Source organism: Podarcis liolepis (genome assembly GCF_965112155.1).
Source record: "Podarcis liolepis genome assembly, chromosome: 2".
Classification (NCBI taxonomy): Eukaryota; Metazoa; Chordata; class Lepidosauria; order Squamata; family Lacertidae; genus Podarcis; species Podarcis liolepis.
The window spans coordinates 60303382-60414337 of record NC_139555.1 but is presented as its reverse complement, the minus strand read 5'-3'; the positions used below and the strand labels follow the sequence as shown (position 1 = coordinate 60414337).

Genomic DNA, 110956 nt, shown 5'->3' with positions numbered 1-110956 from the left:
GAGGAAGAGGAGGAGATTCCCATCCACGGCGTGGCCTCCCGCGCTCCTGAACGGGAAATCTCTGCAGCCCAAGACTCTCCTCCCTTCCTGCCTTGAGCCGCCGCCAGCCGCGCCCCCCTCCCCAGTTATCTGCTGCCTGCCAAGCCCCGCCCCTCTTCATTGTCCTCCCCTTCTGTTTATTCCCCTTCCTCCATCCCTCGCTTTTTTTCCTCTCTTTCCTTTTTTAAAAAAAATATTTTCTCTTCCCCTTCTTTTTTTCCACCCTTTCTTATTTCTCTTTCTCCCCCCCCCCTCCCCGCCCTCCTGGGTTAAAGGATTTGAGCAATGGGTCTGGAGGTGGAGCTCGTCGGAGGATTAGCCCGACTCGCCCGCCTCCCTCCCACGGCACACTAGGCAACGTCCGGCGGCACACTAGTGTGCCGCGGAACACCGGTTGGGAAACACTGCTCTACACTAAGGAATTTAGCATCACTCCTAGTCATCTTTGATTAGAAAGACCGACGCAAAGGAATAAAGAAAAGTAGCTCCGAACTAGCGTAGAGAGATACCCTTTTCCTTCTGTCTTTAGCAACTGCAGTCCAGCCCCTTTTAGACATAGAATTAATATATTCCAAGACAGATGGCATGGCTTCCATCCAGGCCTCAGTCACAGCATCTCTCTTTTTAAAAAGTAAGCATTTCCCCCACCATATCCCTTGCCAGCATTCTGAGAACAGTGTGAAAGCTTCCCAGAGACTTTTCAAGCTTATAGCCACTCTCTCATCCTGCCAGGTTCCTGTGACACACATAATCTTTAACCCATATGTAGATACACTGTCCCCGTGCTCCCCCCCCCAAAAAAAAATGTTTAGGGGCACGTTCATTTTCCTACTCATAATTGAAATACTGTCCCTCAATGAGGCCAAACTTAGATTCACTAAATGTTTAGGGGTATGCGTACCCCTGCATCCCCGCCAGAAAAAAAGGTACTGCACTGTCCCTACCAAACTGTACCCACTCACTTCCACGACTGGTTGTTTTCCTGTCTTGCATTCAGTGGGCTACCCTAACCTACGACACCCCGTCACTCCACTCATCTGCCCTATTCAAACACCACCAGTTTATGACTTCCTAAATTACCACGGCGGGCTACATTACATGCTTCCCAGGCGGTGTCCAAATCATCAGTAACTTAACACCAACATTTGTCACTACTGGGTATGACCCGCATATGTCAAGTGTGAGCTGCAGCTGCTTGTTTGGGGGTGCCGTTGCCTCTTGAATAATTTCTTATGCCTGAAGAGCTTAGAAGAATGTGTGCTTCCCTTCGAAGACCCATCCTCTTTCCTGGGCAGTAATTGAAGTCAACAGGATTCACTCAGATCCTGTGGCAGGGTAGTCTGATACAAGGAATTTCAACTATTATTCACCTCTTGGCATCATAATTACACAGTGAACTTTTGACATGGGCTTGAATGCAAGGATGGCAAGGGGGCGGCGGGGGGGGGACGACAACTATTCAAACAATTTCAAACTTTTCACAGGGTAAGAAAAAGAAGCAAAGCAGCTGGCCTAGAGTCTGGATACTTGAGGTTCTCCCCCATCCCCTCCTCTTCTTGATTGCCTTGGCTTCACAAAAAGATTACCTATCAACAACATCTTTTGGAAATATAACCCATTTAAAGAATGTTAACCAACTGCAAGGGGTTGAGAAATATTAAATGTTAAAATATTAAAAATGTAAAATGTATAAAAATGTATATCTTCCTTCTGGAGGGTCTCTGTGTGTATTGCCACTGGGCAGGCGGATTGCATGGATACGTGTGTAAATACCTGCACAATGAACTCATCTACTGGCTTCAATTCAAATCGAAAGGTCATGGGTCTTCACTAAGAGTCTACTGCAGCTCTGCTCAGCTTCTCTATGGGCACAGCAATCCTCTACTCACATTCCTTTGGGTCTGGAGTTACGCTGTCACTACACTTGTGGGATGGTCACCGTATCCACTATGAGCTCAGCCCAGGTGGGAAAATGAAAAACAGAAAATACAGAAAATGTTATGTCCCCAGCATCCCTGGAGACACTGTTGCAGCCCACCAATCAGTGGTTGGACCAGCAATGAAGCCCACATGCCACATGGACATGGAAGTAGCCAATCCATGAAGACTGAGGTGGAGTCCCATGTGGCTCTAATATGCAAGAAATGCACAGAAGCAAGTAAAGGCAGTGGCCAATGCTAAAGCTCCATTCTAATAATGCACAAACACATCTGATCACGGAATCATTGGTTCAGATCCACACTGGGACATTTCCCCTCCTATTATCACCATATATTGTTTACTGAAATGGGTTGCCTACTGGTACGGTTGGAGAGACACAAATTAATACCTGCACGCTCTCGGATCACTGGCCCAAAGTCCCCCAATGAGAGGACTTCCAGTGCTGCCACCATGGTGAACAGCGGATCCCACGATAGCGGATGCCAGCCCTGCAGTTAATTAAGGATAATCTGGGAGTAATTATCCTTACAACTTTCACTCACGGATCGTCCGATAACTGCCTCTTGTTCCGATGGAAAGCGGAGGCAGGGATGCAGAGTGCATAGCACTGTACATGTTGGAAACTCCCCAATGCGGTCGCCATGAGCAGAGGTACTTCTGTTTCTTTTAAGAAGGATCTGAATTTGGACTTAAGAAACAGACATGTTCTGGATGAAGGAGAAAGATAACCTGCTAAATGAATCAGCCACTGAGTGCCAAGGTTTTGATCTGGAGAGTACTCTCATCATAATTGGAATGCTACGTAATGGAAGAGGAGCCTTTTCTCTTTTCACATTATATTTACATTATATTTGCTGTGCTATGAGTCGGCAAGTCTTCACTGAATGAATTACAATTATATATGGGATTCATATATGGGATATACAATTATATATGGGATTCAACAAGAACTTATAATTTTCTTTATGGAATGCTTGAAAGAATAAAAAGATAAGAAGAAGAAGAAGAAGAAGAAGAAGAAGAAGAAGAAGAAGAAGAAGAAGAAGAAGAAGAAGAGTTTGGATTTGATATCCCGCCTTTCACTCCCCTTCAGGAGTCTCAAAGCGGCTAACATTCTCCTTTCCCTTCCTCCCCCACAACAAACACTCTGTGAGGTGAGTGGGGCTGAGAGACTTCACAGAAGTGTGACTGGCCCAAGGTCACCCAGCAGCTGCATGTGGAGGAGCGGAGACACGAACCCGGTTTCCCAGATTACGTGACTACCGCTCTTAACCACTACACCACACTGGCTCCCCCTACACCACAAGGACCCCTGACAGTTAAGTCCAATCATGAACGACTCTGGGGTTGCGGCGCTCATCTCGCTTTACTGGCCAAGGGAGCTGATGTTTGTCTGCAGACAGTTTTTCCGGGTCATGTGGCCAGCATGACTAAGCCGCTTCTGGCAAAACAAGAGCAGGGCACGGAAGTGCCGTTCCCGCCAGAGCGGTACCTATTTATCTATTTGCACTTTGACGTGCTTTCGAACTGCTAGGTTGGCAGGGCTTGAAAGAATAGACTGTGTGAAATACTGTGATGACTTGTGGCATTGCCAACTAAAGAGAGCTCTAATTCTGATTTATTGTGGTTTCGGTGAGACACCAGCTCATTAGAAGGTTGGGTCAAAGGAGACAAATGCTGGAAGTAAGCCAGGAGTCACAGCCGGATGCTAGAGTACTTTCGGTTTTGGAGAGGCAAAATGGAGAAATTATGGCTTACTAATAAATGAGTTCTCAGGGGAGGGGCAAGGTTGAAGAGAATTGATTGATTACAACATGAAGGAAAATAAGAAGGTAAACAAATATTTCACACAGATAACTGCATCATATAAATTCCCTCTGCAAGTTAATGGATATGGATTTATTAAATACGAATGAAAGTCACCACACCAGTGGCTGCTAAAACAAAGAATTAAGATTGGAATTGTTGTATTTGGACTAATTAAGAGAAACTGGAGCAGGGCCAAGGGATAACATCAACTCCTGATAACTGGAACACGGGAAGTCATCCAACAACATTGAATTCAGAACTGATTAATTGGCTTTTTTTGATGTGGTATGATTTGGTATTGTATTAATGTGGCCTCTATTGGATTGTTATTAATGAAAAATTATATATATATATATATATATATGCAGGTTTTGGTGTCTTCGGGTGTCTTCCCGTGTAAGAGTTGGGGTGTCTAGGCGACGTTTCGACGAGGTCTCACTCGTCATCTTCAGGCTGGTGCTTTCGGCTTCTTGTTACTGGAACAGAGCAGGATCTCAGTGTTTGAGTTCCTATAAATACTGTTGAGGGGGTGTGGTGTATAGCCTCCAACGTTCTGGGCAGAGAGGAAGTTCCCAGGTTAGTGTGCCTTTTCTTCTTTTGTTCCTTAATTACTTGAGGGATATCTTGAGTGATTTCTTGAGTGATATTCTGAGTACCACTTAGGTGGGTCATTAGGTGTGGATTAGTTGCTAAAGCTTTCGTGTCTTGACCTCTTGAGCTTGTGAAGAGTTTTTCTGAGAAGATGGCTGTACTGCACTTAGTTGTGCTCTGGCTTGGCTTCGTGTATAGGGGCGAGCTGTGGTTTTGTGCCCTGTGCCAGCCAGATCTGTGTAGGGATTGTAGGGGGGTGCAGCATCCGGAGGTGCCACTATGGTTTGGCTACTGGATGGTGTCTGTAATTTATCTGTGGAGAGGGTCTGGGTTTGGGTCTGGTGTGGTTGATTGGTGATGGCGTTCTGTGTGCCTCTGGTTCTGGTGTCGGTTTTTGTGGGGAGGGCTAATTTCCAGATGTCTGGAAATACACCACACCCCCTCAACAGTATTTATAGGAACTCAAACACTGAGATCCTGCTCTGTTCCAGTAACAAGAAGCCGAAAGCACCAGCCTGAAGATGACGAGTGAGACCTCGTCGAAACGTCGCCTAGACACCCCAACTCTTACACGGGAAGACACCCGAAGACACCAAAACCTGCATTCCTGTACCCGTGAAAATCTACGAAAGCAAATATATATATATATATATATGAAGATGACGAGTGAGACCTCGTCGAAACGTCGCCTAGACACCCCAACTCTTACACGGGAAGACACCCGAAGACACCAAAACCTGCATATATATATATATATATATATATATATATATGTATATTCTCCCTCAAGGAGAAAATAGTTCCACACACCCCTGATGGAAAGATCAGGACAACTGAAGCCCTCACCTAGGGGAAATAGATGGAGGGTGGCCACGAAGCAGAAGCATCATCATCAACGAAGACACCCAGGAGAAAGCATTTGACATTCACCCCACAGTGTATGGAATTGATAAACTGGTGCTGGTATGCTATGACTGGTGGGGAGTTACACCATATCCCATGCTCTATTATATTAACACGAGCAGGACAGCCATCAATGCAGGGAGAGTAAAAAAAACAAAAACCCACAGCAGTGTATTATGAATGCCTACTCAGTTTCTATTATTTAACTCACGTCTAGAATTCCGCCACCATTCAATAGCCAGTCTTTTTACTGATAAACTCCCCTTCCACAAATTGATCCTTAACTTCTTTAGACTTCAGATTTTGTCTCTCCCATCCATTTGGTTAATTGCTTTCATGTGACTCTTTCCATGCCCTTAACTTGGCTCCTAATGTAGAGTCATACTCCGGAACCTTATTTCAAGGTCAATAAATATTCTTGTTAGAAACCTTACGCTTCTACAGGTCTAAACCCAGCGATGGGCCCAAAAGCAGAGGCTAGGATGGCCCCCACCAATCGTTTCTGTCGCAGGCTCTAAAAGCAAACAAGTACCATAGGAAACTAGCACAGGGTTAATAACCAAATAATCCTAACCCTGGCCAGGAAACAGTGAGGATGTGTAGAGCAATAGGTAATGTAGCTTAGTGGCAGAGCATCTGCTTTGCATGCAGAAAGCCCCAGGTTCAATTCCCAGCATCTCCAGGTAGGGCTAGCAGAGACGCCTATCTGAAATCCTGGAGAGACGTTGCCAGTCTGTGTAGACAGTACTAAGCCAAATGGGCCAACAGTCTGACTCAATATAAGGCAGCTTCCTGAGTTCATATGATGGGGTAAAGACAAAAATTGTGAGCCTAAGGTTAATATGAGATTGATTTCCAGAATATAGGAGCTTCATACAGTGGACTCCATATGTTGTTGGATTCCCAACTCTCATCAGCGTGGCTCATAGTCAGAGGTGATGGGAGCTATAATAATAATAATTTATTACTTATACCCCACCCATCTGGCCAGGTCTCCCCAGCCACTCTGGGCGGCTTCCAACAGAATATTAAAAACATAGTAAAACATCAAACATTAAAAACTTCCCTAAACAAGGCTGCCTTCAGATGTCTTCTAAAAGTTAGATTAGTTGTTTATATCTGATTGAAGGGCGTTCCACAGGGCGGGGGCCACTATCGAGAAGGCCCTCTGCCTGGTTCCCTGTAACCTCACTTCTTGCAGTGAGGGAACCGCAGAAGGCCCTCAGAACTGGACATCAGTGTCTGGGCTGAACAATGGGGGTGGAGACGCTCCTTCAGGTATACTGGGTGAAGGAAGTTGTACCTGGAAGATCACTGGTTCCTCACATCTGTTATACAATTTCCATGACCAAAAGCATTAATTGCCTGGTGGAAATTTCAGTCCATGCTCTGTCAAAGTTCTAACCCCCTGAGCCTGGTTGTTAGACTAACACCTTGGCTTCTTCAGGAAATCCTCCCAGCTCACTGAATGATCCAACAGGCATGCTTTCTAGCAGCCTCTCAAGTAATTTGCTGCTTTATATACATTCCCAGGTGATGCTAAAGTTCAAGGATTCTCATCTGTCTAATGTATTTCCTGTTGTCATTTAAACTAATGTCACCCTAAGATGTGTATGAGTGCCTACTGCTAATCTGAGGAGCCTTGGGACATGTTTGGATACTTGCCAGTCCACAGAAATGCTGCCTGGTTATTCAGCTATAATATCCATCAACATGGTGCATTTAAATGTTTTCCTTCAGTTCTCAGTCCCATGACCACCTTTGCAAAATACACTGGACAATAGCAACACTTTCTTTCCAATATTTACAACATGAGAAATATCCTTCCTCTGCTTGCTTGTATGCTCTCAATCCATTTCTAATTACACTATATGAGAGTTAGTTTTCGGGCAGATTTGCTTTGACAAATTTTACCTCTCATGCTTTGGTGTTTCCAGTTTGATGCATAATGTTTACTGGTCCTTGAGGCTGCATCTGGACATCCAAGGCTTGGCCCTGAGACTGTGAAACAAACCTGTCCCCTTACCTTCCAGGTTCCAGAAGAGGTAAGAGGGACAGAGTAAGCTGTGGACTAAGACTAACAGCTAGGGATGGGGGAACAATTTGATCCAAACAGCATTTAAAGGTAAAACCTACCTTTCCAAAGCACTAGGTGAACCAAAACACAGTCATCCTTTGAAACCTGAAATTCTATGAATTTTACAATGCAGTTCTCCGGCCAAATAATGCATACAAAATGCATGTACTGGGGTAGGATGTGCATAAAAATATATTTATTAGTGAAAATAGCATACACAATGCATAATAATAAAGGGGGAAATTGTTCTGTTAGGTTGAAGTGTAACATGTATCTCAGTAAACATGTACCACACCAAAATGCTGGTGAATTTTCATGAGGACTTAAAAAACATAAATCACAAACTGATTTGGAAATGTAGAGAACTGAACTTAAGACTGAAAGAAATTATGGCAACCCTATTGTTTATTGATCCAAGCCAGTAAGCCTAAAGCTGCTGAACAGGTTATATGACATTTCTGTCCTGTCCAGGCACCTTTTGATACCTGAACACATTGACCTTGGGCATGATCTTGCCAGATGTATGCCTGCTCATGTTGTATACATTTTTAAATTTATCCATTAGAACCAATGAGCCACATTGCTTTATCAGGAATGTCTCTGATTATTTATGTGAAGACCAAAAATTCCACTGGTGAAGTTTTAAAAAATAAAATCGTAGAACTGCCCCCACACTTGTGGTGTCTCCTGTCACTTTGTGTGAAAATCATTACCGGGGGGGGGGGGGGGGGATACCTTGTCATTATTTGCACCTGGTTTGGATTATTCCACAAGACTTCCCTTTAGATCTCCGGTTGTTGTATATTATAAGATGCTCCCATTTACTTAGTGCACTGAAATCCCTTGCATTTTTAATCCTTTGTGACATGATGAAAGCTGCTGGATGCATAAAGATGTTGGAAATCTCCCTGTACTCTTTCCAAACAAGTTCACTGATGGAATCCTTAAATTTTAGGAGCCTCAATCAAGATGGGTTCCAATCAAGATTTATACCCCTCACTGAAACCAATGGAAGTTTATTGAAATACAAACCTTGGGAATTAATGCAACTGAAGATAGCATTCACTGATATACCTCAGCATTGAGCCTGTTTCCCCCTCTATGATTCATATCTTAATTCAATTAAATACATGCCCCTATTAAATGCCCCATCAATGAGCATGAATTTCAGGGCTTAATTCGTAAAATGAAAAGTTACACCACCCAAAGTCAAAAGGACTAACTACCCTAGCTTGAAACGATGGACAAAATCCAGCACTCCAGAGTGTGTCTTTATTAATAACTGATATTTTCCCCAGCCATTGGCAGCTTTCTGCTTCTCATCCAGGGATGTCCTGATTTAGAGAAGCCATCCCAGTTTCTGATTTGATCCTGGAATGTCCCACTTTTCCTTAGGATGTCCCTATTTTCATTGGAGGAATGTTGGAGGGTATGGAGTTACCTGACCCCCGAGCCATCTGAAGGCAATTCTGTATAGGCAAGGGGTGTGTGTGTGTTAAATAAAATAAAAGGATGTCCATCTTCTTACCCACTCTCCACACACACTTGCTCCTTGGTAGGCCTAGTTTAAGTACATAGGAACAGCCTGTTGGATCAAGCCAATAGCCTTTCTGGTTCAGCATCCTGGTCTCTCAGTGGCCAACCAGATGCTTGTAAGAAACTGGCAAACAGGACCTTCTCAAGAGCCCTCTCCCTTCCCATGGTTTCCAGCAACGGGAAGCATTCTGCCTCCAACAGTGAAGGTAGGAGATAGCCATCATGGCCTGTAGCCCCTGATAGGGCTACCCTGCATGAATTTGTCTAATCCTCTGCTTTATTTCTACCTCTCTTTCTGTTAGCATCCCTCTGACCTTAAGTGTTGTTTCCTTATGGTTCTTCCTTCTCCTGCTGTGCAATTTGACTCCCCTCACGTACCTTTGCTCTGCGGAGGCCTTCAGGTAGCTGCCTCCACCTCTGCTGCCTCCATCCGCCCTCAGCAAGAGAGGTTTGCATCCCAGTCACATAAACATGACAGGAGTTTCCCATGCACTTTCACTGGGGCAGAAAAGTAAACAGGATAGTCCCAGTGTGCACTTTGTTGTTGTTTTTGTTTTGTATTGGCCTCATGAACATGGGGATTCCTCCCAGTCACCTGAGGTTCCTCAGCATGTACTTCAGCTCTATTTTATGCCTCTGTTAGCCCTGCATCAATTTTACCTCTATTTTTGAGGCAAAATTGAGAAACTGAGGAAGAAATGTAAAAGCTTGAAAGCATGAAAGTCTTCATCAGATTACATTTACTTCACAGGCTCCAAACTGCTTCTGACTCAATCGAGATCAAATAAATTTAGCTTCTTGACAGGCAGAGTTTCCGTTTTTAGGCCTTGCAAAACCGCTCCTGAATGTGTGGGATCCAATCCAACAGCTGCTCTCTCTCTCTCTCTCTCTCTCTCTCTCTCTCTCTCTCTCTCTCTGCTTATGTCTGTGAAAACACATTTGTGTTCCCTCAATCAAATGTTTCAAGGTTTCTTAGTAGAAATAATCAAGAGATAATTTATTCTCTCTCTCTGTTTCTAAACCCACCGTTTATGAATGCTCACTCCATTAATAAAATATGACTGCAGTCAAATGCAACAGCTATTTGAGAATAAATTCTGTGAAACTCATTGATGCTTCTGAGTAAGCATGTATAGGCTTGGGATGTACATCAATTTGCTATGGTGATTATGAAAAATATCTATTGTCATTATTACCTGGAGAGAAGCGTGAGAAAGGATAGAGCTTCTATACTTCTGCATCAGTTGTGGGGACTCTGGTGCCCTCCAAGGCTTTTTTTTTCCAAATGAAACTCAGTTCTGGCACCTCTCAGGTGGGCGCCATTGCCATTATAAGAGAACAAGGGAGGCGTTCATGGCGAGTTTTGGTACCTCTTTTTCTAGAATAGCACTGGTGCCCTCCCAGTGTGATTGGAGTCCAATATTCATCAGCCCCAGCTGGCAAGGCCCAATTGTCAAGGGTGATGAAAGTCATAGTCCAACAACCTTTGGAAGGCCACAGATTCTCTCGCTGTCTTCCAGATTAGTCTTGTATAATATTGTTGCATGCCCCTCCAATCTCCAAACTGTGTGAGATTCCAGGAGTTCCAGGCACTTACTCAGGGTTTGGTTTCCTTGGAATGAGGGACAGCGAAGATTGTAGTGTCTTTGTGATATATGGTTCACTTACACATATATACAACCTGAGCCTATGATGGAGGGGCTCACAGCATTAACACCCCAGAAAGTGCACCGATATTTTCACTGTAGTATATTATGAAACACATTAATTGGTGGATCTCTTATTACAAAAAAGTACTATACAAATCTGGACTTTTTTTCTTATGTTTAAGCAGCAGATGGCAGCAAACTTCCACCCATGAATTCAATCAACATGGTTCAACTCTACTTCAATCTACTTCAATCCGATTCTACTTCATCCCTATACCTTTATTACATGTTTATTATTCCCTGAACTTCCACACTGCCAGGGGGTGGGGGCCTTTAGAGACCTTGAAGTCTCCCTTGGCCAGCAGGCCTCAGAGTTTATGTTTCAACATACTGTATTGATTTATGCACCAAAAAATAATATCTATCCTTTGAAAATAGAAGAAAGGTAGTCAGCTACTGACAAAAGAGGTTCTGCAACTTCCAGTATGTATCAGAGAAAAGTATGATTTCTGTTAACTTTCATGGCAGTTCTATGCATGTCCATGCAGAAGGAAGCCTTGTTGAGTTCAGTGGGGCTTACTCCCATGTAAATGTGACTAGGATGGCAGCCTGAATGATATCATTTTTTTAAATAACAATTTATTAAATTTTCCAAAAGTAACAACAAGAACACCATCAACAAATTTTTAAACCATGATTTTGGTTGACTTCCTTCACTTCCCCTTCTTGGTTTCAATGCTTAATATTTGTTCATGCACGTACTGAAACCTTATACTCTTAATATTTCAATTTTAAATTTATTTCATCTTATTACAAGTGAGTTTTGAAAGTCATAATAATGTAGAAATCTATACACAAACCTTTAAAGCTATACATTCAACATTTATCCCTTTTTTAAAAATTCAAAGTCCTCTTTCTTTCTTTTTTGGGTTTCAAGTTAACTAGTTTGTCCTGTGTAATTCAATAGTTTATTTTGCCAGTCTTCTTTATCTTCTTTGGCAGAGGCTTCTTCCTTCTGTAGGGGCTGGCTGGGCTTGGCCTGGCGTCCACACTTGAGTACAGGAACAAAGTATTCCGTTCAATAAGTCCAACAAAACCTGTACATCTCAATATTATAACTTCAATTTTTTTTAACAACAGTAATTTTCCACAGTCCTTTCCAATCTTTGTATATCTTCTCCCAGGCCTTCTTAATGATTTTACATTGCCACCACCTTTTATTGCCCTCCCTTCCTGTTTCTTCTTTTTCACAATCAAGGCCTCCCAAATCAGCCTTAATGATATCATAACAGAATTGCCAACTTGTCACAGCTACTAAATCTCCGTCTACCAAGTTGGTAGGCTTGGTTTTCCTGCAGACATTATTCCTCCTTGTGTTGCTTTCTTCTTTTCAGTATTTAGATTTCCCTTTATTCCATTTTCTTGTTATTTTCCTGGTGATGCTGATTATAATATCATATCATATCATATCATATCATATCATATCATATCATATCATATCATATCATATCATATCATATCATCATATCATATCATATCATATCATATCATATCATATCATATCATATCGTGGTGCTCCGCAAGACGAATGCCTTGCAAGATGGAAAACTCGCTAGACGAAAGAGTTTTCCGTTTTGGAGGTGCTTCGCAAAACGAATCTCCTATGGGCTTGCTTCGCAAGACGAAAATGTCTTGCGAGTTCCTGCGGTCCCCCCCCCTTTTTCTAAGCTGCTAAGCCGCTTATCAGCTGATCCGATAAGCCACTAAAAGCCGCTAAAAGCCGCTAATAGCGCTAATAGTGCTAATCCGCTAATCCGTCAATGGGTTTGCTTCGCAAGACGAAAAAACCGCTAGACGAAGAGAATCACAGAACGATTCTTTCCGTCTTGCGAGGCACCACTGTATAATATCGTAGAATTGTGGAGTTGGAAGGGACTCCAAGTCATAATGTCCAACCCCCTGCAATATGATAATAAACAAATCTGTAGGGCCATCAAAGCTGTGCACAAGATAAAAAAAGAATAAAAAACAAAAGCTCAAGCTCTGAAAATAATAAAATAAATTCAGCAAACTCTAAAAACAATAAACTCTAAACAGTAAACTCTAAAAAAATCTTCGGACATAAAATTGATATTCCAGGAAAGCCTTGTTAAACAAAAATTTATTCAGTAGGTACCTAAACATCATGCTACGTGGCTATCTCATTTTGGCTGGTAATTGATTCCAGAGAGCTGCAGCTAAAGCACTAAAATCCCTAGTACAGGCTAAGTGCATCACAGGAGCATATGGTACTCTCAGCAGCTCCCCACCTGAGGGCTGCTGTTGCCCGGCAGGAATATACTGGTCCCTTAGATATCCTGGTCCCAAGCTGTGTGGGGCTTTAAATACTAAATATAAAACCTTGAGCTGCAGGCAGTGGGATACTGGCAGACAGTGCGGCTCCCTCAGCAGAGGTGTTATATGGTGTCATTGGGGTGACCCAGTCAACAATTTAGCTGCAGCTTCTAGGTTAAGCCCAAGGGAAACCCAGCATAGAGCGTGTTGCAGTAATAAATTCTTGAGGTTACCAGTGCCAAGATTACCATGGCCAAACTATTTTGGTCCAAGAATGACTGCAGTTGTTTTACCAGCTGATGCTAGTAAAAGTCACTCCTAGCCACTGAGGCCACCTGTGCATCAGATGACAAAGACAGACCCAGGAGCAGCCCCAGACTATATACCTGTTCCTTCAAAGAGAGTGCAAACCCATCTGGAGCAGGTAACTGACTTACCTCCCGGACATGGAGATTAAGCATTACTGTATGCATTCACTGGCCATATAACACATCTGCCATTATTTGCCAAAGGCCCATCCTGTGAATTCATCAAATCTGTTCTGGCTCCCATGCTGCAATATCTGTCCATGTGCAAAATTGCTTGCAGTAGTTGAATTATTTTACTTTGCTCCAAGCAATTCCTAGAACATGAAGGCACTCCAAATATGAATGTTCCTACTGCACAAACACAAACAATTCTGCCACTAAAGGTGAACACAGAAAACGTATCTTGAGATCCCAGAGATGACTCTGGGTGGAATTCAACATACCACTAAGTGGGATATATGTCCAGGGAACAAGGTCTGCTTGTGCAATTAGATTTCCCCTCCTCCTTCCCCTGCATGCCCCCAAAATCTGTTCTGGGATTTCCCCCAATTCTCCAGAGCAGATTTAGGCGGCAGAGAGGGAGGAAAGTACTGTTGCATGAGTGGAATCAATCTGTGCAAGCAGCAGCTGAATTCTGCCCTCAGATGCCTATTGGTTTGTACACCAGCAAGTTTTAACTGTTGTGTTCTTTAAGCCATCTCATGGGACAGAGTTGAGCTGAGCGGTTATCCAAGATTAAAGCAACCCTTGGTGTATAACTTTGTGTGGCTTGCTCTGGCTTTGGAGATGCGAAGCAGAAGATGCTAAGCTATGCAGAGGCCACCCAAGGAACATCTGACCATTAATAGAGCACAGAAAAGTTTTTCTGCCTCTTGTAAAATGCATGATTTGCTTGGGGTTCCTGTTGTTTCCTCCCACCACCACCCACTGACAGAAAAAAAAGGGAAAACTAATGTACATGCGCTTGGCTTTTTTTCTTTTCTTTTCTTTTTTTAAAAATCTTTTTTTGGCAGGCCACTTTTTCAAGGGTAGAACTCTCACCAGGAGGTTCCATAAATGAATCCTTCTTTTTCATGGAGTCATGTTGTTTAGATTACCTGACTCCAGGAGTGCTCAGACAATTTGTGCACATAGTTAGCAGCAGCAAAGTTGGTGTCCTGCTTTCCTTCATGCCTTACCATTCCCCCCCACCCCTGAGAAATACAATGAGTAGGGTTGCCAGCTTCTTCTTTAATAGGCCCTGTTTCTATGTGTTTAACGGCACTCGGGCATAAAGTGAATCCAGACCCCTGAGGATTCACTGAGGGGGTTGCTCCTTGGACTCCTCAGTGATAAATCGGGAGGGGAGAGTGTCCCCATCCACCTTCCCCCTGCTGTTTCCCAGCCATGGTTAGGGTTTGCTCTGCCTGATTAGGATCCTGAGTGTTTGTTTTCTCAGATATAAGGCCAACTGAGTTTCCCAATGGCTTTTTTTAGCCATGGAGTCACAAACTGAATGGTCACAAAGCCCAGATCCCAGGCACCGTGCCCTACACCTAAAACAACCCTGGCAGACCCTTGGATGGCCCAAGAGGTTTTGTTGTCTGAAGTGAAGGACAAGATGGTGCTGCCACTAGTCCAAGATACAGAAACTGACTGGACTGGAAGTAGAATCTCACTTCAGCGTTCATGATGTGAGAGTTTACAGGGTGAAGAGCAGGGGAATGGCTGTTGCCGCTCTCTCCTCCACAACTACGGCCTGAGACAGCCGCCTCACTCTGCCTAATGATAGCACTCTGTAGCCTGTCTAAATAGCAGGCCTATTTCACTGAAGAAGTGCACTTATTCTCTATTCACAGCTTTTATATACTGCCTGATTATAATAAGAAAAAACCTCAAAACAGTTTACAAAAAGAATAAGACAATAAAAATCGTAAGTAAAAAAACAAACAAAAAAAAGTTAAAAGCAAATATTCTCTTATTACCTCTTTGCGATGCTTCAGCCCCTGTGCCTATGCCACAAAGCAGTCCATCCTGTGTCTTAGGAAGCATTGCTACACCTACTTACCTGTGAGTACACCCCACTGAACAAAATGGTCCTTGCTTCTCAGTAGACATAGAAGTATGCCAGTGCCTTTGAGGATGTATTTTTCTTTATAGTAGACATGGTGAGCCTTTGGCTTTCTAGGTGTTGTTGGGTTCCAACTCCCATCAGCTTGTAGGGCCAGTGCTCAGGGATGACGGGCGTTGTAGTCCAACATACTATATGAAGTGCCACAAGCTCCTCATCCATGAAATAAAATGCAAGGGAACCATTTCCCCCCTCCAAGATTGAGTGACAAAGGTGACTTTGACAATTGGGTCCCTCCACATAATTTACTTTACTAATAAGCTGGAAGTTGGTTTGGCTTGGACTGGGACCATAGTATGGGACGAGGATGGGTTTAATCCTTGCTCTCCTATACCCCTGATCCAAATTATTTTCAATCAACCACAGTTAAACATTACATCTGAACCCTAAACTGTGGTTCATTGCCTTTATAAACTAAGATCTGGCATTGCTTTGTTTCCAGGGTCAGACATAATGCTGAACTGGTTAGTTAAAATAGAACTGAAAGCTTCTGATCTTGTGGCCATGCTGGAAGAGGGGAGGGGCATCACACAAGCCTAAGGTTCCTCTAGATAATTTCTGTAATGGTAGAATCATAGAATCATGGAATTTTAGAGTTGGAAGAGAACCAAGGGTCATCTAGTCCAACCCCCTGCAATGCAGGAATCTTACCTAAAGCATCCATAACAAATGGCCATCATTATCAGATGTCTTCAGGTTAAGACATCCGAAGGCAGCCCTGTTTAGGGAAGTTTTTAATGTTTGATATTTTATCATGCTTTCACTATTCTGCTGGAAGCTGCCCAGAGTGGCTGCGGAAACCCAGCCAGATGAGAGGGGTACTTCGGTTTAAGAACAGTCCATTTTAAGAACGATTTGGTTTACAAACTCCGCAAAACTGGAAATAGTGTATTGGTTTGAGAACTTTACCATGGTCTAAGAACGGAATCAGAACGGTGGAAGGGCACTGGCAGTGGGAAGCCTCATTAGGGAAAGTGTGCCTTGGTTTAAGAATGGTTTTGGTTTAAGAACGGACTTCTGGAATGGATGAAGTTCGTAAACCAAGGTACTGTAATAAAATGATTATGATGATGATGATATCTGAATGCAGCCAATGATTAAGAGCATATATGACTAAACCATGGTGAATTTAAGAGCAAGATTTTGTTTTCATTCTTTTACCATGATTTTATAACCAAGTATATAATTTGCTTAGTATAATTCTACATGAAAACCATTTTATAGCATTTTTTTAGAGTTTTGCACGTTAAAAAAGAAACACTTCTGGCTACAGAATATCATTGCTAACTTTGTTTTCATATGTAATCATGAATTTGTTATATCTTGGTTTTAAAGTAATTGGATAAAACATGGCTTAACAAGATTTAATGTGGTTATACAGGGTGGCAGCTGCTTGAGCTTAAATGAAATTAGATTAAGGATAGACAATAATAACATTCCATGGTTCTGGGATTTTCTGTTGAGGAACTACATGCAACAAACCTAAGGGACAGGAATGGAACCTTGAAGACTAAATTTGAAATAATAATTATAAATAAAAAATAAATAGAAGCAATCTTCTAAAAAATATTCTGTATTTTAATAGAAGCTCATCTGGAAAATAAGTTTAATCAACAATGGGAGAAAATCATCAGCAGGACAATAACAGTGGATACATAGATTCATATTCTTTTTTGTGAGTCTGGAGGCATTCCTTTATTAATCTTAAGGGGAAAGAGTTTCAAGTCACATATTGCTAGCTCCAGTTCCAGGAAACAAAAGCAAGTTCCAGCAAGGCAAGGGTCAGAACGAAAAAGAGGATAAGTGCAGTAAGCAAGGTCAGGCAAATCCCAAAGCCCAAAAGGCAAACAAGCAAATTTGGCAACACCTTGGATAGATCTCAGCTACACTTTAAAAACAACAACCATAGACTCCCCTCCCCTCGCCAACTCTGGCACCGAATGAAACCTTATCTCAACCTTTAAATCCTTGTAGCCGAGGTGTTCCGCAATTTGTCTTCTCTTCACCACTAGCACGCGCCTGTACTTTACTCCAGTTAAAGTCCAATTAGCAGGATATGCTCTACTTCCAGGAATGGATTGGGTGTGTGTTGCGACAGTCAGAGTGCTCCATGCACCCAGTGCCTTTGCTTGCCCTTGCATTCTATAGGGAAGTGAGTGCCAGACCACAGGGCACTCTGCAGGTGAGAGCCCGTTTCTCTCCCACCCAGAGAGGAATTCAAAGAAAGAGTTTTCCCCATCATTCTTTGCTTATCTCTGTCTGTCTCTCCCTGCAGTGTCAAGGGAGACCTCCATTCCTGGTGCAGGTGGAAACTGGAAGCCACATATAAGGCACTTTTAATCAGCTTTTCATTGTTTTGGAGGTTCCTGCGATTTTGTCTGTTATACTGTTGGGGACCTTCCCCTATGTTAACTGTTATCTTACCCCACAGTAGGTGTTGAGGTTACAATAACCCAAACCTGACTTTATTTAATTCAGTATTATATATACAGTTTAGAACTGTCTAAAGATGTCCCTCTGGATCCAGACCATAGAAGCTGGCATTGTCAAGGATGTCACAAGTACAGAAAAAGACCATGGTTGTATGCATAAGATTTCCTCTCTCATCCTACTAATGGATGGCTAGTGCTTTAAACATGACATCTTGGGCAGTATGCTAATGAATTTTTTGGGTGGAGGGAAGAGGGAAAAAGGATGTGTTCGGACCCCGTCAAGAACTAGCTGACCTGCTAGGGAAAAGTATTGAGGACATTTATTGTTTTAGCCTTCCAAATCTCATTAAATAAAGAGATCGTGTATATTAGTAATGAGGAAGAGAATTGTGTTGACATAAGGCTGAAATTTATCTCTCAACACAGTTAATTGCTTCTTTGAAATGTTAACTGGATGGTTTTTATGGAGGATCCCTGCAGCATGAGCCTATAACTTGTGTACATTTACCACTACACCTCCACACACACTGCATCAGCAAAATGTTGGACATTTTTCATCCTAAGACTGCTGCTGGTATTTTCCATTCTCATTGCCAAGCGAATAAATGCTTAAGAAGGGGCGCTCACAAGATGCAGAGCCAAGGTTCATTAACACACGTTAACTGAAATGCTTGCAAAGATGGAAAACTGTAAATAATCCCCTAATGGAGCATTTAGAATCCACTTTATCAACTTTCCCAAACGGAACATACCACCGGATTACTAGTGCTCCAGTTTGAGAAGCAGCTTGTTATTGTTAAGAGCTGGGTGGGTTTGAAACACGACAACTTCTGCTTAATATCTCTGCGTTCTCACAATGCAGAAGCTACAGAACGAGCATGTCTGGCACTCAAATGCAAGGATGTGGAACTTTGATCTCCTCAAATAGAAAGAGGTATGTCTACTCATCATGGCAAGATTTGCAGAGCTCATTTTTTGACCTAAAGGGGAAAAGTTCTGGTTGGATTCCAGTTCAGATCTTAGACACACAGCAAAGAATCACTGTATTTTTCTGTGTATAACATGCATCCATGTATAAGACGACCTGTATTTTTTTGGACCGCAACAAAAAAATTGGAGGGGGGGGGGATTGCCAAGAGTTGTTGAGCTTCTTTGATGGGGGTCACCAACGAAAATCATTCTACAATGCAATCACACACATTACTGCAGCCAACTATCATCAGAACGCTCTACACAAAAAGCCCACCTGCACACTCGATGCAACCACAGCCGATTGCACGCATGCCTAGCCGCTGCCATAAACAGCCCGCCCAATTGCCGCAGCCACAGCTAATCGTCAGCAGGCCTTGCCACAGCAACCAATCACACGCCCAATCGCCGCCGACAATCTCCTACTGGCTGCTGCCACCAATTGCCCGTCCCTCCTCTGCTGTCTGTGTATAAGACGACCCACAATTTTTGCCTATTATTTCTATAGGAAAATTACCATCTTATACACAGAAAAATATGCCAAGTGCGCGTGCACACACACACTTACCGGTATAATAAATTGGAGGGGGAATGTTTAAAATAACTTTTGTAAAAACAAACAAACCCAGAAGCCTTTTATTAGGAATTGTAGGTACCGACATTCCAAAGGAACAGAAAAGACTTTTCATGTATGTGACAACAGCAATGTGGATGCTACTAGCCCAGAGATGGAAAGAAGACAAAGCCCCTACCAGAAAGGAATGGCAAACCAAGCTGTTGGACTATGCCGAAATGACAAAACTGACCGGAAGGCTCAAGAACCAAGAAGACCAAAACTTCAACGAAGAATAGGAGGAGAGAACTGCCTTCCACTGAGCTCATTCATAGGGCCATCTTAAGCATATGTAGCACGGGGGTGCAAAGATCCGCCTGGCGCCCCTAGGTTGCCCAGAGTTGTTGACCTTTTTTTAGGGGGGGACCCCAAAGTTGTTGGCTTTTTTTAAGGAAATAGTTGTTTACCTTTAGAACGGCTGTGAGACACAGGGACTCACAGCGCCAAACAAAAGGGGTGCCAGCGCCCCACGCACAGGGTTGTAGGAAGGGGGGTGCGGGTTCCATGCTGGGGGGGACGACAAAATGTCGGGCATCATGCACAGTCGCCACGCTGTCCGCCCGCTGCCTCCCCCCCGCATGGTGGTTAACTGTTTCGGCTGTGCACGCAGCACTCGGAGTGTCGTGTAACGTTGTGGGCACTGTGCAACGCATCCTGTTGCGTGCGCCAAGCTGCAGGTTCCTTTGCTGGCTTTTCCACTGTTGGCACACGCTCCCAGCGCCATCCAACGTGGGGTGCCAGTGCAGAACAATGGGGAATGCAAGCGGCATCGGAGGCAACATCTCTGGACAGGATCCATGTGCTCCTATTCGTTGGGTTTTGTTGCTGCCTTTGGTGCTATCAGCACGCGGCGGATCCCACCATGTCACACAGCGCTCTGGGCACGGTGCCAAAACAGTTAGCTGCCATGCAGCTGGGGCAAGAGCTAACAGCTGAGCGGAGCCGAGCCTGTTGGAGCACCACGGGTTCTTCTGTGGCTCAGCACGAGCATTGGAGTCTGGGGAAGAGCCGCCTGCAGCAAAAGAGCCACTCCGACAGGCACTGCTCCACTCGACTGTCGGTGGCTCTTCCCCGGACTCCAACGCTTGGCCCCGGACTCTCGGCCTGGTGTCCCTGAGAGGCCAGTGCCCTGGTGCTGTGCACCCGTAGTGCCAACGGTTAAGACGGCCCTGCTCCTGTATAGGATATAGCCAGTGCCAGATTTATGTATAGGCTAAGTAGGCTGAATCCTAGGGCCTCTAAATCTAGGGAACCTCGCCAGTCTGCCTGCTCCCCAGCAGGCAACCTCCAATCTCCGAAAATTGCAAACCTAATACTTCATGTGAGGCCAGGGCAACTTGGGCCTCTAAATCTACGGGGCCTCGCCAGCCTGCCATCTCCCCAGTGTCGCAGTGTCCCCTCTCCCAAAATTGGAAACCCAAGACTTCATGCAAGGGCAGGGAAACTCAAGCCAAGCAACTATGAGACTCAGGGCTAGCCAGTGGGGGCCCAATTTGAAGAAGTGGGGCCCAACTTTAGTTGGTTTTTTTTTGGTAGGGCCCCAGTTCACAGCCAAAGTCTTCAAAATCTCATAGATATAAATAAAATCCACCTAGATTGCCCTGGTGTGGAGGCCCCCCTAGGAGCAGCCCACAGAGCCCAATTTGGCCCAAATTGTTCAAATTGCCTTAAGGTCAGCCCTGATGAGTCTGTGCAGGGGTTGGACTGACAAGCCCTGCACCTTCTAGGTTCCTGGTGTCACTATTCAGAGCACAAAGACTTTTAATGTAAATAAAGGGGGGCACATATTGGAAATCAGTTTTGTCACCTCCCTCCCAAACCCTGGGATGATGAGCCCAGCCACCTTTTATTCACAGTCGCATAAGCACTACACTACAGCATGGCCATAAAGCTGTATGTTCAACCACTGAAATGCACACTCAATATGTAGCAATGGAGACCGTCCGGGGACAGAGGGGAAGCGCCACGCGCCTTCCCCTCTGTCCCCGGACCTGTTTAAAGCAAGGGGCGGCGGGGAGAAGATTGCTTCTCCCCGTTGCCTGCCCCGCAATCTCCGGGGACAGAGGGGAAGCGCCACGCGGGCACCACCAGTGAAAAGGCAGCGCGTCTTCCCTGCTGTCCCCGGACCTCTTTTGAAGCAAGGGGCGGCGAGGAGAAAGAGGGGACAGAGGGGAAGGCGTAGCTCCTGCCTTGTCATTTGATAGGGTGTCCACTTGCCCTCCTTCTTGACATGGAATGCTCTCTATTGGAGTCTCCAGGTCCATAAGAAGGGAGAGCAGGGACCTTGAAGTTCCCAACAGCTGTTAAGCAAGCAAGCACACAGGTCCCCTTTGTCACAGGTGTGTCACGCCTATGTCCTGGCCAGGCCTGCACCCAATCTTGTTTCTATGTTTGGTTACTGTTTGTTCTCAGTAACCAAAAACATATTATCAACATATACAAGGAAAAAAGTTGTTTTCCTTCATTTGCAAGGCATTTCCTTCATTTACAAAACAAAGTGACATTAATAAAGAAAAGTTCCAGGGTGGCAACAGAAAGCAAACTAAAAATGCTTTTGCAGTTCATCAGAACTATCCAGCAATATTAGGTTATAGGAAAACTGGTTAATTGATTGGTTAATTGATTTGGTTAATTGATTTGGCAACTTCCATGCACATGACGTCTGATGCTAATTCCCCCCCCAAAGAGTTAAATGAGATTCAGGTGAGGGTCATATGCCTTGTCAATCCCAGCAGGTATATAACAGGAAGACCCGGCCTGCCCAAGCCGATGGCGGGTTTTGATGCGCCCCTCTGTGACATTTTTCTGCCAGAAGTCCTACCTAAGTTACTATTTGCCTCCAAAGATGCCATTTGCTTTTCTTTATCAACAGAAAACAGTGCTTATCATGTTATTAAGTTATCATCTATTTATGACCTTAGTTCCTATTTGTAATAAAAAGATAATAATATCAGCCTCTTTACATTACGGAGATAATGGGAGGAATTCAACATTGCTTCTACCTGTTGCATCAACACATGCATTTCAGCTTGCCAAACATAATGATTTCCTCTCCCTGTGCACTCTTCTGGGGGGTTCTCCTGAACCCTCTGAGCCAATTTCAGGGGACATGGGGCACGTGTGTGTGTGTGTGGAGTCCTTTTGGAGAAGCAGAAGTAATAAAATCATAGAATTGTAGAGTTGGAAGGAACCATGAGGGTCATCTAATCCAATCTTCTGCAGTGCAGGAATCTTTTGCCGGCGACTCTGAGATTAAGAATCTCATGCTGTATTGACAGAGCTTTCCCAGCTCTATATCATTGTGCAGGACCTCCACTGATGGGACTCATTAGGTGAATCCTGTCCAATGTATGTCAGAGGTAGTTAATGTGGTGCCCCCAGAAGTTGTTAACTCCCATTATCCCTGATCATTGGTCATGTTAGCTAGACCTGATGTGAGTTGCTGTCCACGACATCTGGAGGACACCACCTTGGTTATTCCCGATGTAGATGACACATACTGTACTTGCTTAGTTAGGAAAATTGCCATATAGACACCAACAGCATACACAGTCGAGTGTGGGTAGTTTGACCAGAGCGCCACTGAAATAAGCTTTCAACACATGGCAAAGCTTCCATATTAGCACTAAATGATACCTAACAATGATGGACATGCCAATTTGGCATCAAGGAGCCCACCTCACACAGAATCACATGGGCTGTCAGTAACAGCCAGCAGTGGCTCTCTCAGAGCAGTCCTCCATGAACCAATGGTTTGGAGGTTTGCACATAGCTTTGGCTACAGCAGCAGCAGCAGCAGCAGCAGCTAAGCTGTGGCTCTCCAGATGCTGCTGGGCTGAAACTCCCTGCATTTCTGACTGTTGGGCTTGCAAGCTGAGCCTGGTGGGAGTTGGTGTCTGACAACACCTGGAGGGCCATAGGTACCTTCACTGGGCTTCACTAGGGTACACACTTGTATTTCAGTTTTTGTGAGGGGAACGACCACATTGTGACCAGATTGGTAGCTCAGTGTGAAAGAACAAGGCAGTAGGAAACAGGAGGCATAGGTTTGTGTTGTTGGCTCAGCGTAAGTCTTGCCCTTCTTACCTCTGCTTCAGGTGGGATGTCTAGCTTTATTATTATTTTTTAAGTACCACATGAATAGTCATGCATTTACTTGTTCAATCATCACCGTATCACTTCAAAAAGGCTCTTTAAAAACCTTTGAATTTCTCGACAACAGCGTTGAGATCTATCTTGTTAGCACTATTCACAGCTGGTAGAACTGTGGTAACCTTGTGGAACTGTTTTTTGTTGGTTCTTTGTTTGTTTACCAGAGACTGATTCTTGAGATGAATAGGTATATTTGGGTTGAATCTGTTTGAAACATGTGCAGTCTGTTTTACTTCCTCTGTATGTAATGGTCCATATGTAGGTATGAGTTCTGCAAGGACAGCTGGCCTGAAAATACACTGACAGATGGCATTTTAAATAACTTTCACATTCCAAAGGCAAAGTGCATAACCCAATTTTACTAGTGATCAGAATAATAAGAGGAGGGGCATGATGCAAGACACTGTGATAGCCTTGGCTGAACAACAATGTACATCCAAGTCTGAAACTAGTGGAGCTGAACTCTGCCCCACCGATGTTCCCTCTCCCAAATAGCCTTTGAAAGCTGCTCTTTTTTTGTCACAGAGCTCCTCTGGGAGAAAACAGATTAAAAAGTCAGGTTTCACAGGGGATGGGGTAAATAGGTAAAAGAAGGGTTTGGCTGCTTTCTACAAATCTGACAGTGAACCTATCCTAACATGGGCTGCCAGAATCTCATATAATTTGGTGCTACATTTTATTCTGGTGGAAGTGAAATGTTTTATTGACTATTGCTTTTCAGTTAGTTCAGCTATGCTACAGGGAAATGGCATCTTGTACAATTGTCTCATTCTAATCAAAGAGCTGTTGCATTCCCCCCGCCCTGAAAAACCAGTATAACAGCAAATGTCTTTCTTGCAAGAAGCTTCTATCTAGTGTGTGTATTTAAAACTCCTTTTTCAAAGTACCCTGAGCACAATTTGTACAATTTCATCTCAGAGGGAAAATAATGTTTTTCTTCCCTTTACTATTGCTACTAAAAAGGAACAAAATGACCCTGTTGCTAAACAGTAGATAAGATATGAGCCTATGGAATTGTGGAACGTGCAAATAATGGGAAAGAGTTACTTTGCAAATGACATTCTTTGTCACAGACACTAAATCAGTGGATTCCCTAGTTACTCCATAAAATGCCTCTGAACAAAGCCGACCAGCTTTTGAGAAAATAGACATTCAGTTTGGAGATTGCATGAGAGATCTAAAAAAGTGAGTAGGCATGCTGGTTCTTCTGTTTAAAGAGGAAAGTTTCCAGCATATCTCTGCTACCTGGCGTTTTAATTGCCTGTGTCTATCAACCATCTGGTATTAAGAATGACTTTCTAACGTGAATAATTAAGCAAATATCATCTGAATGCCGAATAGCCCGTACACCCACATTGCAATCAATGGTTGTATCAAAGTCCACACTGTCTAGCTGCCTTGACCAAGGCAAGTCAATTGATTATATGGCCTGCTGTTCACATGGAAGCAATGTAGTTAACATGATGGACCGCAAGAAACTGTGCAGCCTAGAAAGTGCGTTCTGCTGTGAGAAATACAACACAATCCCGTACATGTTTACACTCTGAAGTAATTCCCACCGAGATAACTGGATTTACATCAAATGTGCAAGGTACTGTAGCTGGCCCTTACAGCTGAAACACATCAGAGTAATTATGAGGTCAATTTTTATTTGGCTAAGACTATGTTTTGAATATGCAGTGGGTTGTCTTAAATGGAAGAACATGTGATTTCCCTCAAATAAAATCTAAAACTTTCCAGCACAGCCAAACTTATACCTAACTCAGCTCCAAAGGAATAGATATCCAGTCAGCTGTATACTGTAATTTGAAGTATCGGCATGTTTCAGTATTTCTTGACACCTACAGTTTAGATCAACCAGTACTCAGATTATAGTGGAACAAGTAGGGGCCCCTTAGTGAAATGCAGAAAAACCACCCCTTTGCTTACCTCAGTTTTAACCAAATCATGGTGCATAGTCCTTCCAGAATATTTTTTTTAAAAAAACCCACCATTCAAAGAAATCTGTTGCCGTTCTGCATATGTCAATTTAGTCAATGTTACAATTCCCTGGATATTTTAAAACCTTTCTGAAACTTGAGGTGCTGTCTTCCCTGCCCCAAGCTATAGCAGCAGAGACTAAATTTAATAATGCTGTACTCCCAAGACTTCCTGTCTTTTAAATACCGTAATTTCATGGTAATATTTTGCAGCTTTGTGGCAATGACTATCTAATTATTTCTGCAATAAAATTACAGGCTGTGCTCCAGTAAATCTAGATTATTGAACATAAAAAGGCAGTGCCCAAATAGATGCTTAAAATCTGCCTGGCGTACATTGCATTTCTAGCAGTTAAAGTTCTGCTGTTTGGTACATTCAACTTTGTATAGAGTTGTTAAATACCATTGGTACAGGATTTTCTAAAGTTTTATCACTAAGCTATCTAGCATCCTTTCAACAGCACTTCTGTAGGATAGGATAGGATAGGATAGGATAGGATAGGATAGGATAGGATAGGAGGCGGGCAGTGCCCCAACCCCACTGCCACCCACCACAAGCAGTTTGCATCTGGGATACTTACCCTCAAACTCCACCCTTCCCTTCACTCCACCACACACCATTTCACCTCAGAGTGCTTCTCCATCTTCTGTAGCCTTCAGAACATTGTGTATAAGTTAAGCTGAATGTCGTTTTGTATTTCATTATTTGTTTTACAGGTTTCTGTTCATTCATGCTAAAATGGGGGCAGAGGGAAGCAAATGGAGACCTTATGACAATGGGACTTGTTGCTAGGTCTGTGGTTCTTCACATCCCATTGATTTCAGTGGGATTTAAGCAATCTGCTTTGCTGCCCTCCCACTCTGCCTGCACGGCCACAATGTGTCCTACTTAACCTCCTGGGAGAAAAGAAATAACTGATAGTTTGGCTTTTCTTTTCTTTTTCTTTTTGGAATACGTAGTAGGAGTGGAAAAGGGAAGCTAGGAGCTGTAATGAAAGAAGCTGCTCCAGGGGCTCAAATGTTCAAGCCTTATTAAGAAGCAATCTGTCCACTGCTGCAGTTCTTCTTTTCTTCTTCTTCTTCTTTTTTAAAGCAGCCTTTTCTTCAAAAATAATAATGTGAGTTCCTGGGCTCCCAAAGGAAAATAATATTTGATTCAGAACAGCCTTTATTATGAAATACCGAGGGAAAGCATTCCATTGACCAGTCACAGCTGTTTACATAAGAGCTCTGTACTTTCACTGTATGGTACATTAAAATGTATAATTCATACATGCTCATTTTTTATACTGCTTTAAAACACTTTGTTTGTTTGTTTGTTTTTGCACCAATGTTGGAGCCTCAAAGGCCAAACATTTCTATGGTCAGCATACGACTTTCACACTTGTGCTGCCTTTATTAGTTTGTGAATTTTGCCTTTTCTATACCTTGTATTTTCGTTTGAGTTGTCGTTGTTCTTTTTGTAAAATCGTCTTGGAAATGTAACTGAAGGCCAATATAAAAATAACAACTCTTTATTATTATAATACTTAGAATAATCAAACAAATGATACTTCTGTTAAATTTGCTTTGCATCTTGCTAGGTAGGTATAATGTTACCTGCAGGCACCAGTCCATTAAGGCTCAACATTATCACAGGACTTCATTTGCCCCCAGATTCTCCCACCATCAATATGTGCAATGGTAGTCTTCTGGAATCCTTTGGTGTGTAATGCTCTAAATTAAGTTAAGCACTTGCAGGATATCTGGGATTTCTGAGCAGTTCAGCAGTCAAACAGACTCCCTCAGAAGGTTGTGGACTCTCCTTCATTGCAGGTTTTTAAGTAGAGGTTGGGTGGCCATCTGTCATGGGTGCTTTAGCTGAGATTCCTGCATTGCAGGGTTGGACTAGATGACCCTCGGGTCCCTTCCAACTCTACAACTCTATGATTCTGTGATTTTTTCAGGATATCAGCTCATATTTCACAGCCTGATTGAATTATCATTACAGTATTTGAAATACGAAATTGTGTAATGTTTATGGGACCGAATATGTATATACATATGTTCAGTATATAAGGATGTCTAGATACTCAGGCCAGGTTCAAAATAATAATGCACTGAGTTCTTGTAGCCTGAGGGGGGTTAGGTTATGTTCCTGGGAGAGCAGATCACTCTCACCCTGTATAATGCATGTTTTGCAACATAGCGTCCTATCTCCTGTTTAAATAAAAAGTACAGAAAATACCACTGGGTAAGTGACACTATGTGCAAAGCCATTAGGCTGCATTAAAGGTACTCTTCTGACTAGATAAATTTAATAAAGTCTGAGAAGTGGACCTACAAATGTTTGTTGGAACAAAAGTTAGTTTTTATGGTGTCTCAAGTAGTCCCGTTGTCACTTTTGCTACTACAGACTATCATCCCCACCTTGCCCACCCCCTCCTGGTTTTCAAGACATTAAATCACTTCCTTCTTGCTTCACCCACCATCCCTAATTACATAAATTGCATAATCCATTATCCCTCATTTAATAATTTTTTGTCTTTATTTTTGAGTCATTCTGTTATGTTCACAGCTGGATTCCCTGTGGGGGAACTGAACCAAAAGATAAGGAGACGGTGCTGTCAATATACTATGCAATGACTGACACATTGCAGTGAAGGTCAGGCATGTTGAAGCAGACTTCTGAGGAAAAATTGGATTTGTAGCTGTAAAGCCTACTGAGAGGAAAAATTTGTAGGCACAAGTTGTGTCAGCCTAAGTTTGGAATGGTACAGGAAAAGGAAACTGAGGTCACTCAGCTGTGTGATATTCTGAATGTCTGATAACCCAAGGACAAACTATTGTGTCAAATCTTATTAAAAAATATTTTGGAGCATCAAATTAAATTTTCAAGAATACAGAACTGTTGTATGTGTGCCTCTTACCTTTCAGGAAATTGAATTAGCAGCTGCAGTATGAATGCCTTATATGTTACCACAACCCAAAAATCAAATTAACTGCTGCTGTCGAAAAAGCACAATACTAGTTCAGGAGGCTAAATAAATGCTCAGTTGGAAAAAAAAAAATCTGATTTTCAGGTTATAAAAGCACAAAGATTGGTTTGTTGACCCTTAATTTCTCACTCTCATTTCTGTGGTAAAACAAAGTTTATATCCCTTTTAAAAGTATCCCTTGAGTACCAGTACTGTACTGTACTTAGAACACATAAAGGGACATGGGTGGCGCTGTGGTCTAAACCACTGAGTCTCTTGGGCGTATGTGTATCTGTTACAAAACCTGTGCGCTAGTATTTAAGGTGTCACAAGATTCTTTGCAGTGTTTGTGGCAAAAAGCTGACACAAGTACCTTCTGAAAATGTTGGAAAATGGAGTCATGTAGTGCTGGGTGCCAAATTTAGGTAGTTTGGTAGTATGCTTAAAATTGAGGAAGGATGCCTAGCATTCCCAGAAATTCTACCTGCAGGGCTGGCTAGATGGTTAGAATTGAGTGGTTTTGGCACATGGATGAGGCACTAGCACTAATCTGGCATTATACTTACGAGTATGTAGAACACATGAGTGTGGACCCAAAGCAGAACCCCAGAAAAACACCATTCTACACCCTGGTGGGATTGGAGTGTCTCCACAAATACAAGAGGCTCTGTCTGCACTGCAGATGGCTTCCTTTCAAATATGGATGGCAGGGGAGATAAGTAGCCCCAGATGTAGAATACTTATCCTCACTGCCTCCACTCATGTGTTCTACTTACATGTGAGTGTGAGGCCTGAGTAGGGTGTTATTGTTATGGAGTGGGATTCACCCATTGAGTCTCATCAGTGGAAACCCTGAGCAAAGATTTCTGCATGCTGAACAGGGCTTTCCCCCTCACCCCTGTCTGCCCTCCATGCTCCCCAAAATTGGCTTAGGTGTGTGTGGGAGAACTCTCAGAACAGTGCATGAGGGAAGGAGAGAGGGGGTTGTTGAATCTAGCAAACTGAAATGCATGTTGAATTCCTCCTCCATTATTATTGTTGTTGTTGTTATTACCTACCTCTCTTTTAAATCAGAACCAATGATGGCGGTGAATGTCCTCTGTGAGTGCCTGGAGGCAGTTGGAGGATGGATGGCGGTTAACAGATTGAGGTTGAATCCTGACAAGACAGAAGTACTGTTTTGGGGGGACAGGGGGTGGGGGACTCCCTGGTCCTAAATGGGGCTACTGTGTCCCTGAAGGTCCAGGTGCGCAGCCTGGGAGTCATTCTGGACTCACAGCTGTCCATGGAGGGGCAGGTTAATTCTGTGTCCAGGGCAGCTGTCTACCAGCTCCATCCGGTACGCAGGCTGAGACCCTACCTGCCCGCGGACTGTCTCGCCAGAATGGTGCATGCTCTAGTTATCTCCTGCTTGGACTACTGCAATGCACTCTATGTGGGGCTACCTTTGAGGGTGACCCGGAAACTGCAATTGCCATGTCTAATTTGGCCCTCAGACTCCTACTGCCTAAATTTCTAATCCTGCTTGGAAGCAAGTGTCCTCCTGAGTTCAGCTGGACTTGAATACAGGTAACTGCTGATGGGATTGCTGCCTAACAGAATGAACAAATGTTTGTATGCTTAGAATGAAGCCAGTTTAACTGAGTTCAATGGCTCTTACTCTCTAGTTAGTGTTTAGGATTGTAGCCTTAATGTTTGAAGACATTTCTGCCCCCTCTCTGGTGTACACAGCCATGTGGAAATACAACTTGAAAGGCAGCGGGGTGAGGGGCACCTCACTGCATTTCAAGGTGTTAATGCCTTGGTGCCTTCACTGCACTCTTTTTAAGTTAAAGGTAAAGGTACCCCTGCCCGTACGGGCCAGTCGTGTCCGACTCTGGGGTTGCGTGCTCATCTCGCTCTAGAGGCCGTGAGCAAGTGCCGTCCGAAGACACTTCCGGGTCACGTGGCCAGCATGACAAAGCTGCAGCTGGCGAGCCAGCACCTGCGCAGCACACGGAAATGCCGTTTACCTTCCCACTATAAAGCGGTCCCTATTTATCTACTTGCACTTAAGAGTGCTTTCGAACTGCTAGGTGGGCAGGAGCTGGGACCGAACGATGGCAGCTCACCCCGCCGCGGGGATTTGAACCGCCGACCGTACAATCGGCAAGTCCTAGGCACTGAGGTTTTACCCACAGCGCCACCCGCGTCCCCCTGCACTCTTTTTAGAGCCTGCTAAAAACTTTATTGTTTAGACAAACCTACCAAGAGGCTTAGGGACGCAGATGGCGCTGTGGTCTAAACCACAGAGCCTAGGGCTTGCCGATCGGAAGATTGGCAGTTCGAATCCCCGCAACAGGGTGAGCTCCTGTTGTTCGGTCCCAGCTCCTTCCCACCTAGCAGTTGAAAGCACGTCAAAGTGCAAGTAGATAAATAGGTACTGCTCCGGCGGGAAGGTAAATGGTGTTTTCGTGCACTGCTCTGGTTCACCAGAAGCGGCTTAGTCATGCTGGCCACATGACCCAGAAGCTGTATTCTGGCTCCCTCAGCCAATAAAGCGAGATGAGAGCTGCAACCCCAAAGTTGTTCGCGACTGGACCTAAGATCAGGGGTCCCTTTACCTTTACCCAGAGGCTTAGAAAGTTGAGATAATTGTAATCTGGGTTGTAAATTCTTCTTGATTTTATTGTTTTATCTTCTTGTAAACCTCCTTGAGGTGTTTTACAATCAAGCAGTGTATAAATTTTATGAAATAAATAAATGGATGAATAATAGCAGAAGGCATTGAGAAAGACAGTGTGAGTGGTACAAGCTTGGTTGTTAAGAAGGCACTCTTGGTTAAACTCACATTGCTTCCAGAGGACCTGGTTATTGAGCACCCATCTGGATTTGTTCATAGGGAGGTTAAATGACATTGCAACAGGCAAATGTTACCCCACATTTTCCAGTGCATTTCCCCATATGTTTCTTAAGATGAAGACAGTCCCGTTTTGCAGAGAAGTGGAATTGTTATGCAACAGCACCATATCAGCTTCAGTTGTGCGATCTGAATTTGCTAATGTGTGATCGAATCCCACCTGAAAACAGTGTGAGTCTCATTTAGAATGTGTAATAGCAATGGAGCAGGATCCTCTGTGCCCACAAGCGAAACTTCTGAGTTTCTGCAAGTCAGGAGTAAAACTCAGTCAGCTGGAGAGGCAGGATTTGAAACTTGGAAATTTATTTGGACTTAATGTCATTTGAAATGTTTAACAATGAGCTTCCCAGAGCAGGAGCATATAATGCATTTGCGCAATAGGCAGACATTTTTTTCACTCTGCTTTTACCTTCTGTCAATAACACAGCAGCAAGCTAACACACTAAAAATACACACTAGTAATGCTGCTATCATATGTCCTCATTACATAACTAACGACCACTGATAGTCATAAGAAATCCTATCCATTAAAGTTGTACTGAACAAAAGCAAGCAAAACTTGCAGGAGATAGATATTAAAAATCTTTCTAATATATCCAAAGGTGCTACAATGGATATACTCCTTCTTTTCACTTCCAGGCTTTACCACCTCCCAAATTAAAAGGGCCCTGAAACCAGGGGCCCATCCACACTTTGTCCTATGATTTCAAGTCACAGGTCTGAAAGGGGTTAAAATTCCATCTCTATGTTTTCTGCGGATTAACGTTTTCCCAGTTCAGCAGTAAACAGCAGATTTTCCCAGGGAAAGCAGTGGGACCAAAAAAACCAATCCTCTCAGACCTGTGACTTGAAATCACAGGATAAATGGGAGTGTGTGGGGGTCTTAAAGAGACAGTCAGCTCTGTTTCCACATTTCTAGCAGAGGGATAGGGAACCTGTTGCCATCTTGAAAGTGTCGGATGACAACCCTCATCATCCTTGATCACTGGCCATGTTGAGTGGGGCTGATGCAAGAAGTATAGTTTATGGAGGGCCACATTTCCCCAACCCTGCTCTATCTCTCATTTAGTAAATATTACCGGTAAATAATGGACAGCTATAATTATAACTATACACTCTTTGGTCTTTGGGCTGTGACCTTAAGCGCACTAACTTGTCAACTGATTTGCAAGTAAATATATTTAAGGCTGAATGCCAGCCAGTCTTGCTTCCTCCTGTGCCTTTCCCTCATTTCATGTTGAACCTCCCAGGTGAGATATACGGCTTTCATTCCATCAGCTGATTTGAGTAAACATGCTTAGGACTGCAGTGTGAAGCTTACTTGGAGCCCTAAAGAGTAGTGCAGTTACTTCTTTGGAGCCTGGTCATAGTCCTGGCGTTTATGAATCTTTGAACATCCTCAGCAAGGCAATCTTTATGTTATTTTGATATACAGTAATTGATATATTTCAGAGTGAATATTTATATGGCTCACAGTGGCATACAAAATTTAGCACTCGAAACCACAAGACTAATATAAAGTTGTACAACATTTGGTATACAAATATATAGATGTAAAAACCAACAGTTCCCCACAGTTGAAACATGTTGTTAGAATCATAAATAGAAATGACATCTAAACAGTTCCAGTCAAATGTACATTACCACGGATACGATTACTGTACCATTATTTGTCAATAAAACCAGTCTGAAGTCACACAGAGGTTAGATGAGGCAGCTGCTTTTCATAGAAATATAGTTTGCACTCAGGTATCAAGTGTTCATGTTATTAGATTCTTTTTTCACTCTGTATTAGTCTGAAATGTTCTGTATGGTTTCACTTTAACTGGATTTCTCTCTTCAGAGTTCCATTGGATTCATGATCTTTTAAGCAGTTCAAACCTGTCTTTGCCTTGTAAACAGGATAGCTTCTTGTGGCTGGCTCCAATCTATCTGTCTTAAACTAATGGCTGTTTTGGAAACGTTTCTGTCACATTCATGTTTTCAAACAAAGGTGGAAAAGCATGTATTCCTTCTTAGAAAAGAATGTGGGCATTCAAAGATACAGCAATTCAGCTGCAGATGAAAAATACTGGTGCAGTTTTACACCCTGCCCGAGGGCAGCACAGGTAGGCTTTTTACATTAAAAAGAATGAAGTGTGGCAGGAAAATGAACTTCTCTTACAAGTTCCTGTATTTTATTATAGGATGAAGCATAACATAAATTCTCCCAGTCTGCAATCCTAGGTATACTTATTCGAAAGCAAATGCCAGAGAAATCAGTGATATGCTATTGAGTTATATCAATAGGGCAACAGTTCTGTCAATAGGATTTCAGGTCATCATCCTTTCCCTGTATCCTGAATACTAGCTTGACATGCAGACATTTAGGATGTAAAATCCCCCCATCTCTTTATCTTGTTTAATTTTGCATGTCAGGCTGCTATTCAGGACATAGGAAGCAGCATAGTAAAAATACAACAACCATGTCTATGAATGAAAGAACAGAATTACCTTAATTGAAAAGAAAAGAACCCTGATCATTCCTTACATTGTTTTCAACAATAGTGGTCAGACTAGAGGCAGACATACATTGCAAAGTGTGGTGGAAGTGGTCAGAACACATATTCATTGCATTTCAGGATTGAGGATACATATTCAAACATTTCTACCATAAAGGTAAACCCCTGACAGCTAAGTCCAGTCGCGAACAACTCTGGGGTTGTGGCGCTCATCTCGCTTTACTGGCCGAGGGAGCTGGCGTTTGTCCACAGACAGTTTTCCGGGTCATGTGGCCAGCATGACTAAGCTGCTTCTAGCGAAACCAGAGCAGCGCACGGAAACGCCGTTTACCTTCCAGCTGGAAGTACCTATTTATCTGCTTGCACTTTGATGTGCTTTCAAACTGCTAGGTGGGCAGGCAATTTCTACCATATGCAAGCATTATTCAGGGGTTTTAATCCATCATGTGATGAGGGAGAGTGGGGACAAGCATAGAATAATAGAATTGTAGAGTTGGATGGGACCACAAGGGGCATCTAGTCCAACCCCCCTGCAATGTAGGAATCCTTTGCCCAAGGTGGTGCTCAAACTGACAAAGCTATCCCAGCTATAGAGCCTTGTGCTGGGCTCCCACTGATGGGACTCAGAGCGTTGGGGGGAAAGCCATAGCAGATTTGGGAAAAGGAGTGTGTTGGGGGGTAGAGAGCAAGTTCCATTGCACTCACAGAAGTTGTCCTGCATGCACAGTTATTGAGTTTCATACAATCCAGCACCTGTCAGAATGACATATTACCTAGTGCATCAATGGACAGATGATGGGTTGTATTCAACATAGTAGTTGAATGTGCATAGTGAGCAGTATGGTTTCTGCTGTGCAATGGGATTCCTGTCCCCACCTCCCCCATGCACTCCCTAAATTTGTTCTAGGTTCCCTCCACCTTCCAGAGCAGATTTGAGAACAGCGTGGGGGGGCACAGTAAGGAAAAAGAAAGGGAAATGGCTTCACATAAGGAATTCTTAGAAGGCGATTATCTTTTGAGTTCAGACAATAAGAGTCAGTTGCTTAAGATACTAATTGTTGGTATTATGTTAAGGTAGTCAAGGGGCCTTTGTCAGAAGTACTAATTCAGGCAGACCAGGAGAACCATGAGGAAAACGCAGGTGGTACAGCCCACACAGGATATTGCATCATCTTCCAATCCAAACGGTACCTCCTTTTCCAGATTTTCCTTCCCACACTTCCAGTTTTCTAGCACTGCAACATTGGAAGCTCCTGTAAAGGTCTTTAATAAATATGGGGGTGTTAATAAATATTATTAATCCAATTTGTTTTATTCATTTGAATGATACATTAATATTCAGGTAGGCTTTTGATTTCACTTTGAGAACAGGACTTTGCTGACAAGAGCCAGAAGGCCACACTTCCATATAAGAGTAACTTGGCAGTACATAATTCATGACAAAGACATGTAAATGATTCAAAGGTTGCCCATTTCAGATATTCGAAGGCATGTTGTTCAGCTTAAAGGATCCCTTTGACACATCGGTGTTCAGAGTTGAAAGGGCGATGTTCTCAAACAACCCTTGAGATTCATAGCATTTGAAATTGTGAAACAGACTAGCCAAATCTTTCTGAAAATTCTTGTTGAGGAATCCATAGAAGATTGGATTGACACACGTCGAAATCATGGCTACCAAGTGACACAAAGTAAATACCACATTATGGTGGCAGTTGATCAGGGCCTCGTGGTTCCAGTCAAACACAATGTTAAATATGTACAGCGGTAACCAACATGCCCCAAAGGTTGCAACAATTGAAATCAACATAATATTAATCCTTTTACTCTCATTTAGTCTGACCTCATTCTCCCTTATCTTATCCACTTTACCTTTCCTCTTCTGAAGGCACACAAATATCTTCATGTAACAGATGAAAATAAAAACTAGTGGTAAGAAGTACTGGAAAACTAACATTGTAGTGGTAAAGCTACGCCTCTCCTCAAGGGATGGCCATACCTCAACACAGACAACTTTGTCCATATAAATATCACTGTGGGAAGAAAGGTTTCTAAAGGGCTCATCGGTGACTTGGTGGAATAAAAAAAAAGGAGTCGACAGTATTATAGAAAAGGCCCAAATGAAGATAATTCCCCAAAATGCATGTGAAATTCTAGGCTTCCAACCTCGCGGGTTTACTATTAACTGATACCTCTCGACAGCAATTAACACAAGTGAGAATGTAGAGGCAGTGACAGACATACTTTGTACAAAATTAGATATTTTACACATGGCTTCTCCAAACACCCAGTAATCCATCAAAGTGTACGCAACAGTGAAAGGGATGCACATGACACAAACAAAGATGTCAGATAGGGAGAGGTTGGCGATCAAAATGTTGGTGACATTCTGGCTTTCTTTCTGTTTCCTGATGATAATAATTAGGCAAAGGTTGCCAAGGAGCCCCACCAGCATGACTACAGCATAAGCTGTGATGAGCAAGAAGATTGCAGGAATAGACGGCAAGCAGGATTCAAAGTGTGAAAGCTGCAACTTACTGCTGTTTGCAACAGACGGATCCATGCCAGGCTCTTGAATGTTTTTGTTTTATCCTTCATGAAACACCCCTGAAATCACAAACATAATTTAGATGGAAAGTCCCCACCACCACACACACACTCTTTTCCAATGTCCTTTGCTTCATTTAATTGCTTTTTTGGTGTGTCTCAGCAGCAGGAATATTTCAAGAAAAACAAACCCTTTGAGAACCATTTCCTGGTGATATATGATCCTGGATGAATTTTGAACATACATGTGTTGGGAGTGGGCATGTACTCAATTACACACTGTTGGGGTTAACCTTTTGGGGGCATAATTTCTTGTTCTTCTCCCAAACTGCAAACTTGGATTTTGAAAAATGACACTGCTGTCTTTAAACCCATAGACTTAAAGACTGAACCTACATCCTATCAGTTGCCCTAGATAAAGTGGTGTTTAGTTCCAGTTCATACACTGAGCTCCATGTGAGCTGACACACTGGATTTACTTTACTGTTGTTGACAGCTTTGCGCAGGCAACAGAGGTGTGTGTGTGTGTGTGTGTGTGTGTGTGTGTGTGTGTGTATGTATATGTATGGGAGTGTTCCTGAAATTGAAGGGATAATCATCCCTGCACGTGTGCTGGAACGGCTGAATCAGATCTCAACAGTCCAATTCTAAGCATGTTTACTAGAAGTAAGTGCGTTAAGAATCAATGTGACCTACTTTCTAGTATGTATGTTTAGGATTGCAACTCAGTGCCATACTGCTGCCTCCCTGTTGTCTCAGTGCCTAACAGCAATATCCGTATTCTACACACGCACACACACCAATCAGAATAAAGTACACAAATGAAGATCTTTGATGCTTATTTGTTTAACCCATATAATTGTTTTTCTGTTCAGATTATTTAGAGTGCAAAATTCTAACTCTTGTTCTTTAAATCCAAAATAAAAATAAAAATCCAGTTTCTTACAGTGCATGTCACCCTGACACTTTGCAAAGGGGTTTCATATTCATATGCTGTCTTGCACCTTCAAGTGCTAAATCCTAAAAAGGTCCTGTAGAGGAATGATGTGATACTTAATATGGCTAGTGAGTTCATTGGCATTATTTACCTACTAATTGCCCTTTGTCAATTAAGATCTCAGGCTGGTTTACGACATGCACATTTAAACCATAAGATTCAATAAAAGCATTAAAACCATAATTCAGTATCGAGCCATATTGATACAACAATACTTTATCAATTACAGCTGGCCTCACCAGATCAGGGATGAGAGGTGCTTGGGAGAGAGTGTTTCTCCAGGTAGTTAGTATGGACACATAAAGACACCTATCAAATTATCAGTTTTAAAGTTGAGTTTCAGAAGTGAGAGTGGATGGACAAAGGGGTCAGCATCTAAGTACAGAGGATGTTGGAGGCCTGCAAGTGCAATATGTAGGCAGATAACACCTGGCTAGCCCAGGAAAATATCTGGGAAAAGTGTGGTCTAGAGATTTCTCTTCTCCCTCCAGAAGCCCCACGTATATTCAGGCAAAAACTCAGCTCAGTGTGTCGGCTCATTGTTTTGGATTTAGGCTTCAGCACGTTTCTTCGCAATGCGAGTTTGTGCTACCAAACCTAAGGAGGAATGTAGCCCAATAAATTCTCATTTGCCTATCTTTCACTGTTACAGCAAAACTTTTCAGAGTCTCCAGAGCCTTGATACACCGGCATTCCCTCTGAATTGCCAGAATATAACTCACCGTGGTCCATTAATGAAGTGACACTGAAATGTAAGCCAGGATCAATGAGTCTTTGCCTCTGTCAATGAGTATCCTGCTGTTACAAGGTAAAGCCGAGATGAGGAAGCTGCAAGCTGTATAAATTTAAGAGGAAACACAAATTAAACAGACAATCATTCTTATCTGTAATGGTTTTTTATGGTCACATAAGCTTTCATGGAGTAAATTCCATTTAGTCAGATGTGGGCCTTTGAATTGCCTCAGTACTTTTTAATGGCTGTACTGCTTCTAGGATTTTTCTTCATAGCACTTTTCTCTTACAAGTGTGGGTGAGCGCAATTAGGCAGAGCTGGAGTGCAATAATCTTTGACTTTGGGGTTGGAATATACGGCACAAAAGAACTCTTAAAAGGTGGATAACACTGTTAACACATAAACCGTGGATAGTTAGGGGGTAAAAGGGAAGGGATGAAACCAGAATCTCCTCCACTGCGTGAATGCAGAGGTGCAGCTGCTGTACTGTAAACCAAGTTATCACCTGCCAGGTGTTAAACCAAAGACTTTCTGCAGGTGGGTGCTTTGTTTTTAGCTGAGGCTGTGTACACAGTCCTGTTTACTCTGCATCCAGTGTGCTAGCTTGGAATCCGCTACTAGCTTGGGAAATGGCATACACACGATATTAGCTACAATCCCTATATATCATGTTGTTTCTTATGAAATACTGCTTTTTGATGTGTTTTCATTCAAACCAGCTTAAATCTGAATTAAGGGGGGGGGGGAAAGGCCAGTCTGTGTTTTAAGCTGGTATTTTGTACCTAAGTTTCAGTGTTACCAAGCACATTCAGATTTATGACATGCAAGAAAATTCACATATTAAACAGACAGTGAATTCTGTTGGGGAGAGGTATCTACAAAGCCCAGCAAACGTAACAAAATGGAAATAGAAATACTTTCTCAATAATAAAATTGTGATATCTGGTTTTCCTTTATTACTTTTATTCATTATGCCAGAAGTCATGAAATTAAAATTTCTTTACAATGCTGCTTCCATCATATCAGTTGTTGTTACTTCAATTATTAAAATTTATTTTTACATGCTCTATTTCTAGCTTCTGCCTTTCTTATTTTTTTTACCTTGCATATATATCATTTTATTACTTTTTGATATATAATAGGAATTCTGAAAAATAAAAATGTATGTGTTAGTGAGAGACAGTGTGTGTGTGTGTGTGTGTGTGTGTGTGTGTGTGTGTGTGTGTGTGATGGAGATAGGTGGAGTATAACACCTTATATGTTCCCAACCCACATTGTAGGAGTGTGGCCAGGAGCTACAATACTGAAACTATTTATTTACTTCAAAGTAATGCTAGAATGGAACTTTACCAAGATTCCTCGGGAATAAGCACTTTCCCAAGTATGCAGTCCCGGAACAACAGAACTCAGTAGAAGAAGGCACTGAGAGTGAAAAACTAAAAGCAGCAGAATTTTCTAACGACCTGTGTGCTGAAAACTAAGGTGCAAAACTGTATCAGGTATGTGCAAAGGGTCTTCAACTGGTGGGTCAAGACCTACTAGTGGGTTTCAGCCTGATCCAAGAATGGTTGCAACAGAATCACTACTTTACTATATAATAAAAGATTAAGAAACAGGTTCCCAGATGCATGTTTGGGTTAGAAGTGGCTCCTGGGACTGAAAAGGTTGAAGATACCTGATCCAAACAATGTAGGGAGGAGAGAAGCCCTTTTGCAATCTCTAATCAAAGATGAGGAACATTGTCTCTCTTCACACAATGCATTATGCAATCAGTATTATTATTTCCATTTTAGTTTTATGAAAACTGATGATAGAAACCAACATTCTATGTTCATACCAAGGATGATTACATACTGCGGTGTCTACTGTGAAGTATTCTGTATGTGGAATACACAGAGTATTCCTCATAAATATAGCATTAATGAATTAATTCCTTTCCATAAAGATTCACATGGACAATGTTTTTTATTTTGATACAAGAGAAAAAATTATTTGCCACCCAGCTTTAATTCAAGCAGCTGTTAAAATATAGTTATTACATCACATGAACATAAAATTCAGGCAATCAATTCATTTTCATTCTCATGCACAATTGCTTTCTAAAGTTGAACTCATAATTATTTAGGATCAGATATCACCTCCCCAAAATGACCAATGTAAGATTTCAAATGAAATAATATGAAATCTTAAATTCTAGACATCGGAGCGGGGAAGGAAGGTACTTCAAACTACACATCTGTATAAGACTGGGATCAATTACAAGGATCCAAAATGGTGCTGAACATAAAGCCCCACTTGTGTATCGGGACTTTTTCACCTCGCCTTCCCAGCAGCAGCCACTCACGCACAGGAGGATTGGATCCTGGCCACAAGGCAAGTAAAAGAGAAAAGAATAACAAAGTCTTATGAATGCCCCAACTTCTTACCTTTTGGAAAATCCACACAACACTTCCTCTCCCTTGCTTTGACCAGTCTTCTTTCCCTTTTCATATTAAATATTGACAAAATCAGTCGACATACATTTTGCTTGGAAAGGAATCGGAGGTATTTTGACCCTTTTAACTACAACCAAAGGCAAAGCCCCTTTGGTTCACGGTCTTCTGAAGCAAACTGATGCTCTGAGCTTTTCCGAGAACTGAAATCACCACAGTCAAGAGCCACTGCTCTGAGAGAGAAACTAAGAAGTAAGGCAAGCTCTAGAGAGAAACCAATAAGGAGGCAGCGAGTAGGAGAGGCCAGTAGTCATGGGGACCACTTTTTCTATTAATGTTTTTTTCAGGCATTATCTTGCAACCTGATTTGCAGTTATCTATTCCACAGAATGTTTGCTTACTTAAAAAAAAATCCATGCTGGATTTCACATGTGTAAATATTTACATTTGGCTTATTGGTCCATTGTAAAATGTGGCAGTGTTAAAATATGGGGAATATACAATATACTGTGTTGATGAGAGATTGGGCTTTTATTCTTCTAAGACATTGGCGGTGCACAATTAAAACCATGGTTGTTTTTCCACTGTAAGCTTTTTATTGTTATGTGTAAACTGTTCAAATTAACTGGGATTTTTGCCACTGTTTTTTGAGCAGTGTGGTATATATGCAGTGACTGTTTTGCTGTCTAGAATGTCTAGAATCACAGACAGACACTAATATTCAAGAGACAAGCTAATAAAACTTAGGACATATACAGTATAGCAAGATTGCTTCACAAACAATTCTCGGTAATTCTACAACAACCCTGTAATGTCAGTAAACATCACTATTTGGGTATTGAAGGTACGGGGGAGGGGCAAGAGTAGATTGAGTTCATGGACAGGCTGAGATTGCACAGCTCAGTTATTGCATTAGTTGTGATATTAGATCTTATTGATGTTATTAAAATTGTACAGTTTGAAATGGGAAGCTAGTCATATTTATTACACATATGTATTATGCATATTACATATAGCAGGGACTGACACCAAAATAGGATTCCTCATTTATTTTATGTTTACCACACCTAATGGCCCTATGAGTAGAGGGTGCTGCTATACAATGTTAAATATTTTAATGTATACCTCTCATCATGGACATAATGAAAGGAAGCATAGTTGTGTCCTTTCCCCCTTTAGATATGTGTGAGGTACAATGGTACCTCAGGTTAATAACTTAATTCGTTCTGGAGGTCTGTTCTTAACCTGAAACTGTTCTTAAACTGAGGTCCACTTTAGCTAATGGAGCCTCCCGCTGCCGCTGCAAGATTTCTGTTCTCATCCTGAAGCAAAGTTCTTAACCCGAGGTACTATTTCTGGGTTAGCGGAGTCTGTAACCTGAAGCGTCTGTAACCCGAGGTACCACTGTACTTATCACTTCCTCTCCAACCATAGCGTACAGATGGTACTGAAAAGCTAGGAAGGGTTAGGGAAAGGGTACATGAGTGGACTTCTACATTGCATAGTCTACAGAGATGGGATTAAATGTTTTGCCCCTGCCTCTTATATTCAGCAGCATCTCATTCTTTATTTAAGAATGAATATGGCATTGGGGAACTAGCCTTCAGCTTTGGAACTTACCTGCAACCCAAAACTGCATCTGGGGAATAATTTCTATATATAAAGATCACCAGTTTTTGTGGGTGGTAGTGCTGTTGTTGGGCTGTACCCTTCATCAGGTCACTGTGAAAACAGGATGTTGTGCTAGATGGGTCGTTGGGTTGGTCCAGAAGGGCTCTTTCTTACATTCTTATTGTCCTGTGAATATTTGCTGATCAATGATGGTTGTCACCTATATTCAGTTTTCCAAAGGAGTAACTTGGCTACCAGTCAATATAGTTAGACCAGGACCTTATGGTTGTTTAAATAAGTAATTAATCTTGATATGCAATTCTTAGCATTTATGGGACTACTAACAAAAATAGCACTAAAATAATCCCCCCATATTAAGTCTGTTTGCAAAAAAGGTTAATGAATAGCAAAATTATGTTTGGGTTATTTGAATATCCTTGACATTTTTAATTGGTGAGTAAAAGCGACATCCAACGAGCCTTTAGCACTGGGTAAACACAGATAGATTGCTGAATGGGGCCATAGCCATGCTTCATTAGGGAGCTAACTTTATAATCACTATAATCTGATAAGAAAGAATTAAGAGCATATTGCAGATAAAGTCATGCTAAATAGAATCCATGCCAAGTGTTAGACCCAAAGACAGTATAGCAAAGGTGAATTTGTCTTTCATAAATCAGGAAACATCAGCAGTATGGTCCTGAATTTCCATTTCCTCTTCATGTAACAACTGATAATGGAATGCCCAGATTAAAGGCAGTAACAATATAAAACTTAATCAGACTTGAACCATGCAATATGGCTTCTCTTCAGCACCAAACTTCTTAGTTGGAGATTTTAGCTAAAGTGTGTGGGTATTCATCCTTTTCTCTGATCCTCCCATTCAATAACTTTGTTCTAGAGGACAGAAAAACACACCATTATCTCCAGTAACATTCAGGGGCCAGCTAGAGATTTCTTCTGTCAACAGAAATCTATTCTTGACTCTTTTTATCTAATGTTCAGTTTATTCATACCATCCACCATTAAAACAATTGAACAACTGATGGTTATCTAGCACTTAGACTTGGCCTGGATAAGATCAGGCCTCATTTAGTGTCATTTCCCAGACACCCTCCTCTCAGCATAGACAGTTGCTAAATGAGCGGTTCCTTAGGGTTAACTCTGCCTACTATTTCCCAGAAAAACAGAAAAGTCAATAATCCTCAGTTTTTGTGTGCTATGTACTTTGCCTGGGGTTCTTTTACTGTTCCATCTCAGGCAGCAAAATGTCTTGAATCGGCCTGTGTCATTGGTAGAAATGTTTATGAATTACACTGCAACTGGATCCCCTAGATCTTAGTCTCCTGTAGCTCTAAGAGGAAGAGAAGGTGCACAGAGCTCAGTATCTGCTACTGCTTCCTCTGGGCTCTCATATCCTAGGAAGTGGTAGTGTGGGGAAAGAAGCAAAGCGTAGACAATCAAGGTAGGCACGACCCCCTTAGCCACTGTTTGCAATGTAGGATTGGGCATGTGTCCTATATGGCTTATGGCCCAAGTGACTGAAGGACCAGCTTTCCTATCACCTTCCATCTTGTGACAAGATCTGTGGGAGAGGCCCTGCCCATAGTTCTGTCAACATTAGTAGCCAGGCCCAGAACAAGATACAGTGGTACCCCGCAAGACGAACGCCTCGCAAGACAGAAAACCCGCTAGACGAAAGGGTTTTCCGTTTTGGAGGCGCTTCGCAAAACGAATTTCCCTATGGGCTTCCTTCGCAAGACGAAAGCCCATAGGGAAATCTCCGGGACAGCGGGGATGCGCAGTGCGTCTTTCCCACTGTCCTCGGACCTCCTCCGAAGGCTGGCGGTGGGGCGGAAAGCCCTTCTCCCCGCGCCAGCCTTCGGAAGGCTCCTCCAAAGGCTGGCGGTGGGGAGAAAAGCCCTTCTCCCCGCGCCAGCCTTCGGAAGGCTGCTCCGAAGGCTGGCGGTGGGGCAGAAAGCCCTTCTCCCCGCGCCAGCCTTCGGATGGCTGTCCTGAAGACTTGCGGTGGGAGGAGGGTTTTCCTTCCCACCGCCAACATTCAGAATGCTGTTCTGAATGTTGGCGGTGGGGAGGAAAAACCCTCCTCCCACCGCAAGCCCCGGGAACAGAGGAGAAGCGCTGCGCCCCTTCCCCTCTGTTCCCATACCTGTCCTGAAGGCTTGCGGTGGGGAGAAAAGCCCTTCTCTGCACCGCCAGCCTGGCAAGCGGTTTCCATAGGAACGCATTAATTGATTTTCAATGCATTCCTATGGGAAACCGTGCTTCGCAAGACGAAAAACTCGCAAGAAGAAAAAACTTGCGGAACGAATTAATTTCGTCTTGCGAGGCACCACTGTACTTTACTGTCTGACAAAATGTCACTTTCTTACTCATCATTTCATGTACAGAAACTGACTGGATGGGCAGTTGAATATTACTTTAGCACTAACAACAGGACCATACGCTCAAATCTACCTGAGGGCAGCAAACTAGTTTAGGAGATGCCTGACAGGCTCTGTTCTTCAACACTGGAGAACGGCTGGGGGAGGGGGCTGTAGGAGTTCCTGCTGCGCCCCTGCATCTGCCTCACTTGACCAAATGGTAGGGCCGACAGTGTTCTTGCCTCATGGTGCAACAATGCAGATCTGGCTGTCTCCTACATTATATTATTTTTACACCTCAGATTAAGATGAATTTATTTTCCGTTTTGAGATAATTGCCTGAAGAGCAGCAACAGCAACAGCAGCAACAACAATTTGTGCCTTCTCTTCAAAGGAGTTTAAAGGCTATCCAAGCAACTCAATTACAGCTCATTGACTAAATGCTTATGAAGGTTGAAGGCAGACTATATGGGCCAACATGTTCATTGTCATGCCTAGCCCTGACCTAGTACCAGACACTGAGTCCTCAGAGGATGAACCAGATACATCACAGGTCAAGGACCCTGAAGAGCAGGCAATCCTCTCCCATAACCCAGTGTTGAAGATCCCCTTGAGGAGTCCTCTGGGTTGAAACCTGATGAACTCCTGGAGTTGTCAGGATTGAAGGTGGCCGGCACCAAATGCTTTGGATCCGAACCCAGAGTTGTCAGTCTAATTGTGAGTGAGGGTGAGGTGGGGCTTGCTCATGAGTAAGCAACCTCTGATGTGCCTTCAGTGTGCTTAGGGTGTGGTTTAGGAGGTCAGAGTATATAAGACCTCATTCTTGAGTCTTGAAAGCAACATACGATATTTGGTTCTTAGTTGCCTTTCTTTTGGTGTACCTTGTCTGAACTCCCAGTAATATTGATATTGGAGTGTTGCCTATATCTGCCTCTGGCTCATGTATGGACTTAGATTGATACTCTGTGCTTAACCTTGGTTTGTTTGGACTGTGCTGCATCCGAAATCCTGCCTGTGTTGGTGAGTACTTTAGATAAGGCTTATCTCCTATAGCTGTGACCCTAGTCCCTTGGGGTATCCTGCAGCATCACACACATGGGCTGGTTTGAGATTCCATTCAATCACTATGTGGGGTTTATTGTTTTTGGTAAAATAAATGCACATTTATCAGTTATTTCGTGTATCTAACTTTACTCAGGAATATGAAGATACTGCATTTTTGAAGTATTTATAATGTACTGTTTTGTACCTGCATTTTTCTTGTACTTACTTGTGCCTGCCCCAGGACATTTTGGGAAAACGAAGCAGGAAACTTTGCCATCCTGAATTGATAAGAATCTGAGGTCAAAATAAAAATAAAAATAAAATGTCCAGGGGCACCTTATAGACCAACTAAGTTTGTTCTGGTATAAGCTTTCATGTGCATGCACACTTCTTCAGATACACTGAAGCAGAAGTCACCAGACCCTTATATATAGTGGGAGGGTGGGGTGGGGTATTTCTCAGAAGGGTAGTAGGAGATGGGTGATTGGCTCAATGGGTATGGTAAACCTGTTGACGACTGTTAACGACTGCAATTAGTCCTACAGGAAAAAGCAAGGGATAGTATGCAGATGACCAAAAATAGCTTTAGCATGTGTAATGAGACAAGAGTCCAATATCTCTATTCAGACCAGGCCTCTCCATAGTTTTCAGTTTGGTAATAAGTTGTAATTCAGCAATAGTCACCTATAGTCTCCAAGCGACTTACCCATGCAGTTTATCCATTTCTGTTGAGAAATACTGTCACACAAATGCCTCATTGGAGACTGTGCAAACACACTGGTATTGCTGGGAATATAGTACCAGATTGTATGGTGGATTCCAGTTGTGATGCAGAGCTGTGTTGCAATCATTTATGTGTGTGACATAGAATACTGTTGGAAATTCTTTCTGACATACCCCCGGCACAAGCGGGAATTAAAAAAACCAAGTGTTCCAGTTCTACTGTACTACTAAAAGCTGGTTACATCTTTGATCCATCTTCATGAATGCATACTGATCATACTGATATTTTATACTGCTCTGCCACCATGTGGCTGCAAAATGGTATTTGTGATGCTTTTTTAAAATGTCTGACAGGCTCTTTTTTAAAAAAGAAAAGAAGAAAAAGAAAAGATGGTGGGATAATTGCAAACCTACGTACATTTATTTTTAAAGGTTTCTTTCCCCCACCCCCAAACCCCCAGCAATTAAAGGGGTGTGTGTGTATAAAATCAGGTGGCAAAATAATTCAATGGTTCAAACTTCCAAACTCTAAACCTCAGTCAGGAAGATATTTTCACGAGATCTATAGCTAACCAGTAAATCAGTGAGAGATGAACATCAAAGTACCATGTATACTTCTGAACATTTTCTTATAACAAACTTATGAAAATGTTTTTCAAATATTTGTGCATTTACAGGATGTGGTGTTTCCATAAAGTGTGCCAAACTGTAGAAGACTCACCAAAGACTCCTAAAGTAAGTTTAGCAGTCAAAGAATAAGAGTGGTCCTCTTGTGGATCAGGAATTAGTTAGGATGCAAGAAGAATAGGAATAAATGGATAGTTCTCTGAATGGAGAGTAAAAAGTGGAGTCCCTCAGGGATCGGTATTGAGACCTGTACTTTTTAACTTGTTCATAAACGATCTAGGGGTAGAGTGAGCAGCAGTGAGATGGCAAAGTTTGCTGATGATTCTAAATTGTCCAATCATTAGCATTATATTGTCACGGGCTATTTTTATCATTTTGGACAAAGAGCTGAAACATTACTCTTCTCATACAGTGGGATGTGTTTAGTGATCCACTGGGCACCCAAATGAGGACAGGTTCTCCTTGCATTCCTGTAGAGTGGGGGAATCCAGGGCATGGGGGAGGGGAGATTTTTAAAAATACACTCCAGATCCACCCCAAAACAGCTGAAGGCTGCAAATGAACACTGTCATCATGCTACCATGGAATGCTGACTGCAGATAGCTTTGCACAAGCTTCGCTGTTGCAACAGCTGTAACTGGGAGTTAAGCTGCCAGGAACCAAATAAAACTGCTTCTGGCTTCCTTTCAGCCCTAGAGTCTAAAGTCTAGGGATGGAATTGGTTGGGAGGATGTAAGCGACCAATCAATCAATGCCATCCCAGGATCCTTTTAAACAGCAAGGTGTAATACAGTGTAAAGGGATGCTTTAGGTTTATGTAAATTTTACTGACACCCAGGCAGGCTTTTTGTCATCCTCAGTGCTCTGAAATCCCCAGAGCAGTCACATAGGTTTTAATCCTACTGCTGTGTTTGTGCACTTTGCAGTTATCTGGCAGATTGGACACATCTAACTTTAGGCATTACAGTATATTAAGACGCTCCAGTACAAAGGCAGCCTTCCTCCTCTTATTTCCTAGGGAGAGGTTAGAGGCAGCGATGACCGACCATCAACTTGAATGGCTTTAATGGGGGATTAGAAGGCTATCCATGGTGACTAGCTACGGTGCCTATGCTGTCTCCATGAGGAGAGGCACTAATGCTTGTTGCTGGAAATAGGAGGGGCGAGTGCTCTTGTGCTCGAATCCTGCTTGCTGCAGGTTTCCCACGGGCAACTGGTTCAGCCACTGTTGAGAACAGTTTGCTGGACCGGGTGGGCCTGACCTAGCAGGCTCTTCTTTATGAACTTAAGCTTCAGCCAAAACCTGTTTGCACCGCACACGCGGTGTGTGTACGTGTGAGGACACGCGTACACATAAGGCAACAGTTAGCAGAAGCGCCGTCAGAAACGAAGAACATGGTGTACAGATTTCCACGTGGAAACCTGTACCCGATGCATTCGCTTCAACGGCACCGTTATAACCTCGCCTCTTCGATGCTGCCGAGAACGAGGCGTCGTTGGTTGCACTCGCTCAGCTTTTCAAACGAGTTCTGCGCTCTCTACCCGCCCCCAACCGGCAGGGGCCCCAGAGGGAAAGAGCGCGCGCTAGCAAGCGGGAATGCCCATTGGCTGTTGGCTTTGAACGCCGCCGTATCACCGCGCGGCTTCTCTCTCTTCCCTGCTTCCCCTTCGGCACGAGGCCGTCTTAAGATCGGAACGCGATAGGTGCTTTGGGACGTCACTCACAGGCCTTTTCAGCAGCTTACTTTTAAAAAGCTCCCCCTTCCCCTGGAAAACCTTGTTGTAAAAAAAATCAAAAAAACCCCAAAACAAAGAACCCCTCCCAATTGGCTCTCAGAGCTGTCATTCAACAAAGTGACGCAAAAGACGGCGACGGTTCTTCTTTGCCTCATTTGGCACAAGGGGAAACGGAGGGGTGGGGGCGTGCCTCGCGCTTCCAAGGTGGGCGTGGCCACCCGCCGTTTCCTTTGTGTGTGGGCCTCAGTCGCCGGCTGCGAGCGCGCCTAAGGAGGAGTGGAAGCCGCCATTTTGTGCGTTTTCCTTTTCCCCACCCCCTTTTTTCCCCGTTCTCTACCGGTGGAAGCCTAGGCCTTCGGGTGGCCCTCCGAACGGACCTCGTAGCGCACCCGCCGGTGTACTGGTAGGCTGCAGCTGCCCCCTACCGGCGGCAGCGGCGAGGAGGAGGCGGCGTGTGGCGGGCCGCGGCTCCGGCATGGAGAACTCCCAGCTATGTAAGCTGTTCATTGGCGGGCTGAACGTGCAGACGACGGAGGCCGGGCTGCGGGAGCACTTCGCGGCCTACGGGACCCTGACTGACTGCGTGGTGGTGCTGAACCCGCAGACCAAGCGCTCCCGATGCTTCGGCTTCGTCACGTACTCGGCGGTCGAGGAGGCCGACGCCGCCATGGCAGCTTCTCCGCACGCGGTGGACGGCAACGCCGTGGAGCTGAAGCGGGCCGTCTCCCGCGAGGACTCGGCCCGGCCGGGGGCGCACGCGAAGGTGAAGAAGCTCTTCGTCGGAGGCCTCAAGGGGGACCTGGGCGAGAACGACCTGGTGGAGCACTTCAGCCAGTTCGGCCCCGTGGAGAAAGCCGAGATCATCTCCAACAAGCAGAGCGGCAAGAAGCGCGGCTTCGGCTTCGTCTACTTCCAGAACCACGACGCCGCCGACAAGGCCGCTGTGGTCAAGTTCCACCCCATCCAGGGCCACCGCGTGGAGGTCAAGAAGGCCGTGCCTAAGGAAGACATCCAGGGCGGAGGCGGCGGGGGCTCCTCCAGGTCGAGCTGGGGCGGAAGGGGGCGAGGAAGGGGAGGCGGAGGCAACCGGGACCACAACGGGCTCTCCAAAGGAGGCGGCGGCGGCTATAACAGTTATGGTGGCTACGGCGGAGGAGGCGGCGGCGGGGGCTACGGATCCTACGGAGGCGGCTCATACGGTGGAGGAGCCGGCGGCGGCGATTACGGCAACGGGTACGGCGGCTTCGGCAGCTACAGCCAGCACCAGTCTTCCTACGGCCCCATGAAGAGCGGCGGCGCGGGGGGCGGAGGGGGCGGCGGCTGGGGCCCCCGCAGTAACAGTGGACCATACAGAGGCGGTTATGGCGGGGGAGGTTACGGCGGCTCCTTCTAAGCGGGAAATGCCCATTACTGTTCTGGGGGTGTCGGTTTTGTCTGCATGGAGTATGCCCTCTGTTGTACCGGGCCAGGTTCTTAATAGTTCCCCTACTCTTCGCCCTAAGGGGGCACCTCCGTACGAAAAGGCTTCCGTGATGCGGAGCTGCTCTCGAATTATTCTTGTTGGAGTCGCTCTGCTGCCTGTTTCACTTCTTTCCGAAGATGGACTGGGCCTCACACACAACGATTTTGTGTTAGTCATTGATGGACTCTATTTTTTTATTGCTTGGACATTGGTCGTTTTTATACTAGGAATAAGATACCGTTTTAATTTTGGTTTATTTGGGGTTGGGCGGGAGAGGGGAATTAACTTTGTAAGGACTTGGATACCTACACATTTTTTTCTACAAAATCTGCTCTGCTCCCGTGGCTGTAAAGGGGGAGGGGGGAAAGAAATGGTTTTTACATTTTTATTTTTTAAATAAATCATTGTGTTCATTGACCTTTACATGTCTTTTTTCCTAGGGTTCATTCCATACAGTTCAAGCAAAGGCTTTTTTAGTCGAACAAGTTATTTCTGCTCAGATTTCTACATGTGTTTCTAGTAAAGGTCTCAACTTTTTTGCTGCCCCACTAGATTGGATTTAATACTTAAGAGATATGCACCAATTTTTGAAATGCCCACGGGTGGATGTAGTCAGTTAAAATACTTTATTGTACATCCACTGTTTTGTAATTGGGCAGTTGCCTTGCTGACACAGTTAGTCTGTTTTTTGTACAGCTTGTTCTCCATCAACATATGTCGTTCTGACACATTTAGAGCATGTGCTTTTTCATATAAGTGTTCAAATTTTCAGATTGCTCAGTTTCACATTGTGTTATTTATTGGCTTGCCTGTAAACGACCCATTATAGGGGAGGATGCTTTCTCTTCTGTTAAAAGTACTTTGTTTGCATAGTGAAGTCATTTCAACTGAATTCTGTCTTGTTCTTATTTAAAGGAGCCAAGAATCTTGTAGAGCACCACCTGCTGGCAGAATAGTTGACCATTGCTATAAGCTTTACTACAATAGACCAAAACTGCTCTCAAATCTATAGACACTTAGTCCTTTAAATTGCAAAGGTCAAATCTGCATGCCAACAAAAATCCTGGACATTGGCTGAAAAGAAATACATCTGACATACCCATAAGTAAATTTTTTGATTAAATAATTAAATTGCCCAGTCTTCAAATTTTGTGCTAGGTGATTGATAAATGAGCCAGTAACCTAGGTGCCAGTTGTAAATCAAAATCTCTGTAGTCTGCTTGATGTATTTGTAGCCCTTTCACACAGTAGAATTGAAGTTTGTTGTTCTATTAGCAATGTTCTAGAGAGAAACTGCCTTCCTCAATAGAAATATAGACTAGTTATGGATTATTGCAAATAAAGAATTGAATTCTTCACATGCTTCAGTGAGTATGTATGAAATGGCTAAAATGTTCCTGTTTTAAAAATATTCAGACTTCAACCAAAGTCTTATGGCCTCCTCTAAACTACTTTGCTTTTGAACTGCTGGCTCAAACTTTTACATAGGACTTAGCTCCTGAAACAAGCTAGATGGTATTTGGTCAAAAAAGCTTTCAGTCAGGCTTTTATTAAAGATTTACTGCAAGGTTGAGTTAGTAATTTCTACTAGGTTTTTATAGTGGTTGAAGTAGTTTTGCATTGGTTATTGCCTTGGAGAAAGTTCATGGCTACTTATTCAGTTGAAGACACCTGAAAGAACATGTTTCATTAGTTGATGTAGTTTGCTCTAGAAGTACAAACAGTTACATCAAGTGAGTGTACAACAATAAACTGGCTTGACTTGCTTAACTCTTGGTTTAGATGCATAAAAGCACACAGGTCAATTGCTGGTCAGTTACCATGTGTTAAGTTACCAACTTAAAAAGCAGTGATACATCAATTCTTAAACATTTTTTTATAGCATGTTAATGCTTTTCCTTCACAAAACACTAAGAATGCATAATACCCACGTTCTGCACCTATAGCAGAATAATATTTTTTATCAATTACTACATGTTCTGTATGCAGGTCTTTCACAGCAGTGTGTTTTTCTTTTATTTAATATAAAAAACCCCAAAACTCAGTCCTCTGAAAGGCAGTTAGAAACAGTTATGCTGTCTCGGAAAAATGGGCTCCACTTTTTAAAATATTAGGTATTCTCAATGTTTTGTTCTTCCTTACAAGGAAGATAAGAAAGGTCATGCAGATAGGGCTGACCTCTGAGTGTTCTGACAAAATGCCTAGAACGGCTTTTTTGTATAGCTTCTGTCTGTAATTGTGGTGGTCTGATCTCTGCTTTTTAAAGGCTTAAAAGAAAAGTTGGCATCCAAAACTTAGTAAGTTATGGACTTAATATTAGGAAAATGCTGAAGATGCCAAGAATGAAAGGTGAGAACAATCCAATGAGGAACTGGGAATGCCTTTTACAAACACAACATGTAGTGGGGTGGCATTTTGGATTCCCTTTGCCAGCCATATTTTCAGTAGTTGGGTAGTAATGCTCGAGTATGCATGTCTAGAGGAATTAAAACTGTACCTGATGCAATAATACAGTATCTGATAATCGGGAATATTGTGATCAGACTCTTAACAGGAGTGAATACCAAACTAGTGATGGTAACATCTCTGGTAGTGACTATATATGGTGCTAGTCCCTTCATGCTGCTTTGTGTAATACTTTGGTAGTCTAGTCTTCAGCACTAAAGGTTTATTGTTTATAAGCTGCAGCATGATTATGTATATTCCTCCTAAAAGGAAAATGCTGGTGGTATACCACTGTTAACAGTTATAAAAATGGGTGTATGCTGCCCATAAAGTTTTATTTAGCTGCCATTGAATACTTTCAAGTGATCTGCTGTAAGAGAGTGTGCCATATGTTGTAAACAGTAAAAGTTGAAGGCTGAAAGTGCCTGATGCAAAAAAAGAGGCCAGTTTCAATTTCAATAGGTTGACTACCAGCACTTCTGAGACCTGAAACTAAAGCATTCCTGTATATGGAGAAATGTACAAATGATCTAATACTTTGCAATTCAGTACTGTACCGTTAAGACCAGTGTATCTTGTGTCATCTCACACCGCCCCCCCGCCCCCCGTTCATCTGAGTTTCCCAAAAGTTTTCTTGGCAGAGTTTAAGAACAGAAGCTGTGTGCCAAGCTCCAATACATGTAATGTAGGTCTAGGTCTAATTAAAATCAAATGCTGTATGTTAACAATCTTGGGCAATTTCTAACTGCTGTCTAAATTCTATAGTGGTTTGTTCTAATTATACACGTGCCAGATACGGTGAATACATTGGATGAAAGAAGCAACTATGGTACTCTGATCCCACCCCCTTTGCAGTAACTGATACCTACATAAGAGTACAGTATTGGAGACCCAATATTCTGGTATGGTTCCTGACAGGATTAATAATGGTAGTAGTTTACCTTAACCTGTGTTTTATATGTGGGATCACAACATTGGAAACCTGCTTGTTTTAATGTTCACTGAGATGTCACATTTAAAGATAAGAGTGGGGGGGTCACATTTAAAGATAAGAGTGGGGGGTTTGCTGAAATGAGGGCTGGAGGCTTAGTTGCTCATGAGTTTGAACAGTCGCTCTAATGAGTGATTAACTTGGTGAAGTGGAAATAAACTTCAACCCTGTGCTTTTATTTTTAGCCTCATAATTCACTGCCTACTATCTGGTCAATTAGAATCATCATTGTGTCTAGAGATGCCTGCTTTCTCTCTCCCTTCATATATCAGCTGTATATGAAAGGAAATGAACACAGGCAAAATTAAGTTTGATGTGAATATGTTGGCTTGAAACAACTTGTGCGCTTAAATTCTACAATTTAGTTTCTACAACATTTAAACTTTTGATATTTGGTGGTCTTTGTGCATTGTCTTGTCTTCGCCGCTCTGGCTGCTTCATATGTTGGCAGACTGTTTCTCCATAGATCCTCTGTGTTTTCTTTGGATTAGATCTAGCCCTGGAGTCTCAATTTTGTCTCTTACATGTTTACATGAATGGAAGAGGGACCTTGAACCCTCCCCCCAGCTTTCTTGGGATAGATATGCTGAAAAGCTCTCGGTCAACAATGCAGATTGTGACACATTTCATGCAAGATGCTGTAATCCCATACATCTTGTCATGCTACCCTGAAGGAAAGGTATGGTTTTAGTTCAGAAATTGAAATTTTAGTAAGCAGGTGTATTAGAAATAATTTATACAACATCTAAATGAGCTATGAGATTGAACTATTTATCACATATGGTTAACAGTGCCTCTTCTGAGTATTCACATTTTATATATACTGTAACATTAACAACAATTTAAGATGGTGTTCACATGTAGTGTGTGCTTATAAAAGCAAATGAGAGGAATGCTTAATAACTAAGCTTGTTCTCAGTGTTTGATATAAATAACTAACTGAGGTTTTTTTTATCCTAAACTTGATGGTGATTTGCACATGTATGTTCATTACATAGGGATTTTCATTGGTGAAGGAGCCATGAGATCAAATATCAGAGATTAAGCTGAGAGATACTAAGTTACTTAAGGTCATCAGCAATGGTGGACTTGAATTGACTGTTTCTACAACTAACTGACCTTTTTAATGCTCTGTCTCATAGATCTTACCAAATTTAACATTGTTCCTAACTGCTGAAAATGCTAAAGAATTAATTGGGATTAATTATAATTGCTCAGTTGTGTGGTGCTTATTCATACAAGTACCTCAACTGCCTGGAAAAGCATCTGGTTTACTATCAGTTTTAATAATTTCTGAGGGCATAGATCTGCAGGGAAAGGTGAGTTCTAGTCCGAGTTCATTTAAAAGAAGCAAACATATGGGACCAAGAGACCTCTAATGGAAGTCAGCTTTGCATAAGCTTATCCAAAAATTACCTGTGAAAGCACAACTCTACCTGCACTGCTGTGCAGCATAAAACAATCATTAACCAATGAGCAACCAGGGGAACAACTGATCTGATCTTGGCGCTACTCAGTCCAAATAATCCTATAGAATATTTGATCTTTAACCTCTTCTGTAATTTGGGCTATGCAAGAATTCTGGAAAATTATGACTTTCAACACTTACAAAGTATTCATAAAGCAGCTGCACATAAAAAATAGGTCAATGGATTACAACATGCAAGAGTTTATAGATCTGTTTATATTTTGTTCAGCTCCTAAATGGCTGTTACGTAGAGTGAATATTTGCTGCACTAGGATGTAGTGATTGATTTTCAAAATACAAATATGTCACAAAGAAATGTTGACCCATAGACTTCAGTCATATAAATAGATACCTGTGAAGTCAAATTCTGATCCAAAGCAGCCTCTAGCTGCCTATGACCAACTGCTGCTGCTGCTTCAGAAGAATGACAATTTTATAATGTCTGAAAAAAGGATGTGTAGAAAAACACGAAGTCTATATTGACCAACTTGGAGAGTGCATGAATGAATTAAAACCTATAGAATTGTAGAGTTGGAAGGGACCCAGAGGGTTATCTATTCCATGTTGTAAATTCTTTTTCAAACAGTATCTCTTTTTAAAATAGCCAGGTTTACAATCGCGTGTCTTTACTCAGAAATAAGTGTTTGTTCAGTGCAGTCCAAAATGTGTGTACTTTTGTAGCCTAGGGCTATTTTATTCTAGAATCAGCAGAAACAATAGTTGTAAAATAGTCCACACATAATCTAGATCTGATGCATATTTTTTTTGCCTCTAAGAAGCACTTCTTGAGACAATTGTTTCATTTTTCAACTAAAAAGTCATTGTGGACTGATCCTATTCGATATCGCTTTGAAACCACATGTAGGCAGTCCTGACAATGGGGGTGTATCCACTACTGCCCAATGACACAGATGGGTGTATACCAAGACCACAATCACCACTTCCTCCTCCATTACTAAGGGAGTGTGCAAGGAGGAAAAGGTGTGGATAACCTACTTACTTATTTACTTGTTAAATCCGTTAGTTGATTTATCTTGCCCAAAGCAACCTAATGGGACTTACAAAGAAAAACAAAGCCCCACATAAATAAGGCCAAGGGAAAAAATAATACATACGTTGAAGACATGTCACCACAACCACCCATAACCTTACCAAGGGGAAGGTTTTCAAATGTGTATCAAATAAACACACCCATCCTTGTGGTCAGCAGGATCTAGAATCAATGCAGCATGTGAGGACAAACATGAACAATTACAGGTTGAGAGAAACTATATTTTTGCGCTTCAAGTGGATTAGCGTGCCCGCAGCTTTAGGATTAGTCCTCATAATGCTAGGTTTGTGTGAATGATTTCAAGAGAGAAATCAAGTGGCTGAATAATGTAAGCAATAAATGCCAATTTTCTTTCTACTTCAAGCTTACCCTGCCTAAATCTCAATCCTTGGCGCTAGTGTGATAATACTAAGCATTCATTTGCTGGCACAGCAAATCTGAAGATTTGGATTGCTAGTGATTCTAACACACAGTGTCAGAGCTAGGATTACAGAGGTTCCAGAAAAAGATCAGTCTCCATGTGAATTAATTTATGAAAGCTAAGAGGTCCTTTCTACTGTCTTGATTAGGGTTGCTAGGGTAAGATTTTTGAGAGAGTCCTATACTTTTGATGATGCTGCCCTTCATTTTAAAACAATCTTTCTTTCTCTCTCTTGATCTTTAGGGGAGAGTGCCTGCGCTTATGTGGCGAAAACGGTAGAGCCCACAAACCAAAAGGAGGTAGCTGCAGGCTGAGTGTAATACTGAGTTCTTAAGTACAAAACTTCTTTATAACACCCTTGCCCACCCCCACCCCTCAATAGCCCCATGAAACTGAGCATGTTCTCAGTGGGTATGGAATACTGATGGGGGAGCACCTGGAAAACCAGACGGTGGGGGAAATGGAATGGAGCGGTTGGAGGAGACACACTGCTTTCTGCTGCAAATCAGGTTACCTGTTTTAAAATGCTCCAGGGCTGGCCAGAAAAGTCAGTACTGTAGAGATACATAGGATTTCAATTTAGCTGGGATAGGGCACCAGCATGTCTATCCAACCTTGCCTCCCTCCGAAAAAACCTACCCCAAAGTATCTTGAACTTAGTTCTTAATTAGTGTGAAAATACACACACACACACACACACAGAGAGAGAGAGAGAGAGAGAGAGAGAGATTCCAAAGCAAATGCAGCACTCATTGATTTTATCTCCAAAGTGCAGGTTGAGCTAAGGGCAATATAAAACTGCAGTGTAGTTTGCTGCTGTGCCTCATTCCTGAGAGTAGTTTACAGTGTCCCTGGCACTGCAGTCCACTGTTAATGTTGCAGACCACGGTAGTTGTGAAGTGGGTTTGGATTCCCACACAAAAACCCTCCATGCTTGAGTTGCAGTCAAGGTCAGACTTTCTCCCAGGCCAAGTCAAGCACTGAATTGCATTTAAAACCCTCATGCTCCATTGATTTTGGTGCAGAATGGTTTCCCTTTTAAATGTTCAAAAACAGTTTCTGCACATGGTGAAAAGCCCGGGCCAGATCAGTTACCCAGTCTTAGATGCGGCTTCTATTTTTCAAGCCCTTCAGCTACAGGTAGCAAACTCCAGGGATATTGTGCAACATTTTGTTGCAAGGCCTTGTGGAAACTTAACAGTGACTCTTGTGTGTCCAAAACTACACCAGCCATGCACAAGAAGGAGGTATCAACAGGCTACAAGAAGCCTAAGGTTTGCAGAAGTGTGAATAATTGTTAAGGGTAAAATTCCTTAAAATGGTGAAATCCCCTCAAAACAACCTTCCAAGCCCTGAGCTTGCCAACTGTTGGAGGGAAATTGAAAAAGTTGGGATGGGAACTATTATGGACTCTTTCAAATGAGGACATGGTTGGCTAGAATCCAAAACAGGAGCACACTGGGTTCAACATGTGGAAATAGATGTATGGCAGAGTGTTTTTCCATCTATCTAGGACTACAGTTATGTGAGAAGAGGTACTTGCAGCTTTTAAGGCACAGAGCTGCAGTTGGCAATATTGCAGTTATGTATGTAGGACTCATAAATAATCTCTCACACCCTTATACTATGGAAGCTTTCAGTTAACATTTAGGTCTGCCTCTCCTTGTAAGTTCTCCAAGGCATTAAGCATACTATCCATGTTTATTTTAAAATGTTTTTGTTAGTTTTTCATAGAGTTTCCTCTACCTACCCATGTCTCACAGAGTTTTATGGGAAAACATTATTCCAAAGTTTCAAATGTGAGTGGTGGATGCCACTGTACTTTATGTTCCATCTGGTATGCGCTGAAAGGGTCATTTTATCCATGCTGAAACCAACCTCAGTACAGTAACACATTTATGTGGCTGTGATTAATTTGAACGTAGAAAATTTATGGGGCGCTCTTATGTCTCATAGGACAAGGAGGAATTAATAAGAGCCTAGAGTCCTTGCTCAACAGCCATCATCCACACCTCATATTTTGAGGAGTTTAATAGTTTTCAAAATGTGGTTTCTTTTCTACCCTGCTTAATCGTACAGTGGTACCTCTGGTTGTTTTTGTCCATGGAGTTTTCTTGGCAGGGATACTGGAGTGGCTTGCCTGTTCCTGCTCCAGGTGGATCACGTTTAGTCAAAACTCTCCACTATGACCTGTCCGTCTTTGGTGGCCCTGCACAGCATAGCTCATAGCTTCTCTGAATTATACAAGCCCCTTCGCCATGACAAGGCAGTACTTTGGCCACTTCATGAGAAGAGAAGACTCCCTGGAAAAGACCCTGATGTTGGGAAAGATGGAGGGCACAAGGAGAAGGGGACGACAGAGGATGACATTGTTGGACAGTGTTCTCGAAGCTACTAACATGAGTTTGACCAAACTGCGGGAGGCAGTGGAAGACAGGACTGCCTGGCATGCTCTGGTTCATGGGGTCACGAAGAGTCGGAAACGACTAAATGACTAAACAACAACACCGCTGGTTACAAACTTAATTTGTTCGGGAGGTCCATTCTTAACCTGAAACCATTCTTAACCTGAGGTACCACTTTAGCTAATGGGGCCTCCCGCTGCGCCGCCACCGCACGATTTCTGTTCTCATCCTGAGGTAAAATTCTTAACCCGAGGTACTACTTCTGGGTTAGTGGAGTCTGTAACCCAAGGTGTTTGTAACCCGAGGTACCACTGTACAGTCAATGTCTCCCTGCTGCCCTTCTCCCCACCTTGGATAACTCGTGTATTTAATTGTGTGCTATCACTATTTCTGTTTAACAAAATGTTTTGCTTGTTGAATTCTTGTCCAAAACGGGGGGAAAACCCATTGGAAAGAAAGTTATCCTTAGGAGTTTTTTTAAATTAAACATGGGAGATGATAAGGAAGTTCCACTCGTCCTCTCAAACAGCTTTCCAAATTACTTGCTAGCTTAAAACGTTGACTCTAAAAATATTAACTAGAAATTTCAATGGGAGCATCAAAATAAGTACATTTAGAATTATAGCAGCGCTAATTGGGAAGGGCAGTGCATGGGAATTCTAGCAAAAACAACTTCCACTGGTTCAGCTTTGAAGGGAGTTTGGAAGTAGACAAAGGATACTTTTAATACCTTGCTGAAATGCTTTGTCCAATACGTATTTGGGCATGACCTGTTTTGTCATGTGCAAGTTCTTTAAATGCATGCTAAGATTGTAGTCCGCTTGCCCTTGGTTTCTAACAGGTGTGGTGGAGAGACCAAGATACAAGCAGCATGTAGTATCAATAATAAATGCTTAAATAAACATTATTTCTGCACACTGTAGCACATTATAGCTGGAATGCAATATGGACAAAAATTAAATTGCTGAATGGTTTCAGGCGGACAGCAATAAAGTGGACAAACTGCAGGAAAAGCACACCTAGGAAAAAAAGCCTGTTGTAGGCAAGAGAAGGGACTCATGTTATATGTAAGTTTTCAGGGAAGCAATACATTTGTATTCTGTTGACAAAAGATGTACCTTGACCGCTAATGGAAATTAACCATTTTTCATATGGTAAACAGGCTGAGAAACTGCAACCTGGCTAAGATCACTTAGTTATAACCAAGGATTCAGAAGCTCACTCTTACCCACTACTACTCTATGTTAGTCTTGGCAAACCAACAGTGTTCCTCTGACATGTTCCATTTTCTCTTTGTAGGAGTGGAAATGTATAGGACAGATGAAAGAACAGGCTGTTTGGTCCTTCAGCAGACAGGTATTCAAATATTTCAGAAAACTGCTTACATTTGCGTGTTTGTGTGACAATATATAAAATCTACTGCAAAGACAGAGCTGTGTAGTTGTTTGGTTAATATATAATGGGTTATGAAATTTTTGATTTTGATTGAATAGTTCTTTTTGAAATCATGGGAGAATATTACACTAATCCTGGCTGGACTGCCCTGGCTGCCAATTAGTTTCTGGGTCCAATTCAAAGTGATGTTTTTGACCTATAAAGCCTCAAACGGCTTAGGACCGCAATACTTCAAGAACCTCCTCACTCCACATAAATCAATCCAGACGCTGTGATAATCATGTGCGGACCTTCTTTGTGTGCCTCCTCCACGAGAGGTCTGGAGGGGGGCAAAACAAGAGCAGGCCTTTTCTGTGGTGGCTCCCCATTTGTGGAATGCTCCCCCCCCCGGGGAGTCTTGCCTGGCTCCTTCATTACATACTTCAGGCACCAGGTGAAAATGTTCCTCTTCAACCAGGCGGTGTGGTGGCTATTGCTTTTGTTTGATTGCGTATTTTGTGTTCTCATGTTGTATTTTTATGTTTTGAACCACCCTGTGATCTTCAGATGAAGGGCAGTATACAAATTCAATAATGAGGATTATTAGATTTATAAACAAATAAACAGAAACAGAACTATTCAATAAGATAGAAAACAGGCAAACTAGTGAAGGTAAGAACATATTTGCAAGGGGAATCTGCAGGCTTGATCCCTGCTGCAGTGATTACAAGAAAAGTTGTAACTCAGCAAGTGTGTTTGAGCTTTGTATGGCATTTAAGGGTGAGTCAAATCCCCCTGGGAACTTGGTCACCTGCATGCTCCAAGTTCAGTGGGGAATGCTTTTTAGTTTAGGAATACAGCCTAGATTTCCCAGGATGTTTTTCTGTGGCTGCAAGAGGAGAGCCTAGCCAGTGGTTCAGATGAGGAAAGGGTGGGCAGTAGCTTTGCATTCTAATACTTGCATCAGTTTGCCCTCGCCTACTCTGAAATACTTTTTAATTCTAGGGTTGGTGTCATTGGATGTTAATATTTACTCTTTTCGCCGGCCTTTTACCTATGTGTTAAGTAGGTGGCTCCCTTTGCTGGGGGACTTTAGAACAGGACGGGATCAAAATCCAAATAGGTAAGTGATGCAATGCAAATGCATCCTGTAGAAAAAAAGAGAGAGAAGGGAACCAAAAAAAAGCGTCAGTTCTGGGAGCAGGGTGAATTACCAGATCAGGAGAAGAGCACGTGATTTCTCTTGCATTTGCCAAGTGTGTGTATGTTTAAAATAAAAAAGGCCCCGAGGATGCACTGTGCAAATGCAGCATCTGGGGCGGTGCAAATGCACCTATGCCCACAGCTGCTGTTGCCAGGAGACTAGTAGAGTAGCAAGCTTGGAGCGGGAGGAGGCGAGGCAGAAGGGAGTGGGCTGCCGAGGCTGAAGCAAGAGCAGCAGCAGCAGCAGCAGCAGCAGCGGGGAGCTCTGGGTAGGGAGTGTTCTGTTTGCTGCTGCAACGCTAAGCTCTGCTGCTGTTGCTTTAGGAGCGAGAGGAAGCAGCTCCGCGGAGGGAAGGAGGGGAGCCGACTGCAGCCATGCTGAATCACAGGCGCTGACTGATTCGGCCGGCTCGCTGCGCCCCGATCAAGGAGGACAACGGTGGGAGACGCGGCGGCGGCGGCGTTGCCTGAGGCCAGAAGACGAGGGTGCATGCAGAGTTCAAGCTCCACTCCGGCTGCGCACAATGGACGACGAGAGGTTTGTGCGGGTCGGAGGGGAGGGAATTAAGTGTGTGTTTGTCCGCGACTGGAAGAGTGCAGGCGCCTTTGTGTTTGCGTAGGGAAGGGGTGGCAGGTTATGCCGAGCTTTCCGGTGGGCCGATCGATCCCCATGGGAGGACAGCCCTGCCGGATCCATTTAGCATCACTCCCAAAGTTAGCTGCTGCAATAACCTTCCGCGTGGCGCGGTTCATTTGCGTGCGTTTGTTTGTCGTGGCCCAAAGGATCGTCAGTCCTCCTGCTCGCTGGCAGGCTGTCTTGTTATTTGTATTTTGGAGATGTGTGATGTTTGCACAGTGCGAGCTCTCTCCCTCCCCTCCCCTCCCCTCCCCACCTCGGACTCATTCATCGCGGAATCCTTCATCACTTTTCCAGATTCTCTCTCCCTTCCCTACTTCCTGCCTCCGCTGGCCCTGGTTTGAAATTCTCTCTCTCTCTTCCTCTCTCCGTCCCTGCCTCCCTCCTTCCGCTTCTTTTCGGCGTGTTTTTCAGACTTGAAAATCGCTTTGCAAGCGGCTGACCTGGGGCGCCCTGTGGTTGTGCAGTTTTAAGAGTCTTTGCTACTTGAAGGAGGCAATCGTCGTTTTGAGAGCAACCATTCCTCCTCGATCGAGCCAGGCTTTTAACTTAATTGTTTTGAGTTTAATAACCACATAAAAAAGGTGGTGATCCTCATATCTGCTTGATAGAATTCTATATCTGCTTCGTTTGCACAACAGAATACAACTATGTGATTAAGTGAGAAGTCTGACTTGTGAACAGCAGGCAGTAGCCCGGCCACACATTAAGAATGCAGGAGCAGTGATTAAATTCAGGTCTGCTGGCTCCAGCTTGAACTCCACTTTCCCTTTTAATTTATCCCCCTCCCCCCTTTTCAGCTGTTCTGGAATTCACTTTCTAATCCGCAAATACATGCCCGCTTCGTTCCTTGGCACAGCAATTACATAGGTGAAAGGCTAACTTGTTTGGATTTAATAAAACTAAAAAAAAAAAAAAAAGTACAGGAAGTGTGCTTGTGGGAGCCCAAACAGTTGCTATGGAAACATTAGAATTTTTAGTAAAGTAACACAGGGTTGATTCACACAATCTGGTCTGTTGTGGCATGTTAGTAACTATTGCTTGCTGCAGGGTTTTTTTTTGTCACAGTTGCTGATTTGACTTATTTTGGGGTATGAGGTTGGGGGGGGGGCTTTTGGCATGTGCAGACAGGTAATGGCTTTGTGTGATCCACCTGTGGCTCCCTGATATGGAGGACGTCATGTGATTGGATCATCACTGTGGTTGATCAACACAATGATTGATCTTGTGATGTGATTCTGGTCACATGATAGACTTCCTCTCCATAAAGAAATGTAAATCACAGTTAATTATATAAGGAAAGACATGCAAAGTGAGCCAGCGATTACAGTTTGGTAGTAACTGCCAAAACGATACTGAGCACGCTTTCCTCGCTTTTGGTTGCTTATTTCAGATCTTTTAAATCTTAACCAGTCTGGCAGTATTTTAGACACTTAAACCAACATGAGTGTAGAACATTTACAGATCCATTGTGGAGATAATGCCTATGTCTCCTTCTAAATCAGAGACAAAACCAGTACCACCAGTGACCTGTAACATAGCACACGAAAAGGCAAACAATAATAGGTACAGTACACATAATAGAAGGGCCTTGTCTTGTATTGTTCATTTACAATATCCGTGATGCTTAACTAAGATTATAAAACATAATACTTGGAACACGGTGAGAGGGTGTAGCAGGGTTTTCCACTTTACAAAACAGAAATGTGTTTTTCATGCATTGTGACGGGATTTGAACTGCGTGAAACAATTATGGAAAGAATACTTAGTTTTGCTTTCTTGGAAAAACAGGATGTGCAGAGCACTTCCTCTGCACATTGTGAACTGGATGCCTTCAGAAAAGGGAAAAAAGTTGAGGCTCTGCTGCGTATGGAAGCAGTAGAAACATGAGATGCAGTTCCTTCCCATAGTATAGTATGATTTAACTTTTTGCTGCTTTCAGTTTGTGATGGAATGCTGCTTCAGATACTTTTCTAAATTTTGAGATCCAATGACTCATTGAAATCAGTGGAACATCCCACTTTCATATGCCCAGAGCTGTGTCAGAGCTTGTTCCTTATGGTGTATTTTCACTGAGCTGCACTATATGTCCAAATAACTGCACCCACATGTGTTACTATGGTCATGTAGACATTTTCCATTAATTGTTGTCCTTCGGCCTCATGGAGTGTCTGTGTGCGTTATTTGGAAGACCTGTGTGAATAAGCTCAGTCATGTGGTTTCAGTACAGTCATAGCTTGGAAGTCAAACGGAATCTTTTCCGGAAGCTTGTTTGACTTCCAAAACGTTGGGAAACCCAAGCACAGCTTCTGATTGGCTGCAGGAAGCTCCTGCAGCCAATCAGAAGCCCTGTCGGACGTTCGGGTTCCAAAGAATGTTTGCAAACCAGAAAAGTCACTTCTGGGTTTGTGGCGTTCGGGAGCCAAAACGTCCGAGTACCAAGGCGTTCGGGATACGAGGTACGACTGTATTCACCTATATTTCTTTACTGTAACCTGCCCTCCCCCCCAAAAAAACCCACAAGTATAACGTTTTGTTACTGAGTGGTATCTAAATATTCTAAATAAATCCCATGTCAGTGTGGGAATGTATCACGAGGAAGCACTTTGCTCTGTTTGATACCCAGTGTTTGGAGAGGAATACAGTGGTGCCTCGCAAGACGAAATTAATTCGTTCCGCGAGTTTTTTCGTCTAGCGAATTTTTCATCTTGCGAAGCACGGTGTCAGAAAAGTTTTGGAAAAGCTTCCAAAATCGCCAAAAAATTCAAAAAAGGCTACCACACTGCGTTCTATGAGTTGCTCCTCGAAGTCAAGTCGCAACTGTATTAAGGGTGTTAAGAAAAAGGAAACAAACTTGCAAAAACGCAAGACGTTTTCGTCTTGCGAAGCAACCCCATAGGGAAATTCGTCTTGCGAAGCAGCTCAAAAACCGCAAAACCCTTTCGTCTAGCGAGTTTTTCGTCTTGCGAGGCATTCGTCTTGCGGGGCACCACTGTAAGTGAACATTGTCAGGCTTGCAAGATGGTCTCTCTCTCTTTCCTTCAGAACTCATTTTCCTGGCATGTGCTAAAGATTGTGCTAAAGATTGTGGTGAGATCCATCCAGTGCCTACTGCAAAACCGTATCGGCAAAACGTTTTATTCTACCCACAGTCTACTGGTCTCTAATCCTTGGTGTCAACACACATTTATGGTATATCTGTACATCTCTCCAATAATTGCAGAGAGAGGGAGAGATGGGGGCTTTTGACTGTGGACTTAGTGTACACTATCAGTAGCTTAGCCTCATTCCCTGTGCACTGGGTTATCTTGATGTACACACTTGCTCCTAGATTCTTTGAGAGCTTTGACCTCCCACCGGAATTGCTATGAGTTTGGAATCTGAGGACTTTGCCCATTTGTTCGTGGTGAAATAAATTTGTGCGAAGGAAGCAGCTTTGTTGTAAACTGTATATGGGGTTTCAGAATGAGAGACGACCACATTTAATAGACTTAAGTTGCAGGCAGCTGTCACAGTAGAACCAGGAGCTGTTTCATGGGGCCATAGCTGGGGTAGCTGTGGATATATTATTAAAGGTAGTTGTTCAGCAGGCTTCATAGAAATATGTATCCGCTTGGTTCGCATAAGAAGTTATAATAGAATACAGCTATGCATATAAAAATATGATCCTGAGCATTAAGTTCTGTGCAACCTTGGACAGCTCAGGTGATGGTTGGGCAGCACTAACAAAACCCCCAGCCTGTTCTTCGAACATAGAGAACAAACATTTGAACAAACAGTTATTGGGGATGAAGTTCCACTTAACTTAGGGGCACTGACTTGAAGAAAAATATACATCAGGGTATGGGGGGTGGACTGCATGTCAGACTTTCTTTCTGGCTTCAACTTGTGAGAAATGAATGGCATTAGAGGCAGGAAAGGGAGTGGGGTGACTGGAAGGGATGCATTCATTTCCTTTCTTGTAGTAACCGGCATGCAAAAAAGTATTGGAAATCCCAGAGCTCCAAGCATTGCTACTTTGCTGAAATTGTTGGAGCTGAGTTCAGTTGCCTGGATGTAGGAATGACAGTGGTGGTGACGATGACTGTTGATACTAGAAATGCTAATTATAACCAATGTGTGTAATACTGCTAAAACATCGAATCCCTCTTGAGTAATCAGAGTGTTGCACACCCACTGTCTTGTAAACTTTAAATTCCCCTGTAAGGTAGGAAAGTAGTATTATCCCCAAATTGCTGGTTGTGGGAGAGAGAGAGAGAAAGAAAGAAAGAAAGAGAGAGAGAGAGAGGGTCTTCCTTTAGGTCACCTGGTGAGCTCAAGGTGAGGATTTCAAGCCCTAAGAAAGTTGCAAACTGAATTTTGACAGTGGAATAATTAGAGGAAGGAGGAGTGAGGATAGCAGGGATGAACCTCCCTAATCACTTTTAACTTCTATCTATAGATCAGTCTGAAACCCTATTGGGAAGCCTTCTCCAGATGTTTTGGACTACAACTTCCATCATCTCTGACAGCAGGGGTTGTCATCCACAACAACTTAATAGCATCAGGCTGCAGAAATGCTGCTGTGGGGACTCTCATATTGCTTGCTGAACACCACCACTAATGATAGACGCCCTGCAAGGAACTATTTACAGTACTTGGGCCATGTAACGATTTACTTCTGAGCACGTAGATGTGCATTGCAGTTCATATTTTTGATGGGAGCAGTTACCAGAACAGTCTGTCTTGCATCCATAGTTAATGCATTCATGGAAGCAATTCCGAGACTGTGGAAGACTAATCCCATGTGGTTTCTACAACTCCATGTTGCTCTTGACTCCAGGCCCATGCTGACAGATGGGAGTACCTTCACTAGTGACTGCCTCCCTACGGGGATAGCCTGGTAGATGGCATGTGTGCTATTTGTGCTGTCTCAAGGCATCTGTTATCCATGGAAAGTGTTGGGTTCCTCTACATGTCTTTCCCTTCTCACTGACATGCATTCACTGTTATGATTGTGCATTGGTGCAAAGTACCAGTTGACTTTGCCAAAAAGCTGCTCAAGCTGTTTCTGCTTTTCGATGCTGAAAGTGTCTTTGAAATTTTGGAAAGCTGATCACGTACCCCAAGCAATGAGATTCCCTTTCTGGCCAATATGCAGTCAGAACTAGTGAATGCATAAAAAGTGCTGCATAAAATGCATAAAAGTGTTGCCTTGGTCTTATCAAATCTTATGGCAGTATTGCATCTAAATAGTGCTAAACAAAAAGCTGTTTAGATTTAATTTTTGCTTGAAAAGAAGTGATTCTTTCTCTCTACCCCCCCATACCCTATATTCATAGCTATTTGCAAGTATTCTTCCCCCAGTGCCGCCTTCTCTGTTGTTTCAGTGATCATATTTCTGTTTCAACCCTATTCTAGTGATCAAAGACAAATCCCAATGGTCTTCCCAGTAGCACAGTCCACTTGCAGTTCTTCAGTGGGAGTATGCAGAAAGAATTAAATGTTGAGGACCATAGTATTAACTTGACAGTCCTGATGAAAATTGTTGAGCTGTCAGCAGCAGCAGTGATCTCCTTTCTGGAATGTTGTTCAAAACCAATTCTTCATAGTGCATGGAGCAATGCTACTCATGTTAAAATGTGTAGGAAAGGACTTGCTCTCCATGTGTGCTGCCAGGTGTGTGACAAATGAGCATAAATTCATATGATTGTTGAATCACTTACTATATGTGATAGTCTGGGTATAGGAGCAAGAAAAACTAATGTGATCAATGACTGAAATATTTCAGCAATAGCAGTTGTTTGGTGGTTGTAATTTTTATTTAAAACCTTGTAAGAAAAAGGTTTAAAAATGAGTATCTTGTATGTTTAACAAAACTGCACCACAAAAATCAGCTGCGTGTGACTGGGTAATAAGGTTAGGCAGTGACGGTGGTATGTTTTCTTGATCATTCAAGCAAGTCCAATGCCTTTTTTGCGTCTGAAGGATGCTTAATAAAGCTGTGCTGTGTACCACAGAATGAGTCCCAGTCCATTAGTCTTTTGGCTGCTTTCAGTTGACACATCGGCTTTTCAGCAAAAGCAAGTGTCCAAACCAATTCATACTAGGTTTCTAATGACAATCCTTCCAGAAATATCCAGCATCTCACTGCCACCAGGATACCTTTATATTTATTGCAAATTGTTATTTGAATCCTCGTAACCATCTAATAAAGGTTATGCAGCCAAAATTCATTGTGTCATATTCCCAAATAATACAGTTGTACCTCTGCTTATGTATCTCTCTGGTTACATAAACTTCAGGATATGTAAGCGGCAAAACCAGAAGTATATCCAGGTTTTTGCCGCGCCTGCATGCGCAGAAATGGTCTTTCCGGTTGCAAAAACCTCAGGATCCGGCCGGACCTCTGGAACGGATCCCGTCTGCAAACGGAGGTACCACTGTACTCAGCTCTTCTAGGGACATTATAGTTACATCTGATTTTGTAAACTTTAGAAATAAGTCCCTGGAGAGACTTTGGTGCATTTACCAGCAGGTGCTCCAATGGGGCAAGGTCCCTGGGTGCTTTTTATTGTCTGCAGAACTAGAAGTAAATGCACCACCCAATACTTTCTGTGTCAATTCACAGGTTACTAGATCATCTTCAGGGTTTCTGTTCAGTGGGTAAAAGCAGTTCAACTTTCTAATGACTCATTATGTGCCTCAACACCCCCTTTGCCCCTCCACATTTATATTAGCAGTACCATCAATATCAAGTGATCAGCCTGACAAACACCATATTCATTGCTATTTATAATAGCATAATCAACAATACTGTTCATATGCCTGCACGTGCATGAAGGTAAGGTGCGGGTGGGAGTGGCAATGCAGTGGCAAGACCTGTTCCGTAGCCCTATGTACACTCAATGTCTGCACTTTTCTATGCACATATAGGTTGCATGTGTGGTGGGGAACCCTGCAGAAAAAAAGTTGCTAACACCAAAGTGAGTGTTGCTCTGTCTTAAAAGGCTTTTACATCACTGTCCTCAAACACTGGCGTGAAAGGGTGAATTGTCAGGCAAACAGTAGAACTGAGCTTTCACAATGTGCTGGCTGGCATGTAAATTAAGCAGGAAGAGCTGCACGTATCTGTGGGCTTTGTAGGGATTGGAGGCAAAAAGACTAGAGAACATGGGGTCTGTTTGGTGAGTATACATGTTTCCTCTTGGGTAGGCAGCGGGGGAGGAAGAGCCTTGTGCTGAAAGTAAGGTAGTATGCTAGAGTGCAAAAGTAGTATATTGTGGAAGAACTGCTAGTATGCCAGGAGAAATTAATTAGTTAAATGTTTCTGTGAACAGAAAGCGCCAGCTTATAAAGGAGGCAGCCCATTCCACCTCTGCTTGTGTCTTTCTTTGATTTTCCTACTTCCCAGTTACTCTTATCAGGTTTAATTCTGTTGTATCTCTGTATGATCCAAGGATGAAAGCTGAAGGGTTTGCTGTTTGTGAAGTGGCAGGGCTTTAAAACAAGCAGGCCTATTATACATCAGAGGCATATAAACAGAGCACAGAATGTTAATATCCAAATTGCTGATTTTAAATATGCCAGCAGTGCTGCTACGGAGCTTGGGTCATGGGGAAACATTTTGTTTGTTGGTTTTAATAGAATTCCAAATGTGATTTGAAAGTGGACATACTTGCATCCATGAAAGTGCTGTGGAATAATCAGGTTGGTGGTGGAGGCTGCAATGTGAAGCAGGAAACTGAACGTAAGTTCTGAAGTTTTTAAAACATTGTGACTGTGGAAAGAGAGAGCAGGGTGAAGAAGCAGTTGCTAGCCAGTTGCCAACAATCTTTCAACCTCCTATCCTGCTCTACTCTAGGTATGTCAAACTCAAACGGGTTCAGGGGGTCCAACGCTTCTCTGAGCAGGTGCATTGGGTCCACCCCAATAATATTGTTGCCAGGACCACCCTGGTTTCGACTGGCCATTCATCTCCAGTGTGCTACCCCAACATTTGTGCCACTTAGCTCCTTGTCTTCCAGTTACCTCTCATTTCTCCAAGCACCTGGGCAGTCTTTGTTCCCACCATATAAACCAGGGTGGAAAGCTTTTCTTTCTGTAGAATATGAGTGGAGTTCCATGACTTGAGTCTAGCAAAGTTGTCCAATTAGCACAAGGACCTCCCCCACCCCAGCACCCCCCAATCTGTTCCAAGGGTTTGCCCAACCCTCTGGTGTAGGAGTGGAGATCCTGTTTTGCTGGTGGAAGTCCTTTTGCTCACAGGACAACATTTTTTGATATGACCCCTCAGGCCTAGAACTGAATGTAGCCCTCTGAGTGTTGTCTTTATTGTCTTTACTTTGGGGTACTTTCTAGGCCGTGATCTCTCTCTGTGCCACCCCCCCATTGACCTTGCTACTTCCCCTCCTCAAGTAACCTAATTGCTTTGATGTAGAGGTGTGAGGGTTTATCACCATTTCATATCACTTGTCATCATTTCTTATTGGTTAGGAGGGAGAGAGCACAGCTATTACTGTAAGTCTTCACCTTTTGTTCACCACTATATTGCCTTATCACTTATCACGATGTTATTTCAATACCGGTATTCAACGATACAGCAATTTATTGCACAGCACTGCTTCCTACAACAACCACTTCAATCCAACATCCTGAACATTCCCATCACCCATGTTTGTTTTCCCAGGAGCAAAGGGAATTGCTGCCTCTGCAATTCACATCAATTTTGCCTTGGTAGCCTATGCTATCCTGGCATATTCCAAGTACCATATTCATTGACCGCTGTGCAGCTAATTTAAATGGAAGTGGGGAAGAAACTGGTGTTGAGGTGTGTGGTAGCAGTCACTGGAAGGTAAAGCTCTCTTTCTCCAGCTAAGGAGAAGCCCTGATGGTGTGAAGTCTGTTAACTGTCATGGGCTATACTGGAGATCCCAAGTAAGGACACAGGCCTCAGGCCTCCTTTAGAATTACTGAGGAAGACAGGTGTGCAGTTAGGAGCAATATGGATTCTTAATGCCTCAGAACATGAGGGACTTAAGAAAGGGTTTAGCCTCTGCTATAATAACTGGCCCAGCAATACATCTACTTTCCTCCCTACATAAGTAGGTAACTGTCATTCATTCCTATACAGAAGACTAAAGTACTGTATTGTGGGAAAGAACCAGAGGCTTGTTTGGATGGGTGGATGGAGGAGAGTGCCACAGGAATATTTCTCTCTCTCTCTCTCTCTCTCTCTCTCTCTCTCTGTGTGTGTGTGTATACACACACACCCCATATTTTTCTGTGTATAAGACGCCCTCATGTATATGACGCCCCCTATTTTTGGGGACTCCAAATTAAGAAAACACCCCTCAGCACTACCTGTGTATAAGACGAGCCCCAATTTTAAGCATAATTTTTTGGTAGAAACTAGTCTTATACATGGAAAAATATGGTGTGTGTGTGTGTGAGAGAGAGAATGAAGAGGTGGCTGAAAGGGATAAAGTGTACTATAAAGGGATGAGGCAAGATACTTTCACCTCAGCCTCCTTCCTGGTATTTCATGGGCCTTTTTTTTTTTTTTTGCTAACAATATATACTGGTGGTGATAAAAACAGAGCTACAGTAAGGTTTGCAGAAATATATCTGGAACAGCAAGAAGGATTCTACAAAATGTTATGAAAGGAATCTCGAGCTCGATTTAACCTGTATGTTGGGTGTGTAAGGCAAACTTTACTGCAGCATTCTGTTCACCAGCACTTTTTGTGAACTGTGTTGCCTTTCCTTGTGCATACACTGCTACCACACCAGAGGTCTGTGGCTTGCATGTGCAGGGGCTGATGGCCTAGTTTAAATGTGAAGCCGGTGTATGGAACACTCCATGGCTGAATTCTGTCTTACCCAGCGTTATGTTTAAATTGGGCCTCTCTCTTTAGGAAATGGTTCAGGCCCTTTGCGGAAGTATTTGCATACAGCTGTATTGGCAGTGCTGTTAGGGAATGTGTTTTGTTTTGTCTTTTTGTTTAGAGGGGAAACTGGTTTGGCAAGATTATTTTGTTTATTTCCATTGCCTCTAGATCTATAACCTGCCTTTTTTACATTAAGGAAATACATTAACTCTGAGTAACTTTATGCATTTTAAATTAAACAAGGGTTTTGGGTCTTTTATGTAAGGTCCCGTTCGTAAGACCATGAAATTACACAGAAAGGACACATGGACTAATTTTTATGGCATATAGTGAGGTGGCTGTGCATTTTGTTTTACTGCTTAACTAAGTCCTGATTTCCATTGCGCATTGACAGTTGTTTGTGCCCACATAATAGATGTACATCTATTGAAACATTAGGAACTGGACATGTAGTGAAAAAAAACTCATTCTGTACACCCACATTCATTCCTTTTAAGGTAACATGAACTGACCTTCAGTCTTGGGCAGAAGGATTAATTGGGTTGTTTTGCATGTTAACTATAGAGGATGTATACGTGACTCCTGCAGAGAAAATGTGCAAGTTCTCCTTTGCACAGTGCTTGGATGCATGGAAAAAGGATGTGTGACTCACACTATTCCTACGTCTTGGTAATGGGCAGAATAGTTTATACACTTGCCTATTCTAGGTTTAATAAAAAGTATTGGGCTGATGTTTTTTTGGGGTGTGTGTTCAGTAGATAAGAGATCAATGATAAAACCACTGTAATCTGACTGTTGTAGTTTGAAACCCAAATGATCAATTTCCATTTGCCTTTCTTAATTTTTTCAGAAGTGGGTAGATACGCATATGTCTTACTTGAAATGTGAAATGCCCATGTCTAGGATCCACAAATATTTGTATCAGTTCAGAAAAAAAAATTTGTGCATGCCTCTCTAGCACATATTTCACATAGTTGTGTAGAAGGTATGTACAGCATAGCTGAGATCTTAAAAGGGTGCTCTAGTTACACTTCAGAACATAGTGGAGACAGCTGCCAATGCCAGATAAAACCATGAAACTGTGATACCACAGTCAGTGAGCATGCCAGTAGTTTTGCATGAATTGTTATTGGGTCATATTTCCCCTTATTTCTTGAGAATTAAAAAAAATTCAACTTCCTTTCCCCCCTTGTCTTTAGCATCAAGAGATCCCCCCAACCACTTGAGGAAGATGAAGATAAGGACCAGCGAACAGTGACCATCAATCCTTGTCACATGGGAAAGGCATTCAAAGTCATGAATGAACTAAGGAGGTACTGCTTGTGCTCAATTTGCATTGTCATGCACTTGCTGCTTGTTTGTGTGAACAGGAGGCGTCTAAGCTACATATTTACTTTGTAAAAAAGAGGTTCAGTTCAAGCATTGCTTTGAAGCAGGTTTGTGTCTCAAAATATGAAGTTCTGTGTTATGTCGGTCTCCCAGATCACACAGGTAGTTCTCACACAAGGATGGTGCTTTTATGCTAGTGTGGGAAGTTCTTACGTTATTCAGATCAGTCGCTTGATGCAAAACTTAATAAGAACATGAAGAGCCTGCTGGATCAGGCCAGTGGCCTATCTATAGTTCAGCATCCTGTTCTCGCAGTGGCCAACCAGATCCCTGTGGGGGAAACCATCAAGCAAGATTTGGACACAAGAACATTCTCCTCTCCTGTGGTTTCTAGCAACTGGTATTCAGAAGCATTGCTGCCCCCAGTGTTACTGGTGTGACGTTACTGGTGTGAGTGTTGTGATATTGAAGTCAGCCACAGGAGGATATCAAGCATATTATGATATTTGAAATGGCTTGGAATTATTCTACAGTGGTACCTCGCAAGACGAATGCCTCGCAAGACAAAAAAACTCGCTAGATGAAAGGGGGTTTTGTTTTTTGAGCTGCTTCGCAAGACGATTTTCCCTATGGGCTTGCTTCGCAAGACGGAAACGTCTTGCAAGTTTGTTTCCTTTTTCTTAACACCGTTAATACAGTTGCGACTTGACTTCGAGGAGCAACTCATAGAACGCAGTGTGGTAGCCTTTTTTGAGGTTTTTAAAGACTTTGGTGATTTTTGAAGCTTTTCCAAAACTTTCCCGACACCGTGCTTCGCAAGACGAAAAAAATCGCAAAACAACAAAACTCGCGGAACGAATTAATTTCGTCTTGCGAGGCACCACTGTACTTTCAGTACAAATCAAAATAGCTGACAGGTTATTCAGTAGAAAGAAGCAAGCATAGTATTATATGTTTGGAGGCCTTTGCTGCTGCTTCCCTTTACACAAACATGCTTGTGGCTGCTTTGCTAAAAACAATTTTTTTTTAATAAACCCACTTAAACTTTTTCAAATGTTCCCACAGTAAAAGAATCTCTCTTTAAATAAAAAGAATGCTCGGTGTGCTTTTTCATTTGGTGCAAATCACCACATAATCAAGATTTCCAGAAGATCAAAGTTATTTAAAAAGTGATAATCTAGTGTTACACGTATTATGACACCTACGCCTAATTGCAGAGAAAAATGGTTAGGGCAAATTGATTTCTGTTTGACTACCAATCCTTTTGCACACCAGTTAGAAATTTCATGTTGGCTAAAAGAGCCTGTTTAGGTTCCTATGTTATTCTACTGTTAAGTCTATTTTGCTTTAAATACCACAATTCCTTGTTCAGTCCATCATTGGCCCCGCATTTGTCTATAAAAATTGGCTCTAGGGTAAACAATAACCATGTATGTAATTAAGATAGGGGTCTGTGTGTCTGAGTTTGTCATCTTTTCTTGAGCTTAATCTGATTACATATCTGCCTGCCATACATTCTTTAGAGATGCAGTAAATAAATCCAAAATGTCTCTGTTGTGCCCAGGATAGATTAAAGAGTTATTTGTGGGTCAGATATTTATTCCTTGCTATCCGATGAGATTTAGTTTCTCATACATAAAAGTGCTTGACTTTGATTGGCTCATAACAGATTTGTGCATATCAACATGTGCAGCAAAATCGTATTGTATTGCCTATGATATGGTATATACTATATGCAGATCCCCTAGGAAACATAAATTCAAGGCAGCCATTTTGGCTGCCTTTCTGCAGCCAATTGGAAACTGCGCCTTGGTTTCTGGACATTTTGGAAGTTGAATGGACTTCCAGAACGGATTCCGTTTGACTTCAGTGGTACGACTTTTCTTGAATTGCAATACACTCTGACCATGGCAGGACTATAGCACTCTTCAGAGGTGGTTGCGGAATTGCTGCAGATGCTATAATGCATAAAGGCTTGCCACCAAATTGCTGGGCAAAAATTCCTTGATAATGATCCAAATGGTGGTATGCTTTTAAGCGTAATGGCAATGCTATCAGATGAACACATGGAACAGCAGCTCCCCGCATCATGTCTGTAATGTCAAAAGGGGCATCAGCATTATGTGAAGAGTCGTACACCCCCCCCCCCCCGTTATCTTGGGGCTGATAGCTTCTACTTCTAGTCTGCTGTCACAGAACAGGAGGGGACTGGAGTAAAGTTGCTTATGTGCCTGAGTACTTGGCTGCCTAAGTTATGTGGAATATGTACTTGGAGTGATATAATATTAGCTTATTCCTTTTGCAACTTGAGTGCAGTGGGGGATAATGGGGGAGCGTATGGCAGTGCTGCTCTTTGCGGAAACTAATGGCTTCTCTTGTGCATGATGCCCTTTTGAACATGTAAGACTACAGCTGCCCTTAAGCCTCTGTTGTCTCTTTCCTTGTGTGCTTATTACCGATTTATGCTTTTGGCTCCCTGCTGCTGCTGAGCTGTAGTAGAACTAAATTGTGGCATTTGCTTGAATGCCTTAAATCTGTTGTTTTTAGCAAAGGCTGATTTCCATGGCAATATTACGCGCATGGCAAGTCTGGACCAGTGAGAACTTAATGATGACTGGGGACAGGCGAGCGGAGGGGGGGGGGGAGCTGCACTTTACTCTATACGTATCTCTGCTGGGTCAGCCAGTGGCCATTCCTGTAGGAGGTCAAGCGGCCACAAATGCATCGGGTCCCTTAGTTTATAAGATTTCAGGCAGAGTTCCTTGCATTCCTCTACTCCCCACACTGTAAAGTATATAGTGGGTAGGTATTATGTCAATAACAGGTGCTTCCACCTTCCCATTTAGCTTGGAGTTCCTGGACTGGCTAGTGTCAGTGATAGCAGCTGTGCTTTGAGCCTTCACTGTCACAGAGGATGGACTGAGAACAGGTGGCCCTTGTCCAGACATGGTGACCTTGGTAGCGGAAAGCCAGCAAGAGGCCTCCTTCTTAGATTAACCTGTGGAGTCCCCTCCTTTCCCTAGCTGTTGTGTACTGTGCTAGACTTGTGTGCTGCAAGAACCCTAGTGGCTGAAGGTTAGTGTGCGCTATGTGGTTAGGATGCTATTTTAGGGGATCAGTGGGGGGTGTATGGGGCATGGGAGGGAGGAGAGTTTCCTTACCCCTTTCTATTGTGTTGCCTGCTCTTACTATACATTCTCTGTATCTGCTGCCTCTCCACCTGGGATATCCCAGTGGCAAGTCCTTTTTGTGTGTGGCCTCCCCAAGCAGATAATGCACAATTTGAGCTACAGTGGCCTTTGCTGCTGCTGCCCACTAAGTCCCTTTGCAAACCCCTTGTACAGGGAACATGTACAAACTAGAAAGGCTGGGAGGGAAATAAGTTGCCAACATCTGCTTCTTGGCAGCCATCACAAATGGTCTCTTCCTCCTAGCAGGCCTATCTATGGTAGCAGGCATGGCAGTGTTGGGAATCATCTGGTGGGGGGGCACTGGTTCTCTACCATTCGTGTGTGGTCTGGCCTCTGTTTTGAGGACAATGCAGGAGGTCTGAGGTAAGTGTATGTTCTCTTTGGGGGTATTTTTTTGGGAAGGGCTTGAAGAGGGAGGAGACTCAATGCAAGACTGATGAGGCTACTGCTGTGTTACCAACTGCTTTGAATAAAAGACAAAGCCCCTCCAAAGATGTTTCTTCATGCTATTCCCATTTATTTAAAAATTACTTGACATCCAATAATGGATTACTGGTCTTAAGACACCTACACATAATTACAGAGGAAAAAAACCTTTTGCATAAGCTGTAGATATAAATATATTCAGCTCAGTATTCATCAAAATGGATGAGGGTTTTTTTTAACAGTTCTTTGTATGTTTGAACACTTGGATCTTGAATTCACCCACATATTGAAATAAGATTTGTGAGGCTATAACGTTGAAATCTAGCTAAATTGTCATGTTTGTTAATTAAAAATGAACTGAATATTCCAGAGGGCTGCCTATAGAGGCTACAGCAAGCACCTCCTCATCCCCCTTAATAGTGCTGTATAGCAGAAGAGTCAATTAAGGAAACTAGACCATTTCAAGTCTGCATATAGAAAGTGCAGTTTGGAAGTGCGTTCTGAAACCATGATTTTTTGGTGTCTTCACAGCAAGCGGCTTCTCTGTGATGTGGTGATTGTTGCTGAAGATGTTGAGATCGAAGCCCATCGTATTGTCCTGGCAGCCTGCAGTCCGTATTTCTGTGCAATGTTTACAGGTATCTTTGGGCCTTTGAGCAAATAACTGTTATTTGCTGATTAAAATATATTTGGAGTCAAGCTTATGTGTTGGGTGCTAGTGTGGGGTACAGATTCTAAGATGCAGATTAGTTCTATTTGGTATCCATTAGGGTTTGATTATAGGCCTGTGACTGTTTTTAAAGGTGTTCTGTATGGGGGCGGGGGGAAGTAAACATGAGGTTTATAATTTACTATGTAAACAGCCATTTGTGTGCCTTTCCAGATACAGTGGTGCCCCGCAAGACGAATGCCTCGCAAGACGAAAAACCCGCTAGACAAAAGGGTTTTCCGTTTTTCAATGCGCTTCGCAAGACGAATTTCCCTATGGGCTTGCTTCGCAAAACGAAAAAGTCTTGCGAGTCTTGCGATTTCCCCCCCTTTCCCTCCCCCCTTTTTCTAAGCCGCTAAGCCGCTAATAGCCTTTTAGCCGCTAAGCTGCTAAGCCTTTAATAGCCACTAAACCGCTAATAGCGCTAATCCGCTAAGCCGCTAATAGGGTTGCTTCGCAAGACGAAAAAACCGCTAGACGAAGAGACTCGCGGAACGGATTAATTTAGTCTTGCGAGGCACCACTGTAATGTATCCAGCATTAGGAGCATTCATCCCAGACTTGATTGTACTGGTGAGGCATGTCAAAGATCGGAGTAAGCTCCATAATGGAGACCATTTTCAGGTTAAGGCTACCATGGGCCTGGGCTCAGGTTTGTAGGTGAGCCTGAGGCTGAGATTTGAGGGATATTTTGTGGGGATTCAGCCTGTGTGCTGTCTCTGATTCCTGCAAAAACACCACCACCACATTTACTTTGCCTCTCTTTCTTTGCTTTGTCTCACCCTCTGTATGTAGCAGCTTTAACATGTGAACTAGTCCTTATGAATTTTGCTACAAGAGAACAAAAGACACTGCATTGGGAATAACACAGATTTTTGAATGACTGTTTTACAGAAAATGGTTTGGTAATTAATTTAATTGTGGAAGTATATAGCATCATTAATATATTTTACATCTGATAGCTTGCTTTTGAGGTAAGGTGTGGATTTTCTGCTTTTGCAATAACTATTGCAGTTGCAAACCGTAGTTACTTTCCTCCTTGTTTAAGTGGCGAGTGGCAAAATAGACAGACATCTGTGTACTCATCTCATGTGACATCCAACATGTGGGGTCCATGTAGGGTTTTGCGTTTTAAAAAAATCAGAACACTTCCATGTAAGACGCTTGTCTTGTGAGAATTGGCCCTTAGAAGTAGCAAGATGCTAGTTTAAAGTGCATTTTAATAGCTGTGCTGATACTACTTGTTCAGGTTGACTCCTGCAAAGGTGAAATGTAGGTAAGGACCTAAATTAGTGAGCAGTTGGTGGATCTGGCTCTTTAAGGATGCCTTCTGACCCCAGAGTGAAGATGGAAGAGGTTGGGACCTAATCCTAATCATCACTGGGTCACTTTAAATTAAGGTGCACCAGTGGCAACCACTTCTGCACTAATCTTAATTCAAAACAGCAGGACAGGGGAGGTGAAAGTCATGTGGTTGCCATGCTACCATGCCATTATCCCTTTCTGCTTCTTGATTAACAATAAACTAAGTTAAAAGATGCTTATGTGGTTGCCAAGCAGTGACACATGTGATTGCTCCTATTTCATCCCTTCTCCCTTTTAATACTCACTACGGATGCCAGTATGAACTTGTAACAGCAGCCTCTTCACAGTCCTTCTTGGCCTAAGATGGCAGGAAAAGAGGAAAGATTCTAGTAATGCATGTACTTTGTAGCCAGAAGGTTCCATCCCTGGGATCTCTAGTTAAATTAAGTGAAGGAAAAGGCCTTCCTTCTTGCCTGAGACCCTGAAGAGCCACTGCTAGTCAGAGAAGACTGCAGTGGGCCAGATGGGCAAATTTTCAGACCATGTATGAGACAGCTTTATTATGGGTTCATTTATTTATGAAGTCATAATCTGTACTTCCATAACAAAAATAGCAAAGGGGAATACTGCATATAAAAACAAAATCAACAGAAATATCAATGAAAAGACATAAATAAATTCTAATTGGTTAAAATAAAAGAAATTCATGTTGAGGAGGCCTGTCTAAACGAAAGACATCCAAAGGCAAGGAGGAATAGTTCCTGCTGAACCTCTACTGGTAGGCAGTTCCACAGGGCAGCGCCTGCCACCCTAACAGTTCCTTTCCAATTACCATACTTCTTCCACCAGTGAATGAGATCGAGGAAAACTGTGACCCCCTCAGTTCAGTGTTTGGCCCACAGGCCAGTTCAGTGCTGCATTTAGTTGCTGACCTCTGACCTTCAGCTGCATAAAATGACAGAAAAGAGGGGAAATTATACAACAATAAAACCTAGTCTCAAGCTTTCAAGCACAACTGATCTAAAGTTAGAGGTATTCAGCTATTGTACAAATACATCAAATACACAAATAGCTCAACAGAGCCTTGCCTGACATCAGCGCTCTCTCTTTCTATAGCACTTATAAAGAAGAGCCAGCAAAAATAAATGCAGTATGAGCTCAAACGCCCACCCTCAAGCTGCTCCCTCCATGGATGGGGTGGCAGCTTGTGCAAATGATAAGAGATTGCAAATTTTTCCTCTTAGTAAGTGGACCAATTGCAGCTCCTCTGTTAAAGCCCCAAACAGCTACCTACATCTAGGACTGTATATATTTCACAACTAAGCAATCACACTGTATAAATTGAGTTGGCTTGCATATTACACCGATCCTGGCTGGACTACACTGGCTGCCAATTAGTTTCTGGGCCCAATTCAAAGTGATAGTTTTGACCTATAAAGCCTCAAATGGCTCAGGACCGCAATACTTCAAGGACCGCCAAACCCCTCATAAATCAATCCAGACCCTGTGATAATCATGTGAGGTCTTTCTATGTGTGCCTCCTCCACGAGAGATACGGGTACTTCAATCTTTCAAAAAAATAAATAACACTTGGTATTTTGCAACATGAAAAAGCAGGGGATGGTATTTCTTAAAACAGACATGGCAAACCTTTGGACCTCCAGAGCTTGTTGGACTTCAACTCCCATCATACCCAGCCAGCATGGCCAGTGGTGAGTGATGGAAATTGTAGTGCAACAACATCTGGAGGGCCACAGGTTCCCCATCACTACCTCAGAAGATGACTCCAGCCATAGAACACTGCAGGTTGGAGGAGTACCTTCCCTCCTCAGATGTCAATTGCCCTGGATCACTAGTGCAGGTGACCACCTGACCATGTCAGCAAATGTAGGGAATCCTTACCACTTGGTTAAGACAGGAGTAGAACTGTGAAGCTTGACAATATCATGCTAGTAGAACTTGTAATAGAAAGCTATTAATTGAATTTGCAACTTCCATCATAATAACTTCTATGCTTTCACACACATAAGAGAAAAGCCATTCAAAAGTACATACATTTGGTACAACTTGCAGTGGACACGAGATATTCTGGCCTGTCCCTTATACAGACCTCCCTTTTGAAGGCTATGTCACGGAATATAGACATGGACGTACTTTCCAGTGGAACGTACTACTTCAAAATAAATGCATGGAATCTTAAGATACATGCAAGTTACCAATTCCTTTCTTTTGTAGACAGGTTTTCTTCAAAGGAAGAGCAATCCTATTGAGTGAGTATAACGATAGTAGCCTGTTGGCTTCTGTTCCTTTTAAGAATGTAGAAAAGGGAACAAAGAATATTTCTGTCTTTCTTCATGGAAGAGTATCAAACAGGGCCAGCTGCTTTAAAACATATTGTTAAAAAAAGAAAAGAATATTGGCTTTTCAGTTATATGAACTGTAGCTATCTGTTCTCAAAGCTGTGCAGCAGAGATGCCTTAACTTGCCAAACAAATTTTTAAAAGTAATTTTGAAAGTGGGAATCATAAACTTGGTAGTATTTCTTAGACATCTAGAAATGGGATCACTGTTTAGAATGTGCTAAAATTTTTGTTTTTGTTAAGACGGATAGGTAGAAATTTCTTCACGTGCTCAGTTGAACCTAAGGGGGTGGGGGAAATTGAAACACAAACCACATTTTTTGGGGGGAATTATTTTTAAAATTGAATTTCAGGAGATATGACTGAAAGCAAAGCAAAGAAGATCGAGATCAAAGATGTTGATGGACTAACCTTAAGTAAGCTGATTGATTACATCTACACCGCTGAGATAGAGGTCACAGAAGAAAATGTTCAGGTAAGGAGAGCTTAAAGGTGCCTTTTTAGTGGTGGCTCCCTTCCTGGGGAGATCGATAAATTGAATTTTAAAAAATTATTTTCCAAGGCTTACCATGAGTGATTTTCTGCCTTTTCTTGTACATAGTTTTTATGATGAACTTGCTTTAGTGTTTTACTTATGCAAGTTGCCTTCATAATTTTTCATTTTTAAAGGTGAGATTAAAATGACTCCCATAATAAAAGATTACCTAGGAATTGAAGTTAGAGATCTTTCAGGATGTGCCTGGAAATCAGGTCATATCACCATCATTACAACCATTATGTTCAGCAATAGAATTCTGCAATGTTTCTTTATAAAATTAAAACATGTTCTACACGTCTTCCCTAAAGAGGGCATCTTCTGGGTAGTCACATTGTAACTGAATGGCAAATTTGATGTTTAAGGTAGCTTTCTACACACATTTAGGAGTAAGTCTATAATATGTGGGAAATACTGTGATTACACTGGTAATATTTTTTTCTCCATTCTCTAGCTGTCTCTGCTTAGATTTAGTATTCTAGGGGCAAAAATATTGTGCATTTAAAAGATTTTGTACAGCATTGATGTAAAATCAGGAATCAGTAACGTTACACTACTGCAATTGTAGAGTGAGAGAGAATTTAAGAGCTTATATTCATGGTTTGGGATGTGGGTGGCACTGTGGTCTAAACCACTGAGCCTAGGGCTTGCCGATCGGAAGGTTGGCAGTTCGAATCCCTGCGACAGGGTGAGCTCCTGTTGTTCGGTCCCAGCTCCTGCCCACCTAGCAGTTCGAAAGCACGTCAAGTGCAAGTAGATAAATAGGTACCGCTCTGATGGGAAGGTAAATGGCGTTTCCGTGTGCTGCTCTGGTTCGCCAGAAGCAGCTTAGTCATGCTGGCCACATGACCCGGAAGCTGTCTACAGACAAATGCAGGCTCCTTCAGCCTATAGAGCGAGATGAGCGCCACAACCCCAGAGTCATCCGCAACTGGACCTAATGGTCAGGGGTACCTTTATCAGAAGATTTTACATTGGGGTAGCCAACTTGGTGCCTTACAGATGCTGTGGTCCACAATTCCCAGCAGCCAGCTTAGCCATTAGTCGGGGTGGTAGGAGTTGTAGTCTGAAGCATCTGGGAAGCACCATGTTGGCTGACCTATCTTCACTTAACCCTCAGAGCCCTTTGAGTTTTTGGAACATATCAACCAAAGCTTAGTAAGAGAGCATGTGCTTTGCATGCAGAAGATTCCAGATGTAATCCATGACATCTCAGGGAGAGCTGGGAGAGACCCCTGTGTGAAACCTTGGAGATCCATCCACTGCTGGTCAGTGTAGACATTACTGAGCTACATGGACCTGGTCTGACTTGGGATGTGGCAGTTGGTCTGACTTGGGGTGAGGCATGGTCTGACTTGGGGTGAGGCAGTTTCTCATGTTCCTTGGTGGGTTATAAGAAGATAATGTAGATCATGACAATCACTTAGGTACAAGTTAAGCACCCTGGGTCAAAGCACTTTAACTTAAATCAGTGCCAGTCTTCTGTGTTTTGATAATTTGGATTTGGCCCTTGAAAAGTGATATGGCTGAATGCTTTACTGATATAATTGTTGAAGGTCCTGAACTCTGTTTTAACGGACAGGCCTGCTGCTGAAAGATCATGTGGATTCACAAGTAATGCGCTTAGATATTTGCACCATTGGATAATGCTGCTGCCTGTCTTTGCGTATTTTTAGTGGAAACATTGCAGGCCAGTGCCACTTTGTCCCAGGCGGTCCCTGCTCTGCTATTTAATACAAGTATTCCCAACCCAGTTTAATTTCTGTCACGGCTGAATAATTGTATCAAGTGCTGTAGAGCAGCAGTCATTTGGCTCCAGTCATTTATGTAACAATTTAGAATGTTTGAAGAATTTCACATTCAGTATATAAGCAATCTGTGGAATTTTAAAAGTTAATTATTATTGTTCTTATATGGGGTGGGGTGGGGGGGAGGAATGGCAAAGCTGAGGGGCGATGGTCTTGTTCAGACATCACAACCAAGGATGTTGGCACCATTCCTTGTGCGCTCGCACATTCCTTCTCTTTGTTTGGTTCTCAGTACCTAGTTTGCCATTTCATCAGAATATAAGGCAAACTATGGTTTGCCAGTGTGAGCCAGTGTGGTGTAGTGGTTAAGAGCGGTAGTCACGTAATCTGGGAAACCGGGTTCGCGTCGCCGCTCCTCCACTTGCAGCTGCTGGGTGACCTTGGGCCAGTCACACTTCTGTGAAGTCTCTCAGCCCCACTCACCTCACAGAGTGTTTGTTGTGGGGGAGGAAGGGAAAGGAGAATGTTAGCCGCTTTGAGACTCCTGAAGGGGAGTGAAAGGCGGGATATCAAATCCAAACTCTTCATCGTGAGGGACGCGGGTGGCGCTGTGGGTAAAACCTCAGTGGCTAGGACTTGCCGATCGTATGGTCGGCGGTTCGAATCCCCACAGCGGGGTGCGCTCCCGTTGCTCGGTCCCAGCGCCTGCCAACATAGCAGTTTGAAAGCACCCCCGGGTGCAAGTAGATAAATGGGGACCACTTACTAGCAGGAAGGTAAACGGTGTTTCCGTGTGCTGCTCTGGCTCGCCAGAGCGGCTTCGTCACGCTGGCCACGGGACCCGGAAGTGTCTGCGGACAGCACTGGCTCCCGGCCTCTAGAGTGAGATGAGCGCACAACCCTAGAGTCTGTCAAGACTGGCCCGTACGGGTAGGGGTACCTTTACCTTTACCTATGGTTATCGTAGTATGCCATAGTTTTAATACAAACCAGAATCCCAGTCTGATCTGTGGTTTCCAGTTCTTGTTTGGATGCAAACTGTGGTTTGTAGTTAACCATAGTTTATCTGATTTGTATGCCATGGAACATTATAGTTGTTATATGCTTGTTTGAAAGACCTTTAAATCATAGGGTCGCTTCCGGCTATACAATTCTAACTGTTCCAACCCCCTGCAATGCAGACCGCTTAGTGTTTAAAGGTCTCAAAGTGGCCTGCAATATAAAAACAATAACACAGCATGATAAAAACAGATAAAAACAAGTGTTCAGTAATCACAGGGTCCAGTGCTGTGGATCAGGAAAGACCTTGTTTGAGACATAGTTCTCACAAACTGGGAAGTGAGGAAGGGAATTGGAATGCACAAGAAAAGGAGGGTAAGTGTGAGCCTGAACTACTGCCCTGGTAGGCAATCTAGGTCATCTTTGTAGCAAGAAACGGGGCTATGTGGTTCACAGATAATTAGCATAGATGTGAATTTGCCCTTTACTTGGAACTGTTGTTCAAAAACTACACTGAAACTTGTATCATATTAGTGGAATTCCAATACACCGAAGCAGTTCTAGGAAATTGCTGGAAAAAAGAAACAGTTGTTATTAGTTTCCTTTTGCTAATTTAAGTTAATCTGTGCTAGGAATCAAAAGTGTTTGGGAGCCAGAGCCCATAGCTTAATTAATTTCTGTGTTTTATTGTTGCCTGTTGGGGGTTAGCATTCTCTGAAAAAGTTACTGATTTGTAATATTCCTGTGTGATCCAGCTGGGTTGGATTTTTCTTGCTGGAATAGTACAGTGAATGCACCCCAGGGCACGTTGCAGTTTTACTACTGTTCTTTTGGGATGAAGTGAGTTGAGGCAGTGGATGAACACAGTTTTCTTCTTGCCAAAACAGTGTAATGGCAAGGTAAGTCTTTAACGATATTTGTCATGCTTTTCTAGATCATTCCTTGGAGACCTGCTTATGAGTTTTCTTGATTCCAACAGAGTAAATGCATATTTAGCAGTGAGGGAAAGAGTGACATTAATACTGTTTAGCTTTTTAAAGGCCCTTGCCTTTTAAAAAATGGCTTTTTCATTGCTAAAGCTGGTGAGGAGTCTTCCTGGCAGATAAACAAATGTAAGTGCCCCAGGCCATCTTCTCAATCTGCCTTCATTCAGTACTGTAGATATCATTGACATCACCAGAATGTCACATACAGATATGATTCTTTCAGCAGTATGAGCCCTTTGGATATACTAACAGTTTGCTGCCTGTAATGGAAAATGATTCACAGTGAAGTTGGACAGCAGGTGCTGATGTACCAGTGCCATTCATAAAGAAGTGTGTTTTTTTGTGGAGATGTAAAGTTTCTATTGGTGACTGGCTTCTTTGACCTTGAGGACCACATTCTTTGTATTCATGATTAGCAAGAGGGCTGCAACTACTGTATATGTTAAATTATTGCTCATTACAATGACTGTATATAATTTCTCCTGAGGGTAAAGGCTGTATCAGCTTTGTAATGTATGTTCTGGGGGAGAGCATGGCTTGTAAAACATGCAGGGCAATAACATGAAGCCCTTTCTACACCATAAGGAAGCCGTGCACACTTACAGTGTGGTATAAAAACAACAAATGGGGGATGTGGCCTGAACATAGTGGTAAAATCAAAATGCTGTGAAGAATGAGGTAATGAGCAATGATTTATTCAGTGGGAGATAATTTCAAAAATGCAGAAGTAAAAATAGCACAGTGTATTCTAGCTTCTTTTTTAAGAACACCACCTACTCCATATACTAATCTTTATGAGAAATCCTGTAATTTTAGGTGGATTTGCTATGACGTACATATCAGAACTATTAATTCTGTCCCACATCTTCATCCTCTTTGAAGGGAAAGGGAGATATCAAAAAGGATGACGGCCTGCATGAGATCTCTCTTTTTGGTCATGTGTAGTCTGTCCTCTGACTCTGAAATGGCTTCGTTGTCTCTTCCTCAACTGTGCTGTAGCAAGTTGCAACAGAATATGTATCCAAGAAGGCGAAGTATAGTTCTCATTCTCTGCCATTTTTTCCTCTGCCTTTCAGGTTTTGTTACCAGCAGCCAGCCTATTACAGCTAATGGATGTTCGACAAAACTGTTGTGACTTTCTTCAATCTCAGCTCCATCCCACGAATTGCCTTGGTATTCGCGCCTTTGCAGATGTGCATACTTGCACTGAACTGTTGCAACAGGCCAACGCCTATGCAGGTGATCAAACACGCCTCCAAATTGTCTCTTGTTTTGAAATATTGATGCCTGGAGGACAATTTCCTGCTTGCTTCCTCATAAGCAAAGAATGAGGGAGGAGGCAGAGAAGCAGATGATTGAATCTACATAAAAGGGTAGAAATACTTAGAAATTTTGTCATTTTCAAAATCAGCTGCTGGTTCCAGTTTGTACTGAGATGCAACGACATTTTCTATGTTACTAAAGCCATAGTTTGATGTACCTGTTCATCCTGGACTTTATACTGCCTTTGGTAGCATCCATGATGGATGCAGGAGGACTGCACCAGCAATGTTATGTGTCGTCTACCCTCTATTATTTGGAAATGTTACTGATTTTCAAAATATGAATCGGATCTATGCCCAGTGGGCAAGACAGAAATACAGAGCCCAGGAACATCTTTTGGCTGTCTGTTAAATTTTTGATAGCCTTCAGATAAAGTGTTTCCAACACATAGGCTTAAAATTCCTTACAGTGAAGCAGGATCTTGCACTCTGAGACGTTAGACCTACTTTCAGTTAGCCGCCTTCACAGTGACATTTGCAGTTGTGCTTAGAAACACAGTGATTAGAAAATGGCAGGTGTTAAATAAGATAGCCACTTAATGCAGCACCAGAAATAGATGAAATGAGTAACTGCAAAAGAGGGAACAGGAGAAGACAGTCATTTAAAATTTTCATATGCTAATGTATATGTACAGATGCAAATTTAGAAATAATTACTGTAATTTAAATAGAAATACAGTGTATTTCTTCATAACGAGGAAGATGGTGACAAATGTTCCTGCTCTGCATCCAGGCACCAACAATTGATGGGCAACTTCAAGGTCTCGCCATTTTCTTTTATTTAAATCAGACTTGTACCAGACCATCCTTCAAATAAAGGACTGTCCTCTGACAACCTTTCAGATATAGGACAGGCCTCTAGGAAGTAGTACAAATATGGCTACCCTAGAATCAAATTACTTGCAAATCCAGATGAAACCTTTTCAGTCACTTGCTTGCAGCATAATAAGCAAAGGAGAAACTGGTGTCTGGGACAAATGGCTCACTCTTCGAGGTTTGATTTTTAGAATTGTTTAATCTTTAACCAGGCAAGTATTGCGTTCAGTTTAGATCTGGCTGTTAGGTAATTATAAGAGCTGCTTTTGTTGTTTTATTGGCCTTCATGAGCCCTTTTACTTCAGCATCCTATGTAATGTTAATGAAAAGTCGTTCAAAAAATGCTATCCAAGTGCTTTGGCTATACATTAACTGGGTCAAACAAAATATCTGCATGTTAAAAGTGAGTAAGAGGGAGCAGATGAGGTCACTTACTAGAAAAAAAAAATCGCCTTTGAAAAAGTGACTTAAAGTAAATGACATGGGCCTCATAAGTGTAAGTTTCTGCCTTTGCAAAATTATTATCGCACTCCTACATTTCTACCCTAAAGGGTGGCCTGTAGACCAGTGTATTGTGCATGGTTTGGCTGAGATTTGTTTTTGCAAGGGCCACCTGCTGGCAAATACAGGGATGACATTTCAATAGCTCAGTGTTTTTCAACCTTTTTTGGGCAAAGGCACACTTGTTTCATGAAAAAAATCACGAGGCACACCACCATTAGAAAATGTTAAAAAAATTAACTCTGTGCCTATATTGACTATATATAAAGTAATTCTCTTGAATAGGAATCAAATAAACACAAAGAAAGTATTTTATAATTACTTTATTATGAAATAGTAAGTAAACAGAAATATGAAAAATTATAAAATACTTTATTTTTAAATCTTTCGAATTTTTTAATTTTTCCCACGGCACACCAGGCAACATCTCGCGGCACACTAGTGTGCTGCGGAACAGTGGTTGAAAAACACTGCAATAGCTAATAGAGAACTCCACCTCTGTAGCAGGCAGCTTCCCAGGCTATTACAGGCAACTTTGATTGCTTCTGCCCATAGGAAAGCTGCTTTATACTGAACCAGGGCCACTGGTCCATATAACAGAATTGCAAACACTTATGACAGCAGTGTTTCAGACAGGAGTGACCTTTGGCATGCAATGTATGTGCGCTACCCCAAGGTATGGGCTTGTTGTTTTTGAATGCAGAGATTCATGTGCACAACAGCAGACTGCTTATCACTGTGGCTGTGGAGTTGTCTCTCTTTCCTTGCTTGTGGTAATTTTGTGCAGGCTATGTCATTCTTCTTCTTCTTATTTCACAACATAAAATTGCGATATAATTTACTGCTTCTACTAGTCACTTCTTTAGACTCATTGTAACCTTCATTTTCTCAACTTTTGGTTGTTTTGAACAGAGCAGCATTTTCCTGAGGTGATGCTTGGTGAAGAATTCCTTAGCCTTAGCCTAGACCAAGTTTGCAGTTTGATATCAAGTGACAAGCTAACCGTTTCATCAGAAGAAAAGGTTTGGCCCGCTGCACAGTCTGTGATGCAGAAATATAACAATATTGCAGTGTTTTCAGCAAAAGAATGACAAAATATATGGGCACTAGAAGCAGATAGTCCCCAATATTTCCAGAAATAGACACATTTTAAAAACATTTAAGGTGGCGCTTCATTGGGGGAACCGTGTGTATCTAGAGCAACAGTGGAGAACCTGTGGCCTCCAGATGTTGGACTATGTCTCCTGTTGACCACTGGCTGTGCTGGCTGGGGCTGATGGGAATCCAGCAGTATTTGGAGGGTTCCTGGTTTAGAAACTGCTGTCTTGGATCAAGACAGTCAAACAAGCATGCTGAACCACCTGTCACTTGGGTCTATAGGGAAAAGCATTTTAAGCATAGTTAAATAAGCTTTATGTGATTACTTAAACTTTCTGATACAGTGGTATCTCGGGCTACAAACACCTCAGGTTACAAACAGTTCGGGTTACAGATTCCGCTAACCCGGAAGTAGTACCTCGGGTTAAGGACTTTACCTCAGGATGAGAACAGAAATCGCACAGCGGCAGCAGGAGGCCCCATTAGCTAAAGTGGTACCTCAGGCTAAGAACGGTTTCAGGTTAAGAACGGACCTCCAGAACGAATTACCGTATTTTTTGCCCTACAGGACGCACTTTTCCCCCTCCAAAAATGAAGGGGAAATGTGTGTGCGTCCTATGGGGCAAATGCAGACTTTCGCTGAAGCCTGGAGAGCGAGAGGGGTTGGTGCGCACCGACCCCTCTCACTCTCCAGGCTTCAGGAAGCTCTGTGCAAGCCGCGGGAGCCCTCCCCCGGCTTTCGCAGAGCTGCCTCTTATCCCGAAACCCTGGCGCGCTCAGCAGTCGCGCCAGGGCTTCGGATAGCTCCACGCAAGCCGGGGGAGGGCTTGCGCGGAGCTGCCTCTTATCTCGAAACCCTGGCGCGCTCAGCAGTCGCGCTGGGGCTTCAGGTAGCTCTGTGCAAGCTGCGGGAGGGCTCCCACGGCTTGCGCAGAGCAGCCTGTTCTGGGGTCGGGAGAAGCTCGGGCTTCCCCCGCCCCAGCCCTGCGCCTGGGGGGGAAATAAAAATATTTTTCTTTATTCCCCCCCCCCCCCAAAACTAGGTGCGCCTTATGGGCCGGTGCGTCCTATGGGGCGCAAAATACGGTAAGTTCGTAACCAGAGGTACCACTGTATTGATCACTCTTATTTGGAGGTAAGCAATAAGGGCTGCTGTATACATTGGCCCCTTCCCACATGCTAAATGGCTTAGTCCTATCCCACATAAGAATGTTTAGTGGCTTAGTTTTACATCCCAGCCACAGACTGTGTTTTGTTTTATTTCCAATAAACCACAGTCATTTATATTGGTTACTGTGCAGGGAACAAGTCTTGTATAGACACACAAGATGTCTTACAGTTAACTGTGTTGTATTAGTATGCTACTATACAGACAGATAAAAGCTTCAGTGTCAGAAGTAAAATAAAAATAAAAGTCTCTTTCCTTCCAGTCTATTTTTAATGATTTCGGAAATAGTTTTAAATATTTATTTTATTATTTCACTTGCGCAGGACTGAATCACCTGCCTTTAGTATAACTCTGATGCAAGTGAAAAACAGCAAACTGAGCAATAGTTTAAAATAAAGTGAGTATGGTACTTCTTAAAAAAAAAATCTGTCCCTTTAATAGCTTGTTCCAAATTAAATTTGCCCCATGATATATTAGCTTTGATTTGTACATATTTGTGATTAAAAGCCTCTGCTTCTTGTGGTCCAAGAGCAAAGGTGGAATTCTGGAAAGGGTAAAATGCGTAAATTAAAGGAATGTGATATCTGGTAACCCAGCAAGGTTATGACTGTTGTACCCTAAGGAAAGATTTGATGCAGATGAAGTCACAGAGCACCTAAATGCAGCTAAGTATCTTGTGCAGTGGGGAAAGGAAGGACAGTTCTTCAGCAGCCACTAATTAAGTTGAAGGGGTGAGAAGACACACAGGTCAAAGTTCCCAATTCTAAAACAGAGTTAAATGAGCAATTAATTAACCTTCTGTAGATAGTACAGCAAGCTGAATAGAATGCAATTAGCGCCACTTTAAATTTAATGCCCATCCCTAATTTACATTGGCCAGGCGATACGGTTTTTAAGAAGTGCCAACGCATTTATGTGCACAAATGCCATCACCACTTAAGTCCAAAAGTCCCAGCTGGCCTATGCGTTCTATTACATAGTAAGTCATCAGAACATCCTTTCTCTTAAATGTTCCTTCTCATGCCCATGAGTATCATAAATGTTTTCAGTTGGAAGGTTCATGTCATGAAAGACTCCCATTGAAACACATATTTCAAGTTGTTGGGCATTGGACTGAGCTCAACAAAAAACAGCATTTAAGTTGTGCAGTACTTATATTCATGGCATTAGCTAGTCTTTGTGGTCGGGATTGTACAGTAGACATTTAATAGAAAGTTTGTTGGTCATACAATCACAATAAAATAAGCCAGTTTTGATTCTTTTTAAATCCATCTTTTTATCATATCTTCTTGCTTTTGAAAATACCTTTAGTTGGTTTTTCCAAACCTATTTCATTACTTGCTGAACCTCTGCTTGAGGTTGGATTTAACGGTTTATGTCCCTTTTTAAAGACAGGTGTTTTATTGCTCTTTCCAGGTGTTTGAAGCTGTCATTTCTTGGATAAATTATGAGAAAGAGTCTCGCTTGGAACACATGGCTAAGTTGATGGAACATGTCCGCCTCCCTCTCTTGCCCAGAGATTACCTTGTACAGGTTAGTGTTCTTTTAATATCTACAGCACTAAAAGTTTAATAATATACGCTTGGGCTGCTTGTTTGTGGCTTGCCATCAATCAAAAGAACCTTGGATAGCCTTCATAATTATGTGTGTGCCATCCTAGCAGATAAACATGTTCTGAATCTCCTTTTCACTTGAAGGTTCTGCTGGGCAGAGAATGAGAGCTAACCTTGTCCATAAAAACTGGTGCAGTGTAAAGCTGTCACTTTTGTGTCCTGATAGTATAGAAATTTGGGATATTTGTCTTTAGCAGATACGTTGTTGAGCTTGCTTCACTGATAGATCAAGTGGGGAAGCACTGGAGAAAAGTACTGCCAGTTTATGCGAAGATGGCCATTCTCTTTGTTTAGTATCTACATGCGCACTATAGTTATTTCCAAGCTTCCCCCCCCCCCCCCAGAACTGGTTTTTTTTCTTTTAAAAAAAGATTCCAAATTTTTAAAAAGAACCTGGGGATTGGAGCTGCTGACACAAGCATGCATATCTCCTTGTCGTTTCATTACTGTCGGTTTCTGAAGTTGTGTGAATGTTTTGATTCCTTAAAATACCATGTCTGGAACTGCTAGTGCAAATTAATCTTAGTCACAGTTCAATTATGCAGCTGAACATTCAAAACACAGCCTTTTGTATTGTTGACTTCTAAAGGAGAAGGAGCCCTATGCATTTGTGGAGCTCTGTCTTTTCTGGATTGTGACTTGAGCCCCAAACATGTGAGGTTTTGGATTGCTGCCACTGTGTGTGTGTGTGTGTGTGTGTGTGTGTGTGTTATATCTCAAAGCTTTTGTCTCCCAAGTTATAAGATCTCATAGTTCCTTGTCTTCTGGAGCTTGTATTAAGTAGTGTTGTAAATATTTTAAGATGGGATTGCTGTAGTTATGCACTAATCAAAACATTTATACTAAGCTTGCACAGTTTAACAGAACACAAGCATTACTGCACAGTTGAAGTAGATAATATTGTAGTGAGTGAAATAGGGGAATGGGATAATGATGTGGAAGAAGCAGTTTGGGGTTTTATTTCTACTGCTACACTGAAATCATGAATGAGCATTACAGCGGCCTGCTAGTGACACTTTTAAAGAAGTCTGATAATAGCCATTGTACTAATATCTTTGTTGGTGTCTTCAGACAGTTGAAGAAGAAGCTTTAATCAAGAACAATAACACATGTAAAGATTTCCTTATTGAGGCCATGAAATACCACTTGCTTCCTCTGGATCAACGGCAGTTGATAAAGAATCCTAGAACAAAACCAAGGACCCCAGTCAGTCTGCCAAAGGTAAGCTATGTTTTTCTTGCTGAAATACCCAAGATGATGGTCACATGCCCCCTTTACATGGATGGCCATATGCACAGTGGTTAGAATTGCATGATCATTCCCCCTTGAAGGAGGATTGGGTGTATGCACACATATCTGCACACAGTGTTCATTGCCCTTTTGCACACATGAATGTCCATTAAATTGTCAGCATGTTGGAAAGAGACTTCCCACTTTGACATGGGTAAATGGTTCAACTTTGCTGAAGTTCCTATAGGTGGTAATGGTGATACATGTTTTGTTTTTGTTTTTTGACTTGGGCATATGTGAATCAACCCATGGAAGAAGTTTATTAGCAAACCAACAGTCCTCTTACACCATTGCTAGAATAATTTCTTACCAAACAGAGAAATGTTGTGGTTTCATGCTTTGACAACTACTGCTACTCCTATTCTAATTTTTCTATTAAAGCTGATTCAGAACCCATTGCAATCAGCCACTGTTCTATAAACTTGGCTCTGCCACACTACTGCATGGAGAAATGCCAGTCAGAGTCAAAAAGGGAAAGTTTGCTCTGTTGTTGTGTGCTGTTATATCCCAGATGGTGTTGGGATGTTGGGTTAAAGTGGTTCTCAAAGCAAACAGCCAGTAAAGGAGCACTATGGTTTTAGTATGTGCATGTGTTTTGAAAACTTTGCCATTTTGAATGCAGCTAGATTTATGCACACATACACAGTGTGTGTGTGTGTGTGTGTGTGTGTACAGTGCTTTTTTGCCTGTGGGGACGCAGGGTTATGCATACGCCTAAACATTTTATGGATCTAAGTTTGGCTTCATTGAGGGGCAGTATTTCAATATGAGTAGGAAAATGAGTGTACCCCTAAACATTTTTTAAGAAAAAAAGCATGGTGTATGTATATATAATCTAAGCAAACACAGAGCCATTAAATGCTTGTTCAAGTAATTCCCCCTCCCCCCATTATCATGGGAATTATAATCTCCCTTTGTTAAAACTAGTCTCTCTTGATACTAAGCACCATCAGCGTTTCCATTGTTCTTAGAATTTTCATATCATTGCCAGGCTGTTATCAAATGCTTTTATTAAAATGTAGCTCTTCTGGGATCTGAACTAATTACCTTTTGCAAAGGAAGCTAGATAATCTGTGAAAGCTAGAGTACATAGGCTTTGCCCAAAGGCTTCAATCAGTATTTTATCCAACAATGTATTGACTGCACTTCCAAGTTCAATATCATTCAAATGCCAACTTCTCATGCATCTGAAGTAAACTTTGTTTTTTTTTTTTTCTTGGGTGAGTTCTCACATAGCTGATAGTGTCCTATTGCCATTTAAGGCCCCAAATAAGATCAAGGATTTCTGTTTGCTGTTGAAAATGCTCTCATGATAACTTTTCTCCCTTCCTACCAAGGTAATGATGGTGGTGGGTGGGCAAGCACCTAAAGCCATTCGGAGTGTAGAGTGTTATGATTTTGAGGAGGAGCGATGGGATCAAGTTGCTGAACTTCCTTCTCGGAGATGTAGAGCAGGTAAATATTTTCCCTATTAAAAAAAAATAGCCTCAGTCATAATCACAAAAATTATTTAGGACGGATTTTATATATTCAGTAAAACATTAGAGTTAGCCCTTCTCTGTTAACAGAGCCAGGCTCTCTTGGATAAGACAGATTTTCTAGATCCATTTCAGTTGGTTTTTAGGCCTGGTTTTGGCGTGGAACATATATCTGTCACCCTGTATGATGGCCTTTGTTGGGAGAGAGACAGGGGGAGTGCAACCCCATTGATTCTGCTTGGTCTCTCGGCAGCTTTTGCTATGTTAGTTGTGTCTGGCAGGCAGTTAGGCTTGTTTTGATAGAACAATCTCCTCAGCGCTCTGTTGAATTCCACCCAGTAATAACAGTCTCATGTACTTCAGCAGCCAGGAAGAACCATTTCACATATCAATACTTTTGTGTAAGCTGAACATACATAGCATGACTGCAACAAACGTGATTTCAGATATTGTGCTCTATTCCCCTTGTTTGAGCGTACATTAGTTGACAAACCCAACCTTTTTTATGTAATGTATGAAATAGTGAAATGCTTCACTATGGTAATGGTGCCATATGAGGCCATAACATTTGAAAGCTTGCTTTTCCCATGGATCAGACCTATTAAATAGAGAGATTCCATGCCAGTGCCAGGCTTACCATCTCATAGATGTGATTCATGAAACAAGCAGCATTCAAACTTTACAGGTTCCATATGTAGTTGTCACCATACTGGAATATTGCTTGGTGACCTTTCTGAAGTTCTGGTAGGAAAAAGAGAAAGAAAATAATTGTCCTATAGGCATGACCTGCCTTCCATTTTTCTGTCTCCCAATTTGTTTTTAACAGGGGTGGTATTCATGGCAGGCAAGGTCTATGCTGTGGGAGGTTTTAATGGCTCTTTACGAGTCCGAACAGTAGATGTATATGATGGAGTGAAAGACTTGTGGACGTCAATAGCCAGCATGCAAGAAAGACGAAGCACTTTAGGAGCAGCTGTGCTAAATGAACTCCTCTATGCTGTTGGTGGATTTGATGGAAGCACAGGTAGGTTGCTAAACAAACAAAACTGGGTGAATGCTGTTCATATCTTCGCTCTTAAACACTTTACAAGAACTGTAGAACTTCCTTGGAATTCAGTGCTCCTGATGCTACATTTCAAATCTTCTTCTTTATAAAACAACAAAGCAAAAACCTTTGTTACAACCTGTTTTATTATGTCTGGCGTAGTTTTCTGCAGTGGATGGAAGAAATTTGTGGGTGGGTTGCACTTCCCAGTCATTTTTTCAGTGCATGGTTGTTGAGTAATCACAAGTGATGAGAACTGGGGTGGTATTTTGAGATACAGATTCTCAGTGCAAAATTATTAGTATTGGGTTTAGTGTCCAGTTCCTGATCCTGAAGTAGTCTCAACCTGCATCCTTTCCCCTTTTTGTCTTGGAAAGATTAAGACAAGAGTATTGCCTGGAAAAATTAAGTCAGGATGGTAACTGTGACAAAGGAGGGATTATACTCTGCTAAATTAAGGATGTAGAAAACTTGCCTTAATATTATTTTCAAAAATAGGTCTTGCATCTGTGGAAGCATATAACCATAAGACCAATGAGTGGTTTTTTGTGGCACCTATGAACACAAGAAGAAGCAGCGTTGGAGTTGGGGTCGTGGAAGGTAAAGACAGCAAACTGCTGTATTGGCCGCAGCAGCACAGTTAAGTGTGATAGCCTAGCAGCAAGAACTTTTTTAAAGACAAAAAAATTAAGGCAGTTAAACATTGTCGGACTACACTGCGTGTTCCAAAAATCACTCTCCCATCTTGGATGGGAACAGGCTGAGTACAGTAGTGATTGAGACACGCTTAGTTGTTAAGTTGCGGGGTCCCCCCCCCCCTTCTCTGCTGCATTGGGAAGTTTATCTGGCAGGTATCAAGGCACTGGGAGGAGGGACAAAACCTAGTCTGTCTAGTCTGCACTGATGCCGAGTATGCCTCACCTACAAAATCACTGAATTCTGTAAGTTTCAGCAATGTCAGTCTCACAGTTCTGCCTAGGTCCTAAACCAGGAGTCAGGAATATTTTTCAGCCCAATGCCAAGCACCACATTCTTATGGACTATCTTATGGGGGGGCGCGCGACTGTATGCTACTAGTAGGTTGGGCAGTAGATGTGACCCTTACCTTTCCAGATTTTTCTTATTACACCCCCATATCTCTCAATCCAGGCAAGCAAGAGGCATTGTCACAGTTTAAGGAAAAATTCCACCTTGACAAATGCATTTTAAGTGGGTGCAGAGTAGGGCTAGCAGCAGATGTGACCTAGGAAGAGTCCTGAGGGCCATTTAGGGTCCTTGAGTCCCTGGACCCCAGATTCCCCCCTCCTGCCTTACACTGGTTTTCCATGTGCCACTCGATATGATCCGCCAATCAGAGTGGCTGTGGAAACCCAGATGGGTGGGATATAAATAATAAAATTGTTATTATTCACAATACAAAATTTAATGAACTGAGTGAGAGTTACTTCGTTACACTCAGTGTGAAGAGAACTGGAAGGACTATCAATGGCTTTTTCCATGGCTCTGTGTCTCCATCTTGTGGGAAGTAGATGTTTCACATCTTCTGAAGCGGGGAGATGTGCAAGGTGTGTCAGGAATTTGGGAATTTTTCATACTCTGTAAGTTCTGACAATGATTTTAAACTTCCTTTTTTCTGTGCCCTCAGAGAAGTCATCCCAACTATCCTTACCTAAGTATTTCCCCTGCTAAATGGTTCTCTATATTTCACTGTGGAAGCTTGGTATGACGCTTTCCCTATTTCCAGAGGTTTTTTGTTGGATTTCTAAATACAGATGGCCGAAAAGGTCTTCTCCCCAAATGAAACTTTGGTAGAAACAGCAGGGTTTTAAAGAGATTTACACTGGATCAGGGAGAAGTACATTTTCACCCGTTTTGTAACATGGCAAATAATGGAACAACCTTCTGCAGCGAACTATCCTTGAGAACATCTCACTTGTTGATCTGAGCATTTGCTATACATGATGGTCAACTGAAACATGTTATACGTACAGGTATTTATCAAGCTAGTAGGTGGCTATCACAAAAGGATTGTGTAATTGGCATGGTACAAATGATCAATGATGAAATGTTCTGAAGTGCTAATATTGCCAACTGCTGTTGATGTTCAGTGCTGCATATTCATTTTTTCTAGGTAAACTCTATGCTGTTGGTGGTTACGATGGAGCATCACGTCAGTGCCTTAGTACTGTAGAACAGTATAATCCAGCTACAAATGAGTGGGCATATGTGTCGGATATGAGTACTCGCCGCAGTGGTGCAGGTACCTTACTGTGCTGTTTTTCCTCCTTGTGTAGTTGTCACAGCTAAATCCCTGAGCAGTACCTAAGTTTGTTACAAGAGCTCTTGAAAATAGTACTATGTATGTTGCCCCTTTCCTGGCAATGTGTGATAAGACTAAGGATATGGTATTGTCATACTGTTCTCAAATGCTAGGCCTGTAATCGTAGTATAAAGGCAGGCCTGTGCAGGATTGGGGGCAGGCCAGGCACACTTGCTCCAGACCTCGGAGGGCTAAGCTGGCTGTGGGGGCCCACCAGGGACCGGCTACTTTTCTGTTTGTGTTTATAACTTTATTCTAACAAGACATCTGCCTCGGGTCTTAGGCATTCTCTGCAAGGGCCTTTATAAGGGTATGAATTGTCTTTCTGCGAGGGATCCCAGTGTTGGGACACGTGAGGAAAACTCCTACATTGAATATTTAGCTCACTTTTATGATGGGGTTGTTGAATGAAACAGCCGCTTAGGAGTAACTTATGCTCTGAGTTGCTGTCCTCTTGTTTTGCAGGTGTTGGTGTACTTAGTGGACAGCTGTATGCTACTGGGGGACATGATGGCCCTTTGGTGAGGAAAAGTGTGGAAGTATATGATCCTGGAACAAATACATGGAAACAAGTGGCAGATATGAATATGTGTAGAAGAAATGCAGGTATTTATTTTGTAATTTCCTGCAAGCAACCACAGCACACTTATACCCTTCAGGTATAAGCAACCTTTCAAAGAAGCTTACAGTAATACGGAAGCAAAAACCTCAGTTTTATAAGCTGTATCTTGCTGTTCTAGGTATTTAAAATTACATCTCCATACTTTATAAAACAGGAAGTCTTGAAGGTGCATGTGTTTTATGCATCTGTGTCTGTAGTGAGTAACAAGGAATATGGAACTTAGCAGAGGGAGTTTATGAATTCCAGAACCTCTGTTCTCTTTACAAGAACATTTTTCTTGCTCTCGTGACTTCACAGAGAACATTCAAGTGTGGAACAGATTTTGTCATCAGAAAACATAGAAATAAAAGGGTATTTCATTTATTTCATACAACCTCCAGTGGTCAGAAGGCTGAGCCTTTTATACCCTGCACAGCTCCTAATCCCCTATCCTCGCTGTTCCTGCTGCCCAGTCCTTGGGCAGGGTTGCAAATGGAGCTAATTTGGTTCATTTTTCATTTGTTACAAAACAAAGTCCAACAGGAAAAGGTCTTTGTTATCTATATGCCAGTCGCTAGCTGCTTTGTAACTGGCATTGCTTAGGAGTTCTGTGAAACAAGAAAAATCAGTGTAGTTCTTAAATCAGTGGTTAAAATGAGTGCTGTTTTAAAAAGGTTCATTCTGCCATCTTGTTTCAAAATGGTGTACAATTGTATCCAAACATAGATGGAAACCTCCTTGATCTCAGAAACAGCCATGCAAAATTTGGTTACGATATCTAAAGAGATGTCCAAATACATAATAAATTCAGGGATGCTTTTTTCCAGATGTCCTCTTGGTGCTATCTCCAAATATCCCTCATGTTATTTTCCCCAAATCCCTTTTGATACTGGAGTGTTCTGGGGAAGGGAAATGGCAACTGCCTGTACGCAGGTGACAGGAAAAAACAAAGTAACCCCCTATCCCCACTAAACCCCCTCATTGATGTGAGTTATGAAGTGAAAGTGATAACATTGAACAAATTATGTGCTTATTAACAAAAATGAATGACTTCTAATTTTTTGCACATTTCTAAATATTATAAAAATACCTCTCACCTTGCCACAAGAACAGCTTATGAAAATTAATGATATATTATTTCTAAGTACAATTAGAGCGCAAAATTTCAGTGTCAATGGTTCATACTTTGTTTGGGGCTTCCTGAAGGATCTGGAGTGAATCCAGCCTGAATGCTAGAGTTCCTTCCCCCGCCATGCCACAGCCATGTAAACTTAAAATAACACATTTTTTCCTCCATAGGTGTGTGTTCAGTGAACGGTCTTCTCTATGTGGTCGGGGGAGATGATGGCTCTTGCAATTTGGCATCTGTAGAATACTATAATCCTGTCACTGATAAATGGACATTATTACCAACAAACATGAGCACTGGAAGAAGTTATGCAGGTAAGCAGTACATTGAACCAGGTGGAAGCAGAAGGATGGGCTGGATGAATCCGCATTTCTCAAATCTCTGTTGTGATTTCTTGGCAGGGTTAGCAACACTTTTTCCTGGTAGAGAAATTTCACTCCTAAAAGGAACCTGGGCCTTTAACGTGCTACTGCTTGGCATGCAGAAATCCAGCAGATGGTATTTCCCCATCACTGATGTTCATCTGGCAAAGATGCATCTGTTTAAATTCTACCTGCTGTGTGGCCATTGCAGGCAAGAGAGTCTCTGGTCAGAAAAGAGTCAGTACCCCAAGTGTATCTTGAGCTTTCTATAAGTCCCAGTGCAAGTAAAAGGTTACTCCAAAAATCATCTGCATGGTGGCCCAGCTACAGCCATATCTGGACAGGAACATCCTAACTGCTGTTGTGTATGCTCTGGTAACCTCTAGGTTATATTATTGCAGCATGTTATACATAGGACTGGCTCTGAAGATGGTTTGGAAACTTTAACTAGCACAGGATTTGGCGACCAGGTTGCTCACAGGGGCAAGACAGTTTCAGCATATTACACCAATTCTGGCCTGACTCCACTGGCTGCCAATTGGTTTCCAGGCCTAGTTTTACTGAATTTGACCTTTAAAGCCTTAAGTGGCACAGTACCAAAATACCTCAAGGACTGCCTCTCTCCATATGAACCTCCCAGACTCTAAGATCATCCTCTGAGGCCCTTCTTTGTGTGCCTCCTTCACAAGAGGTCTGGAGAGTGGCAACAAGAGAACGGGCCTTTTCATCAGTGGCTCCCCATTTGTGGAATGTTCTCCCCAGGGAGGCTCGCCTGGTGCCTTCATTATATACCTATAGGTGGCAGGTAAAAAGGCTCAGTTTCTCTTCAGCCGAGCCTTTGGCTGATTGACATACAATGCCCTTTTAAATGTGCTGTAGGAGGGGGGTTATTGGTTTCTTTTTCTTATTTTTACTATGTATTTTGTGGTTTTGTGTAATTTTATGTTGTCAACCACCCTGAGATCTGCGGATCAAGGGCGGTATATAAATTTAATGCATGTGTACTTTCTTCCCTTGTAGGTGTAGCTGTGATCCATAAACCATTGTGACACATGTTCAAGTGACTGCAAAGACAAGAAATAATGACCATCTTGCTTGGTGGGTTTTGGAAGATACTGAAATCTGACTCTTAACTGCCACACTAATATTGCACTCCTAGCATGACAAGTATGTGCTAAGACCATCAACCTCTGCTCAGCAACGGGCAGTGCAGCAACGTGAAAAGTCTTGCTGTGAACATGTTCCAGAAATGAGGTGTTGCTTGTTTTTCTTGGTGCAATCTGCTGTTTTATGTACAGCCAAGACTTGAGTTTGAACTGAATTTCTCAAGAGCAAGGAAATGTACCTCTATGGCATGTAACCAGGAGAAAGGGTATTTTGGAATACTTCACTACTGAAGTAGCATATACACTATAATATATTCTATTTACTTACCAAACCTTTTAGACAAATCTACTACTGAGACTGGAATTTTTGAAACAACCCTCGAAAGGTAACCAGACCTGAATAAATAAGACTGGGAGCTCTAGCTCATATGGTATATTGCCCCCATCATATGTACATACACTAGTTGACTACTGTAAATGTGTTATTTAGGACACTGGATGTGTACATTGTATGAATTTTATCCTAGATGTAGAACTGCAATTTTCAAACCTATTTTGTATATGTGGTCGGATGAGCCAAGCAGCGTCTTTCTCTAGGGTAAAAGCATACGTGAACTACCCAAAGACTAGTAACCGCACTAAAATGTAAGGTTCTAGAGGCGGGCTGGTGTGGTGGGGAAGGTATTGCTATTTCAAAATTAATTCTGACCACAGTTGACATTGAAAGGGGTGAGGAGTCATAACATGGTGTCGCCTTGACTATTGCCAACAACCCTGCTTTTTAAAGGGCATCTGGGTACCATGGAAGAGTATTTTAAATTCATCAACTATGGATGTCATCAGATTTCCAGGGTGGTGGTGGGATTCAGTAGTGTATTCCAGGGTTACAGCCAGGTTTGGAGAGCTGCATCCAGCACAGTGACTTGTAGGATGATATTGTACATGGATGATATTGTCATGAGCAAAGGCTGAGAGTACCAGGGAAGCCCATCTGAGCAAATGGGACTTCTGAATAACAAACTGGGTGGTCAGCCTTCTATCCAGAATAATAATCTAGTAAATGCTAGCCAAGTTTAGATTAGAACTTCACCCATCCCTATATACCTCTTGCATTTGGCCAAATACCACAAGTTGCCCAAGATTTAAAAACCTTTAAGTGTCTTATGCTTCCATCATGTAGTTGGTTAAGGCTGCAGTGCTGTGCATAATCACCTTGGAGTAAGCTCTGTTGAACTCAGTGGAGCTTACTTTTGAGTAGACATGTATAGGATTGCACGGTAATTCTTCCAGCCATTTTTCCTAACTGCTGACCTTTCAAATATTCACTATATTTTCCTTATAGCTGTGTACTGAAGTTACTCAAACTTTTAAGCATTTAGTCCAAAAGGGAGAGAGAAATGATTTGGGAGAAATAAGGAAAGCTGGGTCTAGCTAATTGGCTCAACTCAAATCTAAAAACCTCCAAGCTTCTGTTATGTTCACTGTCATCATCCAACTGAGAATTATTTTGTTCCTAGAAAGTTTGTGTTCTTGTAAGTTCCAGCTCTTCTGGGATGTGTAATGCTAAGGAAAGCAGCCACAAAAGATTAACAAGGAAGTATATCCTTCCTTTCTCTTCCAACCCCTTACTACGTGCATTTTAAAGGTGGTGTGTGTGTGTGTGTGTGTGTGTGTTTCCCGAAGAGCACTTAACTTATTTCTTATGTAGATAGACAGCTTTTTTATCACTTGCCAAATATCAAGAGTGAAGTAGAATATATAACTGAACTTGCTTTGAACAAGTGTTAATAAGGTAAGATTCTATTATTTTTGACAAGGGCTTTCATCCCTTAATTGGATATAAAAACAAAACAATTTCCTTAAAAGAGTCTCAGTGCTACATCTCATGATACCTTTTGTACTCTGGCACAGATACTATAGTACAAAATACACCTGAAGAATGCACATACAGGGTGCATAATCACTCTTCAAAACACAAGTGAGCCAGGTTGTTGCTTGCTCAACACTTGAGTATTTTAAAGAGGAACATGGCAGTTTCTACTTTGTATTTCCGAGAATGCAGCCAGCAGCCAATGCATTGCTTCCAGGGTTGGGGTAGGAAATCTCTTTTCACGACCTGTTTATGCATTATTCTTTCTGTGTGGAGGATATTAGTCTGCTACATATAGCCCCTGGTCTCTCTCTGTATGAGTTCTGGGCTGCAGCTCTAATGCTCTGCATTGTTTATACTTCTCTAGTGTGGAGAATTTCTATTTTGTTGCTTTGAATGTCTTGAGAGCACTGTGGAGATTCTCCACAGGATAGCAGCAGTCTTTAGGGCCCCACAGCCCTATATCAACTTACCTGGGGTTAATCTCCATTGAATTCAGTGGAACTTACTTCTGAATAGACATGTAAAGGATTGCATTGTTCAATCACAATAGCAGATGTAGATCACTCAATAGGCAGAAGATTATTCCTGCAACCTCCACATGAAGAAATGCAATGTGTAAACCACTTAAGGCCATTTAAATACTATGAAATCTTGCCCTCTCATATTGGTTGAAGGATCATTTAAACACTAAGAGTACACCCTTACCTCATTTGATGACTCAGTTGTCAGACACAGATGCACATGTACTGAACATGAATTGATTTTTCTGTTCCATTCACCACCAAAACTGTATGCCAGTCATATATATCCCTTGACAGGCAGTGAATTTTTTAGGTTAACCTGATCTATGATTCATTCCGAAATGGCACCTATGTCCATATAACACCTGGAAAAATTACAAAAAAAAACACCATGGTGTACTGAGTATCCATAAATAGTCAGGACCATAAATGGCCTTGCTCTCAGTCACTTACCCACTAGCAAATGGTATATGTCACTTCTGTGTGTAAACTTGCAGTTAGTGCAAGTCAAGTGACCTCATTTTCCAGCTATGCAATATTATTGCTACATAATAAACCAGCTGCAATAGTCCCTTTAAAGCGCATTTGAAATATCTCGCATTGTGTGTGCATTTTTAATATTTGTACTGTGCCGATAATCTGAGCCAGATCCTTTCAAAGGCTGCCTTTTTATAGGGCTTGAAAATAATAGCTTTAGAGCTTGCAAATTTTAATGCAGCTATTTTTGTAAGATAATTCTGAAGAGTTCTTGGATCTCCTTTGATTTTGGTGGCATTATGATTAGTGTCTAATCCTTACACCATGGGCCCAGTTCTCATCAGCCATTTGTGTATGGTGTCTTGTATATTTTTGCTTGAAAAAGGGAAAATCCTTTGGCTTCTCTTGATTTTATGAAAAGGACACTTCTGGACTTCATGTTAATTAACAGTGTATTGTTTCTTCCATGATTAGTAACATCATAAATTGCTGGATTTATAAGAAAACAGTTGAATTCATTTTTTTGAACTTTGAGTTGTGATTCACTTTCTGTACTGTTGGGCTGGACAAACAGTGCACAAAGTATTTGTGTACTAATACTGCTGTATTTCTCTCTCTGTGTGTATGTCTTGCTCATACTTGAACATAATGTTCTGAAGCTAAATGTTAAAAGTCAGAATAATGGTAATAGGTTTGGTTGTCCTCTAACTCCTTTTACAGGTTTTCCTTGGACACTGTTCGGAGATACCCAAAATCCATAAATCTGTTTCTACAAATACTCTTTGATTAAAATGTTGGGCAATCTTTTATCCAGAAGCTGGCTTATCAGGTTGTGATGGGATGATAAGATGAACTTCCATAAGAGTTGTGTGTAGGCCCAAAACCTGGACGCATCCATGCTCTGCATGTGACGACAAATGCTTTGCAGACATCCTTTCCCAGAAACTCCCATCACAGAACTCCCACATGCACTTAAATTCTTAAAAAGTAATTTGGCATGACATCAAAGGGAAACTGCTAGTATGCCTGTGGTACCTCCCCCCCCCATCTTCCTCATTTAAATTGCTTTTGTAGCATATCTTCAACCTGTTTTTCAGTCTCAAAAATTAAAGGAGTTTTCCAGACAGTCAGCTTTTGGATATAGCCAAAAGCATTATCTTCAGGGGTATTCAGCACTGCACTGTTTCTACAAAAATCTGAAATGAAGCTATTTTTATTGCCCCAGTCTTTTAGCACTGTTTGAATTTTGTGTGCAAGTTTGCCCGAGTAATTCATTTCAACTGGATCCTATTTTATATTTAACTGTGACTGTGGCTAGCATTGCACAACTAAGCCACAAAAACTGAAGTTTTACTTTTTGCACTATTTGTACACCAATGACTTAAAATACTCTGTTTTAGGAAGCTTATCAACCGAGCAGCTATATTTGTCCAAAAGCTTATTAGCTCATTCTCCCTATTAACTCATAGGACAAATAGATAGAATAATACAGTGTAATTAAAGTTGATTCACATTTGAAGCATCTGGAATGATATGAAATTTTGAATTTTCTTAAATGGCACTATTTAAATATAGCCATTCTGTTACATTGCCATGCCATTCATAGGTTTTATTTAATAGTAAAAGGGAATAGCCTGTCAACCCTGTAAGAATGGTAGCTTTGCCAAAATGTTCCATTGCTGAAAAATATAGTGGCGACATTTTATATGCAGCGTGAAACCATGGTTTGGTGTCATGTGTATGAGCAAGCTTAGCTTCAAGATATGTACATGTATTTCTCTCCTTGTTTGGCATAGTTTCTAAACTGACTTCCATAAACTGACTTCCCAGTCTCAAGACACAGCTTGATCCCGGTTTATGGGCAAACTGTAGCCCTGCTCAGGTGTTATGCCTGAACAGGAAACGTCCACTTATGTAGGAGACACAAGGTCACATGCTGTCCTGGCCCTTCTTGCTCAGTCTTCAGTCTTCCTGTGTTTATCAGGAGAGGTCCGAAAGGGGCTTTTACCAGCATTTCCTTGAATACAAATAGAAGCCCCCTCGTGGTTCCTGATTGCACAGAGGTTTCTACTTCTGCTCAAGTCAGCAGTGGTAAAAGGGTTCAGATAAACAGGAAGATCAGTAACAGAGAGGGTGGAGAAGATGCACACGGGGACACTGGGGAGTGTGGGGCATGCACAGCCCTGTGTCTCCTACATGGATGATGATTTCCTGTTCAGGGTTGAGCAAGACTTATGTTTGAAGCATATCCTAGTTTGCCATGTTTGGCTACTATGACAACTGGAAGCCGGTAAGGGCGAAATCCCATTGGGTGAAGCTTTTCTGACAGCTGCTAGTCAGCTGCTAGTAAGACTGGCTGGAGATCCTGTCCAAGGCACCTGGTTCTGACAGGGACTGTGCAGGCTTGGTGTTCCGGCACTCCCTCTACATACTGGGGCTGACCATGCAAGGGGAGGAGGGACCCTGCAAGCCCCAGGGATGGTTTTGCTCATGCACGCAATACCAAACTATGGTGGAATGAGCTCATTGTTTGATTAATATATTGTGGGCATAAGAATACAGTAAACCTTTTTTCATGAGATCCTAAATTATTTTATTTTCTTGTACAGTAGTGATAATGCTAAGAAGTTTAATTTGTAAATATATTGTATAAAATATGTTTTAAGGCTAACAGAAGATTGTAACAGCATTCACCTTGAATGCACAGATTTTTTTTTTAAAAATAATAAAATAGACTGAGAAAATGTAGCTGTGATCCATATACAAATTAATTCAACATGCTAATATTTCTTAGGTTTACAGCCCACTCCTGTGCACGCTTACTCAAAAGCAAGTCCCACATTGTTCATTGGAACTTATTTGAAAGTAAGTGTATGTAGGATTGCAGCCTTCGTTAAGATCATTCTTCACATCTATTGGTTAGTTCCTTATAATTGCTGGTTACTGCCATGGGACCAACCGGTTTGTGATGCAATTCTGTTTCTTTTCAGAAGCAAAACCTAGAATTTAAACTCCACAAAAATGTTAACAACAAAAGGTCAAATCTGTTCTCAAGGACATTGAATTTGGGTGGAATAAAGTTGAGCAAATGAAATTGATCTTGTGTTTATTCTGATTCTGCCAATGTTTTGGAGTTACAGTGAATGGAAATGTAGGACCAAAATAATACAACCATAGAATTATTAATGATTCACTGTCAATAATCCTAATTATTTTCTGCATGTGTACACCAAGAGGTCAAAACCTGCATGTATCTAAGCAGGCAATGGATAGTCACTTGAAAAAAATCCTGAGATTTTTGATGCACTGCTTATCACATGGCATGGGCAAATTTATTTTACTTGGAAAGAAAAATCTGTTGAAGGTTTTTGTTGTAGTTGACAAGCACAGGCCTGCTGTGCCCCTCTTTGTTAAATTTGTGTCTCGCTTTCCCATCAAATGGTGCTCAGATGGTGACCTGGATGTATGTGGTCACTAATATGAAGTATCACACAAGCTGTATAAAAGTGGTAGTTTGTCATGTAAATTGGTTACCAAGATGCATTTTTTCTCAGTACTGTCCAATTTTAGTTAGCTAAAATGCTGGTATGCATGAACATGTTGCACAACCCAGGTCTTTCTCCATCCTTAGGCAAAACACAGCTTCCTTTGTAGGTGGAAGACAGACTTGAGCAGATTTATGTAATTCCAGAGATGAGGAATTGGCCATTGTGTGTTTCTTTTTCCTAAAAGGATTTGTTGCAACCTGAAATCTGAAAAGCCAACTTTCGTTGGCCCTGGACAGTATGATCAATGGTCAGGGATGATGGCATAGCATCTAATAACATCTGGAGGGCCAAAGGTCCCCCACCTCTGTAAGACAAATATCCAGGGTGGTGGATGGTATAAATCGCCCAATACTTTGATCCTTTGTGAGTTTATTTGGAAGCAATTCCTTCTGTGTTTAATGGGCTGACTTCCCAGTAAACCTGTTTTAGTTAGGGCTGCAGGCCAACTAAGCTGCAAGTGACTTTACTTAAGTTTCCCTAATGTGAAAATGCCACCACCTACAGTGCAATCCTGGGCATCTTTACTTGGATGTATCCCCACCCCATTCCCAATTCAGGAGAAGGCCCATTTTTGGAATGCTAAAGCATGGTGTAGTGTTGCATCCTAATGCAGCCTCTTTCTCTTTCAGTGATGAAAATAGTTCTGTGTCCCACTAATCCTGGGACTGGCAGGGGAATGGACAATATGAGCTTTGCTGTCCCAATGATTTATTGTTGCTAGGTTAGGACTTAGCAGGATGGGCGTAGGATTCTGTCAGAAAGGTGGGATTTTTTTAAGGGAATGTAGAGAATTACAAAAGACTGGTATTATTTTCCAGAAAACATTCTCTTCCATGTGGAGGAGGATCTGATTCTTTCCCATATGTTTTAGAGGCTACTGCTCCACTCCTTTAGCAACATTATGTCTGGAGGGGATGGAAGGGAAGTATCACACATTTTGAAAAAAAATGCAATTCATGTACTAAGCTCTTCTATGCATCACTGATATTGAAATTCCCACAGGAACATTAGACCTAAAATGCTGTAGGTTATAAATATAAAATTTTTGATGTCTACCACAACGTCCCACATTCTATCAAGACATTTATAAGGTGCAGATTTAATGGTTTTACCACTACTCAAACTCTGTCCTCTTCTCCTTGGTTGCTTTGTTTACCATTTAGCCTTAGAAATTTTGGATGCTATTTTGTGACATTTTGGTTGGCCTAATAAAGGTGTTTTCCTAATACGGATTTTGGATTCCCCCCCCCCCATCAGCCCACATGGCTACCTTCGCTTTTTGTTTGACTTTTTCTATCACTTATAGTACAGAGTGGCAGATAAGTTCCTTGATATAATTTTTGTGCGCATCTGAACAACCGAGGTGCTGCACTGTGCAGTTCCTAAAGTATTCTCCCTTGATTTCTCCCATGTGTCACTTCAGGTACTTTTTTTACATCTGTGTATTTGTGTCTAATTAAATTTTCTGGTTTTGAGGGCATGTAGCAATTAGAACCAAAAGCTGATAAATGTATGCTCCAGAACCCTCAATTAGAAAGCAATCAGTCTAAAATTCCAAGGGTATAGCATCTCCAGTGATAATCCTTTCATTTTCTTGTATATAACTGGCAGTTGGAAAAAATGGGTGCTAAAATAATGACGAAAGCCTTTGGCCTTAGAAAGTGCCATCTAAAATCAGACACTGGAGGTCACTGTAGCCCAAAGAAGAATAATGTGTAGAGCAGCTGCTGTAACTAAAATTCTCTTTCTCAAAATACCTTTCTAATAGTTGCCCAAATTTGAATCTTTCTCCTAATTGTGGGTTAGCATAATAATAGTGGTGTGCACTAGAATTATCATGTTCAAGTAGACTATTTTTTTTGCTATGTTTTCCCCAGTTGGTGTTAACGCCACATAGTTAACTTAAAGCATGAATTATATGAGAAGCACTTAGTAGAGTTGCACAGATATATGTACAATACCAGTTTATTACCTACATGTCTCATAGGCTAAGTTGGGACCAAAGTCCATTTCATTCCTTGACTGGAGACCAAGATGTTAAAAATAATGGATGCCTGCTATTGTCAGACTAAGTCATCACTATAGCAGATGGTGCACTTCATTGTGGTTGCTCTATGCATTATGATAAAACTATTAATAGTAATATCAACACACATATAACCTTTGTAACTACCTTTCCTGTAAATCCTATAAAGAGTGGAGTTTATACTACAGTATACCACCAAGAGGAGAATGCCAGATGAGGCTAAAGGCCCACCCAGTCCCAAATCCAGTTCTCACCAGATGCCAAACGGCTCTGCTCACCTGTGATTATCAGCAACTGGTATTCAGAAGCATATTGGCCCTACAGTGGGGGCAGAATCAAGCCATTCTGGTTAGTAGCCATTGACTGTCATATCCATAAATTTGTCCAGTCCCCTTAAAGGTGTCCAAATTGCATCCACTGCCTCCTGTGGGGGAGCAATTTCCATAGTTTTAACTGTGTGCTGTGTGAAGAAGTACTTTATTTTTATTTTCCCCAAATCTTCCAGCATTCAGCTTCATTGGATGTTCACAAGTTCTAGTGTTGTGAGAAAGGGAGAGAGAAAGAAATACTTTTGCAGAATTTTATAAACTATTGTGTCACTTGCCTTTTCTCGAAACTAAAAAGTCCCTTGGTTATTTTGGCTGCCCGTTTCTGAGCATTTTCTAATTCTACAATATTCTTTATGAGGTGAGCTGACCAGAACTGTAATTATCCCTGGCATGCTACTTGTCTTTTTTTATAGCTGCCATGGCAGCTGAGGGAGCCGAGTTGCCGCTTGGTACTCTTCCTCACCACAATCCCTGTTTTTTAAAAAAACAGTTGCTGGGAATCACAGATCAGGAGAATGCTGTTTTTTGCTTGTGGAGTTCTTGTTGGCATCTGGTTGGCAATTGTGAGAACAGGATGCTGGCCTTGATGGGCCACTGGCCTGATCCAGCAGGGCTCTTTTTATCAGAATAATGTGCATGTGTGGTTTTTTTAAGCGTTTAGTCAAACATTACTTATTTTACTATTTGCAAACTACTCATTCTACAGTACTTACAACATAGACCACATGAAAGCAGTCATTTTTGCAGTGCCACATTTCCCAGTTAACACCAGCACAGTAACACAGCAA

At 42.3% G+C, this 110956-nt stretch overlaps 3 protein-coding genes across 19 annotated transcripts; 2 read left to right on the top strand and 1 right to left on the bottom strand.

Annotated features, from left to right (window-relative positions):
- Window positions 1-9001: 9001 nt before the first annotated feature.
- On the top strand, window positions 9002-107359 carry KLHL3 (kelch like family member 3). Of its 10 annotated transcripts, none has more exons than XM_083488109.1 (18): window positions 54169-54208; window positions 56713-56768; window positions 60174-60230; window positions 61776-61989; window positions 73157-73270; window positions 77435-77541; window positions 81631-81752; window positions 86622-86784; window positions 89097-89206; window positions 91867-91983; window positions 93135-93284; window positions 94691-94808; window positions 95658-95855; window positions 96375-96515; window positions 98008-98136; window positions 98662-98802; window positions 100097-100240; window positions 101309-107359. In XM_083488109.1, the coding sequence occupies exons 3-18, from the start codon at window positions 60182-60184 to the stop codon at window positions 101335-101337; spliced, it is 2046 nt and encodes a 681-aa protein (XP_083344235.1). In that variant the 5' UTR covers window positions 54169-54208; window positions 56713-56768; window positions 60174-60181; the 3' UTR covers window positions 101338-107359. The 10 variants fall into 10 exon arrangements, with proteins under 10 accessions (XP_083344234.1, XP_083344232.1, XP_083344235.1 ...); XM_083488110.1 differs by having other exon boundaries at window positions 54183-54208; window positions 56713-56785; XM_083488108.1 differs by lacking the exons at window positions 54169-54208; window positions 56713-56768 and adding an exon at window positions 9002-9102 and having other exon boundaries at window positions 96375-96476.
- On the bottom strand, window positions 35091-45370 carry LOC310699732 (neuropeptide Y receptor type 6-like). 8 transcript variants are annotated; one of them, XM_083488216.1, is made up of 5 exons: window positions 44595-45370; window positions 42126-43013; window positions 39424-40555; window positions 38063-38175; window positions 35091-36403 (listed from the first exon to the last, which is right to left on the bottom strand). In XM_083488216.1, exon 5 carries the CDS (start codon window positions 36357-36359, stop codon window positions 35274-35276), a length of 1086 nt encoding a protein of 361 aa, XP_083344342.1. In that variant the 5' UTR covers window positions 36360-36403; window positions 38063-38175; window positions 39424-40555; window positions 42126-43013; window positions 44595-45370; the 3' UTR covers window positions 35091-35273. The 8 variants fall into 8 exon arrangements, with proteins under 8 accessions (XP_083344342.1, XP_083344344.1, XP_083344348.1 ...); XM_083488218.1 differs by having other exon boundaries at window positions 42126-42302; XM_083488222.1 differs by lacking the exon at window positions 42126-43013 and having other exon boundaries at window positions 39424-39550; window positions 40500-40555.
- HNRNPA0 (heterogeneous nuclear ribonucleoprotein A0) lies at window positions 49107-51449 on the top strand (the record flags this gene model as incomplete). The annotated part of the gene is made up of 1 exon (XM_083488246.1): window positions 49107-51449. The coding sequence occupies one exon, from the start codon at window positions 49107-49109 to the stop codon at window positions 50022-50024; it is 918 nt and encodes a 305-aa protein (XP_083344372.1). The 3' UTR covers window positions 50025-51449.
- Window positions 107360-110956: the final 3597 nt, after the last annotated feature.

Bases quoted from the DNA above. Each gene is read 5' to 3' on its own strand.
- KLHL3 (XM_083488106.1), top strand. From the start codon at position 9,060: ATGGTTTCCAGCAACGGGAAGCATTCTGCCTCCAACAGTGAAG. The intron at 9,103-60,173 runs GTAGGAGATAGC...TTCTCTTTGTAG, and splicing joins TTCTGCCTCCAACAGTGAAG to GAGTGGAAATGTATAGGACA. The intron at 93,285-94,690 runs GTAAGCTATGTT...CTTCCTACCAAG, and splicing joins CCCCAGTCAGTCTGCCAAAG to GTAATGATGGTGGTGGGTGG.
- LOC310699732 (XM_083488216.1), bottom strand. From the start codon at position 36,359: ATGGATCCGTCTGTTGCAAACAGCAGTAAGTTGCAGCTTTCACACTTT.